Below are 144179 nucleotides of genomic sequence, written 5' to 3' on the forward strand. Positions count from 1 at the left end.
TATTTTATATATGAATATTTTAATAAATATGCATACAAAACTCTTGTTTTGCTAGAACAGACTACCGTGGCTACCCTTCTGGAATTATCACAATGAAAAGGTGTGTTATTGATGGCCTCTAAGCATAGCCTGATTTAAAGGATTCGCCTCATCATTACTTCGGGAACTCCAATATCATTCCAAGAATTATATGCCCCTTAAGGAAGGATGAGATAGTACTACACTGGACTTGAATCTATCTATTCTACTCCAGAAACAACACGACTACCCTCTGAAACTACTATACTAACTACTTGTCTGTGGGAAACCCTGGAAATTCTGCTCAGAACCTTCTAAGAAAGAACGGTTAGGGAAATATTTACTTTATTTATATCCCGGCTTTCTCCTCAATGGGGACCCAAAGCAGCTTATGTTATTCTCCTCCATTTTATCCTAACAACAACCCTGTAAGGTAGGTTATCTGAGAGCGTGCAACTGGCTTAAGGTCACGCAGTGAGCGTCCACTGCAGAGAGATAACAAAATTAGTAAAACTGGGCTATTTCCGAAAACTCTATTTAAGTTGGCACCTGGTTGGCCACTGTGTGAACAGACTGCTGGACTTGATGGGCCTCAGTCTGATCCAGCATGGCTTGTTTTGTTTTCTAGTTACCCTGCTGAGGTCCCTCCCCATCCAGAGACGCAACCGTATTTCCGGGTAAGGGAAAGGCCCCACTGATCCCTGGCATGGCAGTGTGTCAAAGCGGTCCCTCAGTGGAACAGGCTTCCTCGGGAGGTGGTAAGCTCTCCTTCCGTGGAGGTTTTTAAGCAGAGGCTAGATGGCCATCTGTCAGCAATGCGGATTCTATGGCCTTAAAGCAGATGATGAGAGGGAGGGCATCTTGGCCATCTTCTGGGCATGGAGCAGGGGTCTCGGTGTGTGTGTGTGGAGGGGGGAGGTAGTTGTGAATTCCCTGCCTTGTGCAGAGGGTTGGACTAGATGGCTCTGGCGGTCCCCTCCAACTCCATGATTCTGATGAGAGGGAGGGCATCTTGGCCATCTTCTGGGCATGGAGTAGGGGTCTCTGGGGGTGTGGGGGGGGAGGTAGTTGTGACTTTCCTGCCTTGTCCAGGGGGTGGACTAGATGGCCCTGGCGGTCCCCTCCAACTCCATGATTCTGATGAGAGGGAGGGCATCTTGGCCATCTTCTGGGCATGGAGCAGGGGTCTCGGGGTGTGGGGGGGAGGTAGTTGTGAATGTCCTGCCTTGTGCAGGGGGGTGGACTAGATGGCCCTGGCGGTCCCATCCAACTCCATGATTCTGATGAGAGGGAGGGCATCTTGGCCATCTTCTGGGCATGGAGCAGGGGTCTCGGGGTGTGGGGGGGAGGTAGTTGTGAATGTCCTGCCTTGTGCAGGGGGGTGGACTAGATGGCCCTGGCGGCCCCATCCAACTCCATGATTCTGATGAGAGGGAGGGCATCTTGGCCATCTTCTGGTCACTAGGGGTGTGCGGGGGGGGGGAGGTAGGTAGGTGTGAATTCCCTGCCTTGTGCAGGGGGTCGGACCAGATGGCCCTGGCGGCCCCTTTCCAATTTCACGATCCCCGCCTCGCAGACCCCCTTCCCCAGCCACCAACCCCGCCAATCCTTGCGGCCTTCCGGAAGAAGCGGGCGACCGGCCCGTTGTAAAACACCCGAACCCCCCTACCCTAAACCCGGCCCCGAAGGGGAAGCCGGGGGTGGCCTCGTCCGCGAGCCGCCCCGCTCCACCGCAGCCGGCGCCCCCGGCAGGAGGGCTTCCCCCGAGGGAAACCCCGGCTCCCTGAACCCTGAGCTCCGGGGAGGGGCGACCCCTGGCCCAGGAGGAGGAGGAGGGAGGGGAGGCGGCGCCGCTGGAACGTCCCCGGGAATGCGCGCGGGGGGCTTGGGCGCGCGCGCGCTGCGGGGCGCGCCACGTGCGCCCCGTGCCGGACGCCGGACCCTTGGCGCGCGCGAGGAGGGGGCCGCGCACAGACGTTGCAGGGGCCGCCGCGCTCCGGCGCTGCCCGGCTGCAGCAGGGGCCGCGGCAGGAGGAGGAGGAGGAGGAGGAGCGAGGCCGGGGAGGAGTGGAGGAAGGGAGGGAGGAAGCCCGGCCTGCGAGGCAGCGACAGGGAGGAGGCGGTGGAGAGGCCGGGGCTGGCTGGCTGGCGGGCAGCCGCGCGCAACAGGTAGGCGCCGCCGGGACTCCTGCAGAGGGGGTCCCCCGTCCTCCCTCCCTGCCGGACCCTCGCCCTGCGTGGCCGGAGAGGAGGGCCGGGCTCTCGCCCTCGGCGCGCCTGGCTGGGCCTGGCCGGCCGCCGGGGGAGCGCGGAGGGCGGCCGCCCTCCGCGCTCCCCCGGCGGCCGGCCAGGCCCAGCCAGGCGCGCCCCGCCGCGGGTCGGGAGGGGAGGCTTCCGGGCGCTGCTCCTTCGGGGGTGGCCCGGGTTCGGGAGGGGGCTTCGGGGCCGGGGGGTTGCAGGGAAGGGCGCCGGGGCGGAAATAAGGTCCGGGGGGCCTCCCTGGGGAAGGAGACCCGAGCCGAGGGGTTTAAACAAATTGCACCCAAAATAATAATAATAATAAGCCAAGTCTAGGGTTGCCTCTTTTTTTTTTTTTTGGGAACGCCGTAAGGGGGGCACCCTGACCGGGATGGCCCAGGCTAGCCCGATGTCGCCAGATCTCAGAAGCTAAGCAGGGTCGGCCCTGGTTAGGATTTGGATGGGAGACCACCAAGGAAGTCCAGGGTTGCTGTGCAGAGGAAGGCACTGGCAGACCACCTCTGTTAGTCTCTTGCCATGAAAACCCCCCAAAAAGGGGTCGCCATAAGTCAGCTGCGACTTGACGGCACTTTACACACCCACACACACATAAGGAGGGCATGTCACCAAATCTTGCAGTTACCCCTTTGGGACAAAGGAGGAAGGTAAAGGGACTCGAAGGGGGGGGGTTCTCCCGGTCTCTGCTCCCTGTATGGGGTCTGTGCCTGGAAGAGGGTACGCGCGTCGCAGGGGACGTGTGTATAGCACGCGTGGACATGTCTGGGAGGTTTCGCCTTGGGTTTGCTGCTCCGGAGATGCCCGTTTTCCCCATCTGGGTTCTCAGAACTCTGCATGGGGGGCTTGTTTTTGAGTTTGGGGAATTTGGCTGGGGGGGGGGATGTGCGTTTGGAGAGCGGCAAATCCAAGGCAGCCCTGACCTGGATGGCCCAGGCTGTCAGACCTCAGAAGCTAAGCAGGGTCGGCCCTGGTTAGTGTTTGGATGGGAGACCACCAAGGAAGTCCAGGGTTGCTGTGCAGAGGAAGGCACTGGCCAACCACCTCTGTTAGTCTCTTGCCATGAAAACCCCAAAAAGGGGTCTCCGTGAGTCGGCTGTGACTTGACTGCACTTTACACACACAAATCCAAGGCAAAACCTCCCATGCGTTTTCGCCCTCTAAGAAAGTGCCTATAGGACTTTACCACCTTGTTAAATGTGGGGCTTGTATTGTGCGTTTGGCGTTTAGGGATGCCAGTGCAAAGGTGGGAATCCCTGGAATTGCGGCTCATCTCCAGACTACAGAGATTAGTTCCTCTGGAGAAAAATGGATGTTTTTGAGGGTGGGGCTCTATGGCATTGTGCCCCACTGAGGTCCCTGCCTGCCCCGGGCTCCACCCCCCAAATCTCCAGGACTTTCCCAACCTGGATCTGGCAACCCAGCCCACCCAACCCTCCCCTCCCCACCTGGAAACCCTATTAGCTGTATAAGTGTTGAATGCAACCTAAGAGTTACTCGATCCACATATGGAAAAAAATGTGTGGTGTGCACCAGTTGAACACAGTTGGGAGTCAGAGAGATGCAGGTGCCATCTGGAAAGTGTTCCAAAAGGGTAGCTGTGTTATTCTGCTGTAGCAAAAAATAAACAGTATTGATGACATCCTACATTAAAAAGTCTGCCTGTGAGGTGCATTGTGTTGCATCTGTAGAAGTAAGTTAGTTCTAGGCCATGAAAACTTAAGTTGGCATAAAATACTGTTAGTCCATAATATACTGTTTGTCTTTAAATTAGCCCCAGACTCCTGTTTGTTTGTACATTTTGAAAGTTGCCATGAGGCTCAGATCGGCCGCTAATGCATCCTGTGCATGTGTCAAACCCGGGAAGCCCAATAGGCCTTCCTTTTCTTCCTCGAGTCCCTTTACCTTCCTCCTTTGTCCCAAAAGGGTAACTGGAAGATTTGGTGACATGCCCTCCTTATGGAGTTCAAAAAAAGAGGCAACCCTATACTTGGCTCATTTTTGTGTGATTTATTTAAACTTACACATTAGTTCCCTTAAGCAGCTGGGTGCTGTGTAAAAAACCTAATAAAGCTGTGCTCGTTAGTCACACAGTGGCCCTTGGGACAGGACATAGTTAACATTTCTGGGTCTAAAAAAATAAAGGGGTGTATTATATTTATAAGTTCATTGTTAAATATTGATGTGTGGGCATTTGATGCGTCTCAAGAATGTGCTGTGATATTTTTGTCTCCTTTGAAACCCTCTTGTAAGTTGAACTCCTGGTTCGGGTTGTGCGCGCGTGTTTCGTTTCAAATGCAGAGGGTGAGTCACGTTTGTTTGTGAAATCTTCCGTGTACATTAATCCGTGATCTGAAGGAGGGAGGTGTGGAAGAATGACAGAGCCCGAAACACCTCCACATGTTTCTATGGGAACTGTAGATCTTTCCGCAGGAGGAAGTATCGCAACTTGGATTCTGAAATGAGAGGGGGCGGATAAGTCAACACATGTGCATGCCTATAGGCAGCATATGCAATTTTTTAACTACAAAAGTGTGAAAGGGATATTGCTGTGTTTCTTGGCGTTAAGCACCAATGACGTTAGCCGAGATTTCCCCTAAAGAAAGCGAAACCAAGGGAAGGCTAAAAATACTGTGAAACGTAAAGAGAGAGGGAGTAATTAGGTCTCTGATATTTAAACTCTGGGTGGGTGCTTGGTATTTAACTTCTGTTGTCATTTACAATAGGTTTTGATTCATGAGCCAATTTTTGGTTGAAAAGCAGGATAAGAAAGAAAGAGAAAGAAAGAAAGGCAGTTAAGGGGAGACATGATAGCGGTCTATAAAATTATGCATGGTATGGAGAGAGGGAACAGGGAGAAGCTTTTCTCACTCTCATAATATGCATGAACACATGAAGCTGCCTTTTACTGAATCAGACACTTGGTCCATCAAAGTCAGTATTGTCTACTCAGACCAGCAGTGGCTCTCAGGCAGGAGTCTTTCACATCACCTACTTGCCTAGTTCCTTTAACTGGAGATGCCAGGGATTGAACCTGGGACCTTCTGCATGCCAGGCAGATGCTCTACCACTGAGCCACGGCCCCTCCCCAAATGGGAGGTCATCTGCTGCTAGAATGTGGGGTCATCTGCTGAAGCTGGAGGGTGAGAGATTCAAAACTGATAAAAGGAAGTATTTCTTCACTTAATGCATAGTTAAATTGTGGAACTTCCTGCCCCAGGATGTGATGGCTGCCAACTTGGAAGGCTTTAAGAGGGGAATGGACATGTTCATGGAGGAGAGAGGTATCCATGGCAACTAGTCACAATGAATACTAGACATACCTAATCTCCAGGATCAGAGGAGCATGCTGAATATATTAGGTGCTGTGGAACACAGGCAGGTTGCTGCTGCAGTCGTCTTATTTGTGGGCTTCCTAGAGGCACCTGGTTAGCCACTGTGTGAACAGACTGCTGGACTTGATGGGTCTGATCCAGCATGGCTTTTCTAATGATCTTAATACATTAAAAATAAAAATTGAATCATGTTGATCATAGAAGTTCTCCCAGCAGCATCTGATGGGGTAGTGGGGAAAAAGGAGGCTCCTGAGAGCAAAGTCCATGTTTTTACTGGCCTGGATTTGCATTTTACTCCACCGCGTTCACCTTCTGAAAGAGGAGGTTTGTCAAGTTTTCATTTTGATCCTAGAACTGTTTATAGCAGTGGCCTAATTGGAGAGGGATCCTGTTCGCACTGGTGTTCAAAACAGCATGGATCTTTAAAAACACAATTATCTAGGATTGAAGCAGCCATTTAGAAACATATTCAGGAGGGGGTATGACTCTTCCAGTGCCACTGTTGTGTTATTTTGAGCTATCAGGCCTAGAAACATAATCCCGAGAGAACGAAAACTTGCACAGATTCTAAAATGCATTATGGTTTGCGTGCCATATGTTGCTAGGATAAGGAGATTATGTAAGCATTTTGGTATCTTTTCTAAATAACAAGGGTAGTGCTAATGGGCAGACCTCAGATTAGTGGAGCAACACCTGTTACATACAGTCTCCTGCAGGTGACTTTTGTAACCTGTTCTAGATCTTCGAACTCAATTGTAGGTATTATCTCTCTCAACCAAGGTTTCTGTCATTACACAATATCTGTAGAATATTTGCTTTTTGCTTCCAATAGTCTTAGAAATCATTATTTTTTTATGTCAAATACATATTGTGTTGCATTGTTTGTTTCTGAATACCACCATGTTAACAATGTTTTAGCTTTTCTGGGAATTTTTTCCAAGCCCGGTTCCAACTTGAGACGCCATTGAGTCTCAGTGACATCATAGGGAATGCAATGAGCCTCCCCATCCCCGAACTCCCCACTTATTACTTGGTGGTAATGAGAGGTGTAGCCCTGACCTGGATGGCCCAGGCTAGCCTGATCTCGTCAGATCTCAGAAGCTAAGCAGGGTCAGCCCTGGTTAGTATTTGGATGGGAGACCATCAATGAAGACCAGGGTTGCTGTGCAGAGGAAGGCACTGGCAAACCACCTCTGTCAGTCTCTAGCCATGAAAACCCCAAATGGAGTCGCCATAAGTTGGCTGCGACTTTACACACACACAATGAGAGGTGTCACTTGGAGACCTTTGTAAGAGGCATTCCCCCTTCTGTTTTCCTCCTTCCCTTCCTATATTTCCCAGTCATGCATTCCTGAAACAATCTCGAATTGTGAGAATATATTGAATTAAAAAAAAAACCACAACGAACTGCATTTTGACAAATTAGTTTTCTGTGTTTTGGTAATATCAGCAACATTTTAATGTACTATGCTACAAAGGTAGTTTAATGAAGGAAGTGGACTCATGGCCTCTTGCCTTTTGGCTAATCTAGAGGTGATGCATTCTTTAATCTGCAACTTGCTGCCAAATGGTTGAATAAAGCAGTCTCGTAATTAGCTGCTATGTTGCTTGGATCATTAAGGGGTCTCCAAATCCCGATTCAAGAAGGCAACGAATAGAGTTGGGTTTCCTACTTTTTTGAACCTTTTAAAAAAGCCTCAGGCCAGTACAAAATGCGTCATCTTAAGTGGTGGAAAAGTGCAATTCTCTAAAACAGCACTGCCTTAAAGGAAGATATATAATCTGTGCACAGTAAACAGGGAAACGAACGTGCATTTTCTGTGCTGCCTAGAATTCCTCTGTCTGCTGTCACCATTCACCTTGACCCTGAGGCCTGTTGGTTGAACACCCCTCTGAGGGCATGTGGATTCACAAAGAGTATTTTGAACATTCCTCAAAGATGCCCTCTGCAGCTGTTTAAAACTACTCATCAGCATTGTAAGGTAAACTCCTTACTTAATTTAAAAAGCCAACACAATTATTTTAATGTTCCAAGTTTTTTTTTTTTAAAAAAACAACCTTGTTTTTCTAAGGGACTATTTACATGGCTGAAGATACTGAGGTTTGGTTCAGCCTTGCTATCCTGAATTATCAACTCGATCACAGATTGTTTATATGGGTAGAAAGCTTCCTTTCCGCTGACTCTCTTTGGTTATTATCTTGGCTTGTGTGGCGCTTCCTCTTACTTGTGAATTTAGGCAGGTTCTTTGGCTTTAGGAGCCATCCCAAAAATTTAGGCGCAAGACTTATTTTCCAGCCTTCAGGATTTTATATTTTAATGACCAAATTTACTGCCACAAAATCTAATCCCAAATTCTTCAGTTTCTTGTCATTTATTTCATGTCATTTATTTTAAAGCTATACCAAAAATATTGTAGTGTATAAATAAATATGGGATAACCCTGGTTGTCATCACATCAAAAAGCTAGCTTCTGTCTCTCGCCTAAATAAGCTTTGTACTTCTGGTGTAGTGGTTGAGAGTGGTGGACTCTAATCTGGGGAACTAGGTTTGATTCCCCACTCCTCCACATGAGTGGCAGACTCTGATCTGGGGAACCAGGTTGTTTTCCCCACTCCTACACATGAAGTCTGCTGGGTGACCTTGGGCATGTCACAGTTCTCTCAGAACTCTCTCAGCCCCACCTACCTCACAAGGTGTCTGTTGTGGGGAGAGGAAGGGAAGACAATTGTAAGCCGGTTTGAGACTCCAAATTGAAGGTTGTGAAAACCGGGGTATAAAAACCAGATCTTCCTCCTCTTCTTCCTTCTCCTCATCTTCCCTTCTTCTACCAAACAAAATGTGAAACATCCACCACTCCTTGTGGAAAGTTCTTCCTGGTAGTGGTCTGTCATCAAGTTGTTTTGTACCGTTCTTCATTTCTTCTCTGCCGTCAGAGGGACTTTATTCTAAAGGTTTGGGTCTATCACTTAAGTTGCTATAAACTCAGTCTTCGCCTTTGATTTGTCATACTTGTAGCATTTCTGTTCTGTCCCCACATTTATTTTTATTTTTCCACAACACATTTTCTTCAGTCTTTCCCAGAATTTCTACAGATGGGTAATGAATAGAACATACACATTTTTTCTTGATTTCTTAAACATTTAGAGATTTCTTAAAACTCTAAAAGACAGTACTGATTTTGATGGACCAAAAGTCTAATTCAGTATAAGGCAGCTTCATGTGATCACAATCGAATCGTACCACATATTAATAAATGCCTGAAATTAGAGCACTAAAATGAGTTTGAGATGTGGCACCATATATTGGGTTGGAGTCTCAGCTTTTTCACGAAATCTTGCCCAGTTCCTTCTTATGACATTCCCCATTCCATATGGCTTTTGTCCAGGCAGGTCCCAGCATAGCCTTTTGGAAGAGCTCATCTCATAAGCTAGGCAGGGTCAGCCCTTGTTAGTACATGGATGGGAGACCACCAAGGAAGTGCAGGGTAGCTATGCAGAGGCAGGCAATGGCAAACCCACCTCTGAATGTCTCTTGCCTTGAAAACCCTACAGGGTTGTCATAAGTCGGCAGCAACTTGGCGGCACTTTCCACCACCATAGGGACTATCTCTTCCCTTTTTCACCCGTGGAAAATCTGGCTGGATCCAATAACCTTTAGAAGTTATTTACTAAGTATCCTGCAGCATCAATCAACGCTAGGTAAAATACTGCTTGAAATCGGAAAGCGCAGAAGAGTTGCTGGTTACTGAAGGCTACTTCTGTTTGCATGGATTTCGTAGTTTGTGGTTCAGAGATTTCCCAAATCAAATTTTATTTGTGCAGTCTTATACAGAGATATCCCAGTCTAAGCCTGATGAAATCAGCTCTCTGCACAGGGCTGCAATGTAAGGCACTTGGCTAGAGAGGTGGTACTCATTCCTCGGCTCACAGAGAGCCACCTTCACAATTGCCAAGAGAGCCGTATTTACTTCCGTCCCTGGCATTGGGGCTTGTACCTCAGGGAGGCTCACGTCTCCGGAAGTGGCTGTTTCACAGTGAAAACAACCTGCCAACCACCTGTCCCACCTTGCTCACTTTCCTGAAACATGAGCGAGTACCTCACTGAGGGACAGTGCTCAGAAGAGTCACAGGTGACTTGTCGAAGAGCCACATGTGGTTCTCGAGCCACTGAGTACCACTGAACTTAAGTACTACGATTCAGGTTTGACTTCCCACTCTGTCATGGAAGCTTAGTGGGTGACCTTGGCCAGCCACTCTCTCGCATAGAATCATAGAGTTGGAAGGGACCACCAGAATAATCTAGTCCAACCCCCTGCACAATGCAGTCTCAACCTATCCTATCTCTCTCATAGAATCATAGAGTTGGAAGGGACCACCAGAATAATCTAGTCCAACCCCCTGCACAATGCAGTCTCAACCTATCCTATCTCTCTCATAGAATCATAGAGTTGGAAGGGACCACCAGAATAATCTAATCCAACCCCCTGCACAATTCAGTCTCAACCTATCCTCTCATGAGTTGTGAGGATAAAATATAGTAGGGCAGAATTCTATTTTAAGACCCATTTGGTCCCCATTGGGGAGAAAACCAAGGAATGGGTGAATAAATCCTTCCCCCAATATGCATGAAAGAATTCTCTGGTCTTCCATCTTTTCTGCAGCTGACTTCAGCTGAGAGACAGTTGTGGTCTTATCCCTTTTATAATGTAATGAAACGCTGTTCAGCCCCCCTTGTGGGTGCCACAGGTCCCCCCACCAAATGGTCACAGATTTAGTCAGATCTTGACTTCTGCTTACTGTTACGGGTAACCTCAACTGAATTTCTTGTTAATGTCCTCTGTGACCCTATCCTAACATTCTCGCTAGTGAAAGCAATTTTTTTCTGAAGCCTGAGTTTGGCTCCGACAACCCAGATGTGGCACAGTTGCCCAAAAATGAGCAGATGTTTCTAGCATGAGTTTCCTGCCCCTGGGAGGGGGCCATGGCTTGGTGGTAGAGCCTCTGTTTGGTTTGCAGAAAGTCCCAGGTTCAATCCCCGGCATCTCCAATTAAAAGGGCCCAAAGGTAGGTGATGGAAATGACCTCTGCCTGAGACCCTGGAAAGCCACTGCCAGTCTGAGTAGACAATACTGTCCTTGATGGACCGATAGTCTCATTCGGTATACAGCAGCTTCATGCGTCTCCCACTGTTACCGTGAAGTGGTACGCTATGGATCTGAGAATCACAGAAAAAGGGAAAGAGAAAATAAAATAATTACTCTTTCATTTCATTTATACACTGCCATTCTCCCCAAATGGGGACCTAAAAATGGCTTATATCAGTCTCCTCTCCTCTACTGCAGACCAATACGGCTACCCTCTGAAACTACTATATTTGCTAAAAGCCACAAGACTTTTATTTGGGAAACCCTGGAAATTCTTCTCAGAACCTTCTAAGAAAGAACGGTTAGGGAGATGTTTACTTTATTTATATCTCTCCTTTCTCCCCAATGGGGACTCAAAGCAGCATATGTTATTCTCCTCCATTTTATCCTCACAGCAACCCTGTGGGCTAGCTGAGGCCGAGTGTGTGTAACTGGCCCATGGTTACCTCACGAGCATCCATACCAGAGCGGGGACTCGAACCTGGGTCCCCCAGATCCCAGTCCAGCTCTCTAACCACTACACCAAATGTGTCTCTGCAAGTGATGCTTGTAGATGCATACGTTCCTCTCAGTACTCTGCTGTACATTCCTAGTTTCTGTTGGGAGTTGGAAGGGAATAGGAAGACCATAGACCAAAGGTGTCAAACATAAGGCCCACGGGCCGGATCTTGAGAGCTCTTATCCAGCCCGCGAACCAGCTGCGGCAGCCACCCCCTCTCGATCTGGGGTGGCAAGGCATGGCTCGGCCTGACCAAGTGACGCTTATATCATATCTGACCCGTGTAACACTTGAGTTCGACACCCCTTCCGTAGACTTTAGTATTATAAGGTTCATTCCTCTGGCCACTCTTATTCCCTTCAATTCTCTGTGGGCGGTGTGTGTTTGTGTGCATCCTTCCCTCACGCTCAAAAAAACCGGCAGCCCATTCCTGAGGGGAAAGGCTGAGCCGGTGGCTGGAGGCACCGCCACCGCGCCACCTCCAAAGGAGGATTCAAAATTTAAAAATTTAGTTAACGAATTATAGTATAATGTGATTTTAACTAATGTATAACAATGTGATTTTTTAATTTTTGTCATGACACCTCATCGGAAGTCCATTGGTGATGGGCACAGTGGTGGGGGGAGGGTTTTTGATCTAGGGCGTAAAATACAGTTTTATATTAATACAATGTATAACAATCTTACGCTCTATATATGTATATGTATTTTTTTCCTTTTTATATGTATACTTTTCTTTCTTTTTTGTTTTGATTTATTATAAAAATACAATAAAAACAAAAAAAACAAAGGAGGATTCAGCCCCTCCACACTAAAGCCAAAATGCTGCCCTCACCCTCGAGCCCTGTGGGACCACTGCATAGCATTCCATGGGGATGCGCCACCTAAAAAGATGGCGTACATTGAGGTGAGGGCAAAGGGGGTGTTCCCGGCCTGAAAGGGCTTAAGAGGCCTCCTAAAGGCGGCTTCTCCCCAGACCTCCCTGGAAACGCCCGCCGGGAGGACAGCGCACGAAAGTGTGCCGTCAGGACACCGGCGGGAGGCTGAGCCGGCGTCCCAGGGCCGTGCTGCCATAGCAGCGCAGGGAGGGCGGTGTTAGAGGTCCGACGCTGGCGTCCATGCCAGTCTTGCCGGCGCAAGGGGGCACGGGTACTGGCCCAAGGGGCAAGGACGCCGGCGCGGGCCCCTGTGCCCCTCCTAAGGCCTTTCAGCCCTCAAGGTCAGGAATGGGCTGGAAGTCTCTTTTCCTTGTAGAATAGTTTTAGGCTGTGGAATGAACCAGACTTCATACTTCAGTTGGTCGACCCTGCCCTTCTTTCCAAGATAGCAGTTGTAGGCCGTGATACATCTTTAATTTCCTCATTATGCAAAGTTGCTAGGGTGTTGGCAGTTGCACTCCTCTGCAAGTACTGTTCCAGTAATATTTGGATTAGGCAATTTGGTAAGAGTTCATTCATGGGAGTACAGTCAGATATCTATGCCTTTTGTTATTGGGTTTTTTGTGTGTGTTTTTTAAAGTTATGTCTCCCTCTCTGGGCCTTACACAAAAGCTCGGTTTTTGTTCTTGGTGTGAAATCAGCTCAGACTCTTGGCTAGTAGCGCAGTATCCTGTTAATGTAGCGGTTGTGGGAACGGCCTGTTACATAACATGCTAGCTGACCCATTGTTGGCGATTTTGTTCTTTTTATTAAGGAGGGTGGGAAGAAAATACAACCTATTAACGATAATAAATTCTTACATGTGGAGTTCTTTCTTTCTTAGAGTCTCCCTTTCGCTTCTCCTTTGAAACATTCTGATGCAATTGAAAGAAAAATCATTTTTAATCATGTGCTTGAGAAAGAGAGATCTGTTTGCTCTTTCCGTGTCTCCTTAATACTTACCTTCTTGCATGAACTGCGAATGGACAGCTAAACAGAATTGCTCTGTGCTAGACTGATACGTTCTTCTCACAGCTACGAGTAGTCTGTTGTTTCAGCTAAAGGACATCTGACTTTTCCTGTTTTTCTTCATGTGGCAATATCTTACAGCAAGAGAGTTATACTGTAAGCACTGAGCTCAAGAAGCATGGAAAATGCATGAGCTGGATTTCATGCTGAATGAAACTTTACTCCACTCCCTCTGCATGGAGAATTCGTTCTTTAAACTCGTAAATTATTTTTGCTTGGCAGTGATCTTTCTCGTTGCCTTCTCCTAATGCTTGGCAGAGCTTGGTAGTTAATAAAACCAGTGAAGTTTCAAAATTAATAAGTGGCTTGCATAACACCATACAAATAAACCTAAAATCAATTATTAAACAGCAGCCAAGAATTGCAGGGAGTGTATGCACAGAGCAATGTTTGGCATTCTGTGTAATTTGTTTTAATAACCTTGTGCTTTTGTTTTGTGACTTCTGCAGGGAGAATATGTTCTTTAGACTTGTAAATTATTTTTTGTGGTAATAGACCCCAGTGCTTGCAATAGCTCTATATTCACTGAAAGATATTGAGGTGACAACTATTTATATTTTCTTGGATCATTTGTAATATTGTAGCTTGGCGGGTTAAAGTGGTCATAACTGTAAATAAAATATTCGTACCTGGAGGGGGACCCGTGAGGACTTACATAGAAGGGAAAATTCACCACCACCCCACCGCTTCCTCCCTTCTAATTGTGCCTCAGTTTCCCTTTTTCCCCACCCACCCAATCATCCCATTTCCCCACCTCCACCTTCCCAACCTGCCCAGTTGCCTGGTTCCCTCCTCTCCTTGCTTATCAGTCCACTGATCGCTCCCCCCACTGCAGATCTGGACTTTATTTTTGCTGGCTAGCTATTTTCACTTTGGGGGGTGTTTAACCCCAAATTTATTTTCCACCCACTTTTGATATTTTTGTGCAAGTTTAGGGATTATCCCAAGTTTGTGGTGAGATAAATCCAGCTGCCTCCCATTGCAGAGTTTTTGACCTGCATGGTGGGGCCACACTTTGCTGTTAGATACACGATCAAGAATGCAGACATTTAAGAGTAAATACAGAAGTAAACATGTTTGTGGGGAACAGAGGATATGTCTGTCTGCCTGCTAGCTCGTATTTTGGAAAGCCGTCATGATATTTTTACGTCTGATTTAGTCATTGGATGGGGTCATAGACTCCTGAGGTACTGTAGTGGCTTGTGCCACTTCAGATGAGAATGTTGAATGTTCCATTACATAAAAAGTGTCCTATAAAGTAAATATTAGTTAACACACAAAGAAGAAAAATTGTAGCACAGCCTGCCCCTTGGTATGATAGGGTTTTGTATTTCTGCTAGGAGGTTTTTTAATGGGGGGGGGGGCACACATTAAAAAAGATATCCTCTGTAGTCTGAAGTGATATATATTCTTCTACCACTTTGGAGTTATACCTCTTCATTCTGAAACAGGTATACAGCAGGCCTGACATAGTAATATTGGAGCGGTCTCTCTGATATCTATTCTCAACGGATAGTAGATTGGTTTGGTGGTGAACTGTCCTAAGCCAGCATGGTTCCAACATATCTTTCACAGAAGAATACATCAGAAAAAGTTTGAAAAACAATACGACAGCACTATAGAGAGAGTTCGTTTTGAATCATTATAAAGTTTGCATGTGTTTCTAAATGTAGCTTATTAATACTCAAGGGATAAGGTTTTTTTGGTCTTATTTTTGCGTAGATTCTACATAAGATTTCTCTCTTTCCGTAATGTTTAAGGTGTCAGTGCCTAAAGTGATAGTACGAAGAATGCTTGCATTATGCTTGCAAACTGATGTTTACTTACACATCCTCTACTACACATACAGATCTTGCCGGCAACTCCAGTGTTAAATGCTCACAGTGTTTGTTTATTTTTTTAAAGCATTTAGTAGCTACCTTTCTTTCGTATGAAGCCCCAGGCAGCTTACAATATGAATAAAATAGATTAAATAAAAAAATATTTTTTAAAAAATTAAAATCACAATTTAGGACTGTTTTTAATCAAATGCAGATCTAAATGTTCTGTTCAGCCCAGATGTTTTTTAGTTCCTTTGTAGAGGAGTTCAGGCAAAGGTTATTTTGCTTTCATGCTAGAATAGCTGATAAGTATTATAAATGGACCTGAATGTTGAACAAAAGATTGTGACTAGAAATGGAAAAATAAACATATTATACCCTTAATCTTAGAGCTGCAAATTGAATATCTCAGTCGTTCGGCATTTTATTTCTTTGTTATTTAGGGTTACAGAAATTCCCAAAACAGCCAATTTAAATAATATAATTTAAATAAGCAAGACAAATGAAGGAAATGCTTTATGGTTGGGACCTACTTCAATGGGCTGGATGTTGTAGGCATTGAGATGTAAGTCATGGCCAAAGAGCACTTTCATGCCCTTCGGCTTGTTGCCAGCTGTGGGTTGGGCAAAACTGGAGATTTGGGGGGTGGAGCCTGAGGAATGCAGAGTTTGGGGAGGGACTACAATGGGGTAGGATGCCATAGAGTCCACCTTCCAAAGCAGCCATTTTCTGCTTGTGAACTACTCTCTATCACCTGGAGATCTATTGTAATAGTGGGTGATCTCCAACCACCACCTGGAGGTTGGCAACCCTACTCCTAGGTGATACGGAAGTCCTTGAATCTCCTTATCATAAGTTACTAGGTTGGTTATATTATTAGATTTACCAATAACAAATATGCAGTATTATTCATTGTCTAGATATATTGGTTGAGAGGCTCAGTAATTGGTACTAGTATAATATAATATTAAGTTTTGCAATGAGTTACTTTGTACGTAGGCTTGCATATATCGGTTTTGCGTTGTTAAGATTTATTTGCTCTGAAGATTTAAAGATTAGTACTAGACAGTATAATTGCTTTTGTTCCGCTCCATGTGATATTTGATGAAGATCTTGCTGTAGATAAGGAATTTTATTATGAAGGAGTGTATGTTGTATGTGTTGCTTTTATGTTGTTTTGAAAATAAAAATTTAATTAAAAAAAAAAGGAAGTCCTTGAATCTCCTCAATGTATGCAGCACCAAAATGAGGCAGAGGTATTTGTGAGTGACAGAGAGACTGACTATCACTCCTGCAGGTTTGATGAGCCAGAGACCCTTACTCTTAGTCTGGGGCCAGGGTGGGCCCTCTTTCAGGTCACTCTCCTTCCACCCCCAGCAACAGCACTGGCTGAGTAATGGAGAATAGCAGCTAAGGGCATCAAAATCGATCCTCAGCAGTAGATTGCAGAAGCCAAGCTGTGGGAGCAGGTGACCTACTGGTGACGGGCAGCGGTGAAAAGCAGCCCTATGTTTTGCTAACGGGGCCAACCATCCCCTGGAACCATCCTCAGACAGCTTCCTCCAGAGTGTGCTTAATTATGTCATTAACTTCACAATACATGGTTTGAGGAATATATCCTAAAGGTGGAAAACGTGGATTAAGAAGTAGGAGAATCTAGCTTCGAAATCAGATTTTTAAAAAAGAGTAAGGTTTGATAACGAGATAACTATGCTTAGTCATACTTGTGGGCATGTTTTTCTTTTTAACTTTCTTGTTAGAATAGCTGTTTATACATGAACCTTTGTCTCGAGGAAATGATTAGGTGTAGAAGAAAACACCATGCTGGTATGTAATCTGCTTGAGTCTGGGTGATTTTATGTTGCTTTCATGAGCCTCAAACAATTAGTTTCTCCTTTTATATCCCAGTTCCTTTTTAATGGATTTTTCCCCTTAATGATATCCAGTTATGAAGTTAAATGATTCAGATTTGGTGGACCAGGTCATCTCTGTGTGACTGCGCTATGGTCTTCGCTAGGTAAGGGTACTACGTAGGGTTATATCAAGGCCTCCCCAGTGACTGGTTTCATAACTCTATGCTCGTTGTGTTACATTGAGGTAAAGTTTAAAGATAACTACTCGGATTGATGTCCTGTATAAATCTAAGCATGGTTGAAGCTGCAATTAATTTTTGTTCCCTTTTCCTGCATTTTTTCACTTACATAGTGTCATTAGTTAGTATAGTTTATTAGATTTATACTCCACCCTCCCCTGGCAGAGCCGGGATCAGGGCAGCTTCACAACGTAATATTTTAATGTTAATTATGTTGTATATTTTTAAAAACATATAATTTAAAATCCTAGTCTTGTTTCTAATAATTTCTAGATGGCATCCAAGGCTACGTATTCTATTCTTGTAGGCTGAACTGATCTTAATATGTAAAATAGGTCCAAGATGATAACAGGAAGACCGACAGCAGCCTTGAGGTCACAGGGCCATGGGTAGAAAGGAAGGAAACCAGGGACAGGAAGGCACCAAAAGAAAAGACAGGAAGGATAAAGGAAAAGGAGGAAGGAAGGAAAAGGAAGGAAGAAGGGAAGGAAAACTGAGAACAGGAGGCCAGATGATATACATGATTGCTGCTGTCCTCAACCATATGCCTGGTGGAACATCTCTGTCTTACAAGCCCTGCGGAACTGAACTAAGTCCCACAGGGCACAGATCTCACTAGATAGAGAGTTCCACTATGCTGAGGCCAGGGAATAAAAGGCCCTGGTCGAGGATAGTGAGATAGTTCTGGGGCCAGGGATCACCAAGAAGCTGTTTCCTGACTAGCATACTGAGGGGTATATCGGGAGAGGTGGTCCCTTAGATGCGATGGTCCCAGACCATTTAAGGCTTTGAAGGTAAGTACCAAGACCTTGAACTTGATCCAGTACTCCATCTGGAGCCAGTGCAGCTGGCAGAGCACAGGTTTTATGTATGCTCTCAATGGGGTTCCTGTAAGGACCCGTGTTGTTGCATTCTGGACCAGTTGCAATTTCTGGAGCAATCTCAAGGGCAGCCCTGCATAGAGCAAGTTACAGTAGTCTAATCTAGATGTGACCATTGCATGGGTCACTGTGGTCAGGTCAGTGTAGGAAAGGTAGGGGGTTAGCTGACGGGCTTGGTGAAGATGGAAATATCCTGTCCTAGCAGTATTGGTGACCTGGGCCTCCAACAGAAGAGAGGTGTCCAGAGTCACCCCCAAACTCCTGACCGAGAGAACTGGTACTAGTTGTAATGCGTCTAGAGCGGGGAGCTGAGTCCCGTGACCTGGCCCCCACTGGCCCAGCCACAGGACCTCCATCTTTGATGGGTTCAATTTCAGGCGGCTCTGTTTCAACCATCCCACCATATCCTCCAGACACCTGGCCAGATTTTCCAGGACAACGTCCAGCTGGCCATCCATCAGGAGATACAGCTGGGTGTCATCTGCATATTGATGGCAACCCAGCCCAAAACTCCTGACTAGTTGGGCGAGGGGGGCTCATACAGATGTTAAAGAGCATTGGGGAGAGGATCAGCCCCCTGCGGGATCCCACATATCAAAGGTCAGAGATGGACTAATTTACTAATTCCAGATGGGTAGCTGTCTGTGTTAGTCTGTGGCAGCAAAAACAAAGGGGCCCAGAGGCTCCTCCTACAGGCTAGCAAGATTTTATTCCAACATAAAATTTCATGGACTGCAGCCCACTTCCTCTGAGTTAATATACCTGGAAGTCTCACTAGGCAGACACCGATCTCTGAGATACAAAATAATAAACAGGCACCATAATGAGGTTGTTCTGGTTATGTTCTCTTTTGAATGGAACTTCTTTTCATCTGTGCCCTGAAATGGGTGTGTTATATTACACATCTTGGAATGTTCAGTCTTCTATTAGCCTTTTTGGTGCCTTTAGATTCCTACTAATTTGCTAGTCAAGGCTACATCTTGGATACATTGTCCTCCCAGACGATCTCTGTCGACAGCTGGATTGGGGCGGGTCAACGCTGCTGTTGTTGGCTCTATCAGCAGCATTTGACATGGTTGATCGTTTGACCCAACACCTCGCCGACATTGGACTATGAGGGACAGCCTTGCAATGGCTTATCTCTTTTCCCCAAGGTTGGGGACCTCAACTTGATATTCCCTAGTATGTGGGATTCCTCTGGGGGTGATCTGCTCCCCAATGCTGTTTAATATCTATATGCACCCCTTTGCCCAGCTAGTTAGGAGTTTTGGGATGGGGTGTCATCAATATGCAGATGATACCCAGCTACATCTGTTGATGGATGGCCAACCAGGTATTATTCTGGATACCCTGGCTGAGTGCCTGGGGCTGTGATGAGGTTAAAACAGAGTCAACTGACACTAAATCCATCAAGGACTGAGGTCTTGTGGCTGGGTCAAAAAGGCACTGATAGGGAGAATCAGCTCCTACAACTTGATGGGATCCAATTGGTACCATCTTCTTTTGTCAAGAGCTTGGGAGTTATGTTGGATACTTCCCTTCGTTGGAGATTAAAATTACAAATATGGCCAGGACGGCATTTTTCCATCTTCACCGTGCCCAGCAACTTATCCCCTACCTGTCCCTCCCTGACCTAGCCACAGTAATCCTTGCAACAGTCACCTCCAGACTGGATTGCTGTATCTCCCTCTACGCAGGGCTTCCCTTGAAGTTGCTCCAGAAGCTACATATACAATCAGTGCTCTGTCAACTGTCTTGGCTCCAAATTGAGTACCAAATCAAATTCAAGGTTCTGATGCTCACCCTGAAAGCCCTAAATGGTCTGGGACCATCGAATTTATGGAACCGCCTCTCTCGATATACCCCCCCCCCCGAGAGCATTACACTCTTCGAAAGGGAACCTCCTGGTGGTCCCTGACCCAATGATTATCCGGCTGTCCTCAGTCAGGACCAGAACCTTTTCGGTGGTGGCCAGTGCCTAGTGGAACTCTCTGTCTAAAGAGACCTGAGACCTGGCTCAGTTTCAAATGGCTTGTTAGATAGAGAAGTGCCTCTAGGCTTCTGGTTGTGGACAACAACGGTTTTATACAACAGCTGGACGATCCTGAACTCACCTATTGTTATTTCTTTCTTCTGGGCTCCAATCAGTCGTCTCATTATTATTAGTCAGATCTGACTGGGTTCTGTTTGATCTGACTGGGTTCTATTTGATCCCCCGATTATTGAGATGTACTTATATTCTTAATTAGTATTATGGGGAGAAATTAAAATGGTGCAATTCTTATTTTTATGGTGTTAAAATCTGTATATTGGTTCTTGTGGGTTATCCGGACTGTGTAACCGTGGTTACACAGCCCAGATAACCCACAAGAACCAATGAACTCTGACCGTGAAAGCCTTCGACGATAAAATCTGTATATATTTTAAATAAATGTTATATTTTATTGTATTATATACTGTTACGTTGTATGTTGTGAGCTGCCCTCAGCCCCATTTTGGCAGGGAAAGGGTGGGATAAAAATCTAATAAAATAAAATAAAAAATAAATAAAATGTCGGGGGGGGGGGAATCTTCTATAATATTGTTCTTGCTCCCAGATATTCTATTCATATTTTGGTGTTCAAGTACTACTGACTGCACAATCTTTAAGATTAATTTACTGGATTTATTTTTATTTATTGATTTGCTTCATTTATATCCCACTTTTCTTCCCCATGGGGGCTCAAAGCATCGTTCAGCCTTCTCCTCTCCTGCATTCTAGAGTCAAGATCACTAAAAAATCCTTTCTCTCCCTGCCTCCCATATAAATTCATCCTCTCCCAAAAGGTGCAAAGCCATTTTTTGTTTTCTTGTTAGAAGTCTCAGTTTAAGGGGACGGACGAGTTGTCTCCTTGAATGGTAAGATCTGTGCTCTGTCCTCGTTGCATTATTAATGGCACCATATATTTTTTTCAGTTGCAGATGGCTAAAAGCTAGCGAGGAGTGTTGAGGAAGACTACGATGGCTCAGATTCCCACAACCCTGAATAGTAAGTAGCTTGTTTAAGGTGCTCTCTGCTGACCAGGAGATTTTTGTCTTTCTGCAACCCAGTCGCCTTTAATAATTCAGAGAGATGCTTCAGGATTTGGCCCCTTTGTGGGAGAATGTCTGCTTTTGATTACAGATTTCATTCAGTGTGTGTGGAGTTATACCAGCATACATCTCAAACAATGAACACATGAAGCTGCCTTATACTGAATCAGACCCTCGGTCCATCAAAATCAGTACTGTCTACTCAGACCAGCAGCGGCTCTCCAGTGTCTCAGGCAGAGGTCTTCCACATCACCTTCTTGCCTAGTCCCTTTAACTGAAGATGCCGGGGATTGAACCTGGGACTTCTGCATGCCAAGCAGAGGCTCTGCCACTGAGCCACAGCCTACTACATATACATCTGGTGTACAAATCTGTCTGAAGCATCAGTTAATCTTGCAGTATTTTAAAGGTGTGCCACAATGGGACAGTATTTTGAATATGTGAATGGCAAACTGAATAAATGTTAATTTCTTAAGCGGTGTCGCAATAAATTGGCACCTCCAATTTAGTACTGTGCCTTATGCTAAGATAAAATAGGTAACGCCAGAGAACAAAATCTTTTAAATGCTTTCCTTCTGGGAATGTATTTATGGCTTCACAGCAAATAATGAATCATTTTCTTCTAATATGTTTAAGGAAAACTTTAAAAATATCTGATGCAAGTTTGTTTTATGTACTTAATTTATACACCGCCTTTCTTCCTAGCGGGGACCGAAAAGTTGCTTACAGCATTCTCTTCTCCATTTTATCCTCACAACGACCCCGTGAGGGAGGTTAGGCTGAGAGCGTGTGATTGGCCCAAGGTCACCCAGCCAACTTTCACTGGAGAGTAGGGATTCAAACCTGGGTCTCCCAGATCCTAGCAAAAAAAGAGAGGGGGCCACATCAAAACAAAACAGAGACAGAAAGCAACAAATGCTGCAAGGGAATAAAATGTAATTGTCTTATGCTTGCAGGGGACGCTTGAGCAGAGAAAGATCCCCCTGAAGAAGCTTGTGCAAAATGCATTTCAGTACTTTATTTATTAAATTTTATTCCCTTGCACCATTTGTTGCTTTTTGTCTCCAGGATAACTAGCACAACATTCTAGTTACTACAGCACACTGGTTTATGCATGAATGTGATGGTCATTGAGTGTCTGTTTTAACACATTGCTAATGTGGAAAACAAGGAGCCTCGTGGCGCAGAGTGGTAAGCTGCAGTACTGCAGTCAAAAGCTCTGCTCACGACCTGAGTTCGATCCCGATGGAAGTTGGTTTCAGGTAGCCGGCTCAAGGTTGACTCAGCCTTCCATCCTTTCGAGGTTGGTAAAATGAGGACCTGGCTTGCTGGGGGTAAAGTGTAGATGACTGGGGAAGGCAATGGCAAACCACCCTGTAAACATAGTCTGCCTAGTAAATGTCAGGATGTGACTTCACCCCATGGGTCAGTAATGACCCGGTGCTTGCATATGGGGCTACCTTTACCTTTTTAATTTGGAAAACAGCTTTGATTTTGCATATTATTTTATTATCCTCTCTTCCCCCAGTAAAGGAAGTTTGAGCATTCAGAGTAAGAGTTGTGTTGGAGCTCTTGGACTTCCTGTCCTACTCCAGTGAATACAGAGTTTAGAAGAGGGGCCTTAACTTGGTGATAGAACATGTAATTTTGTGTGCAGAAAACCTCTGATTCAGTCTCCAGCCATTCCATTGCAGTTGGCAGATGCGTAGAAACGCTTGCATCTGGTATAAACACACATGAAGCTGCCTTATACTGAATCAGACCATTGGTTCATCAAAGTCAGTATTGACTACTCAGACCAGCAGCAGCTCTCCAGGGTCTCAGGCAAACGTCCTCCACACATCACCTCCTGCCTGGTCCTTTTAACTGGAGATGCCGGGGATTGAGCCTGGGACCTTCTGCATGCAAATCAGAGGCTCTTTCCCTGAGCCCGCAGGCCCTCTGAGTTCCCAAGAGTTGCTTCTAGTCTGATAAAGCTGGTCTGACTTGGTTCACTTCATTATCTTATGTATATGAGACGGGCAGTTATGCTTGTGAGACTTGTAGGGCTGCTAAAATGTGGAATGCTGTGAATGTTTAGGACTGAGGAGCCCGTGTAAGTACAAAAAAGTTCCCTGCATTGTGCCAAAACTTTACCTCCCTGCAGTTAAGCACATTGTCATGCAAAACAGCCTGTCCAAATGTTAGCTTGTATTAGGTGAGCGGGAAAGGCTTCCGGAAAGGCTATATTTTACTGCAGTCTTCTAAATAAATCAACTGGGTGTGGTTCATGCTCGCATTCTTTCCACCCAAACTTAATCTCTAGGTATGTGACCATCCAGCACGGCAGCAGTTTATGGGAATATTTGCACTTGTGCAGAAAAACCATAGCCGTCTTTATTTGGGAGTGGATTAAAACGATGCCTAACCATTAAGACGGCCCTTAGTATAACACTTTTTACACTTTGGGCCTTGATAAGGTTTCCAGCTAAATATTTAACTGTAAGTGTCTTTTAAATATAAGCAACGGGATAGTGAACACTGGAAGTAAGAATGCCAGCTTTCAGGGGGGACCTGGGGATCACCCAAAATCACACCTCATCTCCAGACTATAGAGGTCAGTTCTCCTGTATAAAATGGATGCTTTGGAGGGTGGACTCTATGGCATTGTACCCCACTGAGGTCCCTGTTCTCCACAGGCTCCATCCCCAAAACTCCAGGAGTTCCCCAGCCTGGATCTACACCCCCATCTCCCGCTGGTGGCCGGGGGGACCTACCCTTGTTAGAAGCTCCCTTATAGGTAGTGGAGTAGGAGTCTCTGTAGCCTGCTCTTCCCCGCTGTGGCTGACACTAACAGCACATTCCTGACCTTCAAGGACGAAAGCCCTCAGGAGGCCAGGAAGGGGCCGCGGCAGCATAAGTGGCCTGGCTGCTGGCAGCCGGGCCACTTACGCCGTGCAGGATGGCACAGCCGCCAGCGAGGAGGCCCGGACACTGGTCTCTTGGCGCTGCTGTGGCAGCGCCACCCTGAGACGCTTGCTGGGCCTTCCACCAGCATGCCAGCAACATAAAGGCCCTCACCGGCATTCTGGGGGCATGCCGGCATCCTGGGGGGCATTCCTGGGGCATTCCAGGGGACGGAGCTGCCTGTAGGCAACTCCCTGTCCCCTTTCAGCCCCAGATACCAGCACGGAGAATGACGGGGCTGCAACTGGTATTTTGCAGGCACAGCCTTGTTATTTGCTATGGGGCATTTTGCCCCATTTAAACTTTTGAAAGCAAACAAACTGCTTTTTTAAGGCTTTCGGCGGCCGGGAAATGGGCTAGGAGGCGCTGCTCCCCACTGTCCCTGGCTGCTGACAGCTCAGGAATGGGCTGTAACTCTTCAAGGCCTAAGGGACAATGGAAGCTTTGACTCTCGAAAATGTTGGTCTCTAAGGTGCTACAGGACTCGCATCTAGTTCTGTTGCTGACTAACACGTTTCCCTCTGAAACTATCTCCAAGGCCTAAGGCAATAATCTTTTTCTGAGCCCTGCTGCCTGATTGTCGACACTGATAACCTTTTAACCAGAAATCCCATGGTTTGAATCTCAAAATTTCAGTGTGCACATGGTGTACTCTACCACTGAACTGTGGCCCTCTTGCCTGTATTTTGGTATCAACGTTGTTAAAAACCAGTTTGAATATTTCTTCTCTTAAAAATACCTTTGTATTTTAATTTCTTGCAGATTCTAATTAACTTTATATATCCACATGTCCAAGGATTTTAAAAAAGCCACATGTTTAATACTTTTGGCTACATCCCTGCCAGTAAACAAAACACGCTGGCCTGCCCTGTATCCATTGTGGGCCGCGGTGCAATCAAGCCTTGTTCACCTGAAGCATCTTCTTATAAAGAAGACTTTCTGCTAGTTAAAAAGAGAGTGGTCATGGTATCTTTGTCAAAAGGTACCTTTGATCAGTACACAGCCCAAGGAAAGCTTTGTGGTTTCTTTAATAATTTTGTAAGAACAGATAACGCAGTCGCCTTCCAGCAAACAATATCCCTTACTAAGGTAAACGTAGATTGCGCAGACACAAGAGTCTTGTTTGCTGGTAGAAACTCCAGTTTCAGCATCTTTTAAGCGTTCTCTGACAAGCTTGTGCAGATTTTTAGGTCACAGTCGAGGTTGTGAAGCAGGCAATCACAAACATTTAATATTAAACGTGTGGCAAAAGTATAAGACTCCCAGATCTAGACTCCTGCGACCAACATTTAGTCTGAATAACAAAATCAAATAAGAGCATAAGAAAGGCCATGCTGGATCAGACCAAGGTCCATCAAGTCCAGCAGTCTGTTCACACAGTGGCCAGCCAGGTGCCTCTAGGAAGCCCACAAACAAGACGACTGCAGCAGTATTATCCTGCCTGTGTTCCAAACCACCTAATATAATAGGCATGCTCCTCTGATCCTGGAGAGAATAGGTATGCACCATGACTAGTATCCATTTTTACTAGTAACCATGGATAGCCCTCTCCTCCATGAACATGTCCACTCCCCTCCAAGCTGGCAGCCATCACCACATCCTGGGGCAGGGAGTTACACAATTTAACTATGTGGTAAAGGTAAAGGTCCCCTGTGAAAGCACCGGGTCATTCCTGACCCATGGGGCGATGTCACATTCCAACGTTTACTAGGCAGACTTTGTTTACAGGGTGGTTTGCCAGTGCCTTCCCCAGTCATCTTCCCTTTACCCCCAGCAAGCTAGGTACTCATTATGTGGACCAGCTTGCTTTAAACAGTTCTGTTCAGTATGAATATAGAATCATCAACGAGAAAACTTTTTTTCTGCACGTGGGGACACGAGGATAGGGAAGGCTGTGTGGTTTTGAATCCCTGCTTGTGAAAGGCAGAGGGCCAGGAAAAGGCAGGACTTACGCAGAGATCAGTTTTGGTGTCAGGTGGGGAAAAGCCTGGCTTGCATCCTCTCTTGGCCAATGTGGGAGTCTTCCCCTGACAAAAGAGGCAGAGCAGAGTTATAGGATTACAAGCTTTCAGCATTTTTTGCTGTGAAGAGGGGGAGAAAAGAAAGGAGGAGGAGAAGAGTTGGTTTTTATATGACGACTTTCTTTACCACTTAAGGCAGAATCAAACCAGCTTACAATCACCTTCCCTCCCCAGGAGGGAATTCTGCTAGGAGAATTCTGCCTCCATAGCAGCAGCAGCTAAATTGGGGAGGGGGTTAGGGTGTTTATGGTCCCTAAGCCACTTGTGATGTTATCGTTGGGAGGGTCACTTTGGATATTTATTTATCGAATTCATAACCCGCCCTCCCCAGCTGAGGCCAGGCTCAGGGTGGGTAACAACATCAAAACCACAATATATTGTAATGTATTGTATTGTAATGTAGTTTTAATTTTACATTTAGACATTTTTTTGGTTTGTAGATACATTAACTAGTCATAGATGGCGACCACTTATTGACTATGTTACTCGTACAACTTGCCCAAATATTGAAATGCGAAGTAATGTCGTCTGCTTGATCTGCATTAGAACCTTTACTTATAATTTCTTTTTAATGGCATGTTTGACACTTTATTCTTCCCCTTTCCCCGTTTTCCTTCTGTATCCCTTTATTATATAATAAAATTTTATTTTAAAAAAAAAACACAATATAACAATAAAATACAATTAAAACTATAACAATCATTCCTTAAATTAATTAACTAAAAGCACCGTATAATATGGTGCCTGCTATAGCAAGAGTGCCTACACCCAGGGCAAGTTCATCAAGCCACGTCGGCAGACACCCCCCCCCCCGTACTGTCAGTTGTCAAAAACAGTTGTCAAATAAGGGGGTGAGGAGTAGGGAGGACAGCACTGATATCACCTGCAGCTGTCCTCAATTATACGCCTGGTGGAATATCATTGGGGTTGTTGCTTCCAGCGCTCAGGATGAGCCTTGTGTTAACCCGAAGCATTTGCTGACTTATTAGCCAATGACATGGTTTGTCCAAGTCCGACTCTAAGGTGAACTGGGGTGTGAGCTTACCTGTTTATTTTTTTTGGGGGGAAGGGGTATCAAAATGGCCAGAATAAGGACTGCGTTTTTATCTTTCCCTCATGATTCCAGGGAAACTTGGCCTCACGAGGGTGGAGCACAGGTACAAGTTCTCAATGCGCTCCTTGACTATATTGTAGTTACTTCATTTATCCGCTGCCTTTCTCCCCAGTTGTATGGACTCCTTGTCTCCATACAGCCTGATGGGGATAGTTTCAGAGGGTAGCCATGTTGGTCTGCACTCGAACAGTTAGATTCAAGTTCAGTAGCACCTTTTTCTTTTCTTTTTTGCTGTCAAGCCACAGTGGATTTATGGCGACCCCATACGGTTTTCAAGGCAAGAGACACGCAGAGGTGGTTTGCCTTTGTTTGCCTCTGCTTGGACCCTGGTATTTTTTGGAGGTCTCCCTTCCAAATGCTAGCCAGGGCTGACCTTGCTTCGCTTCTGAGATCTGACGAGATCAGGCTAGCCTGGGGCTATCCAGGGCAGGGTCGAATCTGGCAAAGGGAGCTGTGACTCACGAAAGATTATGCCCTGAGAATCATGTTGGTTTCTAAGGTGCTACTGGACTCGAGTCTTAACAGCCTGCGGGGACGACATGAAAACTGACCTAGGGTTGGAGGAAGCTGAGGAGAAAGAGAAGAAGAAGAGTTGGGTTTTTTATATGCCAACTTTCTCTACCACTGAAGGAAGACTCAAACCAGCTTACAGTCTCCTTCCCTTCCCCACAACAAACACCTTGTGAAGTAGGTGAGGCTGAGAGAGCTCTAAGAGAGCTGTGACTAGCCCAAGGTCACCCAGCTGGCTTCATGTGGAGGAGTGGGGGATCAAACCCGGTTCTCCAGATTAGAGTCCACCTCTCCAAATCACCGCTCTGAACCACCACACCACGCTGGCCTGAAACAGTAAGCAATGTTTCATTGCCTGTCCTTGATTTTCTATAAGGAATTCTCAACCAGTGCCGCATATTTTAAAAGTTCATTGTTCTAGTGGTAATACTTTGTTAACATTTTCCCTGAGTTAAAGCATCACATGAAAACCCAATCAGTTTTTCAAGTCAGTTTCTTGAGGTTTCTTGTTCGTTTTTGTTTTTGCTTTGTTACAAAATTCCTACCTGGAAGGTTCCTGCCTGGAAGCAAAGCAGTTTTAAGGCTCGTTTGCAGGCCATTCTTGCATGTGGGTTTTTTAAAGTGAAAGGCGAAAGATTTATACGATCTGAAGAGAAACCAGAGTAAGTGGAGAAACTGCACTTTATCTATTGTACCTTTTAATGGTAAACCGTACGATACGCCATTGCGCTGTCAAAGCTGATATTGCTAACATTCGGCTGAAAGAAGCAAATGCCATATTGAAATTCTGCTATTTTTCATTCTCCCCAGGTTGAGACTTGGAGAAAAAAATATTTGTTCTATTTATAATATTACATATTATAATTTTATGTTAATGCTAAGCTGATTTCCCATGTACTGCAGCTAGCAAGTGTGAGCTTCTAAAGAGCTTCTACTGTGTTTTTTTTAGTCAAAAGCCAATGGAATAGTTGAACTACCATGTGTGAATCATATTTCTTGCATATACTGTGAATAATCATGCTTCCTGCGTATACTGTGAATAGTCAGCAATAGTAGGAAGTTTCTGTGCGTGAATGTTGAAAAGTCCTCCTAATCGTTTGTGTCAACAGCTGAACGTTTTTTTGAAAAAGGGGACAGCATTGCAAAATAAATCTTGTCTAGGAAGTAAGAATCATAGAACGGCAATAATTCTGCAGAACTGTAAAGACTCACTCATATGTGGTGCCATAAGTGTTTGTGAGCCACGCTCTGCTTAATCAAAGGCATAAAATGTTATATTTAGTCTGCAGCTTATATATACACACAAGCCCGAGGGTACAAACAGAGAGAAGTGAAATGAGGGGTGGGAGTTATTCCAAAGGGACTGAAGACCAAGCATTCCAAGATGGAGGCTTGTTACATAACACCTCGGAGCACAGATGAAAATAAGATCCAGTCTATGTGTGTGTGTGTGTGTGTGTAAAGTGCCGCCAAGTCACAACTGACTTATGCATGGTATGGAGAGAGGGGACAGGGAGAAGCTTTTCTCCCTCTCTCATAATACTAGAACGCAGGGTCATCTGCTGAACAGATAAAAGGAAGTATTTCTTCACACAACACGTAGTTAAACTGTGGAACTCCCTGCCCCAGGATGTGGTGATGGCTGCCAACTTGGAAGGCTTTAAGAGGGGAGTGGACATGTTCGTGGAGGAGAGGGCTATCCATGGCTGTTAGTTACAATGAAAACTAAACATGATGCATACCTATTCTGTCCAGGATCAGATGAGCATGCCTATTATTAGATGCTGTGGAACACAGGCAGGACATTGCTGCTGCAGTCATCTTGTTTGTGGGCTTCCTAGAGGCACCTGGTTGGCCACTGTGTGAACAGACTGCTGGGCTTGATGGACCCTAGTATTCCTTGACGCTCTCCCATCCAAGTACTAACCAAGGCCCACCCTGCTTCTGAGATCTGACAAGATCAGGGTACCCTGAGCTATCCAGGTCAGGGGTCCAATCTAAGTGCACAACCAGAATCCCATCGGAATGGCTGAGGACATTTCCCAGCTGTGGATGACGTGGCAAAACGTGTACATAAACCTGTAAGGCGGGCGAGGTACATTCTGTAATGTGTTTAAGTATTCCCATTTTTTTAAATAGCCCAAGTGCAATAAGCATCAGATCATATTAATTCCAACTTGATAGCTTCATGCTGGCGTCCTCTTATGTATCGATCTTCACTGAAACATGGCTGCTTATAAATCTGTCATTGAAATGCTCCTCCGTTTGGGTTTTGAGAGTTTCCATTTTTAGTGTCTGGTTTGTGTACATTTAATTCTCTTAAAGACAGTCCAGTTTGGAGGCTTCCGGTGGTGCCGTTGGAGAGAGCACTCCATTTCCCCAGGTTGTCCTGGGAGAAATCCAAGTTTGCGTTATTTTTGGGGTACATAGATACCCCAATCCGACCCTTGCAAGTGGGTTGGAAAGCAGGAACTCCCTGCAGCCCGCAAACGCGGTTTGACCTCCTAGGTACTCTGAGGGGGCTTTTTTAAGCCCCTCGGAGTCCTAGACGCCGGTCCTGCGAGGGCACTAGGGAAGGACATCGCCAAAACGCAACTTTGGCAGCAAGCTCTACCCTCCACCGCCTTAATACCAACATAAGGACTACATAAAGAAAAGAACCTCACCTCTTGACACCCAAGTGAGTACAAAAGAACTCTTCGTCTACTTACTAGAAATTTGAACAGACGGGAGGCTGATAAGAATATTTCTGGGACCCCCACCCCTCCATAATCCGAACTGAAAAAGTTTGATCTGAGTTAGTCATCGGGATTAGCGACAGGAGCCTTATCGGATCGATCAGCCTAAACCATAACAAAGAGTTGGAAGGATACCTTTTAGACTGACAAGAATTATCACCAATGAGAGGTCCGAAGGAAGGGGAGGGTGATTTCTCTTCCTGATTTTCCGGCGAATTCCTGCCACGTTTGCAGTAAGGGAGTGCCTGGAACGGAAGACTCTCTATAACACCCTCTCTATCATTGGAACTAAAACAACAGGAAGTAGCCGCGGGACTGAATATCCGTCGCACTCGAGTTACTTTCAAATCATTCCTGAAGGAATAACCATCGAGAAGAGGCGATAGAAGGTCTGCAGCACTAGTAACTTCCTGTTTTTTCTTCCTGATTAATCCGATCTAGAGCGACCGAAAAAACTCACTGGTATTTTAAAACTTTAAAATGCAATTTTAAAGCCAATTTTGACTCTTTTCAACCCGAAAAAATTACTAGGCTGATCTTTGAACTATCATCTTTTAACCAGTACCTTAAAGGCCCTGTCGGTGGACATGTATTTTACCAGTTTTTTTTGAATGTAAATGTCTCGACCCCGCTCTGGCTCACTACATAGCCCTGCCTATACTAAACTAAGGGACTCTTTACAAACCTCGACCATGGAAAAAAAGTTACAGGATATGCTAACTAAACAAACTGAGGCAACAAATAAACAGTTTGAACAGATGTCTGCACAGATGGCACAGTTGACTTCTATGATGACAAATCTTGGTCAAGCATCCCAAGCTATTAATCAGAAGTTGGATGTGGTCACTGGAGACTTGAAAGAAGTAAAAACTCAAATGATTGTTATGAAGACAGATATGCAAGCGATGGATGTATCAATTAAGAAAGTGATGGATGAGCACAAGGATACAAAGAAAAAATTAACAAGCCAAGAAAAACAGATTGAAACAATACAAGCGGATCAGATGGCGGCAAAAAATCAAATGGCAATGATGGAGATGAGAGTGAAAGAGACCAACCTTCGTATACGCAATTTTCCAGATATGATGGGAGATAATAAAGAATCTGCAATACCAAATTTGGCCTACTTATTTCAGATAGATGAACAAGAATTAAAACAAGCCATTAATAGAATATACAGGATACCACTACCTGCTAGAATGAGAAGATCTAAGCCAAGAGATTTGATGATAGTGTTCTATGACACCAGAGTTAAAGACAAGATTATGAAGATTCATTATGAAAATCCAGTGTCAGCAGGAGACTCCTCTCTTATACTACTGAAGGATATTCCAAGGCATCTACTTTCACAGAGGAATAACTACAAAGACTTTGTGTCTATACTGAAAGCTAATGGCATCAAATATCGTTGGATTATGCCACAAGGTTTGGCTTTCACCTATAAGGAAGTGAAAACGACAATTCTATCCCAAGCAGATGTGGGGAAATTTTTGAGAAAATATAAAATGGACCTTAAAGAATTACCTGGAGAGAAGGAGGAAGAAGAAGAGGAAGAAGAAGAGGTACAGGGTGCAGAAGGTGGTACTAAATTATAGACTTTTTATTTTGCTAAAAAATACTACATTATGGCAAAAGCAATTTCTTGGAATGTAAATGGACTGAATGAGAAAACTAAAAGGGCCAGAATCTTCAAATATCTACAGAAATATAAATACTCCCTAATCTGCCTACAAGAAACCCATATAGCTTCAAAGCATAAAAAATACTTGGAGAAACAGATGCTTGGACAAGCATTTATTGCTTCTGCTAAAACTAAAACAAAGGGAGTGGTAATCTATGCCCACCCCAGTCTCTGTCCAGAACTAGTATATAAAGACAATGAAGGAAGAATTGTAATTATCAGAACTAAAATATTGGGACAAAGGACAATAGTGGTTGGAATCTATGCACCCAATGAAGGGAAAAAATCCTTCTATTAAAAATTACATGACCTGATAACCCAGTACGCACAAGACCAAATTTTATTGATGGGCGACTTCAATGGAATTATTCTCCCATCTCTGGACAAAAAATCAAAAGCAAAAGATATCAATGATGGATGCTTGCCTAAAACTTTCTTTGCCATGGCTTCAGAATTAGAATTACAAGACATTTGGAGAACAATGAATACAACAGCTAAAGAATACACCTTTTATTCAGCAAGACACGATTCACACTCCAGAATCGATATGATATGGGCCAGTAAATCAATTTTCACGCAACTACGTAAAATTCATATTTTACCTAGAACTTTTTCTGATCACAATCCTGTTACCTTTGATTGGAACAATAAACAAGCATTTAGATGGCGAATGAACGATAAACTTTTAAAAGACAACAAGATACAAAAGGAATTACAGGTTTTAATGAAAGACTTTTTTGAAATTAACCTTAATGGGGAAACTTCTTTAAATACAGTTTGGGACGCATTCAAAGCTGTTCTGAGAGGTTTTATGATACAGAAACACTCGGCCTGGAAGAAGACTCAATTGCAATTTACAAACAACATACTTTGGAATTTACAAAATTTGGAGCAGAAATTAGTAATGGTAACACAGGAAGAGGAGAGAAGAGAAATTCAAATACAGATTTCTGCATCTAAACACCAATTAAATTTGGTAATAATGGAGGAAATGAATAAAAATCTGAAACTTGCTAAACAAAAGTATTTTGAATATGCAAATAAACCAGGAAAATTTTTAGCAACACAACTGAAGGACTCATTTCAAAAGAAGATTATAACAAAAATCCAAACTGCTAAAGGACCAGTTTATTCAACTTCAGAAATTCAGAAAGAATTTGTTTCATTTTACTCTAAGTTATATCAGAAAGAAAATACTCCAAAACAGAAAATAGACAAATTTCTAAACTCAATACAGATGAAAGCTTTGTCAATGACCCAGAGAGAATGTATTGAAGCTCCAGTAACAAGGGAAGAAATACAAGAAGCAATACTGAGACAAAAAACGGATAAAACACCTGGACCAGATGGAATTACTGCACTATTTTATAGAACTTTTAGTGACAATTTAGTTGGATTTTTTGGTCCACTTTACAATGCAATTTTGGACGAGGGAACATCCCCGGAGACTTGGTCACACGCATTTATATCACTGATACCCAAAGAAGGAAGAGATCCAGAAAAAACATCTAATTACAGACCTATATCGCTCTTAAATGTGGATTACAAAATTTTTGCTTCGGTTTTGGCATGTAGGATAAAGCAATTTATTAAGGATCTTATACATGAGGACCAAGCAGGTTTTATACCAGGAAGGCAAATAAAAGACAATGTAAGAATTTTACTAGATTCACTGGAATATTATGACCATAATATTCAACAAACTGCGGCTTTTGTATTTTTGGATGCAGAAAAAGCCTTTGATATGGTCTCTTGGAACTTTTTGAAACGGATTTTGGATAAATTGAATTTTGGAGATCGTTTTCAGAAAGGTATATCGGCTATTTATACCTCCCAACAAGCTAAAATTTTGGTTAATGAATCAATGTCAGATAACTGCCAAATCACGAAAGGGACTAGACAGGGATGTCCCTTGTCTCCACTTTTATTTTTGTTGGTGTTGGAACCGCTATGTGTGAAACTAAGAAGTATGGAGGACATCCGCGGGCTAAGAATTAAAAAACATGAATTTAAGTTGAGAGCATTCGCGGATGACCTACTGCTAATTTTGGAAAACCCAACACAGTCAATGAATATACTTCAGGAGACTTTGGATGATTTTGGAAAAGTATCAGGCTTTAAAGTGAATCAAGAAAAAACAAAGATAATATTTAAAAATTTATCGGAAATACAACAACAGGAATTTATATCATATACTGGCTGGGAGAAAGCTAACAAAGTTAAATACCTGGGAATTTGGATCACTGCAAAGAATAAAGATCTGTTAACCAACAATTACCTCAAGTTATGGGGTAAGATTAAAACTGATATGATTATATGGTCAAACAAAAAATTGTCATTAATGGGACGTATCTCAACGATCCAAATGAATGTCTTACCGAGGATGCTCTTCTTATTCCAAAATTTACCAATAATATCACAAACAAAATATTTTGAAACTTGGAGGAAAGACATTTCAAACTTCATCTGGCAAGGAAAAAAACCAAGGACTGCTTATAAATACTTGGTGGATCTAAAAACTAGAGGAGGTTTAGCACTGCCTAACTTTCAACTCTATGCTGAAGCGGTAGCTTTAGTATGGCTAAAAGACTGGATGAATTTGTCAAATGTACGTTTGCTAGACTTGGAAGGTTATAATAACTTAAGTGGATGGCATGGTTATTTGTGGTATGATAAAATTAAACTACAAGCAACATTCCGTAATCATATAATCAGGTCCTCTCTACTTCGTATTTGGATGAGATATAAACACATTTTGGAACCAGAAACACCGATGTGGATATCGCCCCAAGAAATGCTAACTTTGCGCCCACTTAGACCAGACAAATTTATTACTTATCAAGATCTAACTAATTGGGAAGGAAAGAAATGCTCACTAAAAGACTTTCAACTGCTTAAGGATGATTTACAATGGCTTCAATATTACCAAATCAAATCAGTTTTTGTACAAGATGCAAAAAAAGGTTTCTCTAAAGAAAAATCTCCTTTTCAAAGGATTCTACTAGACAATAATACAAAGCTGATTTCTAAAATGTATAATCTCCTTTTAACAATATACTGTGAGTAGGACACGATTAAACCAACTATGATCGATTGGGCTCAAAATGTGGGACATGATATTGTTTTAAATAAATGGGAAAGATTATGGTCTAAAGATTTAAAAGGAATAAAAGCACAGTCAGTGCGAGAAAACATCTATAAAATGATGTATAGATGGTATCTAACACCCAAGAAAATTGCAAAGATTTATAAAACGATGTCCCCTATTTGTTGGAAATGTAACAAAGAAATTGGTTCCTTTTATCACATGTGGTGGACCTGTGACAAAGCCAAAGACTTCTGGGACATGATTTATAACGAACTGAGACTAATACTACAAAAGAATATATCCAAAACACCAGAAATGATGTTATTGAGTATGATTCCAGACGACTTAGCAACACAAAGAACCTTTTTGATATATGCCACAACAGCTGCGAGACTGCTTTATGCAGCGAAATGGAAAGGGCTAGAAACTCCAGAGAAAAAAGACTGGATTGTTAAAATGTTTGAAGTGGCAGAAATGGCAAAACTCACAGCTATTCTAAATGAAGAAAATGACGTTCGGTTTTTGGGGGAATGGGGGGCGTGGATGCATTATTGTGAATATGAGTTAAAATTGGGAAGAATGGAAGAATATTTTCTAATCTGATCCAGAGGATTATTTTTGATTTTTTTTTTTCATATTGAATAAGCATAATTATATTTACTAACAGATTATGGTTTTTTATATATGGTATTGATATTTTATCAAGATTAGATTACCTATGACGGGAGGAACTTTTTATTAAGAGGCAGATAGAGGTGATGGGGAAGTCAAAAAATTTTCCATTTCTTTTTTTCTTTTTTCTTTTCTCTTTTTTATTATATGATATGGAATTATAACAACTTTAGGTTAGAATTGAAATTCGATATTGTTATAGATGTTGTTTAATGCAATGGAAAATTTCTATTATAAAACCCAATAAAAATTTATATATATATAAAAAAAAAAGACAGTCCAGTTTGGTCACAATAAAAGGACTCTGGGGGTATGTGTACCGCACGCCATGCCTCAGACAAGGCTGTCTCTGGCACTCTAAGGCTTATACCGCAATATGTTGGTTATTCTTTTGTTTGGTTTGGCTGCACGAGGCTATTCAAGGCTATCCCTCTGGAATGTATCATAAAAGTATTCCTCCAAAACTGGTGAGGGCAAGTTTAAGAAGCAAAGAGTGATTTCCCCCCTCCCTAATTAAACATGCTCTAACCTGGATGGCCCAGGCTAGTCCAATTTCGTCAGATCTCAGAAGGTAAGCAGGGTAGGCCCTGGTTAACACTTGGGTGGGAGACCACCAAGGGTGGTCCAGGGTCGCTGTGCAGAGGAAGGCAATGGCAAACCGCCTCTGTTAGTCTCTTGCCTCGAAAACCCCAAAAGGGATCACCATAAGTCGGCTGTGACTTGAGGGCACCTTTCACCTCCACCACCAATTAAACACATCTGTGTTGCACATTCTTGAAGAGGCTTTTTTCTTTTTGTGTTCCAGGAGGCCCAAATATTTGGGCCATCACCTCTGAAGAAAGAACAAAGCATGACAAGCAGTTTGATAACCTTAAGCCAGTCGGAGGATACATTACAGGTTGGTGTGTGTTCGTCTGCAGTAAACTGCCGTCTTCTCCATTACAACTGGAAAACTTAATTCACAAATGGGCCTGGTACATTGCATTCCTATACTATCGGGAGTGTGGTGTTCTTAACCTTACGAGAGGGTTTCATTGCGTTATTTGTATAATAGTGTCCTTTTTTGGTAATCCACCCTGAGTCTCAGTGAGAAATGAAGTAAATAAACAATTTTTTAAAATTGTGAGGCTTCTGTAGGCTGCATTTCCCCCACATTTTTCTCACCTTGAGCTTCATGGGCAAGCTGCCTTGCCCCACAGTGTGCTGCACTATCAGCATGCTTGATGAGGAATTTGCAAGCATTCACATGAACACATGAAGCTGCCTTATACTGAATCGGACCCTTGGTCCATCAAAGTCAGTATTCACATTAAGCTGCTCTTATTTATCTTGTACTTTTTATCAAATCACCAAACTGGAATAATAATCAACTATAGCTTTATGAGAGCCAGCCTGGCGTAGTGATTAAGAGAGGCAGACTCTAATCTGGAGAACCGGGTTGGATTCCCCGTTCCTCCACGTGAAGCCTGCTGGGTGACCTTGGGCCAGTCACAGTTCTCTCAGAACTCTCTCAGCCCACGCCAAGGCAGGCAATGGCAAACCACCTCTGAATGTCTCTTGCCTTGAAAACCCTACAGGGTTGCCCTAAATCAGCTGCAACTTGACAGCACTTTCCACCACCACATAGCCTTATTAGAAAAGTCCATCTTTGCAATACATTTTTATATGCCATTGCAAATGGGTGTACTAATTTAATTCCAAGAAGGCTGTCGGACTTGAAAACCTAATTCAGATTATTAGCGTGCATGTCTGGCTCGATCTTACTTATTTAGCTTTGGGGTGAGATACTTATGCTGCCTCTCCAGGGTACTACTGTAGGCAGCTTATAATTAAAATAATAAATTATCACTATTAAAAACAAACAAACATGCCATTAAAACATCTGGAATGACATTCTGACATCTTCCTTTTTCCTTCTGTTCTTCTTACACAGGGGATCAAGCCCGTACTTTTTTTTTACAATCTGGTCTGCCGCCACAGGTCTTGGCTGAAATATGGTAATGTTCTGTCTTTTAGTTTCTAATATTGTGAGGCGAAATCTGATTTGATGATTGTCTCCGTAAATAATGTTCATTACGGTGATTTCTTTTTTCCTGTCAGATTCTTATCACAATCTGACTCTAGTCTCCACAAGGAAGGCAGACTGTGAATGAAATAAATAATTTGTTGCCATTCATATTTAAAATACCAGAGTATTTACTCTAAATATTGTGTAGTATAAAAGGTAAATATAATTAGCCGCTGTTCCTGGTGAAACAAGCCAAACTAATGGAGCGGAACCGTCTGGCCTGTTCATTTGTATATTTCTAGGGTCAGAGAGCAGAAGAAGAGGAAAATTAATTCATAGGATAGGTTGGTAACTTACTGTATTAAAAACCACGACTTATGTTTCAAACACGGAAGCAAACCGGCCCTGTTACTGTTGGCCGGCTACCGCAAGGGAGAGGACTATTTAAGTAATATTGCATTCAGTGTGCAGAGCAATAGAGTAGAACAGAACCACTTCCTTAAAAATATAAAAATGTGGGTTGGAAAACGTTCCCCCACAAAATAATCTTGTTCCCTGAGTCGATACCGCAGGACAAGAAGCTTAGTATTGTAGCTGTGCATTGTGCTACAGTTCCTGGGGTCTGTAAACAGACGCTGAAGAATTGTTCCAGCTCGGATGTTCCAACGTAATGCCTAAGGTGCTTAGATTGGAAGGTAATGAGGAGTTTGGTGGGGATTAGAGAATGATTGTACATCTGGTGAGATTTCCAGTCTCTGTATATGACCTAGTTAGTATCCAGTTCGTGTGGGGATGCCTTATTTGGCCTATGCTCAGCAGAGTACATTTAAGCACACACGGTGTTGAGCCTGGATTGAGGAATATGTGTTTGGGCAAGCATATACTTGTTGGTGTGGTGGCAAATGGACATAGCATCAATCATAGAATCATAGAGTTGGAAGGGACCACCAGGGCCATCTAGTCCCTACACAACGCAGGAAACTCACAAGTACCTCCCCCACACACATGAGTTTCCGTCCCCTAGAGATGACTTGGCACCCAGCCCTCACAATGTCCGGGTCTTTTCAATGCTGTTAAAACCCGATTCTTCAATCCATGGACTTCAGTCGGGGGAAGGAATTGGAAGCCGTGGGTGCTTTATATAGTAGTCATTGTGTGAATGGGGGGGGGGGCAGAGTAGCAACTGTGATATTTTGCCTTACTTCATTTATGAGGCGTTCTGTGACAGAGGTCCCCAAAGTGGTGCCCATGGTCACCACCGCACCCATCGATACCTTTTCTGGTGCCCGCCAAGTGTTTTTAAGAGCTGGGCAGGGCCAGTTGGGGCTTTCGCCCAGCGAGGTGTAATGGTTAAAAGCAGTGGTTTGGAGCGGTGGACTCTGATCTGGAGAACCGGGTTTGATTCCCCACTCCTCCACATTAGCGGCGGAGGCTAATCTGGTGAACTGGATTTGTTTCCCCACTCCTACACAGGAAGCCAGCTGGTGACCTTGGGCAAGTCACACTCTCTTTGTTACCTCAGAGCTTTATGCTTGCTCTCCTGAACGCCGTGAAGTGGTCAAGTGCTGTGATAAGTGACTAAGGTTTTAGATCTTGTATTTCACTGAAAAATACATTATCTAATTTAACCAGTCACCCCAAGCAATGATACAAACTTTGAATTAAAAAATTCCTTTTTATTGTAGTTACTTCAGTATAAAAATGAAAAAGTAAAATATAAAAACACAAAAATAAGCACTTGGCTTAAAAAGTTCAATTTGAGCAACTGTAAATAATGCATCTATTTCATCTTTAGTTATAGGTTATTAGGAAGAATTTTCTAACCGTTAGAGCGGTTCCTCAGTGGAACAGGCTTCCTCGGCAGGTGGTGAGCACTCCTTCTCTGGAGGTTTTTTAAAAGAGCTTGGATAGCCATCTGTCAGCAATGCTGATTCTATGAACTTAGGCAGTTCCTGAGAGGGAGGGCATCTTGGCCATCTTCTGGACATGGAGTGGGGGTCACTGGGGGTGTAGGGGGGAGGTAGTTGTGAGTTTCCTGCATTGGGCAGGGGGTTGGACTAGATGACCCTGGTGGTCTCTTCCAACTCTATGATTCTATAGGTAAAAATCCTGCTGCATATGGGCGGTTAGGCTGCCAGGCTATACTTTTAACCATAAATGTATTGAAACCCATAACAGCCGTTCCTTCAGCGGTGCTAAAAGGAAGATTCACTAACTTACCTTATTCAGATAGTCTTTGTCCATGTGACCTGAAGAGAGCTGACACACTAACTCATATGATGTTGGAATGTCCCCTATACAATACTTATTGCAGTCAATGGATTACCACTATTCTAGTTAAATTATCTGCCTCCGTACCAAAAGACAAAGTAGACCCCTTTCTGCTGGGGGATAGAGATCCAAAAATAACACTGGCAGTGGCCAAGTATCTCTCCACCATGTTTTCCTTAAAGAAATAAAGGCTCCCCATTTACTGCTCAAGACCTTTGGGTCACGAGAGCTTGAAAAGAAAGTGAAGGAGAGCATATGGGAGCCATGGAAAGGGCTCTTGCCTTTGTGCTGGCGAAGACTCAGTAGGACGCAAACAACTTCTAAGTCTGTCCCTACAAAAAGGAAGTATGAGCAGGCTGTGGTTGACTGAGGAGAGAAGAGAACAAGACTACCTCGAGAAAGCGTGAGAGAGCAAAAACATCTAAACAGAGAACAGCATCAGAGAAACCCACAGGGGATGGATTCTCTGTGGGACACAAGCCACTGTGTTAGGTAAACATGTCATGTGTATCCAAGGACCTGGCTGCAGTACCATACAGCTTGAGAAGAATCCTTAATAACTTAAGGTGCCATTGGACTCCTGTTTTTTAATGGCTCTGGTCATTGTTTTTGTGACCTTTCCAGAGACCCAGATCAGGGGCCTTGGTCCTCTTGCCATTTCGCTGCAGTCAGCTTGGAAAGAAGGCGGTTGAGGGGAGACATGAGAGAGGTCTATAAAATTATGCATGGTTTGGAGAGAGTGGACAGGGAGAAACTTTTCTCCCTCTCTCATAATACTAGAATGTGGGGTCGTCTGCTGAAGCTGGAGGGTGAGAGATTCAAAACAGATAAAAGGAAGTATTTCTTCACACAACGCATAGTTAAATTGTGGAACTCCCTGCCCCAGGATGTGGTGATGGCTGCCATCTTGGAGAGCTTTAAGAGGGGAGTGGACATATTCATGGAGGAGAGGGGTATTCATGGCTCCTAGTAAAAATGGATACTAGTCATGATGCAGACCTATTCCCTCCAGGATCAGTGAAGCATGCCTGTTATATTAGGTGCTGTGGAACACAGGCAGGATGGTGCTGCTGCAGTCATCTTGTCTGTGGGCTTCCTGGAGGCACCTGGTTGGCCACTGTGTGAACAGACTGCTGGACTTGATGGGCCTTGGTCTGATCCAGCACTGCTGTTCTTATGTTCTTATACTCCGGCTCCTTGGATAGATTATGTTCTGCCCTTGTCATTTCAAGGGCCAGTTCTGTAGTACGGACGAGATTATTCTGATGTCTCCTGTCTCTCACGGTGGCCGTATTCTGTGCATTACTGAGTACCTTGTTTTGGATGGTGGTTGGTTCATGGGCTGGATAATGGAGGTCCCTTGGCTTGCACTTCCTTCTCCATTAACTGTCAAGTGTTGGTAATATTATGGCAAGGGCCTTTTAGGGAAGGTGAACTCCTTTTTTCTGCTGTGGTAGAGCCCATCAATTCCATGAAATAAAAGAACTTTTTGGTGGAAGGTTCAGATGAGACGGAGCTACTTATGAATTATGGAAGGAGACACTACTTTTCATCATTCTTCTGCACTAACTTAAAGGGTGTGATTGTATAAAACATAGGAAGCTTCCTTATTCAGAGTTTGATCATTGATACATAAGGTATAGTCCTAATGGCAACTATGACCCAGGATCTCAGGCAGTGAACAGTCTGTCCAACACCTGCCACTTGAAGTCTTTCAGTCACCTTGAAAACTGTTACCCTAGGAAGCTGTATATATAGAGCCCCGTGGCGCAGAGTAGTAAGCTGCAGTACTGCAGTCAAAAGCTCTGCTCATGACCTGAGTTCAATCCCGACAGAAGTCTGTTTCGGCTCAAGGTTGACTCAACCTTCCATCCTTCCGAGGTCGGTAAAATGAGCACCCAGCTCGCTGGGGGTAAAAGTGTAGACGACTGGGGAAGGCAGTGGCAAACCACCCTGTAAACAAAGTCTGCCTAGTAATCATCAGGATGTGACATCACCCCATGGGTCAGTAATGACCCGGTGCTTCCACAGGGGACTACCTTTATCTTTAGGAAGCTTTATAAAGGTTCATTTCATGTTAATTGTCCCTTTGTGAGATTTTGGTTTTCTCTGTCTTTTTACTCGAATATAGGACGACCCCCTGAAAAAATGTTATATACAAAAGCATTTTTATTATTGTACATAACTGTATCTAGTATGGGAATGTAAGACGACCCCCCTTTTCTTATGGCATACCTGTGGGGGGGGGGGGAACCTAATCTTACATTTGAGTAAATTCTGTAGTTCTTAAACTCACAACTAGAATATGTTTTTAGTGGTCACATATTTGTAACGGTGGCTAGCCATTCGTGATTTGTGGGCCAGGTTAGGTTTTCTGGTTCACGAACTTGCGATTTTTGGCCTGCTGTATCCTTACTCTACTTCTGCGTACACAAGAGTTGTGTGGAAATCTGGCATGTAGCCTGTTTTGACTTCTGGGACAGAAGGGGCCATTGTAGAGACCATAAATAGGAAACGCAATGTGGGGAAGCCCATAGGACAGTTCACTGCCACTGACCCACAGAGAACATACAAACGTAGAGAGGCTGAGTTTGCTTTTTGTGTGTGTTCAGTTCAGTTTATTTACAGCCATTTGACCAGCAAATATCAGTACAAAATTACAATTTTAAAACCCCAACTGAGAACAGAAGTTTGGCTCTGAATAAGAGATAAAAGCATCTTTATCTTCTAATAAAAATGTAACAATAAAATCATCCGAATGGCCAACATTTCTAAAATTTCAGGTCAACACAGGTAAAATCAGCTTATTTCTAACCTCCCGATAAAATTCACAGTGTAATAAAATATGTATAATAGACTCAACTGAATTAAAATTACAGGGGCATAATCCAGCCTCTACAGGTATATGCTGAAATTTCCCGCTGAACATAGCCAGCGGAAAGGCATTAAATAGGGCTCTTGAAAAGGCCCATCGAAAACTAGAAAATGTAATGGTTGTTAAATAAGGAGCACTAGATGAACCTTCCTGGCTCGTTAATGATTTATAATGTCTTGGGAGGATAGTCAACTCATTTTTTTAATTCCATATCTATAATTCGTTGCTTAACCACATTTTTTGCTCTGTTTAAGCCCATTTCGAGTAGGTTATCAGGAGCTTTTTCATGTGTGTGGTGTTTTTTTTTTTTTTTTTGTAAAGGGCTCTTTCAGACCTCAACAAGGATGGGAAAATGGATCAACAGGAGTTCTCCATCGCAATGAAACTCATCAAGCTGAGACTGCAAGGCCAACCCCTGCCCGTGATTCTCCCTCCTATCATGAAGCAACCGCCAGTATTCTCTCCCTTGATGTCGGCTCGCTTTGGTAATCATGGATATTTATTAAATGTGCATATCTGGATAGGGTCTGCCCATGTGGGGAGGGCAACATAGAAACAGTTTCACATATCCTCCTTAAGTGTCCGCTCTACGATACGGGCCGATCTCATCTCATAGACCCGTTAATTGCTGATAGGGAATGGTTACCTACCAAATCTAAGGTGTCCCTCCTTATGACCACACAGGATCCAATAATTATTGACTCGGTCGCCAGGTTTTTTCCACTCGTAATTAGAGAACACGATTGTTACTCTGCACCATATAACGGTTAAGTCCGGATTGAATAACCAAGTAACCAATTTAGTGGGATCTGCATGTTCTTATAAAAATGATTTTGTATTACATTTTATCGTATGATATCTACATGCCCTTATACCATGATTTTACTGTAAAATTCACTGTACAATTTCCTTTTTAATACCAATAAAGGCATTCGTATTTGTATTCGTAAAATAAATGTGCCGTCTGGGGGCTCTTTTCCTGCTCTGCCCCCCCCCTCAAATAATTATTAATGGAGATGAATAAATGCAGAAGTGTGATAGTTACACAGGTGGATTATTTGCAGAAAGATATAGCTAAAGATCATTTTGTTTTTTTCCTACGAAGGTTCTGAGTATTCTGTTAAAATGATTGTTGCGAGCCTTAACGGCCTAAAAAATAGACTTTTAAAATCTTTCTCTGCAGTGTTCATTTGAAGAAATGATGTTAATGACATCTGTTAGTTAGTAAAATATGTAAGGAAGCATACTTATGGCCAATTCTGTGCTTGGCCGCTCAGGGAAAAGTCTTAATTCAGTTTGGCCTGCTTACAGAATAGATCTGCATAGGATGCCTTTGAGTCTATTACTGGTTTCTCTCTCTTTTTTTTTCCTCCTGCAAACTATAGTTGGTTGCCTACATATTATCATGTTCTGAAAGCATTTGGAGAAAAACTAGCTGTGTCATGCCACAGTGTGTGTGAAGTCATTTGTGGGCACAGAGTTGTCACCTAAAATTAGTTTGTTCGTTGTCTACCCGGGGAAGTTGAGACATGAACCCTCAAGGTTTTCTGGAAGTTGAGTGCAATGGTGATAATTGTTAATTTTTACTTTCTTTTCTAGGCATGGGCAGCATGCCAAACCTCTCTATGCCAGCTTCCGTCCCGACAATGGCACCTCTGGCTCCCATATCTTTTCCTTCGATGATGTCTATCCCGCCCCTGGCTGTTCCTGCTACCCTGATACCTTCTGCCAGCACCACCTCATTGCCAAATGGAATATCCAGCCTCCTTCAGCCATTGCCTGTGTCATACTCTTCAAGTGAGTATAGTTAAAACATCTGCCTTTCAAGTTTTTGCAGGTTTGACAGCTGTCAGCCATTGTAAAGGTAAGGTAAAGGTCCCCTGTGCAAGTACCGGGTCATTCCTGACCCATGGGTTGACGTCACATCCCAACGTTTACTAGGCAGACTTTGTTTACAGGGTGGTTTGCCAGTGCCTTTACCCCCAGCAAGCTGGATACTGAATACCCCCCCCAAAAGTATAAATTGAGATCTCCCAAAGTGCCAACATCTTAGATTGAACACGGCCGAGACAGAATTGCCAGTTTATCTACCAGAAATATTTCTTCCTGATGAACCGGGTTGGTTTCCCCACTCCTACACTTGAAGCCAGCTGGGTAACCTTGAGCTAGTCACATTCTTTCAGCCTCACCTACCTCACAGGGTGTCTGTTGTGGGGAAGGGAAAAGAAGGAGATTGTAAGCCGTTTGAGTCTTCCTTAAGTGGTAGATGAAGTCGGCATATAAAAGCCAACTCTTCTTCTTCTCTGTCCAGCCAGGCACACCCTAGGGCCAGGGGGAAAGTACAGCTGCCAACTGCCTTCCTGCCCAGGCTTGACATGCAAGATGGATCCCCAAACTCTCTGAGTGGACTCCATTTTGTGTGGATCAGTGTCTTGTTCTTTATCCCAGTTTTTGGCCCCTGGGCGTTCGTGAGAGGAGGGGTCCGACTGCTTATAAGCCCAATCTCAGTAGCCGAGCAGGATTGGCCCTGATTAGTACTTGGATGGAAGACCACCAAGCAACACAGAGGCAGGCAATGGCAAATCACCTCTGTTCAACTCTTGCCTTGAAAACCCTACAGGGTTGTCAAGAGTTGGCTGTGACTTGACAATACTTTCCACCTGACAGTATTTATGTGTGTGTTAAGTGCCGTCAAGTCGCTTCTGACTCATGGCAGCCCTATGAATCAAAGACCTCCAAAATGTCCTGTCTTTCACAGCCTTGCTCAGATCTTGCAAATTGAGGGCTGTGGCTTCTTTTATTGAGTCAATCCATCTCTTGTTGGGTCTTTCTCTTTTCCTGCTGCCCTCCACTTTTCCTAGCATGACTGTCTTTTCCAGTGACTCTTGTCTGCTCACGATGTGACCAAAATACAATAGCCTCAGTTTAGTCATTTTAGCTTCTAGGGTCAGTTCAGGCTTGATTTATAACTCACTGATTTGGTTTTTTGGCAGTCCACGGTATCCATAACACTCTCCTCCAACACCCCATTTCAAAGGAATCTACTTTCTTCCTATCAGCTTTCTTCAATGTCCAACTTTTACACCCATACATAGTAATAGGGAATACGATGGCATGAATTAACTTGATCTTGGTGACCAGTGACACATCCTTACACTTCAGAATCTTTTCTAGCTCCTTCATGGATGCCCTTCCCAGTCTCAGTCTCCTTCTGATTTCTTGGCTGCAGTCTCCCGTTTGGTTGATGGTGGAGCCCAGGGATACAAGGTCTTCAACAATTTACATTACAACAGTATTGATATTATGCCCTAAATCACTGTGTCCTTTTTTAAAATAAATGTATACGTCTCTTGGGTCCCCGCAGGGTCTAGGAGGGCTAGAAAATGCATGATCTGTCTACCGTACCAGACAGCCCATGTTTCTCCCCTGAACTGCATAGCCCATACTGCCTTCATTTGGCAAGTCACTCAGTCATTCTGGCGCATGAAGAACTTTGGTACTAGGGCAGTGTTTAACATTAGCCTTCCTCCTGTCTAGATTTTTTTTTTATCTTTTTAAAAGAAAATCTTAATTGATTAATCATATGCATTTTAACCTACCAAATTAATTGAAGTAAGCAAAAGATTTTACATCAATTAATAGAATTCAGAGCCCCGTGGCGCAGAGTGGTAAGCTGCAGTACTGCAGTCCCAAGCTCTGCTCACAACCTGAGTTCGATCCCGACGGAAGTCGGTTTCAGGTACCCGGCTCAAGGTCGGCTCAGCCTTCCATCCTTCAGAGATCGGTAAAACGAGTACCCAGCTTGCTGGGGGTAAAGGGAAGATGACTGGGGAAGGCACTGGCAAACCACCCCGCAAACAAAGTCTGCCTAGTAAACGTCGGGATGTGACGTCAACCCATGGGGCAGGAATGACCCGGTGCTTGCTCAGGGAACCTTTACCTTTTTTAATAGAATTCCTGTGGTAACCCTAAACCAGAGCCAGCGTGGTGTAGTGGTTAAGTGCGGTGGTTTGGAGCGGTGGACTGTGATCTGGAGAACCGGGTTTGATTCCCCACTCCTACACACGAAGCCAGCTGGGTGACCTTGGGCTAGTCACAGGTCTCTTAGAGCTCTCTCAGCCTCACCTACCTCACAGGGTGTGGGAAGGGGAAGGGAAGGTGATTGCAAGCTGGTTTGAGTCTCCCTTAAGTGGTAGAGAAAATCGGCATATAAAAATCAACTCTTCTTCTTCTAAACTCATTTATTTCCTTTTTTGTGTGTCTTGTTTTAGCTTTGCCTCATTCTAGTTCGCACAGTCCCATGACGGGAGGATTTGGTGGCACCAATATCCAGAAGACGCAGTCCCTGATAGATTTAGCATCTAGTAGGTATGGATCTTCAGGTATAAAACTTTCATGTCACAATTATACGCTTATACTTTTTAACAGAAACATCTGTTTTGAAGACCTTCACAATCTAACTTTCGTGTTGCAAAAAGTGCATACTAACTTTGTTAGCACTTGCAAAGACCAAAAACTGTTTATCCATGTAGAAATCATAATCTGTTTTTAACTGTAAGAAGAAAGAATTTCGGATTCGAGTATATTCTATGTGATACTAAGCTGCTTGTCTTTTCAATGCTTCCTGTTGTAGTTCAAATTCTTCTTCTACCACATCACTAACTGGGAATTCACCAAAGAATAAATCTTCAGATTGGGCAGTCCCTCAGGCTTCCAGATTAAAATACCGGCAGAAATTTAATAGCCTTGATAAAGGAATGAGTGGCTACCTGTCAGGTTTGTATTACAATTAAGGTCCTGAAATATAGATTAAAAAAATACTGTTTATACCAGAGTTTCCCAAACTTTTTATGGAGCACTTTTCAGGAGAGAAATTCATCACGGAGCACTAATTTTCACCTTGCACCTGTATACTAAACCGAATGACAGTAGTATTTTTCTTTCCAATCTCTTCATGGAGCACTAGGAGATGTTTCTCAGAGCACCAAGTGCTCCTTGTAGCACAGTTTGGAAACCTCAGGTTTATACCATTTCTTTTTCCCCAGTCATTCTTGTTGTAGTTTCTAAGTCCTGCATACCTTCCTTTTTGTTAGTCTTACTGAAGAACTCAGTTATGGAGTTGGGTCTTGTCCCCTATAACTTTTGCTGTAGTTGGTGAGCTAATTCCCTTTTCCCCACCTGTAATTATGCCTGATGTCATAAGGACATAAGAAAGGCCCTGCTGGATCAGACCAAGGCCCATCAAGTCCAGCAGTCTGTTCGCTCAGTGGCCAACCAGGTGCCTCTAGGAAGCCCACAAGCAAGACGACTGCAGCAGCACCATCCTGCCTGTGTTCCACCGCACCCAAAATAATAGGCATGCTCCTCTGATACTAGAGAGAATAGGTATGCAGCATGACTAGAATCCATTCTAACTAATAGCCATGAATACCCCTCTCCTCCATGAATATATCCACTCCCCTCTTAAAGCCCTCCAAGCTGGCAGCCATCACCACATCCTGGGGCAGGGAGTTCCACAATTTAACTATGCGTTGTGTGAAAAAATACTTCCTTTTATCTGTTTTGAATCTCTCACCCTCCAGCTTTAGCAGATGACCCCGTGTTCTAGTATTATGGGAGAGGGAGAAAAACTTCTCCCTGTCCACTCTCTCCAAACCATGCATAATTTTATAGGCCTGTATCATGTCTCCCCTCAGCCTCCTTCTTTCCAAGCTAAACAGCCCTAAGCGTCTTAACCGCTCCCCATCGGACAGTTGCTCTAGTCCCCTAATCATTTTGGTTGCTCTTTTCTGCACCTTTTCAAGCTCTGTAATATCCTTGTTTAGGTGTGGTGACCAGAACTGTACACAGTAATCCAAGTGTGGTCTCACCATAGATTTGTACAAGGGCAATATGATATCAGCAGTTTTATTCTCTATTCCTCGTCTAATTATGGCCAGCATGGAATTTGCCTTTTTTACATCAGCCGCACACTGGGTTGACATCTTTATTGAGCTATCCACTACCACCCCAAGATCCCTTTCTTGGTCTGTCGCTGCCAGCACAGATCCCATCAGTGTATATGTGGAGTTGGGATTTTTTGCCCCAATATGCATCACTTTACACTTACTCACATTGACTCTCATTTGTCATTTTAATGCCCATTCTTCCAGTATGCAGAGATCCTTCTGGAGCTCTTCACAGTCCGATTTTGTTTTAACTACCCTAAATAATTTGGTGTCATCTGCAAACTTGGCTACTTCACTGTTTAACCCCAACTCCAGGTCATTGATGAGCAGATTGAAAAGCACCGGCCCCAACACAGATCCCTGAGGCACCCCACTGCTCACATCCCGCCATTGTGAGAACTGACCATTGATTCCTACTCTCTGCTTCCTATTTTTCAGCCAGCTCTCAATCCTTAAGAGGACTTGTCCTCTTATCCCGTGACTATGAAGTTTGCTTAGCTGTCTTTGGTGGGGGACTTTGTCAAAAGCTTTTTGGAAATCCAAATACACAATATCCATAGGCTCATTCCTGTCCACATGCTTATTGACGCTTTCAAAAAACTCTGATAGGTTAGTGAGACAGGACCTACCCTTCAGAAGCCATGTTGGGTTTTGCCCATTGGTCTTGCCCTTCTATATGCTTGACAATTCTATCTTTAATAATGCTTTCCACTAATTTACCCGGAACAGACGTTAAGCTAACTGGCCTGTAATTTCCCGGGTCCCCCCTGGAACCTTTTTTATAAATGGGTGTTACATTGGCCATTCTCCAGTCCTCTGGTACAGAGGCTGATCGAAGGGACATATTACATATCTTTGTTAGAAGTTCAGCAGTTTCCCATTTGAGTCCTTGAAGAACTCTAGGATGAATACTGTCTGGTCCCTGTGACTTGTTAGTTTGCAGTTTGTCTAGACGTTCTAGGACTTCCTGCCTTGTTACCACTATTTGCCTCAGTTCCTCATTTTCCCCTCTCCAAAATCTCTGTTCAGAAGGAATCTACCCTGTCTCTTCAACAGTGAAGACAGATGAGAAGAATTCATTTAGTTTTTCAGCAATCGCTTTATCCTCCCTTAGAGTTCCTTACTTCCATTGACATCCAATGGTCCAACCGCTTCCCTAGCTGGTTTCCTATGCCTAATATACCTAAAGAATTTCTTATTGTTTGTTTTAATGTGTTTAGCAATATGCCCCTCAAAATCTTTTTTTTTTTTTGCATCTCTAATTATCTGCTTGCATTTCCTTTGTGGAAGTTTGTGTTTGCTTCTGTTCGCCTCGTTTGGGCAAACCTTTCAGTCTCTGAAGGAAGACTTCTTTTCTTTAATTGCTTCCTTCACCTTACCCGTTAGCCATGGTGTTGACCTCTTGGACTTATTACTACCTTTCCTGACCTGCGGTATACAAGTTAGCTGAGCCTCTAGTAATGTGGACTTGAGTAACCCCCAAGCCTTTTCAAGAGATGTAACCCTCCTAACTGTTCCTTTCAACTTCCTCTTTACCAGTTTTCTCATTTTAGAGAAGTTCCCTCTTTTAAAGTCAAAAGTAATTGTGTGAGATTTCCCAGTCACTTTCCCACTTGTATATAAATTAAATTTGATGCCATTGTGATCACTATTGCCAACTGGCTTAACTACATCCACATCCCGCACTAAGTCACTGGCAGCACCACAGAGTATTAAATCCAGGATCGCCTCCCCTCTGGTTGGGTCTATAACCAACTGTTTGAGGGCACAGTCATTTAGGATGTCTAAAAATTTTATCTCTTTGGCTTGACTGGAGCATACATTTATCCAATCAATATGAGGGAAGTTGAAGTCTCCCATTATTACTACTTCATTACCTTTGCATGCTTCCCTAATTTCATTCTCCATCTCAAGATCACCCTGAGCCATTTGGTCAGGGGGCCGATAGAACGTCCCCAGTACTAAACCTCCTTTGGGGCCCGGAATTGTCACCCATAAGGATTCTGTGGACGAGTCTGCCCTTTTTATGGTCTCTAGCTTATTAGACACCATGCCTTCCTTGATATACATAGCAACACCCCCTCCAATACACCCTTCCCTGTCATTTCTATACAGTTTGTAACCAGGGATGACTGTATCCCACTGGTTCTCTCCCCTCCACCAGGTTTCTGTAATGCTCACTATATCTATGTTTTTTCTTAAAACCATGCACTCTAATTCCCCCATTTTTGCTTAGTGTCCTATGCGGGGTGGATTTAATTTCAGAAGAATTGAAGGTGCCACTTTGCTGTGTTGGTTGCATATTTTCGTAATAAGTAATTTCCCCTAAATAGACTGTTCATAGTCACCCTTAGAGGTAGGGGAAGAAAGCACTGTTGTAAGTGTAATATTTAAATGCATTTGTACTTCTGAAGATTTTCATGAATGTGTAAATGAGTATGTCTTAGCAGGCCTAGATCTCTTCAGATGAGATTTAAAGTTAAACCAAATCAGTCAACGTTGGCTTTTTTTTTATGATCTGTGTCACTAGCTCCTTTGGTTGACTAGAAGTGCATATTAACATTTTTTTTACCAGCTTCTTCTGGTTCACTAGTTTCATTCCCCTTTTGGATCAAAATGATCTTCCCACTTATATCTGTGGCCTGGTTCCATCTCTGATTTGTATATTTTATTCTACATAGGGCTGCCTCTGAAACGTGTGCTTCCATAATCATAAATTAGGCATCAGGTGAAACTGAACTTGGTTTCCAAGCTCAATTGCAAAGTGCTGGCATTGATTTGTAAAGCCCTGAACCTCCTGGGGCCACACTAAGCTGTCCAACAGCTAAAATCACAGGCCTCTTTCCGTTTTCCTCACCCTCAGAGGTTAGGCAGGGGGTCACTGAGGAAAGACTCCTTTCTGTGGTGGTTCTCGATTATGAAACTCCCACCCTTCTCAAATATGCTTGGTGCTCCCATAATCATAAGTTAGGCATCAGGTGAAATCCATCCTGTTTACCTGAGCCCTGGCTTGTTAGGGTACTTTAACAAACACACTGGGTAAAAATAGCTGTCTGCTTAGTAAATGTTCATCTTTGTTTTATTAAGGTTTTCAAGCCAAAAACGTCCTCCTGCAATCACATCTTTCTCAGACTCAGTTAGCTACCATTTGGTAAGTTTGCTAATGATTTGGGAAGGGCTGTGGCTCAGTGGTAGAGCATCTGTTTGACATGCAGAAGGTCCCGGGTTCAGTTCCCGGCATCTCCAGTTAAAAGGATCAGGTAGCTGGTGATGTGAAAGACCTCTGCCTGAGAACCTGGAGAGCCACGAGCAGTCTGAATAGACAAAACTGGCCTTGATGGACCAATGCACTGATTCAGTATATGGCAGTGTCATCTGTTCATATGTTGATCATACCTTGATACTTTTATGGTGCTTTAAATGAATTTGAAGAAATAACTCAGAATTTTATAATCTTATTTATTTATTGAGATCCAGCATGGTGTAGTGGTTTGCAACGGTGGACTCTAATCTGGAGAACCGGGTTGGTTTCCCCTCTCCTCCACATGAAGCCAGCTGGGTGACCTTGGGCTAGTTACAGCTCTCTTAGAGCTCTCTCAGCCCCACCTACCTCACAGAGTGTCTCTTGTGGAAGGGGAAGGGAAGGTGATTGTAAGCCAGTTGGATTCTTCCTTAAGTGGTAGAGAAAGTTGGCATATAAAAACCAATTATTCTTCTTCTACTTCATTTATACCTTGCCATTCTCACCAATGGGGACCCAAAGTGGCTTACACCATTCTCCTCTCTTCCATTTTATCCTCACAACAACCCTGTGAGGTAGATCAGGTTGAGAGACAGTGTAACTGGCCCAAGGTCATCCAGCAAGCTTTCATGGCAGAGTGGGGATTCCAACCTGGGGAGGGGCTGTGGCTCAGTGGTAGAGCATCTGCTTGGCATGCTGAAGGTTCCAGGTTCAATCCCCGGCATCTCCAGTTAAAGGGACTAGGAAAGTAGGTGATGTGAAAGACCCTCTGACTGAGACCCTGGAGAGCCGCTGCTGGCCTGAGTAGGCAATACTGACTTTGATGGACCAAGGGTCTGATTCAGTATAAGGCAGCTTCATTTGTTCAATGATCCTAGTCTGACACTCAAACCACTGCACCACACTGGCTCTTATACTGTAAATTTAATTACCTATGTTAAGTATTGGATACTACTGTTTACCTATATTGTTCATTTGATAATTTGTACAGGGTTCTTGCATCTTGGTATCTTAAATGTATATGTTTTGTTTCCTTTGAGACTTTTGTGCATCTAGCGTTTAATTGATTTAGCGATATCTCCCAGGGCAGGAGACAATAAACTAATGAAAGGCTGTTTGTGGTTTTAAAGGAAAACTAATAAATGTTGTTTTTGAATTCCTTCCTTTCTGTTCCAGTTATCATGTGTCTGTCTCCAAAGGAGCTCTTGCCGCACCTAACTGAACCTTTAGTTATGCATTTGCATTCCCTCTGGTACAGTCCACCAAGTGAAGTACTTTATAATACTTCATTAAGTGCCATCAAGCCACAGCTGACTTATGACAACCCCTCAGAGGGTTTTCAAGGCAAGAGGTGAACAGGGGTGGTTTGCCGTTACCTGTCTTCATAGCAACCCTGGACTTCCTTGGGAATTTCCCATCCAAGTACTAACCAGGGCCAGATTTGCTTAGCTTCCAAACTCTGGTGATACCAGGCCAGTCAGGACTATTCAGGCTGCTGAATGATCAAATGCTATCAAGTCGCAACCTACCCATGGCAACCCCAGGCAAGAGATGAGCTGAGGTATTTTGCCATTGCCTGCCTCTGCATAGCAACCCCAGTCTTCCTTGGTGGTCTCCCATCCAAATACTAGCCATGGCCAACCCTGGGGAGGGGCCATGGCTCAGTGGTAGAGCATCTGCTTGGCATGCGGATGGTCCCAGGTTCAATCCCCGGCATCTCCAGTTAAAGGGACTAGGCAGGGAGGTGATGGGAAAGACCTCTGCCTGAGACCCTGGAGAGTCGCTGCCTGTCTGAGTAGACAATACTGACTTCGTTGGACCAAGGGTCTGATTCAGTATAAGGCAGCTTCATGAGTTCATGTGCTTAGCCTCTGAGCTCTGACAAGCTTGGGCTTTTCTGGGCTCTTCAGTCTTTAAAGCCTGTTTTATTGAACTAGGAGAGATGAGCAAAGTTTGAGGCCTTCTTCCAACTCAAGTGGATGTTCTTTCAGCTTAAGTGGAAGAACCAGTGGGTCAAGGGATGGCTTTCGAAGGAAAATTTAGAATCCTGCATTGGTACAGGGTCATTGTTCATGCCCATTTTGCTTGCCCTGCAACACATCTGTGCCCTTTGTGCGTGTATGTGCGGACGAGCTTTGTTGCTTAGAATCTCCTATCGTTTGAACAGAGCTGCTGTTAGAAGCAAAATGGGGTCCGTGTGATAATATATATTTAAATATATATACATATTTATATATTCTGAAACAATGAAGTTGCCAGCGTGGTGTAATGGTTAAGAGCGGTGGTTTGGAGCGGTGGACTCTAATCTGGAGAACCGGGTTTGATTCCCCACTCCTCCACATGAGTGGCAAAGGCTAATCTGGTGAACTGGGTTTGTTTCCCCACTCCTACACACGAAGTCAGCTGGGTGATCTTGGGCTAGTCACAGCTCTCTCAGCCTCACCTACCTCACAGGGTATCTGCTGTGGGGAGGGGAAGGGAAGGAGATTGTAAGCCGGTTTGATTCTTCCTTAAGTGGTAGAGGAAGTCAGCATATACAAACCAACTCTTATTATTATTATTATTCCATCAGTCCCGTTAATGCAGTTCTTCTGTTGCTTGTAGGTCACTCGCTGACGTTGATGGGGATGGCCAGCTGAGGGCAGAAGAGTTCATACTAGCCATGCATTTGACCGATGTGGCCAGAGCCGGGCAGCCTCTTCCATTAACTCTGCCTCCGGAGCTATTGCCGCCTTCCTTCAGGTGCATAATCAGAAGAGCCCTCCTGGATCAGAGCCAGCATGGTGTAGTGGTTAAGAGCTGTGGACTCTGATCTGGAGAATGGGGTTTGATTCCCCACTCCTCCACATGAGCTGCGGAGGCCAATCTGGTGAACTGGATTTGTTTCCCCACCCCTACACATGAAGCCAGCAGGGTAACCTTGGGCAAGTCACAGCTCTCTTGGAGCTCTTTCAGCCCCACCTACCTCACAAGGTATCTGTTGTGGGGAAGGGAAAGGAAGGTGATTGTAAGCCAGTTTGATTCTTCCATAAGTGGCAGAGAAAGTCGGCATATAAAAACCAACTCTTCTTCTTCTAGTCCATCTAGTCTAGCGTCCTGTCTCGCACAATGGCCAGCCAGTTACTATAAAGGGCCAACAACAGGGCATACCGGCCAAGGCCTTCCCCTGATATTGCCTCCTATCACTGGTATTCAGAAGCTTACTGCCTCTGAATATGGCGGTTCCCTTCAGTCACCATAACTAGTAGTCATTGGTCGATCCATCCTCCATGAATCTGTCTAATCCCCTTTTAAAGCTGGCTATGCTAGTTGACCTGTTACAGATTCTGTAATAAATACCAAGTGACTTTAAAAAAAAAAAAACTTTTCTTCCTTCTAGAAATGGAAAGTATGTTGAAAATTCAAATGGTACTGTGCCAACATACCAGAGAATGCAAGATGAAGAACCCCAAAAAACATTTCCAGGTAACAATGGTTGTTCTATGTTGCAGTGAGAAACTGTCTTTAAAAAGGCATTAAATCACAAAAAAACTGGCTCCTTTTTTGACGCATGAGCATTAGAACTCAATGTGGTTTGAAAGAAAGTGTGTGCTGTATGACTGGAACATAGGGCCTCCAGTTTGTGTGTTCTTTCCAGCAGCAGTAGTGTGTGGGCAGTAACAGGGAGGAAGGAATACGGTTAGGGTGGCCAACCTCCAGGTTGGTGACTAGAGATGTCCCACTATTACAACTGATCTCCAGGCGACGGAGATCAATTCACCTGGAGAAAATGGCTGCTTTGGATGGTGGACTCTATGGCATTATATTCCATTGAAGTTCCCACCCCCCTCCCCACATCCTGCCCTCCTCAGGCTCCACCTGCAAAATTTCCTGACCTGGAGCCAGCAACTCTAAATATCCACAAAGATGGTGAGGGGTCTGGAGACCAAGTCCTTTGAGCAAAGGTCGAAGGAGCTGGGTATGTTTAGCCTGAAGAGAAGACTGAGGGGATATGATAACCATCTTCAAGTACTTGAAGGGCTGTCATATAGAGGAAGGTGCCGAGTTGTTTTCTGTTGTCCCAGAAGGTCGGACCAGAACCAACGGGTTGAAATTAAATCAAAAGAGTTTCCGTCTAGACATTAGGAAGAATTTTCTAAGTTAGAGTGGTTCCTCAGTGGTAGAGGCTTCCTCAGGAGGAGGTAAGCTCTCCTTCCCTGGAGGTTTTTAAGCAGAGGCTAGATGGCCATCTGTCAGCAATGTTGATTCTATGACCTTGGGCAGATCATGAGAGGGAGGGCACCTTGGCCATCTTCTGGGCATGGAGTTTGGGTCATTGGGGTTGTGTGGGGGAGGTAGTTGTGAATTTCCTGCATTGTGCAAGGGGTTGGACTAGATGACCCTGGTGGTCCCTTCCAACTCTATGATTCTATGAAATACAGTACAGAGGGGGCAGTGGTAAAGATGCAGGCTATGAGTATTAAACCATAGGAGCAGGTGGGGTATGTAGAGCTGGAGTCTTGAAACGAAATCAGATACTGTAATGAATGTTCCCCTGGTTTGCATGCCCTGGGTAAGCCATCTCATTTTTGAATGCTCCTGATCACCACGGCATCCCCATTTTGTGGCATCGTCTGCCATCCTCTCTTCTAGTGACTTTTGAGGACAAGAGGAAAGCCAACTACGAGCGAGGCAACATGGAACTGGAGAAGCGCCGCCAGGTTCTCTTGGAGCAGCAGCAGCGAGAGGCGGAACGCAAAGCCCAGAAGGAAAGAGAAGAATGGGAGCGGAGGGAGCGGGAGCAGCAGGAACAGGAGCGGAAGAAGCGGCTGGAGCTGGAGAGGCAGCGGGAGAAACAGTGGGAGATGGAGAGACAACGAGAGGAAGAGAGGAGGAAAGAAATCGAAAGGCGGGAGGTGGGTCTCTGAAAGAGTTATAACTATGGTGAAATTCTTCTCTGCTCTTCTTTAGGGACACTGACACACCTTATTAGAGGAGATTTGCTCTTTAGTCTGTGTGTGTGTTAAGTGTCATCAAGTCGCTTCCGACTCATGGCGACCCTATGAATCAAAGTCCTCCAAAATGTCCTATCTTTGACAGCCTTGCTCAGGTCTTGTAAATTGAGGGCTATGGCTTCCTTTATTGAGTCAATCCATCTCTTGTTGGGTCTTCCATTTTTCCTGCTGCCTTCAACTTTTCCTAGCATGACTGTCTTTTCTAGTGACTCTTGTCTTCTCATAAAGTGACCAAAGTACGACAGCCTCAGTTTAGTCATTTTAGCTTCTAGGCTCAGTTCAGGCTTGATTTGATCTATAACCCACTGATTTGTTTTTTCGGCAGTCCTTGGTATCCGTAACACTCTCTTCCAATGCTCCAGCTTTCTTCATTGTCCAGCTTTCACACCCATACATAGTAATAGGGAATACGATGGCATGAATTAGCCTAATCCTTAGTCTAGCAGACAATAAATAGGGGTTTGTTTTTCTCCCTTGCTTTGACTTTAAGTTTGTAGGTACAATACTGGGGAAAAGGAAGGGCAGAGGAGGGAAGAACTGACTACCATTGAGCATACTGTCATTGAAACAGTTCATTTCACACCTTTTTCAGAGTGTGATCGCTCTCGTTTGTGGTAAAACTAGAATTCGATACAGCTGTATTAACCAGGGAAGGACCAGTCCAATTTGACAGGCCCCTTTGGTATGCAGAAGAAATGAATGCAAGGGGAAGAGAGTGTGATTCAGAAGCCTTGGTGCTATCATTAAAGCCGTGGCGCTTTAGTCTTGCAAAATGCATCGTGCCCCCTTCCCGCAGTGGTTTCAGTTTGCCGTAGCAAATGGCTCACTATGTTAGGTGCCTTTGAAACCAAACAGAAGTGTTGTGGCACTTTAAGGATGGGTAAATGTTCGTTCTACCTTTTGTGGCCTTCAACTCGCTTCCTCAAATACAACAAGACTCCTGTTTTTCCTGCAGTGGATCAGCAGAGCTGCCCCTCTGGAACTAGATGAACATTGTCAATAATCGTTTGTTAATTGCAGTGATTAATTGCAGTGAAGTACAAGAGATTATCGATTTCTTCCATTGATAACCTTTGCACGGCAGTATATTGGACAAAATATATGTATAAATCACTACTCCAAACAAAAGAGGTTTAGTGTTTTGGGTTTGTTTTTGTTTTAATCTTCAGGCAGCGAAGCAGGAACTTGAGCGCCAGCGGCGTCTGGAATGGGAAAGAATTCGGCGTCAGGATCTCCTGAATCAGCGTAATCGAGAACAAGAAGAAATTGTTAAGCTGACCTCTAAGAAAAAGAGCCTTAATCTTGAACTGGATGCACTGGTGAGTCGCACATTTTGCAAAGAACATGTTGTGTTAACGTTGGTGAGTAGTGCCTTGGAATGTTTTCTCATATGCTAGAGAACGTGCGCATCTGTTGTTGTCAGGATTCCTGAGGTGCTGGCGTGTGGGGACGGCAGGGAAGAGGCACGGCTGCGCCACTTCCTAACCCGTTCCCTGCACGCTGCCAGGATGAAAAAAGCCTTTTAAAGGCTTTTTTTCATTTTCAATGGGGCTAACAGCTAAATAGCAGGCCCAGCAATGCCATCCTGGCCGCTGGCGTCCAGGGCTGAAAGGGCATAGGGAGCTGCCTAACAGCAGCTCCGCCCTCCTGCCTAACAGCAGCTCCGCCCCGGGAATGCCCCCCAGGACACCAGGATGCCTCCTGGGACGCCGGCATGAGCCTCTACGCCGGCAAGACGCTGGCAGAAGGTCCCACCGGCATCCCAGGGTGGCACAGCCACGGCAGCGGCCGAAGACTGGATTCCAGCCCTCCACGCTGGCGCTGGGGCCACTAACACCAGCGTAAGTGGCCCGGACACCGGCACAGTGCCTTCTTGGCTTCCTAAGGGCTTTCGCCCTGGAGGCTCAGGAATGCACTGTTAGTTACCTTTTTTTCTGGTATATTTTTCTGTTAATTTCTGTCAGTGGCAGAAGAGAACCTGTTTTGCGTAGATTTCTATGGATGTTTTTGCCTAATTATAAAGTTAGAAATAAGACCTTACAATGAAGTTCTTGTCAACAGTAACACTGAATTGCCATACTTTAAAATGCAGAGAATTATCTCTTTTTCTTTTAGAGTGTATACAGATTCCCTTAAAGTTAAATGACTGTACTGTTATTTTTTTCCCCTGATTCTGCAATTGATGAAAAGGGGAATAATTTTAGGAAAGAAAAAAAAAACCTTACTGCTTGCTTACAAAGCACTTGCCCAAACCCCCACATTTTTGGAAGAAGGTTATGGGCTGGTTTTTGCTTGCTGGAGAGTTTTTGATTTTCAACACTCGTCATGGATTTGTAATGGTTTGATTCTTTTACTCATTGTTTCCTTTAGACTTTCTGCAAGGTGGGGGAGGGTCAGGAGCAGGGGTGTCAAACATAAGGCCTGGGGGCCAGATCTGGCCCATTGAGAGCTCTTATCCAGCCTGAGAGCCAGCCATGGCAGTCACACACACCCCAGGCCCGATCTGGGCTGTTGAGGCATGGCCTGGCCCAACCAAATGACATTTATGTTATATCCAGCCCTCGTAACGAATGAGTTCGACACCCCTGGTCAGGAGACTAGATGGACATTAAGGAGTATGGTGGAGATAGAGGCAGAGATTGTCTAATAGATATTGGAGAAATGCTTTAGTGTGATCAGAAGAACTGTTCCCCCCCTTCCACTACAGAGTGACAAACACCAGCAAATCTCTGGAAGATTGCAAGACATTCAAAACAGAAAGCAAATTCAGAAGAATGAGCTACATGTTTTGGACAAGAAATGTGACTTGGGAATTATGGAAATCAAACAGCTGCAGCAACAGCTTCAGGTATGTTAAAAGCAGGTGGTTTGGTGAGTTCTAACAAATGCGGGACAAAATGGGAAAAGTGATTCTCTCTGTTGAATTAATTTTTTAAATCAATTTTCTGGGAGTCAAAAGCAGTGCTTGAACACAACACATGAAGCTGCCGTCTACTGAATCAGACCCCTGGTCCATCAAAGTCAATATTGTCTACTCTGACCGGCCGTGGCTCTCCAGGGTCTCAGGCAGAGGTCTTTCACGTCACCTACTTGCCTAGTCCCTTTAACTGAAGATTCCGGGGATTGAACCTAGGACCTTCTGCATGCAAAGCAAATGCTCTACCACTGAGTCACGGCTCCTCCCCTCCCACTGAGCCACAGCATAGGAAGCCTCTGAACATGAGAACCTCCATGTTCAGAGGCAGTCAACTTCTGAATCCAGTGCCAGGAGGAAACATCAGGGGAAGGCCTCAGCGTCTAGGCCCCATTGTTGGATCTCCAGAGGAACCGGTTGGCCCGTGTGAGACAGGATGCTGGACTAGATGGACCACTGGTCTGATCCTGCAGGGCTCTTCTTATGTTCTTACGTTCCATACCTATAATTCCCCCATCACACACACACACCACATACTTGAAGTAAACTTTACTACTATCTAAATGTTATCTACCAGGTTAAACAGTCTCTACCTTGCATTTTGCCGCAGATGACCTTGTAATAATTAAATAAGAACATAAGAAATACATTGGTGATAGATATTCAATGAATATTTTCCTAAGCAGACTTTTGTGAGAGAAACAAATCACAAATGGCAATCTGATATAAAGTGTTTATGTATTCAGCCTAGTTCTCTTGCATTTTAATGGGGTTCTTTTTTTCTTTTCTTTCTTTTTTTGCCATCAAGTCACAGCTTACTTATGGCGACCCCGTAGGTTTTCAAGGCAAGGGATGTTCAGAGGTGGTTTGCCATTGCCTGCCTCCGCATCACAAAAGGGGTTCTATAAGTGATTTAAAAAACCTTGTGTGTGTGTAAAGTGCTGTCAAGTCTCAGCTGACTTAAGGCAACACCTCATGGGATTTTCATGGGGGGAATTTTCTGTCATATAAAATGAATCAGCCCAGCCAATTTTAATCATTTCTACAGGGAATGCCACATAGAAATGATGAGTATACTTTTCCAAAAAGATGCCTTTCTTCTCTACAGGAACACCAGAACCAGCTGCTTCTCCTAGTTCCAGAAAAACAGCAGCTAAGCGAGAGGATAAATCACATGCAGTTGGGCAACTCGCCTAGTAAGTACCTTAAAGAAAATGACTTTGTCTTTTTTCATCTTCTGGCTCACTGTGGAACAAAGAACTATAAAACTTCCTAAGATGGTAGGAACGGACTAGTACAGGTAAGACTGAGAAAGGGATAAGGAAAGGGCAGAGCCTAGTGATGGGAGAGGTCCCAAAAAGGCAGTGGAAAATGGGCTGGCTTGGTTGTATGGCAAGCGAAGAATTTTCTGGAAATGTAGAAAATTGGCAAGCCCTAGCGATTACGTGTTGAATATCCAGGAGGGGCCGTGGCTCAGTGGTAGAGCATCTGCTTGGCGTACAGAAGGTCCCAGGTTCAATCCGCAACATCTCCAGCTAAAAGGATCAGGTAGTAGGAGATGGGAGAGACCTCTGCCTGGGACCCTGGAGAGCCACTGCCAGTCTGAATAGACAGTACTGACCTCGATGGACCGAGGGTCTGATTCAGAATAAGGCAGCTTCACGTGGAGAAAGGGGGCATTGGATAACAGGAAGAATTGGATCCAACAGGCCATGAGCAGAATCCATGAAGGGATCATGGCTTCCTCTCCCTACTGACTACACTGCCTTGCATCTCCCAAATGCCAGGCCTGTATAATCACATTTTTATCCTACCTTTCCTTCAAGTAGGAGCCCCGTGGCGCAGAGTGGTAAGCTGCAGTACTGCAGTCCAAGCTCTGCTCACGACCTGAGTTCAGTCCCGACGGAAGACGGTTTCAGGTAGCCGGCTCAAGGTTGACTCAGCCTTCCATCCTTCTGAGGTCGGTAAAATGAGTACCCAGCTTGCTGGAAGTAAAGGAGAGATGACTGGGGAAGGCAATGGCAAACCACCCCGTAAAACAAAGTCTGCCTAGGAAATGTCGGGATGTGACATCCCCCCATGGGTCAGGAATGACCCGGTGCTTCCACAGGGGACCTTTAACTTTTTTTTTTTTTACCTTCCTTCAAGTAGCTCGTAAATGGTTCTTCCCTCCTTCATTTTTAGATTTGCTCATTTATACCCCGCCTTTCTCCCCAGTGTGGACCCAAAGCAGCTTGTGTCATTCTCCCCTCCTCCATTTTTAATCCTCACAACACCCCTGTGAGGTACGTTAGGCCTAGGAGTATGTGACTTTCCCAAGTGTCCACGGCAGAGTGGAGATTCGAAGTTGGGTCTCCCAGATCCTATGGAATTAACGAAAAGGGGAAAAGCTCAACCTTGGCAAGGCAGACAGAGAACCTAAAAGTTGAGCTGCAAATTTATGTGATGATAGACATATCGTGACAAAATAAGAAATACATTACAAGATCTCAGTGTGAGCCAATTTAAATGGTGAATATTCCAGGCTTTGCACCAATAAGTGACAACAGGCCACACAATACAGAAGACAATTTCTTTTCAGCATACCTTTATATGTACTTCAGGATGTGTTTCTAAAATATGGAAATGTATGTATGACCACTGAAGAAGGCCCCATAGGCCAAAACACGTTTGGTTGTCTATTGGTCATTTACATATATTTATGATCATCAACCATGTTTGTAAATTAGCAACTATCTTTTTAGAGCCTTTTAATTGATCAGCCTTATTTCTGGGCCTAGTGTTTTTTATTGGGGACTGGTAAACTATTTTCAGTTGCCAGCACTGGCAGTGCAAACTTGAGTCAGATCAGTTTCCTAAATCTTATGGGAAAGCATAACTGGATTGGCGCGTTCATAGTAGGTGCGCGAGGGAGTCGCACCCAAGTGTGTGGTGAACACACATGAACACATGAAGCTGCCTTATACTGAATCAAACCCTTGGTCCATCAAAGTCAGTACTGTCTACTCAGACTGGCAGTGGCTCTCCAGGGTCTCAGGCACGGGTCTTTCACATCACCTACTTGCCTGGTCCCTTTAGCTGGAGATGCTGGGCAGGGCCATCTTAACGCATGGGCCCGATGGGCACTTGCCCGGGGGCCCCACGAGCATAGGGGTCCTATGCTAATCTGTGTATGGTAAGTGACTTACCATAAATAAATACTACTACACAGTAGTCTAGACTATACTAAACTTTTTATTCCTGTGAGTGGTTGTCGTAGGGCCCCCAGCACACTGGTTTGCCCAGGGGCCCATAATGCTGTTAAGATGGCCCTGATGCTGGGGATTGAACCTGGGACCTTCTGCATGCCAAGCAGAGGCTCTACCACTGATCTACAACCCCCTGGTGATACCATTGTGAGTCCCAATGTACTGGAGTAAACAGTGGGCTGAATTCTCTGCACTGCTATGAATTCAGTAAGCATCTTTGGGTAAGGCTCTTGCTTTCAATCCCCATTAAAATGGGAATAACACTGACCTAGCTGACATGACTATGCGAGTTAGAGCAAGCTGTGAATAACAACGGCTATTCAGATGAAGGGGGGGAGGATTAAGCAGATAAGTTTGTCAGTGAAGATCTGTAATCAGTGTTCGGTCTTTCTCCTACAGACGCAGAATTTAACTCACTGCACAAGAAGTCCTCAGAAAAGGAAGGAATGTGCCAAAAACTTAGGGAACAGCTAGATGCCCTCGAGAAAGAAACGGCTTCTAAGCTCTCTGAAATGGACAGTTTTAATGACCAGCTCAAGGTACAATTTCGGCGTAGCCTTTTAACTGGGTTGGGACGCTGGCTGATTTTTCTGCAGTTAAAGGGCAGCTGCTCTGCCTGTTTGCCTTGGATGTCTCTCCCGGTAAAGGGTTTTTTTCCCCCTTTATTTTGATCTGTGACTGAACTCGTAATCCCATTCTCAGTGTTGGTAATGTGCCACCGAGGTGAGAAGTTGAAGAGAGTGAGCTGCTGACATCAGCGTTGTGCAGTTTCTGGCCTTCTCCTTCCCCAGTGCAGGAACAGATCGGGATATTGAAACGACTCTGGAGCACCCATGGCCGAATGTGGCTTCCCCTATGGTGCTGGCACAGTCCCAGGAGCCACTGGGCCTAGTTCTGAACACATTGAACACATAAAGCTGTCTTACACTGAATCAGACCCTTGGTCCCTCAAAGTCAGTATTGTCTACCCAGACCGGCAGTGGCTCTCCAGGGTCTCAGGCAGAGGTCTTTCACATCACCTATTTGCCTGGTCCCTTTAACGGGAGATGCTGGGGGTTGAACCTGGGACCTTCTGCATGCCAAGCAGATGCTCTGCCACTGAGCCACAGCCTCTCCCTGGGCAGCAGTGATGGCCAGGGCAATGGGTGGAAGCTCACCTCATTGTCAGTGTTGTGCCACCTAGATCGAAGCCAACGCCCCTGTGAATCTGCAAGTTCCACAGGGGCCACTAGGGCTCACCTTGCTCCTGGCCAACAGTGGCCTTCCAGGGCAGAAGAGGAAGAAGAGTTGGTTTTTATATGCCGACTTGCTCTACCTTTTAAGGAGAGTCAAACCGGCTTACAATCTCTTTCCCTTCCTCTCCCCACAACAGTCACCTTGTGAGGTAGGTGGGGCTGAGAGAGTTCAGAGAGAACTGGGACTGGCCCAAGGTCACCCAGCAGGCTGCATGTGGAGGAGTGGGGAAACCAACCCGGTTCACCAGATTAGCCTCTGGCACTCATGTGGAGGAGTGGGGAATCAAACCTGGTTCTCCAGATTAGAGTCCTCGCTCCAAACCACCACTTTCCACCACCAGACTGAATTAACATTCCTCAATATTGTGTTCACCACAAAGACGTGCAAAATAATGTTTTTAATATTCTTGTGACTAATAACAACTAACCACATAGCAAGAAGAGATAGGATGGCCACCTGTTTCTCCCTGCTTTTTCACCATGTAACAAAAATCAGGACAGCTTCCCTGCATAACTCTTTATAGCTTGCAGCAATGTCGGTGTGAACCATTAATGCTCTGTGACTTGTGCTGCATAGATGTTTAGGGCATATAATGCTATCTATGATGGGGGCAGAAGAAAATTTGGTGCATTCTTCAAAAATAGAGATGCCACTATTACTTCCTGACACGCTTATTGGGAACAGTTCAAACTGATCCCGTTACAACGCTAGAAATTTCTTACTGATCTAATAAATCAAGTGCAAAGTGTAATGGCTTTTCTTTTAATTATCTGCCTTATCTTGCAGTGTGAGACTGTGGATGATTCTGTTCTTCAATGCCTTTTGTGTCTGCTAAGCTGTCTGAACAACCTATTCCTCTTACTTAAGGTTATTTTCTAATCTTTGGCTTTATTTTTTTGGCTTTTAATAATTTCACAGTTCCCTCTAGTTTTTATTTTATTTTTTTAATGTTGACTTTCCTGAGCATTTAACTGAAAATCTTGCTTATGCAACTATCTGTGCTACAGAGTGTGAAAAGTGCTTCTTCTTCATTTTCCCCTTTGCCTTTCTGTTTACTTATAAACACTCGTCTGCACATGGAACTGTTGAAACAATATCAAGTAAGGCTCGCTAGCTAATCGGCTCTCATTTGTCAGGCACTTAATGTAAACGTCACCAGTTTCTTAGGGAAGGCTGAAAAGGCCCACGTATTGCATGCCGCTTTTTGTAAGTCATCCTTATTAAAGGTTTTAAAGAGCTGTTGGTAGTGGAATCAAGGCTGGTTGGGCAAGATTGTCTTTTTTAAAAAGGCCTGAATTTCTATAGTCCAGTCATTTCTGTCATAGAATCATAGAGTTGGAAGGGACCACCAGGGTCATCTAGTCCAACCCCCTGCACAATGCAGGAAATTCACAACTACCTCCCACACACACACACCAGTGACCCGTACTCCATGCCCAGAAGATGGCCAAGGTGCCCTCCCTCTCATGATCTGCCTAAGGTCATAGAATCAGCATAGCTGACAAGATGGCCATCTAGCCTCTGCTTAAAAACCTCCAGGGAAGGAGGGTATTAAAAAAAAAAAAGACCATGGAGAGGGTTGGAGTATGTTCCAGCCCTTTTCCAAAAATGCAGGAAAATCCTGGTTTTGTGAGAAAATGTTTGTCTCCCCAAATCAGTTACATATATAAATGTGAGACGTCTCCTCCTTTCTGTTGTGATCTCATATGTTGACATTACAAACACTTAGCTGCAGTGCCCGGTTTCAGTAGCCTGACTACCCTCATGTATGTACTATACTTAGCAGTATGAATGCACCTATTTAATTTCTGTCTGGTCATATGTGACGTTTGTTGCTTCGGTGGGGAACTTCTGTGCCTTTTACAGCTCACGAAAACAATGGATTGGGGAATATGAAGCCAGTGATTGGAAGGTCTGCCTGTACATATTCAAGTCTTCTGTTCAGTTTGTGCTGGAGGACTTGCCATACCTTGATTTCTTATCAATTTGAGATTACTGTCCTCTCAGTATGAAATTTGGTATGGAGGATCTCATTTGAGGAAGTCATCTCAATTTCCAAGCATCCTGGTGAAATGTGCCTTGGTAAAAACAGTCTGGCTATCGTATTTTGGTCACGTCATGAGACGACAAGAGTCACTGGAAAAGACAGTCATGATAGGAAAAGAGGAAGACCCAACAAGAGATGGATTGACTCAATAAAGGAAGCCAAAAGCTTCTATTTGCAAGATCTGAGCAAGGCTGTCAAACATAGGACATTTTGGAGGACTTTCATTCATAGGGTTGCCATGAGTTGGAAGCGACTTGACGGCACTTAACACACACAAAAACAGTCTAAATGTTGGAGGCTATGTAAGGCCTAGGGTATTTTGCTAGGAAAAAGAGGTGGGCAGCCCAATACTGAAAGGGGGGCAGATCCACAGAGACAAAAAAAAGCCTTTAAAAAAAGAAGGGAACACTGCCACACACACCGGCGCGGGCTTTCCCTTCTGGGAAAGCCATGTTGGCATGGCTGCGCTGGCGGCAGGGGCCAGAGGCGCCTGGACGCCGGCGTGTTTGCCTCCGTACCGGCTCCTAAGGAGCTTCGGGGGGGGGGGTCTTCAGGAATGGGCTCTAAGGGAATGTCATGTATACTGCTGTGAATAAGGCCCTTTCTCACCCAGTGTGGGTGTCAATGGGACACTCTTTAACTAGTGGATGACTGCAGGAAGCTGTTGCTCCATCGCTGTTCAAGAAGACACAGTTGTAGCTTGTCCCACAGGTGAGATGCTAAGGGTAACAGCTGATGACATCCTTAGGAGTCAGTCAAAGAAGCAGTGAGAATCAGTTCCAATTCGTGACTTAAAATTACAGAGGTCTTTTCATTAAGCTTTGTTTCTTAAGTGTCCTTGACTTCCAGTGACTTGACTTGAATAGAAACGTTCGGACATCTGATTTCGTTATTTCCTCAAGAAAGTATTCAGACACTTGCAGCCCCAGTCAGTGTGGAAGAAATTAAAGTTGCTATAACTTTTAAAATATTAAATCCTCTTGGGATTACTAAATCCTCCCAAATATTGTGTCAGATTTCAGAGATAAAATGAGACAAGATGGGAAAAAAATCATGAAACTATGCCAGAATCGGAGGATGAAATTTCTGTTTCTGCTAAAACCAGAGAAAGAGCCACTTTCTCTGGATATATATGGGCTAATTGCTGTTTGAATGAAGATGTTCAAATTTGGACAGTTTTACCACCAGACTAAAGAAGTTAATCCCCAAGTATGTCAACACAATCTGGCAGATTTTTATTTGGTAGGAAAATGCCTGCAAACATAAGGTGTCTGATAAATAGCATTACTAGAATTAAACAAATTTACAGAAGATTATGCTGTTATTTTTTAAAACTTGAAGAAGGCTTTTGACTGTGTAGAGTGGGAAGTATTCTTTCTAGATATGTACACTTAGTATAAAGTTAGAATACTGGTCAATGAGCATATGTTGAATCCATTTAAATTATTTGAGAGGGCATGGCGAAGATGCATCCTGTTCTCCCATGGGTATTGAATAGACATGGCAATAGCTACAAGCCATTTTGAGACACAAGTTCAGTTAGATCTCTTTTTGCACTGGTGATATTGCATTAACGGTGGCTTCCTTGAATTCTCATTTAAGGCATCATTTCAGACTCTCTATCAATTGGGATTAATATGTGGATCTAGACAAAGTAAATCAAGAATAGGTGTCTAAACATACCAAGGTATTCAGTCCCATGGAAGTCTTACCCGGCTCGGTATCTTGAAATCTGGGACCATAAAGACAATTCTATGCTTCAGTTACAATCACTACAGATTACAAGTGGAAGCAAAGAATTGCACTTTGGATCCATTTTGTCATGATCCTGGCTCAATAGTGAAGGAGAGCAACGCCCCCAAGTTCAGTTTGAGAGAAAGTAAAGGTGTATCATTGGATTCCACCCACATTTGGCCGCAGTCTGTCCTGGTGAGGGGAAGAGAGGGAAGATTTTTGCCTCATCCCCCAACATGTTGACAGCTGCAAGCTTATCAACCCTGCCTCATAGAACTCCTTCAGAGCCATTGATGATCAAATCTGTCTGTGTGTAGGGTGGCCTCTTTATCGACATAGTCCTACTCTGGTATCATTTCATGGCCATGCTGGAATAGGAAATGAGAGGCGATATTGGGAACCTGCTCCTGCTACTACCACCATCACCACAACCACCACTCCACGCACATCACAACAACCCCCCCCCAAGTGTATGTCTTCATATGTGTATATTTAGTGACCTTTAAAAAATTTTGAAGATATTTATTGATTTATTTAAAAATTGCCCTAAACAGAGCCTGTGATGTTTAAAATACATGATAAACAAATACTGATGGAAAGTCTCTTCAACAGTGAAGAGTGCCTTTTGAAATTTCTGTAGCCAGAATGCTAGCGTTGGCTTATGAAACACGTTGCGTTGTTGCCTTCTCCATCAGTATTCAATAGTCACACTTAGGGTTGTCAGGTCCCTCTTCGCCACTGGCGGGAGGTTTTTGGGGCGAAGCCTGAGGAGGGCAGGGTTTGGGAAGTGGAGGGGCTTCAGTGCCACAGAGTCCAATTGCCAAGGCAGCCATTTTCTCCTGATGCTGATCTCTATTGGCTGGAGATCAGTTGTAATAGCAGGAATTATTCATGGCCCTCCAGGTGCTTGCTCTTGTGAACACAGTCTTGGTAACATGGATGGTTACTTCCTTTTTGTGACAAGCATTAAAAGTGTGTACTCTACATCTGTACAAAAATGTTTTATGTTTTCATAGTTTGTAATTCTTGGTGTCCTAAAGTGAATATTTGTTGGGATTAATGCTTTGAGAGAGCTTCAAAGGTTGAGCTACAAACAAAATAATTACATTTATTGCATGGTGTATACTATAAAAAAATTTTAAAACACAGGGCCTGCAATACAGGCTACATATAAAAATATCAGTTATAAAATTCTTATACACAGTTGATATACAATCAATTTAAATGACCAATGCTATAGACCATACTCGTTTCGACCTGAATAGGCCTTCCTCAGTGGTCATAAATGCAGAAAGTTATTTTTAAAAAAACCACACATCTGGAAATGAACCCTATGAGATAATTTTTCTCTATAATTTTGTGTGGCTTGATTTAAACTCTTAACCCAAACCGTGGATATTTGCTCACACAATCTGGTACACAATTAACAATGCTACCGAATGCGTGTACATCAAGATGTAATAAATCTAGTTGGCTTTACATACCTTTTATTGTTCTTTTCTTTTTTTTCCTTTCTCATACAGAGAACAGAATAGCAAGGCTCAGCGATAAGCTGAATTCTGTGCCAGTGTCCCTTTAATAATTCCCCAGTTTTTTTCTCATATTCTCATCTAGTAAAGGGAGTTAATTGTGCCTGTATTTCATTCCCCCTGTGATGTCTTACTGCTTCCAGTCACTAATAGAAAAGAAGGTTTTTTTGAACTGTAAATGTCAGAAGCATTGGCAAATCTGATAATTTTGAATTTCCCTGCTTGACATTGTTGTTAAGGAGACTGAGAGTTGTTCGGTTTGGAGCCACCTTGCTGGCTTGTATCAGGACTTGGATTATGACTCATGAATTTTTTTTTTTTAAAGGTCCCCCTGATTTTGTGTTTGCTCATTTGTCTTTTATGTTTCCTGGCTAGGATCTAAGAGAGGCCTACAACACCCAGCAGGTAGCCCTAGAGCAACTCCACAGGATCAAACAAGATAAAATCAGAGAGCTAGAGAAAAAGAGAGCTGAGCTTGTGCAGAAAAAGAGGCTGGAGGAGGAGGCTTCACGGTAATGCGATTCACAAAAATGTTCCTGTTTTCTCTAAAACTCCCCCACCCCAGACTCTCTCAAGTGGCAGGTTAAAATAGGCTGGTGTTTTGAGGACTTGGGGTATGGTGGGTGGCAGCAGATACTTTAATTTCCTTTCCTTTTAGCATTATCTTGTGCTTGACACTTCGTATTTAGCATCACGATTGCAAGGTTTCTGTTGACGCTGTTGCAAACCACCTTTAACAACAGAACCATTCTAAAGGTGATTCGGGTAGAGTATCCCTTATCTGGACATCCCATATCCAGACTGATCCAAAAACCAGACCCTCTGAGACGGCGTGCAGGCAGATCCATGCTGCCTGCTTTCAGTGTTTCCTCTCACCTAAAAAAAATAAAATACAGTGTACACTGCATCGTAGGTGGAGACTGAAAGCCTGCTGCTGCTAGTTAGTTTGTTGTTGCTCTCGTTTAACAGCTGATACAGGTATTCTGGTGAGACAGTTAAGTCATAGTCAAATTTATTGTATAAGGCCATAGGCCATTACAATCTAAAACAATATAACAGCAGATCTAAAACAAATTAATAGAAAATTAACATATACAATATCATTAAAAGGAATACAAAAGTTTAAAAATTGAAGTATGCCCATTCGGCTCTACCCAGTTATTCCACCTTTTGTGATTTCCTTCGCCCTGATTTTCTTGGCCGCGCAGCCGTACAGTGTCATTTTTTGGAGAAATATAAGGATCTGTATCTGATAACAAGTCTGTCAGCATCAGATGATAATTGTAATACAGAAAGAATATTTGGCAAAACTTGTTCCGGGGCTCAGTGTATAAAGGCCAGACCAGGACATAATGGGGGAGATCTTCTACTGAACTACCCCATAAGCAAATGCATTGAGCCAGGGTTTTTTTGTTTTTTTTTTAAAAACAGCCTGCAAGGAGCTCCATGGGCATAGTTTGGAAATGCAGCGAAGGTGATATACTTACACCTTTGCTTTCTGATGGTTCAGTGTACAAAAAATTATTTAAAAATAGTGTTTAAAATTACATTTAGGCTATGTGTATAAAGTGTATATAAAGCATAAATGAATTTGGGTCCAACCTCCAAAATATCTCATGTATATGCAAAAATTCCAAAATATTCCAATATAAGGAAAGGACCGAAGTATGGACCACTTTTGGTCCCAAGCAGTCCGGATAAGGGATACTCAACCTGTAGATCTATTTTTAAAGAACGTTAGCATTATTTGGTAGACCTGCTCACGTAGACACACACAACGCCAAGTGTTCCAAGAAGAACACCTTCCCCATAAGACCAGCTATGTTCCAGCGGCATCGCTTTCCTACCAACCAGGGACATGGGTTGCCATCCAGCTGCCGGCAACCATAGAGTTTCCTGCAGTTCCTAGAGTGGTGTGACATCACTTCCAGGTTTTCCCTGGAAGTGACAGAACATTGTTGTGTGGATGACAATTTTTTACTTTATTTTTCTCCTGCCAGCCACTGGAGCAGCGGCCCACAACAGGAGCTGGGGGCTGGGAGATCTCCTGCCCCCCAGCAGATAACTGTAATCCCTAGAGCTGCAGCATGCACAATAAAAAGTTCAACACACATTTCATAGGTTAGCATATGTATATCAGCATTGCTATCAGTGCAATCCTTAGTTCAGACTTTCCAAGTTACAGGGAGAGAATAAGGCCTGCCCAGAATATCTGCTTTAATAATCTGAACCAATGCTTACCTTTCTGCGAAAGCGCAATAAGGGTTATTTTATTTATGGTGTTTCCCCTACTTTTTCTTTAAGAAAAGCAAAACGGGAAAAGGAGAATTTGTGGCAGGAGAATATCCGGAGGGAGGAAGAAGAGAGAAGAAAGCAACTACAGGAAGAGCGGATGCTGGAGAAAATCCACGAGCAAAAGCAGAAAGTTGAGGAGGCCGTTGCACGAGAGCAGCAAAAAGTAGCCGAGGAAAAGCTTGGCGAGGAAAAGAAAACCAAGCAAGCGGAGATGCTAAGAGATGCCGAACTGCAGAGGCAGAAGCAGCAGGAAGACGAGAGGAGAAGGCAGGAGCAGATTGCAAAACAAGCTGAGGAGAGACGCAAACTGCTGGAAGAAGAGAAGCGGAGAAAAGATACGGCTAACCTTCACGAACCCAAGAAACCCGTTTCTCAGCTCCGCTTAAACGAGAAATTTGCAGGCCTCCTGAAACAGACAGAGAGTCGAACCCTTAAGTCAACTCTGAAAAATGAAGGTATCCCCATGCCCTGCGAAGATACATTTTACTGTGTAGCTTGATGCTTTGCGTTCTTCTGGTGCTTCCAGTTAATTAACAGGTGCCACGTTAGTGCTTGAAAGCTGTGCTAATATGCTTTTTTATTGGTGCTGGATTCCCCCCCTTTTTCACCATAGTTTGAGCAAGAAGGTCTTCTAGAGTCCTTTGTGCAAACCCTGAGTTGCTGTACTTGCTGTTTTGGAGAAAATGCACAGGATGAACAGCCTCTAATGAATTCTCCCTCGACTTCTCAGGCCGTACTGCGAGTGCCCCTGAGTCTAGGAAATCGGTTGTCTATGTGAACTACAGAGCTTTATATCCCTTTGAAGCCAGGAATCACGATGAGATGAGTTTCAATGTTGGAGATCTGATTCAGGTGAGAAATACAATTTAAATACCATTGACTTGGGGCTTGGTAAATTCCCTGAAGAGTCAGTTGAGCTTTTGGCAAAGAAGCTCCAATTAGGAGACGATCCTCAGCTTATGCTCTAAACTGCCAAGTTATGTGCTGTTGCTATTAAAATACGCAGGACTTTATTAGACAATGATCATTAAAATATTACAATTTTATCAATTTTAAGGTGATAATTTTATCAGGGGTTGTTTTTTGTTGTTTTTCTGTTTTGTTTTTTGTTGTTTTAATTAAAATTTATTGGATAATAGTAACAACAAACAGTAACAGCAACTGAAAGAAACAGAAAAAAAAGAAAGACAATCTTCATGATTTAAAATACAGTATATCTATATACACGATAACAACAGGACTCCTATGTTACAGCTTATTTCTCTGTCTTCATATTCATTGTTCCGTCCTGACTGAGTAAAATGCATTCCCCTTTCTCGCACTTATTTATAAAATTATCTATTTTATTTATAGTTTTTGACCATAACTCATCTAAACTTATTGTATCTCTATTTTTCTGATATGCTGTTAGCTTAATTAAAACATAAATTTATTTAACTTTAACCAGCCATTCCTCTATCTTTGGAATCGATTTTTGCTTCCAATGTCTGGCAAAGATCGTTCTAGCAGCAGTTATCATATATAATCCCATACAAAATTGGTCTTTAATTAGGTTAGGTACCAGATTTCACAGGAATATCTCGAGTTTACATGGAATATCCATCTCTATTCCAACAGCCAAGCATTTCACTATTTCAGACCAAAATGCTATAGCTCTCTCACATTTCCACCACATGTGTATAAAAGGTTTATTTATTATTATTATTGATCTTAGACCTTTATTTGTATGGGCAGTCTGTGATTCTGCAGTGCAAAACATTTGAGTCTGGAAATGTTGATGTGTCCGCATGCGATTGGTCTGTTGGCTGTATTAATAAATTTGATTTGATTTGATACCATTGACTTGGGTATTGGCATATTGTTTCCCTGAATTCCAAATGAGAATCTATTTCTAAACAAAACTGATTGTTCACATCTTTACAGAATACATATAATGGCAACAATGAGAAAATGGGTAGGAAGTGGACGCTGTAATACATGGGTCCCCAATCTTTTTGACTCTGTGGGCACCTAAGGAATTCTGACAAAGTGTGGTAGGCGCAGCCACAAAATGGCTGCCGCAGGAGTCAAAGCCAGTCACAAAACGGCTGCTGCAGCTTACCCTCAGTCACACAATGAAGATAGTTGTGCTGTGAGAGCCAGCATGGTGTAGTGGTTAAGAGCGGCGGACTCTAATCTGGAGAACCGGGTTTGATTCCCCACTCCTCAACATGAGCGGCCGACTCTAATCCAGTGTACCAGATTGGTTTCCCCGCTCCTACACATCAAGCCAGCTGGGTGACTTTGGTCTAGTCACAGTTCTCTTAGAGCTCTCTCAGTCTCACCTACCTCTCAAGGTGTCTGTTGTGGGGAGAGGAAGGGAAGCAGATTGTAAGCCAGTTTGAGACTCCTTAAAAAGGTAGAGAAAGTCGGCATATAAAAACCAATTCTTATTCTGTGGTGGCAGCAACTGCCACAGCAACATATTTTTAAAAATCTTCACAAACAATCAGAAGCCTTGCTGGACTAAAGCCCCACCTGGCCCTGACCACTTTCTAAAAACTCTTGGCGGGCACCAGGAAAGGTGTTGGTGGGTGCCATGGCACCAGCAGACCCCAAATTGGAGACCCCTGCTGTAATAGTTCAGTGACATTTCCAAGTATCTCTGTTGACTGAGTGTATGTGTGTGTATTGCAAATGTTTCCTCAGGTTGATGAAAAAACTGAGGGAGAGCCTGGCTGGTTTTATGGAAGCTTCCAAGGGCATCTTGGGTGGTTTCCTTGCAATTATGTAGAAAAAATACCTGAAAACGAGAAAGCACTTCCATCTCCGAAGAAAGCCTTACTCCCACCTACAGTATCTCTGCCTGCTGCCTCAGTTCCTGCAGAGTAAGTATAACAGCACCCCACCACATAAAACATGTACAATTTGGCAAAATTTTACAGACATCTCCATACTATTCATTATAAAAATGTGTATATACCACCTCTCCATGTTAAAAGGAAGTATTTCTTCACACAACACATAGTTAAATTGCAGAACTCCCTGTCCCAGGATGTGGTGATGGCTGCCAACTTTGAAGGCTTTAAGAGGGGAGTGGACATGTTCATGGAGGAGAGGGCTATTCATGGCTACCAGTCCAAAATGGATGCTAATCACTATGCATACCTATTCTCTCCAGGGTCAGAAGAGCATGCCTATTGTATTAGGTGCTGTGAAATACAGGTGGGATGGTGCTGCTGCAGTCGTCTCGTTTGTGGCTTCCTAGAGGCACCTGGTTAACCACTGTGTGAACAGCCTGCGGGACTTGATGGGCCCTGGTCTGATCAGCAGGGCTGTTCTTATGGAGGAGAGAGCTATTCATGGCTAACTAGTAAAAATGGATACTAGTCATGATGCAGACCTAGTCTCTCCAGGATAAGAGGAGCATGCCTATTATATTAGGTGCTGTGAAACACAGCAGAACAATGCTGCTGCCGTCGTCTTGTCTGTGGGCTTCCTAAAGGCACCTGGTTGGCCACTGTGTGAACAGACTGCTGGACTTGATGGACCTTGGTCTGATCCAGCAGGGCCTTTCTTATGTCCATCCACATCCAGAGGCAATCAGCTTCTGAATACTGGTTCTAGGAGGTAGTATCCAGTTTGCTTGTTAGGTGGCCTTCCCGGGCAACTGGTTGTACTCTATGTAAAATCAGATGCTGGACTAGATGGACCACTGCTGAGATCCGGCAGGGCACCTCTTATGTTCATTGAATTGTGATGAACACAACCCTAAGCACCGCAGGTGTACCTGTGTGTGTTTCAGGGACCTTGTGGCTAACAACCAATAATAAGTAGAGTTGCCAGGTCCCTCTTCACCATCGGTGGGAGATTTTTGGGGTGGAGCCTGAGGGTGGGGTTTGGGGAGGGGAGGGACTTCAATGCCATAGAGTCCAATTGCCAAAGTGGCCATTTTCTCTAGGGGAACTGATCTCTATCGGCTGGAGATCACTTGTAATAGCGGGAGATCTCCAGCCACCACCTGGAGTTTGGCAACCCTACTAATAATTCCAGCTGTTGACACTGTTTAAAACCTGCTTGTGTTATGTTCTTATTTTTGAATTTGCAGGCCACTTTCACCAAGTAAACCTGCAGATGAATCAGATTACCAAAATATATCTTTCTCAAGCCTAAATGTTAACACATGGCAGAAAAAATCTGCTTTTACTCGTACGGTATCGCCTGGATCTGTTTCTCCCATCCGTGGGCAGGTATGTTTCATTAACAGGGGGGCAGTTTTCTGTTCCTCTGTCTTTGTGTAGCAGTTAGTGTAAGTTTAGGATGATGATGAAGAAGAAGAGTAGGTTTTTATATTCCAACTTCTCTACCACTTAAGGAAGAATCAAACCGGCTTACAATCACCTTCCCTTCCCTAAATATACATGTAGAAAAGAGCAAGAGTCCAGTAACACCTTAAAGACTAACAAACCACCTTATAAAACATAGTGTGCCTAGTAAATGTCAGGTTGTGATGTCACCCCCATGGGCCAATAATGACCCGGTGCTTGCACAGGGGACTACCTTTACCTGGAATCCGCCTTGAGTCATATTGAGAAAGGCAAACTATAACTGAAAATAAATAAATAATACATGCGAATTTTTGCCTTATTTATTTAAATGGGTACCAGATAATTAAAATCTAAGAACAGTTGGGGAAAACTGAGTTAGCCTTAGTGGTGAATGTAAATAGAGTTCAGTACATAGTGTTCTATAGGTCATTTGTGTGTGTGTGTGTGTGTGTGTGTGCTGTCAAGTCACAGCTGAATTATGGCGATCCCATGGGGTTTTCAAGGCAAGAGAAGTTCGGAGGTGGTTTGCCTACCTCTGTGTGGGCTGAGAGAGTTCTGAGAAAACTGACTCGCCCAAGGTCACCCAGCAGGCTTCATATGAAGGAGTGGGGAATCAAACCCGGAGTCCGCCGCTTGTAACCAGTACACCACACTGGCTCTCTAGGTCATTTATAACCCTAAGTTGTCTGTATTTAGGGGATGATCTTCCTCTTCTGTAAGCTTAATGTCCAATTAACAAGTGCATCCCAGAAATTCCGTCCTTTCTGCATTAGGAAGTACTTTCTAAGAAGCTTTTGCACATTATCAACACTGATACATTATTTTTGACAGGGGCAAGCTGTGGAGAACTTAAGAGCCCAGGCACTCTGCTCCTGGACTGCAAAAAAAGAGAACCACTTGAATTTCTCCAAAAACGACATAATTACTGTATTGGAGCAGCAGGAAAACTGGTGGTTTGGAGAAGTAGGCGGTGGAAGAGGATGGTTCCCCAAATCCTACGTGAAGATCTTGCCTGGGACTGAATACCAAAAAGAAGAGTAAGTGAAGTTCGTGGGACTTTTGAAACAAGTATGTTTTGAAAAACTGCATCCAGGAAACTGAGTGAAAGGCTCGGATCCGGAGGGGGCATGTGTGCACCCAGGGTTTTTTCCATAGCATTTTCTGTTCCAATGGTGTGTCTGGAATGCTCAAACCATTCTATTAACTCCTCTGGGTAGACATACCAATTTTGAGGATTAGGCATGAGGACACTCACTGTTTTGTCTTTCCCTTTTGACTGTTGTTTCATTTAATCCACGAGCTGATTTGTGTTTTTGTTTTTTTGAACTCCCGCTGTTTAAACGACAGCTTGGGATGGAGGGTAGATGTGCGGGGCGGGAGGTACATGTGTATATGTTTGTGTGTTTTATTTTTATTTTACAAAACTTATATCCTGTCTTTCTGCCCTCACAAGGGCCACCAAGGTGGCTAACAAATTAAAACCTACATAGTAAAATGACATTTTAAAACCAACCCCAAACAGCGACATATCATTAAAACCAGAGCTAAAGAATTCCAAGACATAAAAAACAGTTAAAACATTTAAAACCGTTAAAACATTGGGCAGGAAGGAGGAATCAGCGAGGGAATACCAGACATAGTGGTTACTAACTATTGTATAAATTTAAATTTCATCCTGGCTTTATGGATTCAGTAAATAATATGTTCATATTCCCATCCTGAACTTGTTTTACAAGTGCTAAGAGCTTGTGGTTTAGTAGATACGTATTTTAAGAGACTGAAGGAACAGGGATAGAGGCCTAGTTAATAGCTTTAACACATGAACACATGAAGCTGCCTTATACTGAATCAGACCCTTGGTCTATCAAAGTTGTAAAAGCCTGGCTTTTATGTCATGCTGAATAAAGAAAACTGTGGCAGTGGCCGGAATAATGCCTTTTTATTTGGTTTGTAGATCAGAAGCGGTTTACGCAGCTGTAAATAAGAAGCATGTAGCACCATCTTACACCCTGGGAGAAGGTAAGACTTGCATTTAAACAATCATTGCCTTATAAATGAAGGAGAGTTGGTTTTTACTTCCTGCTTTTCTCTACTGAAAGGAGTCTCAAACTTGCTTTCAATCTCCTTCCCTTCCTCTCCCCACAGGTGAGGAAGGTGGGGCTGACAGAGTTCTGAGAAAACTGTGATTGGCCCAAGCTCACCCAGCAGGCTTCATGCGTAGGAGTGGAGAATCAAACCCAGTTCTGCAGATTAGTCCACTGCTCTTAACCACTACACCACACTGGCTCTGACGAGGCATTTGTCATATTTTGCACTGACTACTGTCATAAATTGATAGTCAGCCATCTGTGATACCCAAGATTGGCTTGCCTGTCTCTGTGTGAGGTTATTTGGAAAAACCTACATGGATCAAATTCAAGTAGGCAGCTAGCAGCAGATTTGTGCTAGATCTGTTTATACTTCATTAGAATAGGTTGAATCTATTTCTCAGAACACTTTTAACATTAATTTTCTTGTGTGGTTCATGTATATACTTATCCCAGTGGCTCTTAAATTGTGGGTCAGCCCCCCAGAGGGTCATGACTCTCACAGGTGGCTCGTGAGACCAAGAGGGTGGGGGGAGAAAAGGCTGAGGTGGGAAATCGGGCTGCGTGTCCAATTTGGGCTTGCCTCTTCGTAAGGTGTGAAATGGCCCTGAACTACAGCCTGTTGCTGAGTAATGAACATGAAAAATAAAATATAAACCTGTTCTGTGTTAACGGAGGTGCAATTCCTGCAGTTTGTGTTGGGGAGGAGCAAAGTAGTGTGCAGTTACTTTGCAAGAGAATCCCGAAAACTGCAGTAAGTTCAGAATGGGTCCCACTTTTTGAAAGTCCGCAAACCTCTGGCTTATTCTGGTTTCCATCTACTCTGAACTTGCTTGAGACAAGCTGAAAACATAGATCGGTAAGTGTTGGTTTTACTAGATCCAAAGGATAGGCTTCAGAGAGGTATAGATTAGCGGATGTGTACTATGAAGGGAACTTATTCATATGTAGACATTTCACTGTCAAAATTTGGCCCATGTATTGAAAAAATATTTGACAAAATTTATACTGAGGCATTCAGCATTTTTTTTTCCTTTATCAGTCATTAAATGATTTCTGATTTCAAGGTCTGAAAATTGAAAGAGTTGTCTGAGTAAATGTGTAGAGCTGAAGTTGCTTTGCTTTTTCCAGAGTATATAGCGCTGTATCCTTACACGAGTTCTGAACCAGGCGATTTAACTTTCATGGAAGGGGAAGAAATATTAGTCACTCAGAAAGATGGAGAATGGTGGACCGGAAGCACTGGCGAAAGAAGCGGCATCTTTCCTTCAAACTATGTCAGACCAAAGGATCAAGATGTAAGGCTTTTTGCCAGCACAAGGGTGTGTGTGTGCTCGGAGGGTTCAAGAAAAATATTGAGGTTCTGATCTAGAGATTCTCCTCTACACCAATTGCAAAGGAACTCCCCTCTCTTCCCAGATCAACACTTTTGGTTCTGATAGTCCTGATGCCTGCGAGTTGTATGGTTAATGCGCTCAAATGTCGGAAGCATCTGAAAGGCGCACTACGTGAACGGCTGCAGGGGTTTGCCAGCACAGTTCACCGCTCCCAGATGATTCCATCAGCAAAGAAAGATGAGGACGAGAACAGTCCCATGAGAATTTCCAAAAAGCGGTTTGAAAGCATGTTCACCCCAGAAAGTGAAACCCTGAACAGGCTTTCATTAAACCAGAGCTGCGTCCAAGTGTCACTGGAATAGCGCATTGCTGTTGTGCTAGAACAGTCCTTGGCAATTGGATTTGCTGGTGTAGCCGAGCCGATCCAGTTGCAAATGAATGCTCTACTGCAGGGGTCCCCCAGCCTTTTTGAGCCCTCAAGCACCTTTGGAATTAAAAACATAAGAAAAGCCCTGCTGGATCAGACCAAGGTCCATCAAGTCCAGCAGTCTGTTCACACCTTGGCCAACCAGGTGCCTCTAGGAAGCCCACAAACAAGATGACTGCAGCAGCATTGTCCTGCCTGCCTGTGTTCCAAAGCACCTAAGATAATACGCATTCTCCTCTGATCCTGGAGAGAATAGGTATACATCATGACTAGTATCCATTTTTACTAGTATCCATGAATAGCTCTCTCCTCCATGAACATGTCCACTCCCCTCTGAAAGCCTTCCAGGTTGACAGCCATCACCACTTCCTGGGGCAGGGAGTTCCACATTTAACCAATTTAATTTAATAATTTAACAAATTAACACGGCACCCAATATAACAGGTGATGCAGAGTGGTGGGAGCAACAACAAAATGGCTGCTGCAGGAGGCAAAGCCAACCACAAAATGTCCGGGGGGGGGGGGCTAGGTTATGCACAACTCTCATAGTAGCTCTTCAACATTTAAGGCAGAAGCTCTGTTTAACAGGTTGCCTTTTCATCTGCGTGGGCAATCAGACGCCCTGCTGGGCACAAGCCCCACCTGGCCCTGCCCACTTTCTAACAACACCCACAGGCACCACGTTGGGGCAGAGTTTCCCAAACTTTCGGAGTCATGGAGCACTTTTCAGGAGAAAAATTTGTCACGGGGCACTAATTTTCACCTAGCACCTATATACTAAACTGTATGACAGTAGTATTTTTCTTTCCAATCTCTTCATGGAGCACTAGGAGATGTTTCGCGGAGCACCAAGTGCTCCTTGGTGCACAGTTTGGGAACCTCTGCTCTAGGGTAACCGTAGCAGAATATTCACCCCTCTGTGCTCGCAGTCCCAGTTGAGTTAAGTTGTGCCACAGCTGCAGACGTGTCCGCATTTTGGGTGCGCTTGTGTAATTCAGTTTTATGTTTCTTTTGTTGTAGAGTTCTGCCGCTGCAAGCAAAACGGGAACGCTGAATAAAAAACCTGGTGCGTGTGGTCCTTTTTACAGCCGCCTAGTTTATTACAGTGGTGGGTTGGTGATGGACCACTGAACGTGCCTCTCTTTTCAGAAATTGCTCAGGTGACCACAGCCTACGCTGCATCGGGAGCAGAGCAGCTCAGTTTGGCTCCTGGTCAGCTGATCCTCATTTTGAAGAAGAATTCCAGTGGATGGTGGCAGGGAGAGCTTCAGGTAGGAGAAGGGGAGCGTTCCTGCACAGTGAATCATATTTGTGATAAACACATGGCCGCATAAACCCACCTTAGACTGAATCAGACCATCGGTCCATCCAAGTCAGTAGTGTCTACTCAGGCCAGCAGAGTGGTGTAGTGGTTAAGAATGGTGGTTTGGAGCAGTGGAGTCTGATCTGGAGAACCAGGTTTGATTCCCCACTCCTTCAAGTGAATGTCGGAGGCTAATCTGGTGAACTGGATTTCCCTCCCCCAGACTCCTCCACATGAAGCCAGCTGGGTGACCTTGGGCTAGTCACACTCTCTCAGCCCCACCCACCTCACAGGGTGTCTGTTGTGGGGAGGGGAAGGGAAGGAGATTGTAAGCTGGTTTGATTCTCCCTTAAGTGGTAGAGAAAATCGGCATATAAAAACCAACTCTTCTTCTTCTTAATGCACTTCCAATCCACTTTCAGTGCACCGTATTGTAGTGTGTGTTTTTTTTACTGAATTTTACTGTATGAAACTGCAAAGTCCACTTGCAAACGATTGGTAAAATGCATTGAAAGTGGATTGGAAGTATATTGTCGAAGGCTTTCACGGTCAGAGTTCATTGGTTCTTGTAGGTTATCCGGGCTGTGTAACCGTGGTCTTGGAATTTTCTTTCCTGACGTTTCGCCAGCAACTGTGGCAGGCATCTTCAGAGTAGTAACACTGAAGGACAGTGTCTCTCAGTGTCAAGGGTGTAGAAAGAGTAATATATAGTCAGAAAGGGGTTGGGTTTGAGCTGAGTATTGTCCTGCAAAAGTATTGTCCTGTAAGTAAGCACATTATCTTGATACTTACAGGACAATACTTTTGCAGGACAATACTCAGCTCAAACCCAACCCCTTTCTGACTATATATTACTCTTTCTACACCCTTGACACTGAGAGACACTGTCCTTCAGTGTTACTACTCTGAAGATGCCTGCCACAGTTGCTGGCGAAACGTCAGGAAAGAAAATTCCAAGACCACGGTTACACAGCCCGGATAACCTACAAGAACCAATGGAAGTATATTATTCATCATGTGTGAAAGCATGTTGTTGTACACAAAATCTTTTCCTGATTATATAGTTTTCAGATTTTCAGCAGTGTCTGTCTTCAGCGTAAGCTTGAAAGTTTGACTTTCAAAAAGTCTGAGTCTGGTTAATATCTAAGCTCTTTTTCATGTGCTTCAGGCTAGACAATCTAAAGTATCTAGTCATTTGGGGGGGTTGCAATTCATCTTGCGTGTGCGAATTAATTTATGAAGGGTTGTTACTTTCATTGTTTACTGAGCTTGAATGGGATTGCTCATTGTGTGGCAGTTGATGTCAGCTTGAAAATTCTTTCTGCAGGCAAGAGGGAAAAAACGGCAGAAGGGATGGTTTCCTGCTACCCATGTGAAACTCTTAGGTCCAAGCAGTGAAAGGACCACCCCGGCTGCTCTCCCAAGTGGGTGACTAAATCTTATTTGCCCTTTGTTGAGACTTCATACAAAACTAGATGTAATTTTGCATACCTAAACATGTGTTTTAAAAAATGGCATGTGATTCTCTCTGATAAAAGTGTGTTATTAAATATATTTACAGCTTGAGCAGAGTCTATTGGTATCCTAAGGAAAATGATTTTTTATTATATTGATTAAAATGAACCAGAGCTCAGTTTGTTCTTGAGATGGAGATGCTGGGGATTGAACGCACGACCTACCTCGTGCAAAACAGGCGCTCTGCCACTGAGCTGGGAGCCTTCCCTATTGTCTTCCTGTGTTAAAAATGCCTGTAAAGCAGCAAGCAGGCAATCCCTTGATGGCTGTCAATTGCAGCTGCCTTCATCAGTTACTTGAGACCTATCAATTATAGCAGAGGGGTGGGTGGAAACAGCTAATTTATCACTAGAAATAAAGCACTTTTTTCTCACTTGGAAAGGCCTTAGAAAGCCCAAAGCCAAAACGCTGCTTGGTGTATTTGCTGCTACGGAATAACTCTGGTATTCTCATGGATTTTTTTTCTCCTTCTTCTTCCTAGCATGTCAAGTAATAGCTATGTATGACTACTCGGCAAACAATGAAGATGAGCTCAGTTTCTCCAAGGGGCAGCTTATTAACGTCCTGAACAAAGATGACGCTGATTGGTGGCAAGGGGAGGTCAATGGCGTGTCAGGCCTCTTTCCTTCCAATTACGTGAAGATGACCACAGACTCTGATCCAAGTCAGCAATGTAAGTGAAATTTAACAACTGTTGGATCTCTCAGTTCCAGCACGGTCCTGCTAGGCCTCCTGCTATGGCAAGGCAGAATCCTGCCAATTGTCACCATTGCCCGCCACTGCCCTGAGCAGCGGTGAGAGAAGAATAAAAATAAAAACACTTCTGGCCTCTGTGCTGGTATGTCTTTTCCGGTTAGCTCTAGGACTACTCTAGGTGATAATTTCAGAGGGTAGGTGAGTTGGTCTACAGTAAAAGAGTTAGATTCAAGTCCAGTAGCAGCTTGGAGACCAACGATATTTTCAGGGTATGAGCTTTCAAGAGTCAAAGCTCCCTTCGTCAGATACAAGTAGGAATGGAGATCCCTGAGTCCTGTAGCCCTGCCTGAAGGTGGGAGGGGTGTTGAGATGTAAAGACCCAGGGATCTCCATTCCTACTTGTATCTGATCAAGGGAGCTTTTCCTCTTGAAAGCTCATACCCTGAACATTTTGTTGGTCTCCAAGCTGCTACTGGACTCAAGTCTAGCTTCCTCAGGTGATAAGTCCCTTCTGAATACTGGAAGAGGAAAGAAGGAGGAATGTGCAAAGACTTTGGCCAAAAACGCATGGTCCCTTAACCCACTTCATTCCCCGTTTCAGCCAGGATCAAATTGACCCGGGCTGGGGGAAAACTGTACGCATTACCTTGAAAAGAAACTGTGTAGAAATCCATCCATGTAAACAGAAAGCGTGGGAGACATGCACAGCTCCTGTTTAGCTTGCAACACCCCTGCCCCCGGTGATTGGTCGTTTCCTGGGGCAGGGAAGGCCCTCATTGGTCAATTTGAAACGACCAATCACCAGGGGCATGGGGGTGTGCCAAACTAAACAGGAACTTCATGTCTCCTGCACTTTCTGTTTACATGGATCGATTGGCACAGTTTCGTCCCTGCTTTTCAAGGTAATGCGTACAGTTTCCCCCCCAGCCCAGGTAAATTTGATCCTGGCTGAAATGGGGAATAAAGTGGGTTAAGGGACCATGTGTTTTTGGCTTTTGTATCCACTGTCTTTGAGCTCTGGGTAGTCTGAGAAGCCTGGAACGTTGGAGAAGAATATGGGCTTCTTTCCTGTGGACTATTTTTAGTTCACATCATTGTATGGAGTTGAAGTGTTGCCTTAAAAATATTTTTAAAGGGGGCAGTGCTTGCTGTTTTTGTAATTTCTCAACTGCAAGTCAGGGGCAGGCTGTTGCTAGAGGTGGTTTTTTGTCCAAGCCTACGTCCCTTCCTCACCTGGGAGCATAACCTGTGAGTGTGGAGAGTGACAGGGGGTATCTGAAGGGAGAGAGTAGCACCCAGGTAAGAAATACAGGCCTCAGCCTTTCCCAGACTCTGATAAAGCACGTTTCCAGTTTATCTCATGGCATTTATCTCATGAGAGCCAGTGTGGGGTAGTGGTTAAGATTGTTGGACTAGGATCTGGGAGAGACCTAGGTTTGAATCTCCGCTCGTGCCATGGAAGCTCACTAGGTGACCTTGGGCCAGTCACACACTCTCAGCCTGGCCTACCCCACAGGGTTGTTGTGAGGATAAAATGGAGCAGAGGAGAGAGAACGACGTCAGCCGCTTTGGGTCCCTATTGGGGAGAAAGGTGGGGTGTGGATGAAGTAAATAAATAAATGTATGATTCTTGTCAGTGACTGCCTGCTCGTTGACCAAAGGTTGGATCTATGCCATTGTCAGCCCCAATGAGCCATCTACATTTTTTCCCCTGGTGGTCAACAGATCCTCGGGAGTAGCACAGGGGGCAAAGGGGGGGGGTCTGCGGGGGATGGGGACAGGAATCAGCGGAAATGGCCACTACTTCTTCCATAAATGAAAGTACCCTTCTGTCAGAGGAACTGTGTGGGTGGATAAATGCTAGTACATTTGAGACAAAAATGAAATTATTCCCCAGCCTTCTAGTACAAATTATTCTAGCAGATGGTGAGGGCAAATCATGGGCGACCGCCCCTACAAGAAAGAGCTGTGTTCCGTGTGGCATTCTCTCCTGCTCTGTCCTAATTGGTTCTCTGCTTCTTTTTAGCCTGAAAATTAACAAACAAGTACTGATATTCCGTTGATCTTCCCCTGTGTCAGCCCATTTTCCTTCTGATTGTCACGACCTGTTTGTAAGAAACGAACACCCAGTGTGTATATTTCTACCCATTCATAGTCTCCCTCCACCATAAATCTTGTTTTGTTCCCCTGACATTGCAGAAGGCTTCTGAATCCCAAAGAGACCAAGCCCCTCTCTTTCTGATATGGGTCCAGTATAGCACCTTAGAAACCAATGAGGTTTTGGGGGTATAAGCTTTCAAGATTCAAAGCTCCCTTCACCAGCTTCCTGTTTCTTTCTGTTTAACTCTAGCACAGTCACCAGCTTTTACTTGGAAAACGTTTGATAGTGCTGACTTTTTTAATTAGTTCATCCAAAGAGCTACACACAGGACTGCAAAGATAGTCTTCAAGTTGATACCTTATTCACATTTTTATCCTTATTTGCTGTTAGGCAGACACTTAACGTCTCTTTAGGGCTGCTTCATACACATCTCTCTTTTCTGCACAGAAGTCATTTTTGTGTAGGGAAATCTTGTCCATTGTCCTGACCGAAGGGTCGCGTGTGTTTCTTTTTGCTCTGAGTATTCAACATCTCACCATTTGAAGACAATTTACTAACTGTGTACATTCCCTCTCTGGAATTGGCAGTTTTGTTTGGCTTGGGAGAACTATGGAGAAGTTGTAATGTGGTGGCTTCAAGGAAGATTGTCCTAAACTAGGGGCATTCTGTGTTATGTGGTCCGGTGTCCCTTCTGGCCTTTGCATTGTACCTGCGCGCTCCCTTCCTCATGGCTTGAAAGGGTGTGGAGAGGGTGGGGTGAAGCTCTCGAGCTTTGAATGAGTGAAGCCAATGAAGCTAGAGACAGATGGATAAAACCTTTTATCTGGGAATCTGAATTTGGTAATTTGAAGGTTCTTTTAGCAGGGGTGGATTTTAATACTACGTTGGCAGTTGCCAAGTTTTTATCTTGGTCAATCAAGATTTAAAAAATACTAATTTCCTTAGTGTTTACCAAGATATCTGTTTTACATAGAATCATAGAGTTGGAAGGGACCACCAGGGTCATCTAGTCCAACTCCCTGCCCAATGCAGGAAACTAACAACTACCTCCCCCCCACATCCCCAGTGACCCCAACCCTCCCCCCACCATGCAGGATCCCACTATCAAAGCACTCCTGACAGCCTTTGCTTAAAGACCTCCAAAGACGGGGACTCCACCACCCTCCGAGGCAGTGCATTCCACCATCGAACCGCCCTCACTGTCAGACAGTTCTTCCTAATGTTTAGGTGGAATCGCTTTTCTATTAGTTTAAATCCATTACTCCGTGTCCTAGTCTCTGGAGCAACAGAGAACAAGCTAGTTCCCTCATCAACATGACATCCCTTCAGATATTTAAACATGGCTATCATGTCTCCCCTCAACCTTCTCTTCTCCAAACTAAACAAACCCAACTCCCTAAGTCTCTCCTCATAGGGCATGGATTCCAGACCTTTGACCATTCTGGTCGCCCTCCTCTGGACACGCTCCAACTTGTCAACATCCTTCTTAAATTGTGGAGCCCAAAACTGGACACAGTATTCCAAGTGAGGTCTGACCAATGCAGAATACAGTGGTAGTATTACTTCCCTTGATCTAGACACAATACTCCTATTGATGCAGCCCAGAATTGCATTGGCCTTCTTAGCCGCCATATCACACTGTTGACTCATGTTCAGTTTGTGGTCCACTAAATCTCCCAGATCTCTTTCACATGTAGGCTGTTACCGCACTAGGTATTCCCAGCGATGTATTAAGAGTTTGGAAATGTAATAAAAAATACTGTTCGCACTTTCTATGTATTCCCACCGATGTATTAAGAGTTTGAAACTGTTATAAAAAATACTGTTCGCACTTTGTTTGGCCCCTTTAGCTGTGAAGACATCTTCCAACCACTTTTTAACCTTGGCATCCAAAAACCCTTTTAAAGCGATGTTTTTTAGAACATTTCCAAACTCTTGATACATCGCTGGGAATACCTAGTGCGGTAACAGCTGTACTGTTGTCAAGCCAACTCTCTCATCCTGTACCTGTACCTTATGTTGTTTCTGCCTAGGGGAAGAACCTTACACTTCTCCCTATTGAAATCCATTTTATTACTTATGGCCCAGCTCTCCAGTCTATCGAGGTCATTCTGAACTCTGACCCTACCCTCCAGGGTATTATCTACCCCTCCTAATTTGGTGTCATCTGCAAATTTGATTAGCATGTTCTCTATCCCATCATCCAAGTCATTTATAAAAATATTAAATAGTACCGGTCTCAGGACAGACCCCTGTAGTACCCCACTGGTCACTTCTCTCCAGGATGAAATTGTGCCATTAATGAGCACCCTTTGGGAGGGATGGGTGAATGGGTGGGTGGGTGGGTGGGTGGATGGATGGATGGATGGATGGATGGATGGATGGATGGATGGATAGATAGATAGATAGATAGATCGATCGATCGATCGATCGATCGATCGATCTTAGTGTGACATTGTTCAGGGCCAGATTGGCCATATGAACAGTATCATTAAAGTAAAGTGAATGAGTGAAGTTTTTACAAATGTTGAACTAATGGACCCCTGTGGAAGAGTCCGACAGCAATTTGTGGCTGCCAAATTTTGTTTTTCATGACACGGTGCAGGTTCTGAGAGCCGCTTCTGATAGTGTGTTGCTTGAAAGAGGAAATGTAGATAATACGAGAGGATGGAAGGACTTTTTAACATTAAGAAAACGTAAAACTTTCAATCAAAATAATAGAAACCCAGCGTACAGCCTTAGAAGTACAGCCCTGCTTCCTTGTTGGTGATCCTGTGTTGGATCCAGACTAAATTTTTTGCTCACACAAAGCCAATTCTTTCAATGAGACGCAGCTCCCCCCCCCTCAGCTGTAGCCCACAGATCTCCCCAAAATGCTGCTCTTGTGGGAACTGGGTCCCCAGGAACAGCATGAGAGACGTCGGGGTCTGCAACAAGAATTGGGGGAACTGGTGGAAATTACCCTTCCTACTGTTGCTAGGCCAAGACTGGCAACCAGCAGGAGGGTTGTGGGGGGGACGTGGCAGGGCGACGTCAGTTGCATTGCAACGTCACTTCCAGGGGAAAACCAGAAGTGTCGCTGGGTAGTTCTAGGAATCACTGGAAATTCTGTGGTAAAATCAGAGTTTCTGGCGAATCCTAGAGCTACCCTTTGTCATCTCTGGGTTTTTCCTGGAAGGGATGCAGTGACGCAGCTGCTGTCACCTTTTTTAAAAATTGTAGTAGGCAAGTAGGACTGCTAACAGGAGGCCTCCGGCCATGGCGGGAGTCCCGGCAGCCCTACCCCTTCCCCTTCTGTTACTGGAAAATTCAGCCAGGATCCAAGCTCCTGTGTCAGTGAGCCTGTATTAGTTGTAAAAATCTATAGTGCATAGAGTTGCCAGGTCACTCTTCACCACCGGCTGAAGCTTTGCAGGGGCATGGCTGGTGGCCGCGATTGGCATGCACGCGAATTGTGTGATGTGCCAAAGTCACTTCAGGGTTTACCCGGAAAGCGATGCGTATAGTCTAGCAATTATTCTAGCGATTACTAGTAAACCCTGAAGTGACATCGGCATGTTGTGTGGGTTGTGTGTGCGCCGATCACGGGGGGCCGTTCTCCGCGGGCCCTTTTCTGTTGGTCAGCAGGCAGCCTGGTGGATTGGTGGGCTTTTGCCCGCCCCCACCGAGCAGTTGGCAAGCCTAATAGTGCACCATTTGCCCACATTATTTCTTAAATGATAAAAACATATAAGCTTGGATCCTATGCATCCATTTCACTTGCAGCAGCCCCTTTTCTCAGCACTAGACCCCTTCCCCTAGGCAAGGGCTTCCTGTGTCAGGGACAGACACCATTGTTAGCAGAAGAGATCTGCAGGATCCAGTCCCCTTTGTTGCCATCTTTGAAACACTTACCAATTTGTTAATTTTTGTCTGCTTTTGACTGTACTGGCTGCATGTTTCATTCTGTTTGTGGTCATTTATCCCTAATTTCTTCCTTTTTTTTGTTTTATTTTTAAGGACCCAATGTTGTCTTCCAGTGTGAAAGCACCTCAGAGACCCACTATCCAAGTTTGACTGTAGCACGGAAGCAGGGTGGACAGCCCGCTCAGATCTTTGAAAACGATTTCGTTTGCCTCGCTTCAGTATTAGAGCCACTCAAGACTTCAAATTCTTGTCCTGTGCTGTACAGTTACAGTTAATTTGTACAAAAACTGATTTAAGATAGTGGGTCTTTGTGTGGCTTTCTGCACAGTCCAATCTGGCTCCGTCTGTCCCCTTTATTTAGGAACCGTCACGAATCATTAGCATGCTTGCCAAGTTATCTCTTGGCATGGTGGAATTTCAGGCACACAAAGACCTACTATTTGCACAATCCATTTGTATGATTTCACGTCCATAGTTGTGTTCATGTAATGTTGCACCCATGTGCCTCTTACGCTGAGCTGTTTCTTACTGATCTGTCCTCCAAATACACTTTGCATATGATTTTGTACACAGTGCCTTCCCCCTCTCCCGCCGTTCCCGCTCTCGTTCCCGCTTTCTAAACCAAGGGCGAGTGCTGATTCATCCTGGAATAAAAACCTTGTGTGGTTCTTCTGCGCCTTTCTGCCACCGTGTTGTCTGCCAGGTTTTGGACCGTGGAACTCTTTTGTCAGTATAATCCAGTCTGTCAGATGGCTCTGTCTAGGTTTGCCAACTTCCAGGTGGGACCTAGAGACATCCTGGCTCTGCAGCCTACAGAGATCAGTTCCCCCGGAGAAAACGACTTCTTTGGAGGAGGGACTCTGGCATTATACCTCGCTGAGGTCCCTCCCCTCCCCAAATCCCATTCTCCACACACACCCCACCAAATTTCCAGGAATTTCCCAAACTGGAATTGGCAAGCCTAGCTCTGTCTAAAGGCAAAGGGAGAGAAAAACAAGAGGGTTGGATGTTGTCGCCACAGCATCATGTTGTTTGTTAAGGCACAGAGTAAGTGATGGAACAGATCCAGACCTGGTTTGTTTCATATGGCAGTCTGAGGGGTAGAAGAAGAGTTGGTGTTGACATGCTGATTTTCTCTACCCCTTGAGGAAAAATCAAACTGGCTTACAATCACCTTCCCTTCCCCTCCCCACAACAGACACCCTGTGAGGTAGGAGGGTCTGAGAGAGCTGTGATTAGCCCAAGGTCACCCAGCTGGCTTCATGTGTAGGAGCTGGGAAACAAATCCAGTTCACCAGATTAGCCTCCGCCGCTCATGTGGAGGAGTGGGGGAATAAAACCCCGTTCTCCAGATCAGAGTCCACCGCTCCAAGCCACCACTCTTAACCACTACACCACGCTGGCTCTCTAGCTGTGTTGGTCTGTTGTAGTGAAACAAAACAGAAACCTAGCGTCACCTTAAGAGCTAGCAGTATGTATTCAGGTACGAGCTTTCGCCAGTCAGCCTTATTTTGCAATCCACAAAAGCCATGGTCTCCTAATGGGGATTTAGAAAAGTATAAGTAAAGAAGGCCTCTTACCTCCCAACAACCGTAGAAGCTTTTTATCTTGCTGTGCCTGTTTTATCTTCAGCCCCTTCCCGGTGGCCCTGCCTCATCAGGTGACTCTAGGGCAAGACTGGGAAATTTGGAAGCTTCTGCACCCTATCAGCGCTCCCAGTGGGTGTCATCAGGAGTGTGACGGAGTGGGCAGCGTGGCGTAGTGGTTAAGAGCGGGGGACTGTAATCTGGAGAACCGGGTTCAATTCCCTGCTCCTCCTCCACGAGAAGCCAGCTGGGTGACCTTGGGCCACTCACAGTTCTCTCCGAACACTCTCAGCCCCACCTACCTCACAAGGTGCCTGTTGTGAGAGGGGGAAGGCGATTGTTAAGCCGCTTTGAGACTCCTTAAAGGGTAGAGAAAAGCGGGGTATAAAAGCCAACTCTTCTTCTTCTCCACAGCCTGTCTTCTTTCCAGAGCTGTGGATGCCCCATGTTTCCAAGGCAATCTTGCATCTAGAACAATGCTGGAAGGGAAAGGGGCATAGGAGGGAGGTAATCAGAAGCAGAGCATGGGCAGGCAGGGAAAGGGTTACACTCTTCTCCATTCTTTATCCCTTCATCCTAAGGTGGCTGTTTCTGGATGGAGGAAATTAGCCGCCAGAGGTTCAGTTGTATGCCTGCAGTGTGGACTTTTAGGCCCTAGGAAATAGGAAGCCATTTTACCATTCTCTGGCCATATTAAAAATGCACAAGTATTTGGCTTCAGTCATTTTGTTACTTCCGTGGTCCTAAATCAATGTTCTCTCCATCTGAACAGGTCAGGCATTAGGGTTGCCAGGTCCCTCTTCGCCATTGGCGGGAGAGTTTTGGGGCTGAGCCTGAGGAGGGCGGGGTTTGAGGGAGGGACCTCAACGCCTTAGAGTCCGATTGCCAAGATGGCCATTTCCTCCAGGTGAACGGATCTCTATCGGCTGGAGATCAGTTGTAATAGCAGGAGATCTCCAGCTAGAGCCTGGAGGTTGGCAACCCTATTAGGCATCCTACTTGGAGGCAGCAATCTCCAGGGCCCACCTAGAGGTTGGGAATCCTAGCAATTGCTGACCTCTGACGCAAGCTGACATCTGCAGCGGTCGTGCCTGGCTGTGCCTCCAGAAGTTCCTAAAGTGATTCACAGAGTCATTGGGAGCCTGCTAGTCAATGCTGCTGCCCCAGACTTCTTTTGGTAGCTCTCTGTGACCTGCAATGAATGGACTTCAGCTGTCCCCAGACTGCCGCTTGTGCATTATGTGCATCTGGTAGGGTTGCCAGCCTCCAGGTGGGGCCTAGAGATCTCTTGGAATTGCAGCTGATCTCCAGACTATACTGATCAGTTGCCCTGGAGGAAACTGCAGTTTTGGAGGATGGACTCCCTGGCCCCTCTGGTGTCCCGAACTCTCCCCTCCCCAGGCCCCACCCCCATATCTCCAGGAATTTCCCAACCCTAGCATCTGATCTGAATGCTTCTTGCATGGCTTCATCCTCCAAGCGTGCTACACCCTGCTAAGACCGCAGAGACCTGGCTTGGAGGGACTGTTTGAGGCAACCTTAAGATAAGGCAACTAGTACAGGGCTTGCAACTGCTGAAGAGGCAGTTCTTTGAGTTAGGGTTAAAATTTAAAGTTAAAAATTTCCACAGTGCATATCACAGCGATAATCTGTTTCCATTGAGGGAAGTTGTTGCGAGAGAGAGCTTGTATTTTTAAATGGTTTTTTTGTTATTTCATGACTATTAAATTGGGAAAAATAGTTCTATGGCAGATAAGTCCTCAAATCAGGTTCCCGGGGTTTGGGGGCACAGGCAGTAGTTCTGGTGAATGCAATCTGAAAATGTTTACAGTCCATTTGCAGAACCTATGAATGTCATGTGGTACTATACCAAGTGTTAATATTGTTAACATTCACTCAGAAGCCTTTTGGCCCACCTTCTGTCTAAAACAAAAACTGGGAAGTTGTTTACTCTGAATAAGCTTTGGACGAGTAATGATCCGTTATTGTGTTGGGGGGGATCTTTTGTAAAAATGCAGAATAATCATGTGCCTGCATTAAAGTGAAGTCCTGCTTGAATTCTACTGCAATAAGTTTGTCACCGCATGAAGAGATCCTACTTACAGGCAGCATATCTTATACCTTGCTCAGTGTTCACCTGATGGCTTCCTCTCTGTAGATTTTTTAAAAACTAATGTTACTAACAATACATGAATCATGTCCTCTTCTAGCAGACTGAAAGTTGCCACTGGGATTTGGTAGTTACTAACAAATAGTAATCTCTGATGAACTGTTATCTGGCCCTACCGGTGGAAGCTGCTAAAGTGAATTGCAGAGTTATCACAAATGCCTGCTGTTCAAATAAAAAGTTAAAACCCCAGTAGGCAAGCCCAAACTTTTGGGCATGCCTAAGGTGGTTCTCTGAATTATGAGTGCCTTTTAACGATAAATATTAATGGCTTTTTTTCCATTAAAAAAACACACGCACATCACAACCTTGTATTTGCCCCCATTCCACAATCAGGGCTGCGATAATTCTCCAGAGATATGGAATATATGGTGGCAGATCTGATAGAGAAGAGGAAGAAGAAGACTTGGTTTTTATATGCCGACTTTCTCTACCTTTAAGGAGACTCAAACCGGCTTACAATCGCCTTCCCCTCCCCACAGCAGACACACTGTGAGGTAGGTGGGGCTGAGAGCGTTTGGAGAGAACTGTGACTAGCCCAAGGTCACCCAGCTGGCTTCATGTGTAGGAGTGGGGAAACCAACCCTGTTCACCAGATTAGTGTCCACTGCTCACATGGAGGAGTGGAGAATCAAACCCAGTTCTCCAGTTTAGAGTCCACCGCTTCAAACCACCGCTCTTAACCACTACACCACGCTGTAGGAAAAATACCGGTGCCAGATGGTGTCCTGTTTAATAAGCATAGAAGGTATAAGAACATAAGAAGAGCCCTGCTGGATCAGAGCCAGCATGGTATAGTAGTTAAGAGTGGCGGACTCTGATCTGGTGAACTGGGCTGGTGTCCCCACTCCCACCCATGAAGCCTGCTGGGTGACCTTGGGCTAGTCACAGTTCTCTGAACTCTCTCAGCCTCACCTACCTCACAAGGTGCCTGTTGTGGGGAGAGGAAGGCAATTGTAAGCCGGTTTGAGTCTCCTTGAAGGTAGAGAAAATCGGGGCATAAAAACCAACTCTTCTTCTGTCTGGTCCAATGGGTTCTGAAGGTTCTAGAACACAGATTCTAGAGAATCCTATTCTGTGTTTTTTCCGGTACGTGATTCTGAAAGACCTTGAGATAAAAGTTGGTGTATAAAGCACATTGATAGACGTATGAAGAGCTTACACATATACAGTGATGATTACTTTGTTTACAATAGGGATGTCGGCTTTCAAAGAGTTCTTGATTTTAAAATAAAAACCTGACGAATGAAATCGCATCACCAAATGGAGAATTGCTAGCTGTAACAGTATTGGCCAAACGATTTCCTGCTGGCTTGTATTATTTCTTTTCTTTTAGATAGGGCCAAGCATAAGCTGTTATCGAGCTCTGTTACAAGAATGCTGACAGACCTCTGCCTGTACCAGTGTTTTGGGCTGCTGCTATTGCGACAAAGCGCTGCCTTAACGTAATTATATTGAACTCCTACAGATATATTGACGTGTGCTGCTTTAAAACGTTTTTTCTTCTTTGGGGGGGCGGCTTTCTAGTGTTAAAATTTGGGGACAGTCGTCCCACCTTTCACCATGAAAACGCAACATATTCTGTGCATGAGTTAATTGTTCTACTGTTGTTTGAAAACTGGAAATAACTATGCAAAAAATATTTTATTAAAGGGACACATAAAAGATTATGCTTGGTGTGTGATTTCTTTTCCATTTCTCTCCGGGGTCTGATTTAGATACTAAACCTTCCTGATATTGTAATGGTTGCACTTCAGTTTGTCAGGTCAGTTGCAGAGAGGCAACTACAAATTTAGGTTGTGGTCTTATTTATTCGGTTATTTATTAGCAGCTTTTCTTCCATAAAAGTTTGTGGAGGGGATGTATTCATGACTGTATACAGAGCTAGATGGTTTCTAAAATCATTTTTTAAGTTTTGTGGTTTTTTAGGGCTTCCAAATTAATGAACTTGTGACAGTCACAAAGCAGTTGAAGGATATATGAAAATTACCAGTGTTCTTTCGTGGAAGCAATGACATTTATATTGTACCAGTTTTCATTTTTAGTGTAAACATGCCTGTTAGGTGCAGTTTACAGGCTGGGAACAGATTTGAAATTCGTGATATAGACAAAGATGCAGGAACACCAAATCTTTATCGGACCGCAAATGTCCCTGTGGCTATTTCCTTTTCCCAGTTGCTGCAGAGCCAATTTGCCCAAGTTTTTACTTTCATCTGGACTGTCTTCTGGAGAACCGGGTTCGATTCCCCACTCCTCTACATGAGCGGTGGACGCTAATCTGGAGAACCGGGTTGGTTTCCCCACTCCTCAAGAAGCCAGCTGGGTGACCTTGGGCTAGTCACGCTCTCTCAGCCTCACCTACCTCAAAGGGTGTCTGTTGTGGTGAGGGGAAGGGAAGGTGAGTTTGGTTTGATTAAGGCAGTTTGATTCTTCCGTAAGTGGTAGAGAAAGTCAGCATATAAAAATCAACTCTTCTTCTACTTAAACTTTCTTACACTTTTTCCACTCGCGACTCCTTTTCGCCCAAGAAATTTTACGTGACCCCAGGTATATAGGTATATAAAATAGGTATACAAATCAAACATTTACTGATTATAAATCATAAAGAAACCTTTTACTGTTGCCAAATTTTTCATGACCTACATATTCAGTTACGTGACCCCATATGGGGTCGTGACCCACAGTTTAAGAAGCTTTGATCTGACATAAACTAATTCATCAAGTTTTCAGTGTTGCAAAATGAAAATCCACACACACACAGTTTGCAGTGTTAGAGCTGTCACATGGGGTTTTGAAAGCTCTTCTGTGTGATTTATTTCATGTATTTATTTACATTATACCCTGCCTTTCTTCCCAATGGAGACCCATTGGGCTTACAAGTTGGCTTACATTGTTTTCCTCTCCTTTTATCCTCACAATGACCACATGAAGCTGCCCTCTACTGAATCAGACCCTTGGTCCAACAAAGTCAGTATTGTCGGCTCAGACCGGCAGCGGATTTCCAGGGTCTCAGGTGGAGGCCTTTCACATCACCTACTTGCCTAGTCCCTTTAACTGGAGATGCTGGGGAATGAACCTGAGACCTTCTGCATGCCAAGCAGATGCTGTACCACTGAGCCACAGCCCTTCCCCTTAAATCAGGGGTGGGGAACCTCAGGCCCGGGGGCCGTATGCGGCCCCCGAGGACATTTTTTGTGGCCCTCGGGAGCTCTGGGGCCCTGCTGCAGAGGCGGGGCGCAGGGCGGTCCTCCCAGAGGGTGTTCCTGGCACCACGGCTTACAGCGGCGCTGCGGTGCCCTTTGGACCTCCTCTAGCCGACTGCCGGCTGTTGAGCAGTGAGAGGGAGGGGGAAAGAGGCTGGCAGCTCCCGGCAGCAGATCATGCATGCAGGAGCCGATTGGGCTTCAGGGGGGCCCTTTTGTGGACTCTGGGGAGGAGAGGGCATGGAGACTGGGGCCCGGTTGCGTGGGGCTCTGTGCGCCGCCCGGTGTGTGTGTGTGTGGGCAGGGGAGGCTGGGGCCATCGCACGGGGCCGCGTGCGTGCGTGCGTGCGTGTGTGTGTGTGTGTGTGTGTGTGTGTGTGTGTGAAGGCTTTTCTCTCTTTTCTTCCTCTTTTTCTGTCACTCTCCCCTCTCTCCCTCTTTCTTTGTCTCCCTCCGTCCTTTTCTTTCTTTCTCCCTTTCTCTCTATTTCTCCTTCCCTCCCTTTTCCTCTTTCTCTGTTTTCCTTCCTCCCTTGCCGATCGACTGTGGGCTGCGTCCCCCTGGCACCTCATTTTCTCGGGCCCACTGCTGGCTGCCCTTCCGCCTGGGAGGGGGGAGTGGGGGCACCCTGCAGGCCTTCTCTGTGTTGCCTCCCCTGGGTTGCCAACCTCCAGGTGGTGGCTGGAGACCTGGCAACCCTAGCCTCTTCCCCCCCCCACCGGGAGATCTACACCTGGTATGGCCCCTGAATGATGTCATAAATGTGCAAATGGCCCTTGGCAGGAAAAAGGTTCCCCACCCCTGCCTTAAATTATCACATGAAGCTGCCTTATACTGAATCAGACCCTTGGTCCATCAAAGTCAGTATTGTCTGCTCCGACTGGCAGAGATTCTCCAGGGTCTCAGACAGGGGTCTTTCACATCACCTACTTGCCTGGTCCCTTTAACTGGAGATGCCAGGGATTGAACTTGGGACTTTCTGCATGCCAAGCAGATGCTCTACCACTGAGCTACAGCCCCTCCCCTCTCAGTGACCCTGTGAGGTAGGCTAGGCGGAGAGTGTGTGACTGGCCCTAGGTCATCCAGAAAGTTTGCATAGCAGAGTGGGGACTCAAAGCTGGGTCTTCTAAATCCTATCCCGATCCTCTAACCACTATACCAAGGTGCCTTCAGAACCAGTCATGTAGCTTAAAGATACGCAACAGCCTTTGTGCCTTTCCGTACCAGCTTGCGCCATGGCAGCTAGAAAGTATGTGTTGGATCCAAAAGTACTCTTCCACTGGAATTTACATGGGTAGAATGGCACTTCTGTTGACAAAGGAGTGGGTGGTTTTTTGCCAGTTTCCCCCTCCCTCTTCACCACCCCACACACTGTTCATGTGGGTCCCCTTCATCCCCAACACCAGAATTTGAGGGGTATCTGGTGAGGAGAGGCAGGAAAATCCACTTCCATCACTTAGGATCCAGCCCTACAGGGTTTTATGAAGCTTGTTGGATTATAGGGAATTAAGCTACATCAGTTTGGAAGTATCTATGTCAGTGGTGGCGAACCTATGGCACGCGTGCCAGAGCGGGCACTCAGAGCCCTCTCTGTGGGCACATGCGCCGTCACCCCAGCACAGAGTTCGCCTGAGTTCGTTACTAGAAAGCCCGAGGGACACGGGGCCAGGATGCTCCCCTCCCCCTCTCCACGCACGCCTGAGGGCATTTCTCACATCACCCGCCCCTCTGCCCAGCAGCCCAATGGGAGTGCTTCCTCCCTCCCGTCACATGCGGCAGAGCGGCTCACATGCCGGGCAGCTCACATGCGGCGTGAGGGTGCGGCACGGATGGCAGCCTGTTGAGTCTGTGGCGAAGGTGATTCCCTTGGTGGGGTTGGAGAGGAGCTAGGTTGGAGGGGAGAATAGCTCACAGCATGGCATAGCTGGAGGGGAGCAGAGCGCTCGGGCCACAGCGCGGGCTTTGCAGTTAAATTGCCGTGTTGGCACTTTGCGATAAATAAGTGGGTTTTGGTTGCAGTTTGGGCACTTGGTCTCTAAAAGGTTCGCCATCACTGATCTATGTGGTTCATTACTTTCAAAGTCAGCTTCGTATTCTCAAAAGCTGTCCTCCCCTGAGACCCTCACTGTTGATTCGATGTTTGTTATCAAAACCAGTAATTAGACTAAAAATGTCTGGACTTGTTTCTTTCCGTAGGGTGTGCCGATCTCCAAAGCCTTGACACAATGCAACCGATGGAGCGGAAAAGGCAGGGTTACATCCACGAGCTGATTCAGACAGAAGAAAAATACATGGACGATCTTCAACTTGTCGTAGAGGTGAGATTTACTTGGATGGAAAGAAAGAAAAACCAGTTCTCCAGATCTTCAGAGGGAAGGCAGCGTGGTGTAGCCTGATCTCTTCAGATCTCGGAAGCTAAGCAGGATCAGCCCTGGTTGGGAGCCCATTTGGATGGGAGACCACCAAGGAAGACCAGGGTTGCTGTGCAGAGGCAAGCAATGTCAAAACACCTCTGTTAGTCTCTTGCCTTGAAAACCCTGTAAGGGGTCGCCATAAGTTGGCTGTGACTTGATGGCACTTTACACACGCACGCGCACACACACACACACACAAGTGGAATCTTCAGAGCCTTACAAGATAGCCATGAAGATGTGTTATTCAAATAAGAAATATGGAAAGGCCTGTAATTAATAAATTAATAGTATTAATTACTAATATTATTAATAATTAGCCATTTCTTTTGCTGCCAAGTCACAGCTGACTTATGGCGACCTTTGGTGGGGTTTTCAATACAAGACACATTCAGGGGTGGTTTGCCATCGCCTGCGTCCGCGTCACGCCCCTGGTATTCCTTGGAGGTCTCCCATCCAAATACTTGCCAGGGTCGGGGCTGAGAGTGTATGACAGGCCCAAGGTCACCCAGCAAGTTTCTATGGCAGAGTGGGGATTCCAATCTGGGTTTCTCAGATCCTAGTCCAACACTTTAACCACTACACCAGACTGGCTCTCGATTAGCAATTAGTAGTTATTAATAAAACCCTGGTGCAAGAAGTACATCAGAACACATCTCCATACAAGCTAGGGAGTGGACTGGGAAGTTCAGAGGGGCCAGGAGTGAACCCACTTGTGGGGCTGTGATCCAACGCTGAAAGGGGCCACGCTCGGCTCAGACCTGGCCAGCAACACAGACGACGGGCCTCAATTCACGCGTGGAGTGCATCCGATCAGTGGTAGTGTGGGACAAGACAACAGGTGAGCTGACATCTGTCATTGGTGGCCCAGGCACGGTCTGAGTCGTGTAACCCTTGCAGCACCGGCTGAGCAGCTTGGGTTTGGCTCCGCCTCCTCCGGGCCTCCAAGGCCACAGCCCACTAGGAGCTTTCCTGGTAAATTAAACGGCCAGCCCACCCCTTCGTTCTGCTTCATCAATCATTAAAACTGACATCTTTTCTAAAGTCAAGGCAAACCAAGTGAGAACGTCACTTTGCCATCAAGATCATTTCAGAGGGTAGCCGCATTGGTCTGTAGTAGAACCGCTAGATTTGAATCCAGCAGCATCTTAAGAGCCAGCGTGGTGGTGTGGTTAAGAGGGGAGTGGACATGTTCATGGAGGAAAGGGGTATTCATAGCTATTAGTTGGAATGGATGCTGGTCATGCTGCATACCTGTTATCTCTAGTATCAGAGGATCATGCCTATTATTTTGGGTGCGGTGGAACACGGGCAGGATGGTGCTGCTGCAGTCGTCTTGTTTGTGGCTTCCTAGAGGCACCTGGTTGGCCACTGTGTGAGCAGACTGCTGGACTTGATGGGCCTTGGTCTGATCCAGCAGGGCCTTTCTTATGTTCTTATGGTGGTTTGGAGTGGTGGACTCTGATCTGGCGAACCAGGTTTAATTCCCCACATGAGTGGCGGACGCTAATCTGGTGAATGGATTTGTTTCCCTTCTCCTATACATAAAGCCAGCTGGGCCTCCAACTGTTGGCTGAGATCCAGCCGCTGTCTCCACCTTTGATTAGCCTGACCAACAAGATTGAGCTTCGGTTTATTGGCCCACGTCCATTTTAATACTATTGTACTTAAATGTTTTTATGCAACTATATTAGTATCCTAAATTTTCTTTAATAATGCATGTCAATATTTTCAGTGACTAATATATAATGTGACTATTACAGCTAAGATATAAAAAATGATTATTAGGTTATTTACTGACTTTAAAAATTCCATTTTTGCCTAAGGGAATTCTGAAACATTTGTTAGAACGAGACCTTCGCTCAACCACTGGTTCCTTTATACTTAACATGGTTGCTGTTGTGTTTTGTTTTTAAGTTGCTGTATTGTCAGATGAGGATCTGGGAAATGCATGTTCCCCCACCTTGCTGTGTAGATCGCTGGGTGACCTTGGAACTAGCGTACCTTACAAGGTTGTTGTGAGGATAGCTCTGGAAAGGATAATCACATATGCTGCCCTAAGCATCTAGGAGGAATTGTGGAATCACTCACTCCTGCTTCCTCTCTGTGTTTCTAGGTTTTCCAGAAACGAATGACCGAAGCAGGCTGTCTGTCAGAAGCAGAAATGGGACTGATCTTTGTCAACTGGAAGGAGCTCATCGTCTCCAATACAAAGTTGCTAAAGTAAGTGCCGTTAGCATTTGCTTGGTGCTTTGTGGTTTTTAGCTGTCTTTATTCAAAAGGGTAAAATCAGTACACAATAAGTTTGTTAAAGCATCTAGTAGGTAAAGATTAAGACATGCTCGGCTGAGCTCACTTTGTTTATTTATTTAAAATGTTTTTAAGCCTCCTTCCCATCCAGTTTTAAGCCTCCTTCCCATCCATGCTGCCCCAAGGCAGCAATGTGTAGTGGTTAAGAGCAGCAGACTCTAATCTGGAGAACTGGGTTCAATTCCCCACTCCTCCACATGAAGCCTGCCGTGTGACCTTGGGCCAGTCACAGTTCTCTCCCAACTTTCTCTCGGCCCCACCTGCCTCACAAGGTGTCTATTGTGGGGGGGGGGGCAATTGTAAGCCTCTTTGAGACTCCTTACAGTAGAGAAAAGGGGTTATAAAAACCAACTCCTCCTCTTCCTCTTCTTCTTCTTATTTCTTCTTCTTTTTTAGAGGCTATTTGGAGGGACCATAAAGCATTACTTTAGGCCAGCTCTAAAAGCTGGTCTGAAAATCAGACCAAACTCTTTTGGACGTTGTTTCTCTCATCCTGTATTCTTATGGGGCCCACTGCGCTCTCATTTCCAGTGTGGACAGTCCTGCCAGATGCATAGGGTTGCCAAGCAGTGCCTGCCAACCAGCAGGAGGAGGGGGGGGCAGCATCCCAGGAGAAAAATTAAAAAGAAAAATAAGGCCTTGTCTACTTACAGTTCTGGTCCTAGAGTTCCTGGCAGTTCCTAGAGCTACCTGGAAGTGACAAGGAAAGCTCTAAGAATTGCCATGAACTTTATGGTCAGAACTTCCAGTAAGAAGACAAAAGCTTATTTTTCTTTTTAATTTTTCTTTCTAGGACTATTGTTCTTTCCCCCTTTGGCCCTAGTTTCCTCCAAGCGGGGTGAGCAAGGGCCACAATTACCTGCAGGTCTCCCGCCATAAGCAGACAAATGGGAACACTACAATGGGTAGGGTTGGCAGCTCTGGAATGGGAAGAACCTGGAAATTTTGGGGGCGGGGTTTGGGGAGGGGAGGGACTTCAATGCCATAGAGTCCAATTGCCAAAGCAGCCATTTTCTCCAGGGGAACTGATCTCTGTCGGATGGAGATCAGTTGTAATAGCAGATCTCCAGCTAGTACCTGGAGGTTGGCAACCCTAACAATGGGGAAGGCTCCCATGGGCCACTCAGGAGCGTGCAAGTCCTTGCCCCTCCCTCCTTACTGCAGATAAAAGCTCCCAAGTCAAGCCGCTCCCTCTTTTGTTTCCCCTCCATCCAGAGCGCTGCGTGTGCGTAAGAAGACTGGGGGTGAAAAGATGCCCGTGCAGATGATCGGCGACATCCTGGCTGCCGAACTGTCTCACATGCAGGCCTACATCCGGTTCTGCAGCTGCCAGCTTAATGGGGCAGCCCTCTTGCAGCAGAAAACGGACGAAGAGTCAGACTTCAAAGATTATTTGAAGGTTAGGGCATCCAGTAACATCTTAAGCCAGTTAAGGTAAAGTGTGCCATTGAGTCGCAACTGACTCATGGCAGCCCCGTGAAGTTCCCCCTCATGGGGTTTTCACAGCAAGAGAGGAGCGGAGGTGGTTTGCCATTGCCTGCCTCTGCAGAGCCTTCCTCGGTGGTCTCCCATCCAAGTACTGACCCTGCTTAGCTTTCAGGCTCCAATAGGGTTGCCAGGTGGGTGGTGTTGGCGGGCAATGGCCCTCCAATCCACCCAGCCGCTCTGGCTCCAGCTGTAGAAAACACATTCGGGTTTAGGGTTTGGGGGGGTAGTAATGGAGCAGTCTTGGGTCTGCTGCTCTGTCTCTTGAATCTTAATATTTATTTTTATTTTTCATTTTAAAATGTTTTATTTATTTTTAATATAAGGGGAAAGGGAAGTACAGGGAAAGGGAAACAGTCGAAACAGGGTTTTTTATACTTTTTTCCTTTTTGTAATTTTTTTTGTACTTTTTTTTTTTTTTTGAACCTTAATATTTATATTATAAAAACAGGAATGCTCGCGACTTGCCCTTTTGCAAAACACAGCCAATTAAAATGGGTAAAGCTTTGCATGTTTAAAACAGCTCTGTAAATGTGGATCAGTAGTTCAAATCCTTGGACAGTTAATGAAGTCTGTTGACGTTCTAATTTAACCTGTAGAAGGTGGCTTCGGACCCTCGCTGCAAAGGGATGCCCCTCTCCAGCTTCCTGTTGAAACCCATGCAGAGAATCACCCGCTACCCTCTTCTCATAAAGAGCGTAAGTATCTGGTTCTTTGCAGTCCAAAGCACTGGATGCAAATCCAGCCGCAACTTGATGGGTGATACTGGATGAAGATCCGCAGGGGCGTTTGTAGGTCCAGAAGCGGACCTTCCTTTGACGGGACGTGGCACGTTTTGTTACGTGAGCAACGACGCAGCATTCTTTTCCCATCAGATTCTAGAGAACACCCCGGAAACTCACCCAGATTACACAAATCTGAAGCTGGCCCTTGAGCGTGCCGAGGAGCTGTGTTCCCAGGTTAACGAGGGAGTGCGTGAAAAAGAAAATTCAGACCGACTGGAGTGGATACAGTCCCACGTACAGTGTGAAGGACTTGCCGAGGTAACCGGGGCTTGGGCTGTTGCCATGGGGCCTGGAGAAGCAAAGGTATATTCGGAAGAACAAATCCCATACTGGGGAATTGCTCTCTTTAAGTGTTTGAAGAGCTGTCGCTTAGAGGAGGGCAGGGAGCTGTTCCTGTTGGCAGCAGAGGATCGGACTCGCAATAATGGGTTTAGATTGCGGGCGGAAAGGTACCGGCTGGATATTAGGGTTGTTCAACAGTGGAATCAGCTTCCTAGGGAGATGGTGAACCCACCCTCACTGGTAATCTTTAAGCAGAGGCTGGACAAACACTTGTCAGGGATGCTCTTGGCCAGTAGTTCTCAACCTTTTTGCTCCATTCCCCCCTTTCACCATTGTTCAGAATATAATTTCCCCCTTCCCAAGATAGTCTAACGCAAACGGTGCATTCCAAATAATATGCATATAATATTGAAAATCTTGTATTTTTTTCTATGATAAGACTTGCAATAATTGGTTAAGATTGCAGGAGGAAAGGTACCATCTGGTTATTAGGGGGAAATTTTTTTACGTGGTGCAAAATGGTAAGCTGCCGTACTGCAGTCCATGGTGGAGGAGGTGGCTTTGATGGAAAACATGCCCATTTCCCAATGTTTGTCCTACGCTGAAGGTTCCATACAAGTCACACACAAACAGGACGCTCGACAGACATGCTAGAAAATGCCAGCATAAATGAAGCAGGCCTTTCCAATTCTCCAGAGAGGTCTTCAGCTGGACCTCCCCGCCAAAAAAACCTCCTAGACTAGGTTTGATCTTACTCTGTCTTTATAAGCAAGTAGGGAAGTCTGTCCTGTGGGTAAAAGGCCCAGCAATGGCTGTACCCATTTGCCCTCATGCCTTTTCTGGCTCTCTAGTTGACCCTGACATAGATTCCCAGGTTTTCCCCCTGCTCCGAAACAGCCAGCTGCGCGGCTGCAGAGCAAAGAGCAGCAGGAGGGATTGGCTCTTGGCCGGCCAACCAGTTTGCAAGGGGAACAGTGATCCACAGGAGGCCTGTTTGCCAACCACAAGGGCACTGATGTCGCTGGTTCCGTTTTGCTGGCTCGCAAGAGTAAGAGCAGGACGGGATGAGCCGGTGAGACAGGCAGAGGAGGACCTGACTTGCGCTGGAGGCATGACACAGCCTGCCTGGTAGTAACGCAACAACTATAGAGTAAACCTACCACCTTCACTGAGGCTTGCAAGCTGGCTTTGGTTATAGGTCAAATCTTGTGGGTGATTAGGGTTGCCAGGTCCCTCTTTGCCACCAGTAGGAGGTTTTTTGGGTGGAGCCTGAGGAGGGCGGGGTTTGGGGAGGGGAGGGACTTCAGTGCCATAGAGTCCAATTGCCTAAGCGGCCATTTTCTCCAGGTGAACTGATCTCTGTTGGTTGGAGATCAGTTGAAATAGCAGATCTTCTGCTAGTACCTAGGACTCAAGCATGTTACTGGAGGAAGACTTCTAGGTAGAGTCTCCTGTTAGTATGTTATAGGCATTGAGTGCCAAAATAATTGCACAAGATCGCTTTGAAGGAACTAAGGAACATTGAGGGTATTATCGCACCATGTCTGGGAACCGGGGGGAAAACACCTAAAGAGCGTTCGTGCTCGATGCGAGCTGCTATTTTCCTCCCGCACTTCTGTCCGTTCTAACGTCTAGAGATGTCTCTGAAACGCTTGCCTTCTGAGCGCACCTCCAATGAAAAGAGCGCTCCCAAGAGATAAGGGGGCGTGGAGGGGCGCCACCTAATCGTGACGTCGCTTGGGCTCCCCTCCACCTCCACCTCCCCTTCATGACGAGAACGGGAAAATGTGGTGCGTGGGGGAAGGAATGCTCTGGGTTTTAAAGGGTTCAGAAACGTTCCCTGGAGTGAGTGCGATAAGCCTCTGAGAGTCATATTGGTCAATTTCAACTCTGCACGCAGTTACATGCAACCGATGAAGAATTCTGAAAGGGATTAGCAACCGGACTCCCCTTTCACATCGTGCTGAAATTGATCATGAGAAGCTTGTATGCTCAGGAATAATCAGCACCATTGTTATTCTTGGACTTATCACATGCTTTGGCATTGTAGTACACTTGTCTAGCATTTTTGCGCTCCTATGTATTTTTGGCTATAGTTGTATTCTATATGTTAGTGTACTCTTATTTGTGCTTGGGTCCGTCTCTATAATACAATATATTGAAGCATCTACAGTCGTTTGGCCGCCGTGCTGTACATTTCTTTTGCTTAGCTTGCTTAGCGCAAATTTTATTTTTTAGAACTTGGAGGTTGCAACCCTATGCATGATGGTGCAGCTGCATTGGTTTGCTTTTTATGCTCCTTTCCTTCCCAGCAACTGATTTTTAACTCTCTGACCAACTGCCTGGGCCCACGGAAACTTCTGCACAGTGGCAAGCTCTACAAGGCGAAGAGCAACAAGGAACTCTACGGATTTCTCTTCAGCGACTTCCTGCTTCTCACCTACATGGTCAAGCAGTTCGTCTCCACAGGGTCTGATAAACTGTTCAGCCCCAAATCAACTTCTCAGTTCAAAATGTACAAAACGGTGAGTGACTTAACAGACAGGAAGGGATGGGAATCTTTTCTTTTCTCACTGGCTATGCTTCCTCTAGCTTAGCTTCCGGGATCAGTTTTTGCCCCTAATCATCAATAGATATGTGTTAGCGTTTGCAGAATACCTTTCATTCCTGGAAACAAGCAAACAAAGAAGGGTTTTTTCGTTAGCTAGAAGTTCTGCCCTACCTTCGGCGATTCTAGAAGCCAGATTTAAGAGGTTACCGAGATCAGAATGGGGGCGTCCCTGTAAGTCGGGTGGAGTCGAGTCTATTGCGCACGTTTTTTTCAGGTGCTCTTTTAATGAGGAAGTAAAATTTAAGATAATTTCCCCTCTCCTTAATCTAACAAGGGACAGCTCTGAGGAAGGGAGGTTGAGGAATCTCCTATGGGAAGGGTCAGCCCAGACAATGAAACAAGTAGCTAAATTCTGTGCTGCGATATACAAGATCCGTTAGACAAAGCGGGGGCTTGGGAATCTAACCTAAAACGTAAAATGCTATATTAATCTGAGGTTTTTAGGTAATAGTAATTTGTTTAATTTATTTAATAATTATATATCCCATAGTTTTAGATATTGTATCTTTTAATTCTATCTTGTAATTGATGTGACTATTTTAATGACTTTGCCATATTAATAATAAACCTGAACCTTGCAAGATTGGGCTAGCCTGAGCTATCCAGGTCAGGGCAGCGCAGCGTACCAAACTGATTTAATGAATCCCTCTTGGCCAAATAGTTATTGGCATTCATTTTCTATATCGTCCTACCAAGTGGTAAGAAGAATTTGGACACTTTGGAGGTATGCTTCTATGGGAAAATGATTGACTGTATTTTCCTGGAATGGCAGCGGGTTGTATCAGACACAGCTAACTACCATTTTAGTTTTTGTCAAAGTGGATCTTTTTTCCGATCACTGAAGTTAACTACCTGTGTGTTCCAGCCTATTTTTCTAAACGAAGTCCTGGTGAAACTGCCAACCGACCCTTCTAGTGATGAGCCAGTTTTCCACATCTCCCACATCGACAGAGTGTACATCCTGAAAACAGACAATGTCAACGAGAGGTGAGCCCGGAGAGTGGTAATCAAAAATTATGCTTCGGGGTCCTGGGATTGTCATGTTGAAAAATACTTACTGGAGGCATCAGACAGGATCAGAGTGCCTGATGATATTAGGAAGGGCACCTCCACGCTTTTGTCGTTTTGCAAAATGTGCGAAACAGAATTGTTCAGCAGGGTTTTTCTTGTAGAAGACACCTTCAGCAATTTTGGAGGGAAGGTATAAGAAGCTACCAAGAACCGAATGGGGGTGTCCGTGCAAATTAGGAGAAATTGAGACTGTAGGACATGTCTTGTTTAGGTGTACCTTCTATGACGAAGATCGCCATAAGCTGTTTTTTCCCCTCCTTAGCAGAACTTCAGTCAGATCTGAAGAAGAAAGAATTAAGAACCTTCTATAGGAAGGGAACTCTGAGGTTAAAGCAGGTAGCTAAATTTTGTTCAACAGCGATCAAAGTCCGCCTTGCAAGGTTGAGTATAGTTAATAGTTCCAAACCTGAAAGTGTCACAGCTAATGTTTTATTTTAAGATAGGAACTGTTTTATTTTTGACAGTTTTATTTTGATACAGTTAAATGCCTATTGCTTTGATCTCAAACCTGTGTATTGTTGTTTTATTGGCATATGCCGTATTAATAAATCTGGTCTGATCTGGTAGAAGATACAAAGCTGCAGTGTAATGGATCGGGTCAGGGTAATGGATCAGCTCAGGAGGCAATGCTGATTCTGTGAACTTAGGCAGATCCTGAGAGGGAGGGCAGGAAGGGTTGCATCAATGCTTGGCTCTCATGGCCCTTTCTTACATGCCCCAGGATAATGTTGATTGTGACGTCATTTTTATTGTAAGCCACCTTGAGCAAGACTCTGAAGAGGCAGCCTAGAAATATCCTAAATAAATAAATAATCAGTGATTAAATAACCAGCTATTTTGTTCCATGGGGTCAACGTGGCTACCAGATCAGGGTAACTGTTCTAGCCTCAGGCTTCTGCTAGTCTCCTCGAGAGCCGGGATTTCTTCGCAGATGATCACTGGGCAGAGTCTGGAGATGGGTGTAGCAGGCAAGGGCTGCGGCCTTGTGAACTGGTCGATCCAGCAAGGCTGTCTTCCCAGGCCCTGGCTTAAGTAGGCAGGGAGGTAACAGGGCCTAGCTGTATTGCTGACGGGTGCGGAAGTTTCTGAGGCGGCTCTCCACATCAGCCAGGATCCTGCAAGATATCACCTCCGGTGGGCTGCTGCAGCTCTTCCGTGGGCTCACGTACCGCCAAGCTGCCCCTTGCCTCCTGCGCGGCTTCAGCCAAGACCTTCTACTTAGTTTACTTACTTTAATGATACCGTTCATGTGGCCAATTCAGCCCTGAACAATGTCACGCTGAGACCACAATAAAAGTAATTTTAAAAAGGAACTGTCTAAATAACCCATAAGGAAATTAGTGTTTTTTTTTTATTTTAATTGACTTGGGAAAGAAATTTGGTGACTGCCAATGTAGTGTTAAAATCCACCCCTGCTAAAGCCCAGAACATCTGCCTCCGGCGTTCCTGCAGACTGGGAATGGGTCTTGGGACGCTACAGGACTGGGCTCAAGGCCTGCATGGTAGAGGGAAGCCTGGTGATGGTCTCGGGGGCTGATGGAGAGGTTTGCCTCGCAGGCTCTGGCCGGGGGGCCTCGAGCTGAGGAGGTGAGGCTTCCACAGGCGGCTCTGTGGTGCCGAGGCTTTCCTAGTTCCTCTTGTCTTCCTCAGTCATTGACCTTGGTTCCTCCCCTAGGGATTCTGGGTAAGGGTCGCTGAGTGGGTTGGAGGGGTTCATGACAGTGACAGCGGGGGAGAGAGTAATATTCTAGGGACCTGGTTCACTCTGGGGGCCCATGGAACGGGACAAGCAAGGCGATTCCTTTTCATACAGTGTGGGAGGGTACAGAAAGAAAATTTGCCTTGGGGGCCATAAAGACTCTCACTAGCCCTGATGAGGATTTTATGTGTGATTCATGTCAGCGTGGTGTAGTGGTTTAAGAGCGGTGGTTTGGAGTGGTTGATCTGGAGAACCGGGTCTGATTCCCCACTCCTCCACATGAGCAGCGGAGGTTAATCTGGTGAACTGGATTGGTTTCCCCTCTCCTACACACGAAGCCAGCTGGGTGACCTTGGGCTAGTCACAGCTCTCTCAGCCCCGTCTACCTCACAAGGTGTCTGTTGTGGGGAGGGGGAGGGAAGGTGATTGTAAGCCGGCTTGATTCTTCCTTAAGTGGTAGAGAAAGTCGGTATATAAAAACCAACTCTTCTTCGTCTTCTTAAATAATACACTATTATCATAATTATCATTGTCATTGTTATTATTAAGTTCTGACAATGAGAAGAATACCTGCCTGATTTTAAGAGCCTTCGAAGGATTGCGATTAGGTGTGAAATCGGGATGTCCAATCTACAGGGCATTATTTAAATAAATGCAAACCCTCAAGTGGCTTGTTTTTTTTCCTTTTCCAGAACTGCCTGGGTCCAGAAAATTAAAGGAGCTTCAGAGCAGTACATTGAAACAGAAAAGAAGAAACATGAGAAAGCTTACCAAGGTGCTGAATGTTGTTTGGAACTTTTAAAAATAGTCTGAGACACAAAAACTGCTGGATTCTAGTGTGACTTGAAGGGCCTGAATTCCTCCATAGAAAGAGTTTGGACCTGCATCTAAATTCCCACATATTTTGTTTTTGACATTTGTGGGCTCAGGCATCTTACATGTTTTCTCATAAGGGATGCCTCTAATTTTAAATAAGTTGACCTCCGTTTGATTGCAAGTTGAACGGTAACCTGCCACTGAACAATTTTCAGATGTTTGTTATGAGAATGTACTTTTGATTGTCTTTAAGTGGTCCTGGACATACATATTGTTATGGATCTGAAAATTACTGTTATACACACACAAAAAACTTCAAAAGGAATATATAACCCAAAAGTGCTAAATTAGAGTTCATCAAGAAACTAAACACCACTTTTCAGCCTGGCTTAAACAGAGACTTAGATTTCCTTATTCACTATAATTCCTAATAGCTCAACAAGACCCACTTTTAAAAATCTTCAACTGACTCTTCTTTATATGTTGTATCATAATATATGCCATACATTTTCTCATGCTTCAGACTTCTGCTTCCTCAATTAGTTGTTGTTATTCCAACAATATTACACATATTGTTTATCTTTACTGCAAGAGAAAGGCTGGAACCTCAGTTGCTCTCATCATCCATTATGTGTAACAACCTAATGCTTTCCAGTCCCTTACACACATCATCACTCCCCCCCCACCTTGCCAATTTTCCCTATAAAATTGTGGAATATGATTTCCTCGTCAAACCGTCTAAAGAAATGAGCTTTGACTCACGAAAGCTCATGGTGGAATAAATGTTTTTAGTCTTTAAGGGGGGCAGTGGACTTCTGTTCTATTTATTTAAACTGCCTTGAATGTGGGGAAAGGTGGTGCGTTAAAAAAATTAAATGCTTTACACAAAGAAAGGAAAGGAAAGGAAAGAAAAGAAAAGAAAAGAAAGAAGTCCCTATTGCTGAGTCAGATCAAGTGCGAGAAGAGGCACTAGAGATGGTTTGTGGTTTGTTTGGCCAGCTTTATTCTTGCACCCAAGCTATTTGTTAGTTCTGCCTCAATTTTCTTTTTTCCCCCAGCTCGGACACAGAAGAGTTCAGGAATAGGCCGCTTGATGGTGCATGTGATTGAAGCAACAGAATTGAAAGCGTGTAAACCTAACGGTAATAATTGGGAGGTGGGGTTTTGATATGCTTGGCCCATGTACTTTCCATCCATACTGAATAAATGTGCTCTTTTCTGTTCTGTGTGAAGGGAAAAGCAACCCATACTGCGAAGTCAGCTTGGGGTCTCAGAGCTTTAGTACAAGGACCCTGCCAGATACTTTGAATCCCAAGTGGAACTTCAACTGTCAGTTTTTCATCAAGGATCTTTATCAAGATGTCTTATGTATCACCGTGTTTGACCGGGATCAGTTCTCACCTGATGGTAGGTACAACTTACTGCGTTATCTGCTGTCAAATAGATCTGTCAGTTGCATGAGGGATGTGGCAACTTTTCTCTTTAAAGCGTCAAGGAAAAAATAAATTTAATTTCCTCTTTTTAAAGTTTGAAGTGGTTGATGGAAACCAGTGGCTGTTAAATCTAGGGAAGGGGGGAAAAGGTACAACTTTTTATCGTCTGTTTTCTTTATTTTTAAAGAAATAATTTATTGTTCTTCAATTGGATTTCTGGTTGGGGGGGGTTCTAATACTTCCGCTTCATTTTGTTGCCTTGTCAAATTGCTGTCCTTTATAGAGATTCATGTGCGCATGAAGTCTGTAATTATTTTTGAAAGCAGACACAGGGAAGCAATAAGACAAGCTGAACGCCCTTTACAAAAATACACACTGCTTCCTGCCACAAGCATGGAGCTAAAACAGATGTAATGTTGGGGTTGGATGTTCAGATCTCTGGGTGTGAAATTGAGTTGCCAAAAGTAGTGAGGAGGGGTTTGAGGTTGCATAAATAAAAACACATGTGGTTTGAGGCTGTAGGATTGGAGAAGTGGAGGTTAACTCCCCCCTCATAAGCTGTTTTCCTGATTGAAATTGCCCCTTCAAAGGGCTGCTTTGAGCTACAGTAGTCTTCATCCATCCAGCATTGAAGGAGGCAAATTTGTGATCATGGAGAGTTAAACACCTCCTTTCCCAGTCCACGGCAGACTCTTGCATGGTGGCTTTTTGCAGCTTAATTTCACATCTGGATCCTTAAGCTTCTCATACATTTTGATCCTCAGCATGTAACGTTGTAGCACATCAAGCACTTCAGCCTTAAAGGTGCTGCGCTATAAACCATTAAGGTTCGGATGTGTTTTTATTTGCCTTCCTACGTAAAGACATGTCTTGCAAATAGCAAAGCCAGCTTCTGAGGGTTCCTTGGAGTGGTGGACTCTGATCTGGAGAACTGGGTTTGATTCCCCACTCCTCCACATGAGCAGCGGAGGCTAAACTGGTGAACTGGATTTGTTTCCCTGCTCCTACACATGAAGCCAACTGGGTGACCTTGGGATGGTCACACTCTCTCAGCCCCACCTATCTCACAGGGTGTCTGTTGTGGGGAAGGGAAAGTAATTGTAAGCCAGTTTGATTCTTCCTTGAAGCGGTAGAGAAGTTGGCATATAAAAACCAACTCCTACTCCTACTCTTCTTCTGCTTCTGATATTCCTGGGAATCTGCATAAAGCAGGTTTGGAAAAGCTCTACCCGTCAACACAGAACATCTGCCAAGGCACAAAACTATTCCTTCTTTGCCCCTAGATTACTTTAACATGGGTTCTAGCCTAGATGCTAGTCTGATTTTTTTCTTCCACTTACGTATTACAAAAAAATTACAAAATCACACAAGGTTGGAAGAGACCACAAGGGCCATCGAGTCCAACCCTTTGCCATGCAGGATCCCACAATCAAAGTGCTCCCGACAGATGGCGATCCAACCTCTGCTTAAAGACCTCCAAAGACGGAGGCTCCACCACCCTCCGAGGCCATTATCTTTAATGCTATAGTTCATTGTCCCAAATACCCTGGTATGCTAGGGAGCCAAATGAACTCTTCTTTTGAAGAAAAGGGCACTTGGGAGAGATTGCCTGCTGACCTGCTCGTGCCTGTATTCTTCAGATCAACTAGGGCTTCAATAGGAGCAACAGGAGACATCCAAAGGGCTGTTGGGAAAACCATCTGGCCCATCAGCCTTCAGGGTGAATCATTCTGTTTTCTGAATTCTGATGGTACCCACAGGCTCAAAAACGTTGGGTGTGTGTGTATGTTAAGTGCCGTCAAGTCACTTCCAACTCATGGCGACCCTATGAATGAAAGTCCTCCAAAATGTCCTTTGACAAAAACGTTGGGTACTCATGTATTATACCGTTTACTCAAAGTGGCTTCCGACGTTAAAATCTATACATAGGGTTTAAAAAAAAGATTAACAGACAGCAAAAACCTGCAGGCACCAAGGACAAAATTTTAATTTAAAATAGGCCTTGCAGAATAAAAGTTTTCAAGAGACGATGGAAGGGTTGTAAAAAAGGAAGCGCTGACAATCCCTCATCTTTCTAGAGCCTTCTGTTTAGCTAGACTGAATGCTATCCCCTCTATGGATATGCAGGGCAGAATTTTGAATATACCATATCCGGAAAGGACCTGTCCTTGCCTTTCTGGCTCTATTGATTCACTATCTTTTGGAATGCCGCTTTTATGAGGAACTTAGATCACGTTATATCTTTCCCTTTTTAATATATAAATCTAATGCCTCTGTGTCCGATATAATGCCTTTTTTATTAAGTGACAGGGATCCCAAGGCTACATTGTCAGTGGCAAGATTTATTTCAGTCCTTGTATCCCTCAAACATTAGACTTAAAATTACGCTTCTCAAGATCAATGGATCAAGGAGCTTCTAAGGGATAAAAGGAAAGGACAGTGCAGGGCGTTGGGGGTGAGATCCAGAGGGCAGGGGCTCCATGGTTCTCCTCCATGGGATTTCTCCGATTCCTGTAATAATGCTTCCTCAGCCAACCTCAGAACATGAGCTGCTAAGTATAAATGGAGGCAATCCACCCGGTATCTCGGACTCCAGCCCTGTAGGGGCTTAAAGATTAACTTGAGCATTTGGTACTGGCCTGGAAGCGCACTGGCAGCCAGTGTATTTCGGCCACAACAGGAGTGGTGTGTTCACTGTGGCCGGCCCATGTAGGTGCCCCTGGCTGGTGTATTCTGAACGAATTGAAGCTTCCAAACAGTTTTCAAGGGCCACTTTCACATAGCCCATGTTGAAGGCAACAGGAAAAGAAGAAGACCCACCAAGAGATGGATTGACTCTATAAAGGAAGCCACAGCCCTCAATTTGCAAGGCCTGAGCAAAGCTGTTAAAGACAGGACGTTTTGAAGGACATTGATTCATAGGGTCGCCATGAGTCGGAAGCTGCTTGACAGCACTTAACACACACACGTTGGTGGTCCATCCTGGATGGTACTAAAGCAAGCGTGACTCTGCCCCTGGTAACATCTGGGCTACAAGATTCCAAGATCAAATGTGGGTCCGAGAGCTCCAGAGAAGGAGAGTGCAAGTGCAAGAACCGGCTGTGCACAGACAAGCAGAAGTGGCTCTGTGAACAGTCCCCCATAGTGAGGTTTCATTTCATTTGAACAGTGTTTCATCCCCCCCCCCCCAATTTATTCACTGCATTTTTGGCAATTTCACTGTTTGTTGTTGTTGTTCGACAGATTTTTTGGGTCGCACTGAAGTTCCAGTAGCCAAAATCAGAACAGAGCAAGAAAACAAGGGACCGACAACGAAACATTTACTGCTGCATGAGGTCCCAACCGGTGAAGTGTGGGTACGCTTTGATCTGCAGTTATTTGACCAGAAAACTCTTTGAGGAATTTTTTAAAAAAGGAACTGTTTATGTGAATGCAAAGGGACTAACAAAGACAGGCGGACCTGTCCGCATGACAGAGGAAAATGTTTTACAAATCATTCTTCACCCCCGGCGGGTGTCTTGAGCTTCAGTTCTTGCAGTATCGCTTCTGTTGGTCCTCAGATGTAAATTATTTCTTTCCCCGATGCGCTTGGTGGTAATCTATGCAATGTAAAATGTACTGTATATAAGATACTGTAGTACAGTGCCTTTATTGACGTTGAAACTTTGAAATGTACATGCCAATGTTTCCAATTTCAGGGCTCTCTGAAGTGTTAATTAGGAATGTGGCATTTTAAAAAGATGTTTAATGTGCTAACACTTAGATTAATATATAGACAGAGGAATGGTTTATCTTGGGGCAAGAACTGTTCAGTCTCAAACGAAGAAAATTATATTCACATTGCCCCAATCTCAGGATATAAATTATGGGGGGAATATGCTGAAGCCTTAGCACTTGAGGAATCCTTATACTTTAAACAAAATCAAGTATGAATCTTTACTTGACTTAGTTCTGCATTGATAAGGAAATCACAATTTCTGTCTTATTCAGGTCTGCTGGTCATTTTCTGCTGAGACAATGAGGTTATAAAAAAAAACGACCTAGAGCTGCATTTAGTTTTTAATGCTGTAACCCTGTGGATATTTTTTGGCTACTGTTTTAATATTCATTATTTATGTAAAAATATTTGGGTGGTTTTGCAGAGAACCCCACACAATGTGCACATTGAGGTCATAGAAAAAGGTCCCAAGCTGGAGAAATCAGTCGCATTTACATCCCATTTGTATCAGTGGGATTTCAGTGTAGCTAATCTTCTCTGGATTGCAGCCAAAATGTGCATCTCTTGAGTCACGTAAGCTTGTTAATATATAATTTGTCTACAGAGATACAGAGAGGCATATTGGTTCTCTAAAGCATATTTTATTTTACTGCCGAATGTGAAAGAATACAGGAACTTAAATTCAAAGAGAAATTATCAAAATGTAAATTATACTTTTTAAAAATAGGAATTGCTCGTACGATTTTAAGGAATTAAGAGGACAGCAAGCCATATCTTTCACGTAAAGCCAGAGAGCCCACCAGGGACTCCCCTGGCGCAAAAGCTGCGGTGAAAGAACTTCGGCATAGCTCTGACCCATTTCAGTGGGACCAGCCGAAGCAGCACTCCTGGGGAATTGTGCTGATTATTGGGAATGCTAAGGGGGTGGGTCTTCGGTGTTTGACAAACATTCAACTAAGATGACTGCATCGTCAACTCATCTTGTGGATAATTTACAAGCTTTTATGTAACTTCAAATGGTGGCTGAGTACAACCTGAACTGCAAAGCCAGTCTGACTATATGGGCTTTCCTTGTTTCTAATGCTACATTAAAGAGTTTTCTGAGTGCTTGTATTCAGTTAATCAGAATGACATCCGGCGTTTTATAAACTCTGTGTGACAACTGTTGCTAGATTGAAGAAGAAAAATTGTTTTACATTTAGCAGAGTTCAGTATGTAAGCAGAAACTTGGTACTCAAAATATAACAACTAACACATTTCAGTGATGAACGAACAACAGAGTTGCCTATATTTACATTTTTTAAATTAATAAAGGTTTTAGTGATACTGTTTTTTTTCCACAGGATACAATTCTTGTAGTTCCTATATACAATGCAAGTCACCTGCTAGTGTTTTCTTGTGTTTGAAGAAAGGAGTCTCTCAGCAGGGATTTTGAGGGAAAATTAAAGTCATCAGGTTACTCTCCTTGTTTGGGACTGGCAAATTTTATGACAACAGGTGGAGGATTCCTCAGCAGAAGAACAAGGGTGTAGATCGACACTGGAGACACTGGAGTGGGCCACACAAATCCACCTCTGTTCTTCATCAGCACAAAGACCATTTGACAGGTTCATTTCCTGTGCCCAGGCTCTGGTATTTGCTTGCTTTTATATAGACCTCCTGGACCATCCAGGTTACCAAGGTTATCTTGCAAGTTCATCTGGCATTGCTAAGGTCAACCTGTGCTGAGACGGCATTAGTAACTTGCCCATTTCAACTGAAACACGGGTTTATTGCCTGCTTCAAATGGTGAGGATCATCCTGAGGCAACGCAGATAAGGACAAACTGGTTTGGAAATTTGTTTCCTAAAGTTCGTTTAGTGCACTGCGAAAAATAGCAAACTAAGACTAAACATCCTTTAGTGGAAGAATTCTAAAAGTCCCTTAAGTACTTGGATGACTACTAAACGATCGGTGCCATTTTAACTTATGGATTGATCTGTCATGACCCTCTCTTCTACAGTCCCCACTCATTTTAGAAGGGGAGGAATAATGTGAGAAGGAAGCTGGGGGAAGTTGAAACTTTAGTATCATCCAAAATGAAAGTGGATTTTTGTGTGTGTCACTCCATTATTATTTTTCAAACCCACTTATGTGATAGAGAAGAGGGATTCCTCCTACATGTATCACAGCTTCAACACTAATGCAACACAGACAGCAACTGCTCAATTAACAAGTCTTTAGAAATGAACCAAGTGACCGTTCAGAGAATTTCCAGAGATGAGTTGGGCATACCCTTTGCGCATGCACTAGCTGCACAAGTAACTGCTGAGCCGTTTGAAAGCTCACATAGCTCCAACAAAAGGCTACAGTGGGGCTTAACTCTCCAGAGTTTTTTTTGCAGAGCATCCAATCCATGTGTTCCTTGAGTATTATGTAGCAAGAAGTAACACACCTTTCTAATTCTCCACATGTAAAACCGTCTGGATTAACACCACCTGCTCAACTACAATAAACTCCTGAGGATATAAAATACCACTGCAGAAGCACTTAAAGAGGCAGTTGCTGGATCTTGTGCCATACTTTATACTACCCTGTTATGCTCTTGTTACTGAGTAAAACGAATGCTGAGGATGCTGCAAGCATGCCTTACATTATTCCTGTTACTTGTGGTTTACGGCCTGATGCAATGAATCCCACAAGGTTTCGTTACGAAGCAGATTTTATTGCTGGTTTCTAACCTGTTGAGCCGCCCAGTCTTTGTTTCGCCAGAAGGTTAGACACAAAGGACAAATCTGGTTTCCAGGCAGAGGAAAATCTCTTGCTTGGCAGAAGCCAGGACTGGTCACCCCAGCACTCGAAATCCACTGTACTCCCTGTTTCTAGCTGAGTTCACTCTACGCCTTTAACAGAATGAAATTTAGCACGGTTAATGCTGTCTGCCATCAAGAAGCACCCCGGCTTGCTTCTGCTGCTGTGCCCGCTGCATACGGTGCCAGGCTAAGGCTGTTCGGACACTCAGAATTTGGCCAGCTGGCCGTGGTAATTTCCCCCCAACATTGCCTTTCAGTAGTAGCTAAAATAAAACTTCTCGTTGCCTATGGTAACCGGGTTGAGGGACAGTGTGAAATATACGGTACAAGAACAATGGCCAACCGTTCCATTAAAGTGGGGAGGTAGGATAAGCATCTTCAGCGGAAAATGTCCCCTTGGAGTTGACCAGCAGAGTAGAAGCCAAGGGGCTATAGACTGAAGCCATTCTCTGCTTTGGAGAGAGGGGGTTCCTCTCGGCATCCCTGGCTTTCGTCTTAGGTGAGCCCCTACTCGCTAGGAGCCTCTCCTTTGCTTGTATTCTCTCTGGCTCTTTACCTTTCCTATCTCTCAAACGTACGTTCCTAAAAAACAGAAGCAGAACAGGAACCGCTTTCATCTTCCCCAAAAGGCAGCCCCCAAGGATCTGCTCTCCTGCCACCCCTCCCTTGTTTCCCAGGAAGACTGAGATGAGATATGATAACCATCTTCAAGTACTTAAAGGGCTGTCATATAGAGGAGGGTGCCGAGTTGTTTTCTGTTGCCCCAGAAGGTCGGACCAGAACCAACGGGTTGAAATTAAATCAAAAGAGTTTCCGTCTAGACATTAGGAAGAATTTTCTAACAGAGCAGTTCCCCGGGAGGTGGTAAGCTCTCCTTCCCTGGAGGTTTTTAAACAGAGGTTAGATGGCCCATCTGTCAGCAATGCTGATTCTATAACCTTAGGCAGATGATGAGAGGGAAGGCATCTTGGCCATCTGAGCATGGAGTAGGGGTCACTGGGGGTGGGGGTGGAAGGCTGTTATGAATTTCCTGCATTGTGCAGGGGGTTGGACTAGATGACCCTGGTGTTCCCTTCCAACTCTATGATCCTATGATTCCTCTGCTGAACTAGGTCTCACTATAAATTATGGAAAACAAGGAAAGCAACTGTATTTCCATAGTCCCCAGTTCTGTTCTCAGCATCACCACAGATGCCAGGAACTGCTCATTCCCAGTCCTTTGCCTCAGGTGAGGTTCAGATTACTTTCCAGTTCAATCCCCAGGCTATGCCTGCAGGCCTGTGGCTGACCAAGACCTTTCATGCTCTCTCATTTTCTGCTGGGGATCTAAGAGTCCCAGCGCTTCAACATCATGAGGGATCTTACCTTCTTCCTTCATGTGTTCCTTTCCACAGAGAAAGGCTCCCACAGGAGGAGGCAAGTGTAGGATGGGAACAGTGCCTCCGTTGTGTGCGTGTTCATGATCATGAGGGCTCTCTTCTCCTGATCAAGCAGGGTTAAGGCTTCCTGACAAAAGCAAACCCTAGCACCACAGGGGGTAGTATTTTGAGCCCTGGAGACCACTAAGCAATACATGGAGGAATCAGGCAAGAGGGAGAGGGGCTGTGGCGCAATGGAAGAGCCTCTGCTTTGTATGCAGAAGGGGAAGGGCCGTGGCTCAGTGGTAGAGCAACTGCTTGGCATGCAGAAGGTCCCAGGTTCAATCCCCGGCATCTCCAGTCAAAGGGACTAGGCAAGTAGGTGATGTGAAAGACCTCTGCCTGAGACCCTGGAGAGCCGCTGCCGGTCTGAGTAGACAATACTGACTTTGATGGACCCAGGGTCTGATTCAGTCTAAGGCAGCTTCATGTGTTCAGAAGGTACTACGGTCAGTACTTGGCATCTCCAGTTAAAAGAACAAGGCAGGAGGTGCTGCAGAAGATCTCAAAGACCTTGGACAGCTGCTGCCCGTCTGAGTAGACAATACTGACAGTTATGGACCAGTGGTCAGATTCAGTACAAGGCAGCTTCATGAGAGAGAATACTCCCTATGGGTCTCTGGGAAACTGCCAACTAAGTCTCAGGTTGTTGCAGCTCTCAGTTCTGGAAAAGCAACCTCTAAAGCCAACTGTTGTTGATATGGCTTTCCAGATGCCCCTACCCAAGATTCTCATTGTGTCACCATTAGCTGAGGTTACACAAGGAATGGGCTCAAAATTCACACACAAAAAATATTCTCCAGACAGCCTTGCCCTCAGACAGCCTTGCCCTTGGAAAATAATAATTTTCAAAAGACCACCACCAAGATATACAGAAACATCCGTGTGCATACAAAAGCCTCTTCCTGGATCTTGCTTTTTAAGCTACAAGTTGTATCTTTGAAAGAATGATCCTCCTGTTGCCCAACGTGATCTACTTTCCCCTGAGAATGGAAAAAAGATGTAGACAAGCTGGAACGTGTCCAGAGGAGGGCAACAAAGATGGTGAGGGGTTTGGAGACCCAAGTCCTATGAGGAAAGGTTGAAGGAAATGGGTATGGGTATGGGTATGTTTAACCTGAAGAGAAGACTGAGAGGGGATATGATAACCACTTACTTGAAGGGCTGTAATATAGAGGAGGGTGCAGAGTAATTTTCTGTTGCCCCAGGAAGTCGGACAAGAACCAACGGGTTGCAATTAAATCAAAACAGTTTCCATCTTGACATTAGGAAAAATTTTCTAACAGTTAGAGCAGTTCCTCAATGGAACAGGCTTCCTCAGGAGGTGGTAAGCTCTCCTTCCCTGGAGGTTTTTAAGAGGTTAGATGGCCATCTGTCAGCAATGCTGATTCTATGACCTTAAGCAGATGATGAGAGGGAGGGCATCTTGGCCATCTTCTGGGCATGGAGTAGGGGTCTCTGGAGGTGTGTGTGGGGGAGGTAGTTGTGAAATTCCTGCATTGGGCAGGCGGTTGGACTAGATGACCCTGGTGGTCCCTTCCAACTCTATGATTCTATTCTACGTTTCTATGAAGACAAGATTTCAGAGGGCCAGATAAGTTAGCAGTCATCGATAGGCCCTTCTGGTACAGAACCTTCTGAAACATCACGCTCTTTTACTAGAAAAGCCTTGGTTGGGTCAATTAGTTCATGTACCATGCTAAGTAAGTAAATGTGCGCAGAACTTGTTGAGTTACAGGCATGAAACTTTTTGAATAGGCCTGTCAAACTTTACCTGCTCTTTTGACGGATCTCACTGTCAACGTAGCTAGATGGGATTTTCAGCCACTCTGTCGGATTCATAACTTGCCGGCTCAAAGGAAGAATGGGCAGATCGGCCTTATAGAGTTCGCTCATCTCTTTGGAAGAGTACATTCTTCCTGTACCAAATTTTAAAAGCGTGAAGAACATTTCCATAAGCTACAGCGGCTGATCTTGCAAAGATACTATTAGGAGCCAAATTCACCCTCCAACATTTACCACCCTTTTATGGTACCACTGATATGTCATGATCTTTTGGAATGACCCCAAGTGACCATTACTGCATGTTTCATTGTCCCCATCCCATCCATTACAGATACTTGTAGGTCATTTATGCATGGGGGTTTTACCTGAGGGTTGTTGCTCGCTGGACCCACACTTTTCTGTTGGGAATCTCTGCACCAGCAGTCTCAAATCAAATTAAGTCCCTCTAAATGCTGCTTTGCAATTGGCTTACTTTGCAGTGCTCACTGTGAGAGAAAATCCCCAAATCCCAATTGCCACATAAAAAGGCATTTTAAGAACAAAAAACGGAGCAATCTGAAAGAAGGGGGGGGAATCCAAGCCTCAGTTTTAAAAAGCCTTTCTGCTGCTCAGAAAGAGCTCCTGGGAAGCAGGAAGTATTTGAATGCCCGCCTCTTTACACGCTGCTTTGAGATTGGCTATGAGAGTGCTTTGCCTTCTGCACTGAAATTTCAGATGGGCTGAGCTCAGGGGAGAGGGAAGAAACAGAGGAATGGGAAGACCCGGACATTGCGAGGGCTGGGTGCGAGCTCATTTCTAACGGATGGAAAACTCATGCAGAACTCCAAGGAACAACCAAGTCAGACAGGGGGCACATGAGAGCCCAGGTACCCGTACATAAATGACCTCAGGATAAAATATGAAGTTGGGGGAGGAGAGAATGGCATATGATGCCTGGCCCTCTGTGTTAGGCTCCCCAAAACTATCAGGCTCCCCAAAACTATCAGTCTGGGATAGATTATGCTTCCCAGAAACTAAGCAAGACGGAATACCTGTGTCACATTGTCGGATAATCCCTTCCTCAAGATATCTTTCTTGTACATCCTTTAGCAAGGGATCACATAAAGGTGGCACTGAAATCTATAAAAACACAGTGACGTTCATAATGCTGCACTTTAAAAACCGCCTCCCACCACATCCTCAAGTGACCGAGCCCTTTATTTCCTTATGCAGGGTTGAATCCAATGCAAGATTTCCACTTGCGCTAGAGCTCTTTTGTAAGCAAGGGACACAAGATTGCGGTAGCCACTTGTACTAAGTCAAACTTATTGTGTTCCCACATGCGTTTCCACATGCACAAGATCACATGCATTTTCTGGGCACTATAATATAAAGGGATGAGCGTGCTTCATCTTGCACAAGATCTTGTGCATGCGGAACTGCGGTAAGTCCATTTATCTTTCCACTTGTACATAGCTCAATCCAAGCCATAGTGGTGTTACACATTTACAGGGAATGTTACAGAGAACTTAAATGCCCCAGCAGCCCCCACTGATGTTCATGGAAGCTGATCTCACAGCATAATAAAGTTTGCAGTTATTTCTGAAATAAGTGCTTCAATTCAAGCAATAGCATTATCTTGCAACTCTTCATAACTATTAGCTACAGCATACTTCATAACTTTGGGCCAGTCACTCACTTTCAGTTTAACCTACCTCACAGGGTTCTTGGGAACTGAAGGAGGGAGACCCATATATGCCATATATGGAAGGGTCGGATAAAAATGCACGAGACAGACAGATGGGCGGACCACCTTGTTCTCATTTGGCTGGCATATCTGAACATCCTGAGGGCATACAACTATTGCGTAATGGAGTGGCATATGGCAATAGTAAGGGTGTTCAAAATGCTATGCTGGCATATGGATCAGAGGTAACCAACAAAATTATATATCTGATTTCATTTATATCCTGGTTGTTCTCAAGCAGGAAAACCAGAGAGTTTGGTTTTATCTAGGATCCAGCAGAGATTAGCCCAAGGCCTATTTTCAAATCTCAGATCTCACCCCAAGAACACTAACAGGTCTTTTATGTAGAGACGTTTCCCCGCGGTCACCCCCGCTGACTGCTTTGGGGCTTCCTTTTGCTTATGCATGCCTTTTCTGCCCGTCAGAGGTCCCCTCACTCTCCCCCCGCGCTTTGTCCGCACTTTCCAGATTCTGGCTAAAACAGTACCTGGAAAACACAGGCAAAATGAGCGGGGAGAGGGAAGCGACCTTTGGCTGTTGGAAAAGGCATGCATAAGCCAAAACAAGCCCTGAAGCAGTCGACGGGGGTGACCGAGGGGAAGTGTCCCTGCATAAAAGGCCACAGAATCCTCATGTGGGTGGAGAATTACAAGCTGAATGTCATGGGTCTGCCTACCGACACCTCCTCTGATGAGGAAGAAATGGAGGAAGCCAGCTCCAGTCCTCGGGTGCTACAGGAAGACCCGCCGGACAAGGAAGAGACTTTGATGGGTAAAGGAAGGGCCCAGCCAGGAAGCCTTTGATGCTTAGCAGAGGTGATGGGGGGATTAGGAAAAGTCATTAAGTTCAAGCTAACAAAATGGCCTCTCCATATTTTCTCAGCTGAAAAAAATCCTGAAAAAGCCATTCCAATAAAAGTTGTCTTCTCCAGACACTAATAATATCATTATCAATGCTTCTGCTTGTAGTGTGCCTATGTAAACAGGAACCACACTTGACATCATACCTGCCAGATGCCTGTACTCCTCCAAGAGAAAGGATCATAGGCAGAAGGACTGTAGCTGTCTAAATATGCACCATGCTGTGGGAAGGAAAAAAACCTGCAGTATAACAACACTTAAGGAGCAGCTAATAACTGTACATCTTAAGGTATCGCAAAGGGAATATGCCAAACAATTCACAAGCCCTCTGTCCTCAGTGCCTTTAGTTTCATTATCGTTTACTTAGTGTAAACCGCATCTGTCTGCATCAGCTTCGCAACAACAACATTCTGGAGTGGGAGATTTGCCCAGAGAAATGGTCACCTCTGTATCAATCAACCCGACAGTTTATAAACATCAGCAATTGGCCATGGCATAAATTTAAAGCGATCGCCTTTTTTCTTGATGTGCCATCAAGTGCCAGATAGGACGGGGGAAATCTTGCTGCTCTTCGAGAATCATCTTCTGGATCACGTTTTGATTGGCTTATACTGGTCAGGGGGGGTCAGTGGTCCAGTTTCCTATAAAGTTAGCCTAGAACCATCTGGCACACATTTTTCCAAGCATGGAACACCATCAAGACCAGTAATGCGCCTGGGACCATCTTGTGGAATCCCCTACCTGCTGCTTTGCTACTTTTGCTGATTTTAAGATGTTGTAACCTGCCTCCCTTCTGCCTGTAAGTTGATGTTAGGGAAACTAGATTTTGTTATTTTGTTGCACCTGCTTGTCCTTTGCCTTATGCTTAAAGCCTGAACCTTTTCTTTCATCTTTTCAATAAAGCCTGTTGCATTTACTGGTGTCTTCCACTGTGTGGGTGAGAGTCCAAACCCGGTTTCAGCCAAACTATCAAAAAGGAGATTCATTCCAAGGTCCCACGTTTGGGGACTGGGGAATCAAATCATCCTTGCAAGGATGTGGTGGGTCGGAAACCCCCACCTTTGACAAGATTATAGGGTAGGGAATTCAGGAGAAAGGTTACTTGGCCTTCTAAGCTAATGTAAAGTCTTACACTTCCACTACTGGACATCATCAGGCCAAAACACTGGGGCCTTTTATGCAGGGTCGTTTCCCCGCAGTCACCCCCGTTGACTGCTTCAGGACTTCCTTTGGATTATGCGTGCCTTTTCTGCCTGTCAGAGGTCGCCTCGATCTCCCCGCGCATTTTGCCCTTGTTTTCCAGATGCTGTTTTAGCCAGAATCTGGAAAATGCGAGCAAAACACGGGGGGAGAACGAGGGTACCTCTGACGGGCGGGAAAGGCATGCATAATCAAAAGAAAGCCCCAAAACAGTTGGCCGTGTTGACTGCGGGGAAACGTCCCTTCATAAAAGGCCTATGCTTATTCACCCTTCAGCATTATCCAGGCTGCAATTTTTAGTACAACGGCTCCAAAATTTTGATTTGTGTAAATCTGGTTAGAAGGGATCTCTGTTTTTGTAGACACAAGTGAATTTAAGCCCATTTATCTGCCATGGCTTCATACCAAGGAACCCTCTGAATTGCAGTTTGGTGGAGGTGCTAGAGCTCTTGTAACAAACCCTTAGCATCCTCACTAAATCCTCAGTGTGGTGATCATTATGTTCAAAAATATCTTGAAACCAGTTATATGTGCACTGAAAAATGCATCCCAAAAACAGGTCCACTCCGTAAGCAGTATGAAAACCTGCAGTTAGGCTTTCATTTCAATATATACATTACAAGGAAGGCAGCTCACTGAACAAGCTAATACAAAAATACATTCCTGTTCCACGGAGCTTACAATCTTGTGTAGATTATACATTTTACAGTCTTAAAAGGAGAATTATGCTAGACCAGGGAACCCCAACGTGGTACCATGGCGACCGGCGACATCTTTCCTGGCACCTGCCAAGTGCTTTTAGAAATTGGGTGGAGCCAGGTGAGGGCTTCTGCCATTGGAAATTTGATTTTTTAAAATGTTGCTTTGACAGCAGCTGCCACCACAGCACAAAGATCTTCACTGTGTGACTGAAAGTAAGCTGTGGCAGCCATTTTGTGGCTGGCTCGGCCTTCTGTGGCAGCCATTTTGTGGCTGCACCCACCACACTGTGTCAGAATTCCAAAGGTATCCGCAGCCTCAAAAAGGTCGGGGACCCCTGTGCTAGACAACTGGAGTACAAAGTCCATAATCGCAATGTCTCATTACTTCTCTCTTTTATTCTACGACAGCCGCAAGAGCAGACAGCACTGCGCCCAACAGATCTTTTCCCCAAGTTCCTCAACACCATGCACTGAATACTTGAGAAACACTGCACCTGAATCTCGTCTGCTCTGTAGCATAACCATCCCTTATTTACAGGCCAAGGAAAGCTAAGCATCTTCTGTCTTCAAGGGTATTTAACGCTGTCGCTATTCTTCATCCGAGCTTGGTATCTCCTGTGGGTTTGGATAGGTGGAGGTATGGGGAGGAAGAAAGGATTATGGGAATGGTAAGCGCTGAAGTCACGAGAAAGAGACTTTTTGGGAGCTGGAGGCTCTTGTGAAGGTTCTTCAGAATGTGAAACAGAGGGTTTGGAAGCAGGAGGAGAGGGAGAAGGAAGAGGAGCAGGAAAAACAGTCGGAGAACTGGTCGACGCTGAAAAGGGCAGATGAAAGAAGGGTGAATGAAAGAAGAGAGAGGACGAGTGGAGATAAGGAGGAAATGGAGGAAGAAAGTGAAAGAAATAAGGTGGGACTGAAGGAGGGAGCAAGATGGAAGGGAGAACTATCATTGGTGGAGATGTGGAAGGGGAGAAGGAAAGAAGAGAGAATGGAAATGGAGGAAGGAAAGAGGGGAAGTATGAACGCTCAGAAGGGCAAGAGGACTCAAAAAGTGGGAGATATGGAGGGAGGAGCACACAAACAGAGACTGGGGATCCAGGAGCACAGCAAGCCTAATGGAAGAAAAATACAAGGAAGGTAGGAAAACAAACATATGAAAGAAAGGTACAGGATGCAATCCAAAGAATGAAGTTAGTGACGGAAAGTTACTGATTCAATATACACGTTTCTCCGTTTTACTACAAAAGGTGGTCAAATAAAACCAACAATATATATGGGCTGCAGTCTTAACTGGGAAAGCTTTTTCATAGTAAACAGACCAGGGATCCATCTGCAGGCATTTTTAAAAACTGACTCATAGGGATATTCCAGCTCACCCTATTGACTGGTGCCTGTTCTTGATACATCATTGTCTACTTTTGCCTGTCCAGGGTAGCTTTTTAAAACACTGATTGTGTGAATGGCTAGAATTGATATTCTTCAGGATTCAGCTCCCTCCCTCCCCAGGGTCTTTAGAAATTAAATCTGTGTGTGGAAGGGTGGATGCCTCTTCTCTCTAGAACTCATCAGTTTACACGAACCCAAAGGACCATGAGCAGATGGGGAGGGGCTGTGGCTCAGTGGTAGAGCATCTGCTTGATATGCAGAAGGTCCCTGGTCCAATCCCCGGCATCTCCAGTTAAAGGGACTAGGCAAGTAGGTGATATGAAAGACCCCTGCCTGAGACCCTGGAGAGCCATTGCCGGTCTGAGTAGACAATACTGACTTTGATGGACCAAGAGTCCGATTCAGTATAAGGCAGCTTCATGTGTAGGCACCTGGTTGGCCACTGTGTGAACAGACTGCTGGACTTGATGGGCCTTGGTCTGATCCAGCATGGCTTTTCTTATGTTCAGAAGTCCATTTCACACACTGCGTCTGCTGAGGTCAGTTTCTGAACTCTTATACTGTAGGGCAATTATGTTTTCCCAATATATTGTTAAAACACAAAGGCTAGTTGCAAGACAGCGGAGGATAAGCTACTGCCGTGTCAATTAATGCAACGTACAGCAATCGCAGTAGAATCATCAGTGGTGTACAGTGACATGAGGAAAGGGCTCAAGCAGTGGGCTCTCGGCACGAGAACATTGCCAGCGTGTCTTATTTTCACCTGTGGCCTTTTATGCAGGGACGCTTCCCCACAGTCACCCCAACTGACTGCTTCGGGGATTCCTTTTGATTATGCATGCATTTTGCGGCCGTCAGAGGTTGCCTCGTTCTCCCCACTTGTTTTGCCCACATTTTCAAGATTCTGGATAAAGCAGCATCTGGAAAATGTGGGCAAACTGCAGGGGGAGATCAAGGCGACCTCTGATGGCCGCAAAACGTATGCATAATCAAAAGGAAGCCCCGAAGCAGTTAGTGGGGTGACCGCGGGGAAACGTCCCTATATAAAAGGCTCATGACACACTTCGGTTTTGCTTCCCTACACCCACAAATATGCCATCAGAACTCCATGTAGTTTAAGGTTCTAGTACAGAAAGTAAATACATTTTCAAACTGGAAGCAGAGTAATTTGAAGTCTCCCCCATCACACTTCACTGTAGTCAATAAGAGCTTTTGGGGGAGGGGCGTCAAGTCACAGCTGACTTATGGCAACCCCGTAGGGTTTTCAAGGCAAGAGACGTTCCGAGGTAGTTTGCCTTTGCCTGCCTCTGCACAGCGACCCAAGACTTCCTCAGTGGTCTCCCATCCAAGTACTAACCAGGGCCGGCCCTGCTTAGCTTCCAAGATCTGACAAGACAGGGCTAGCCTGAACTATCCAGGTTGGAACAAGAGCTAAACAAAATGTAACATAGTGTTGGAAGCCACGGGGTGTGTGTGTTCTCCTCAAAGTGGGTGAGATGAAGACAGATCCTGTAGCAATTCATTTATAATGGCAACTTCTCTCAGATTCTCCTTCAGCAGCACAGTGCCTAGCATTATGGTGATAAACTAGCTTACACCAGGTTTACAATGATCAACAGAGAAACGAAAACATTTCTGAAAACCAATGCCCGCTGCTCATAAGATCATATACCGTAATTTTCCGTGTATAAGACAATGTTTTTTTTCTTTTGAAATTTGCCCCAAAATTGGGGGTCATCTTATACTCGGAAGCCTGCGGTTGCCGAAGGCCCCGCCCGTCAACAACCCGGTTTGAACGCCAGCCACCGGCCGGCCAGGGCAACAGGCCTCTTTCCCCACTCGCTTTCTTCCCCGCCCGTCAGCTTTCTTCCCTGCCCCTCAGGCTTCTTTTTCCACTCGCTTTCTTCCCTGCCCGTCACCTGTTGGGCGGGGAAGAGAGCAAGCGGCGAAAGAGGCCTGTTGCCCTGGCCGGCCGGCATCCAGCGTTCAAACCGGTTGCCACCCACGCCTCGGTTTGAATGCCGGCCGGCCAGGGTGACCAGCCTCTTTCCCCGCTCGCTGTCTTCCCCGCCCAACAGCTGACGGGCGAGGAAGAAAGCGAGCAGGGAAGAAAGCGAGCAGGGAGAGAGGCCTGTTGCCCTGGCCGGCCAGTGGCTGGTGTTCAAATCAGTCGCTGAGGGGTGGGGCCGGTGGACAGCTGACAGGCGGGGAAGAGAGCGAGCAGTGAAAGAGGCCGGTGGCCCTGGCCAGCTGGTGTCCGGCATTCAAACTGGTCGCCGCCGGCCCCGTCCGTCAGCTGTTGGGCGGGGTGGCCGGCGACTAGTTTGAACACCAGATGCCGGCCAGGGCAACACCCTCATGTATAAGACGACACCCCCCCCACTATTTTTAACTAAAAATTAAGAAATCAATATTGATTTCTTAATTTTGGGTTAAAAAAAATAAGGGTCATCTTATACATGGGGGTGTCTTATGTACGGAAAAATACGGTAATTTATCATTTTCTTACGGTAAATGTATATAATTTACTTATATTAGTTGATGGTGAAAAGAGTTACTTCACTTAATTTACAATATATTTTACAATCACTTTATAGTCACCCTCACAACCCTGTGAGGTAGGTCATTAGTAGTCTCACTTTTAGTGCTGTGGATTAGCAACTTGTCTAGGCTACACAGCAAGGTGTGAGGTATATTTGTACCCAAGCCTTCCAGTTTCTAATCCGGCCAGGGCAACACTTTATCTACTAGTCTACATTCCAAGGCTGTATGACTAGACTTCTTCTATTGTTCATCACCCACCTAGTCCCATGCACTTCATTGAAGGTAAGCAGTGCATATTAGATCTTAGGGTCTAATCTCTTGTTTGCTCTGCATGTGCATTCAAGGTTACTGGTGTGATTTTTTTCACAAGTGTGCAAGCGCGCCATCAGACTATTTACACATTGCTTTCCACCTTCACACCCACCTTGTGACCAACATTTCCATAGTTCTAAGTATAAAGTCCTCGGGCATGGAAGAACTCTGATAATGTGATAGGCGTGCATCCAAGCAGGTGAAACAAGCCTCTATTTGGCAAAATGCTGTTAACAGATGATCCAACACACATCACAGGTAAAGCCATGCTTTTAAGGTTTAATTTAGTAAAAATATATGAATGAATGAAGAAGAGAACGCTAAATATAGCTGTCTGCTCTTTGCCCTCCATCACACACATCCTCCATATGGCAAAAAAAATTGGGAATAGGTTTCTTCCCCGTTTTGGAATATGGAAATTAGAAGTACTAGAAATTGCCCATGGCAGGGAAGAAGCAAGTGATGAGAGCGACCGCCTTCTGCTCTGTCCAAAACAGGACATGAGGACACAGCTGCCAAGGAATGTGGCTGCCAGGATCTCATGGTTGTCTCATCTTTGGGACAAATTATGGCCAATTTCTATGCAGAAGAAAAAATATTATTTGTATTGCTTTTTGAAAAGCAGGAATACAGTCCTCCTGTTGTCTATTCAAACCTTGATAATGCTGAAGCATTCTGTGAAAACCCAGAAATGACGACATCCAAACCCAGATTTATCTTCAGGACACAATGAAGGCAGCCCAGCTCCGCGTGTGAGCTGTGAACCTGATCTGCTCTGAGAGGCAGGCTTAACCTCTTCTAAGCCCCAGCTACCTAGGGAGGTGGTGAGCTCCCCTTCACTGGCAGTCTTTAAGCAGAGGCTGGACAAGCACTTGTCAGGGATGCTCTAGGCTGATCCTGCATTGAGCAGGGGGTTGGACTAGATGGCCTGTATGCCCCTTCCCACTCTATGATTCTACAAACCACTGGACCCTAAGCTTCATTTTATATCACAAATATTACACCAAGGAGTGAGGTGAAAATTTCTCTCGCTATAGTAAATGAAAATCTAAATAATGTTATTCTCGTCTGGCACAACGAACAACACAGGCACAGAGGTACATTTATCTATCTGAATAGGAACTGGCAACAACTGAAGGCCCGGTTATGCGAGTCTCTTGCTACCGAAATAACAGAATACACACAACAATTTTACTAGCAAGCTTCCAAATGCAGTTCTCCAAGCAACAGTCGTGTTTCTTTCCCAATACCTGTTTATTACAGTAGTTCAAGTAAAGGGAGAGTTGTTTTCTTTTTCTTTCCTCTATTTCTTCACTTGACTGGCTGTCCACTTTGTCCTGAATTTTCCGCAGAAGCGGGCTTGAGACATTCTCAAACCATTTCTTGTACTGCATTTCCTTCCTCCTTAGAGCTAGCAAATCATTGTGCTTCAAATACCTGTCTACTTCCTGATGGACAGAGAGACAGTTAATTAAATGCAGCCAGGCGCCTTATAAAGCTGTAAAAGCAAACTGCAGGCTTCAAAACCAATTCTGCAGCATAAGAATGGAGAAGAAGTCTACCTATAAGCTAAATGATATCTGATAAAGAATAACGGTGGTGGAAATTGCTGTCAAGTGACGGTCAATTTATGGCGACCCTGAAGGGTTTTCAAGGCAACAGACGTTCAGAGGTGGTTTGCCACTGCCTGCCTCTGTGTAGCAACCCTGGACTTCCTTGTCGGTCTCCCATCCAAGTACTAACCAGGGTTGACTCTGCTCAGCTTCCGAGATCTGACAAGATTGGGCTAGCCTGGGCTATCCAGGTGAGGGCTATAGAATAATACAATTATATCAAAAGACCCTTTTTGCCTAAGAACTTTCAAAAGATAAAGATAAGGCAAGCAAAGCCCACTGAAGGGCCAACACAATTCATTAGTTGTGTTGCGCTATAAACCAAGGGGGGAGGACGAGGAGGAGGACAAAGAAGAAGAGGAAGAGGAAGTGGGGCTGAGAGAGCGTGACTTGCCCAAGGTCACCCAGCTGGCTTCATGTGGAGGAGTGGGGAATCAAACCCGGTTCTCCAGATCAGACTCCACCGCTCCAAACCACTGCTCTTAACCACGACACCACGCTGGCTCTCCTGGATCCACAAATTCCATGTGCGATTACTTCCAGCACAGGCAGCCATGTCCAGTCCAGCCATTCTTAGTGGCTAAGGCACACGTGGTTGCAGGAGCTGTGCAACACCTACTGAGGCTGCTCTGGCTAGCTGGTGTAACTGCAACTGCTTGCAGCTAATAACTGCAATGCCTTGCTGTGCCGAATAACTGAATCCAGACCACTAGCACCTGCTGTAGAGTGGACAAGATGTGGGAGGGCCCCGAGATGCAAGCAGGCCTACTGTACAAGGAGGAACAGAAGCACCCGCTTGATGTGGACAGAATCGAGCGGGTGCAGAGGAGAGCGACAAGGGTGATCAGGGGCCTGGAGACCAAGCCCTACGAAGGAAGGCTGAGGGAGTTGGGAATGTTCAGTCTGGAGAAGAGGAGGTTGAGGGGGGACATGATTGCTCTCTTTAAGTATTTGAAGGGCTTTTGCTTAGATGAGGCAGGGAGCTGTTGCTGTTGGCAACAGAAGAGAGGACTCGCAATAATGGGTTTAAATTGAGGGCGGAAAGGTACCAGCTGGATATTAGGGAAAAATTTTTACAGTAAGAGTTGTTCAACAGTGGAACCAGCTACCTAGGGAGGTGGTGAGCTCCCCCTCACTGGCCGTCTTTAAGCAGAGGCTGGACAAGCACTTGTTAGGGATGTTCTAGGCTGATCCTGCATTGAGCAGGGGGTTGGACTAGATGGCCTGTATGGCTCCTTCCAACTCTATGATTCAGACACAGCACAGTTTGTACATAGGGCCCAGAGACTGTGGTGGAGCAATACAGCAAAGAGCATGGGAATAATGAAGGGGTGGGACTACAAATGCAGGAGGAAAACAAGGCCAAGGGGAGGTAAGCAGACATAGTGCTGCATTTCCTATCTAGTTAGTAACAGACTGGCCCTCAAGGAGGCAGAAAGATACTATGGGGACCAGTATAGATCTTCTATTTATTTAAGGGTACTTCTAAAACAGAAGATTGTCATGCACAAGTTAAACCCATCTTCTTGTTGTTTCCAAAAAACCATCTTGATTCTGCCCCCCAAAATTAGACAATGTCTTCATTATAATGGGATACAGTTGCTAGTGAATTAATCCCGTTTATAACGGATGGGCTGCATCCTCTCAATCCACTCAGCTAAGGGTGGCACATTTCGTTGATGTGAGGCACACACACCCAAGTGAAGAAGTTTCATGCTTCACTGGGATGTGCCTTGTACTGATGGAACACACTACTCTTAGTTGAACGGGTGATAGGACCATGATCCATTGCTCCTGTGTGTGTGCAAAGTGCTGTCAAGTCGCAGCCAACTTATGGTGACCTCAGCAAGGGGCTTTCAAGGCAAGTGAGAAGCAGAGGTGGTTTGCCATTGTATTCCTCTGCAGAATTTTCCTTGGTGATCTCCCTTCCAAATACTGACCCTTCTTAGCTTCCGAGATCTGACAAGATCGGGCTATATTCTTGAGAAAACATAAGCTTTCACCAAAATTAAAATGTGCATTAAAGAGCTTGATTATAACAGCACTACTTTTTGTGCTCGCTGCGTTTGTTCATCTCAGTTTTTCGGAATACCACCACCCGTTTGCCCGTTTATACTTATTATTTGACAACCCCTCTTCTTTCTAGAGCCTTCTGTTTAGCTAGACTGAATGCTATCCCCTCTATGGTCATGAAAGGCAGAATTTTTAATATATCATATCCAGAAAGGACATGTCCTTGCCCTTCTGGCTCTATTGATTCACTAGCTCATGCCCTTTTGGAATGCCGCTTTTATGAGGAACTTAGATCACATCTCTCCCCTATATAAATTTAATGCCTCTGTGTCCAATATAATACCTTTTTAATGAAGTTACAGGGATCCCAAGGCTACATGGTCAGTGGCAATATTTATTTCAGTCCTTATACCCCTCAAACATTAGATTTAAAATTATGCTACTCAAGATCAATGGATCAAGGAGCTTCTAAGGGATGAAAGGAAAGGAAAGGAAAGGAAAGGAAAGGAAAGGAAAGGAAAGGAAAGGAAAGGAAAGGAAAGGAAAGGAAAGATCGGGCCATACCCTGCCACCTTCCCTCCCGCATTGCCCCTAGCAAAACAAAAACTCCAGACAAACTTGTCATGCCCAAAGAAAAGGCTTTAGACACAAAGGTATTTCGACACTCATTCTCGAAAACACAGGTTTTTTCAAATCTGTATGCCTTCCTTAACACTTAGAAAGACAAACCGCAAATGGACTGTTGTGTTCCTTACCCTCACAAAGCAGTTTTCTCTTTCCAGCAGGGTCAGGGCGGAATCACCTACATACTGTTGTCCACTAACTACAGCCTAGTTTAAAAAAAAAGCCAGCAACATCTGTGAAATAGAATTGCTAAATAAAAATATAATTAATTAAAAATAGTTTTGGATGTAGATCAGCACAGCAGAATAGATTTCATGAGCAGCAAAAAGAGGAGGAAAAGAAAATTACTTTGAAAGCTTTCCCAGGAACAAAATACAGCCTCGCATGATACAACTGAACGTATCTATCAAACTGGAGGTGAAGTGGAATAAAAACATCAAATGAATAAAAGTGCTGAGGACAGCTGCATCATTACTACATATTCTGTCAGAGGGTCTGAAGAAAAGCAAACTTCAGGGGCCAGGACGGTCAATCCAACGAATAAATTAGTTTAGTACTGTAAAGATAGCAAACGGAAAAGACTGATCAAATCTTGACTTCAAATATTTAAAGTTTCAGCATAATTCCTAAATATCACATAGAGCTATGTTCATATAAAGAAAACTATATCGTAAAAACTGTACCTGGGTAACTAGTTAGCCACACAAGAATCAACTGAATCACTGGGTTGAGAACAAGAGTTTAATGACAAACAGTGACTAACTGACCAAATGCCAGAACAAAGCTACAATCTGCACTGGACAATATGCTAAGCAGAGTGGTAATTAGTCATTAACAGTGCAGTCCTAAGCAGGGTTACTCTTCTAAGCCCATTGACTCCAACTGACTTAGAACCCTGTAAGGATTGCACTGAACACATCTGTTTAGAATCCTACTAACGATTGCACTGAGCAGGTCTGTTTAGAACCTACTAAGGATTGCACTGAACAAGTCTGTTTAGAATCCTACTAAGGATTGCACTGAACAGGTCTGTTTAGAATCCTACTGAAGTCTATTCAATGGGGCTTACTCCCAGGAAAGTGTTCTTGGGATTGTACTGCAAGTTGTTTTCAGCTCTACATGCATATATTACTTAGCCAAATCACTACTGCCCTGTAAAAAGTTATTTCAAATCGTACAAAATAATTGCCGTCTCCTCATTTAAAAAATCCCCATGCAGAGCAGACAGGAATGTAATCGCACCTCATCCACATTCAATAAATTGCATGGAACTCAAAGAACAGATGGTGCCTGAAGGAGCTGTAAGCCATTTTGATATCTGTACCTTGTAGCAGTACTTTTTTTTTTAGCCTCCTCTTTTGCCAGTATCCATTTCTGACTCATCCCCCAGACTCATCGGTACCTGCATAGCAGACAAATGCTTCTGTGTGAGCCAGCTTTCTGAAGGTTTCGTCTTCAAAGACAGGATGTTTCTTCCAGTCTCGTTCAGTGAGGAAACTGCTGGAAGAGACTTACAAAAGGAGGGAGGGATTGTAATCAAAGCACTGTCTTCAGACCATCCTGCAATTCAAGTGTGACAGCATTACCTTTCCTGCCATTCACCCAAAAATATGTTAACGTGGACTGCAACTCCACGTCACGGAAATGCTTCTGCTTGCAGAGGAAGAGTTGGGTTTTATACCCCACTTTCTTCTACCTTTTTTATGAAGTCTCAAAGCGGCTTATAGTCACCTTCCCTTCCTCTCCCTACAACAGACACCTTGTGAGGTATGTGGGGCTGAGAGAGTTCGGAAAGAACTGTGACTAGCCCAAGGTCACCCAGCTGGCTTCATGTGCAGGAGTGGGGAATCGAACCTGGTTCTCCAGATTAGGGTTCGCTGCTCTTAACCACTGCACCACGATGGGTCAACATGATTTGAACATATCCTTCTGGAATGTCCTTTGTAGGCTACGCTCAGGAGGCGTTCTGTTTCACCAAGTTTACCATTTCATTCTGATGTACGTTCTTATGACCCAGTTACATATCTACTTGCTGACTTGGATCCGAAAAGAACTCTGGCAGCTGCAAAAAAAATTTTTTTACTCCTTTTGTCTGTTGGGTAATAAGTGATTAATAGCAACTATTCACTGCTCAAGATCGATGTATCATAGAGCTTTTCTCGTATAAAAGGAAAGGAAACACAGATAATCAAGATAGCTGCATGGAACTTTACTGCATATGTTTACATTAGATGTCTCCAACCTTGCTTAAACTAATTTGACATGCTGCTTAAACAGTCTTGCAACGTTAGCATCACAGCACACTCTGAGACCCTGCACTGGCATAGACCAAAGCTTCTTAAACTGTGGGTTGCGACCCCATATGGGGTCGCGTAACTGAATGTGGGGGGATCGTGAAAAATTTGGCAACAAGCACACCCATCTCATTAGTATACAAATTTGCTTTGGTCTTTAATACATGGTAAAATTACACGTGCACCACAGAATTGTTTTAAAATAAATTTCTTTATGATTTATTATCAGTAAAGGTTTGATTTGTATACCTATTTAATGTACCTATATACCCGGGGTCGCGTAAAAACTTCTTGGGCGAAAAGGGGTCACGAGTGGAAAAAGGTTTAAGAAGCCCTGGCGTAGACAACCCAAACATTCGGCCCCGAAGCACCCATATGAAAGCCACTCACTTGCTTTGGATCTGAAACCCGCTGCTCCATCTGGGCCCCTGGACAGCGAAGTCTTATGAGCCAATCTAACTCCGAACTCTCCTTCCGCAGCACTCCGGGGTAGCTCTAGTGCGAGATTGTTAAAATGCGTTTAAAACTCGGCTCACAGCAACACGTTACTTTCAACATGAAACACTTTGGTGTCTTCCGCACGGAGATGGGATCTTGTGGCTTCCCCGTCGCTAGTGTGTTTGTGGATGAAGCATAGCTGCAGCAGAGCCTACACATGTATAGTGTCCAGATCATGTGAAGTGATGGTATCGCTTTACTCTGCTCTGGGTAGACCTCACTTAGAGTACTGTGTTCAGTTTTGGGCACCACAATTTAAGAAAGATGTAGACAAGCTGGAAAGGGTCCAGAGGAGGGCAACAAAGATGATGAGGGGTCTGGAGACCAAGTCCTATGAGGAAAGGTTGAAGGACCTGGGTATGTTTAGCCTGAAGAGGAGAAGACTGAGAGGGGATATGATAACCATCTTTGAGTACTTGAAGGGCTGTCATGTAGAGAAGGGTGCCAAGTTGTTTTCCGTTGCCCCAGAAGGTCGGACCAGAACTAACTGGTTGAAATTAAATCAAAAGAGTTTCCATCTAGACATTAGGAAGAATTTTCTAACAGTTAGAGCAGTTCCTCAGTGGAACAGGCTTCCTCGCAAGGTGGAAAATGCTCCTTCCCTGGAGGTTTTTAAGCAGAGGCTAAATGGCCATCTGTCAGCAATGCTGATTCTATGACCTTAGGCAGATCATGAGAGGGAGGGCATCTTCTGGGCATGGAGTAGGGGTCACTGGGTGTGTGTGGGGGAAATAGTTGTGAAATTCCTGCATTGTGCTGGGGGTTGGACTAGATGACCCTGGTGGTCCCTTCCAACTCTATGATTCTACGTGGCAGGTTTCCATGCCGTTTTCCTGCCCCAATCCCCCAGACGTCTCCTCCACCCCCCTCCCCAGGGCCACCAGGGCTTTTTCAATTTAAAAAAGAATTGGCACAAGACTATCACTATAATGATATACTGTGGTAGCAACAGGTGTAGCAGGGTCTTCGAATTTCCAGCTTTCATTAAAAAAAAGAATAAGTCTCCAGCCCAGGGGTGACAAACTCAATTGTTACGAGGGCCGGTTAGGACATAAATGTCACTTGGTCGGGCCGGGCCATGCCTCGCCAGCCCAGATCAGGAGTGGGGTGTGTGTGGCTGCCTCAGCTGGCTCGCAGGCCAGATAAGGGCTCCCAAGGGGCCAGATACAGCCCATGGACTTTATGTTTGACACCCCTGCTCTAGTCCATTCCTTTGCAAAGATGTGCCTTTCCCCTTATACCTCCACAATGAAAAGGACTAGAAACAATTTTTTAGGAACAGCTGGGGATTTAGAGAACCTGCTACATTCTATCATTACAAAGGTATATTGATATAACGATATTCTAGTACCTGTTTTAAAAACATAAAAGCTCCCTGATTGTGGGGAGAGGAAATGGCTGCTGAGGAGACAGAGTCAGGGAAAATAGCTGCCATGTGAGTCAGAAATTCCCACACGGCAGCCATCCAGGATTTACTGAGATCTTTCCCAAAACTTCACAGCAAAGTAGGTTTGAGAAAGATTGAGCAAAAGCCAGGGAAACCCTCAGAGGAGAACGAATGCACCACGATGCTGTGGAAAAGCAGGGGAAGGGGGAATCCACTACCCAAAATCATTGAACTCAGGGCAGATAACCTGCGTGGAAGACCCCTTAGCCTAATAAATACAAACTGTTTAGCAGGCTATTAGATACATAATAGTACCAGCTCACAGCCTGAGAAGATATCATCTTGACAAGACACCAAACCGTATACTGTTGATGCGCCTGTTTCTCTCGTAGACCATGAGCCTTCTGGGTAGAATGAAGCAGCAGAACTTGGATTCTGTGCAACGGAACTATTCCATTGTTACATCATATGACAGCATCAGTTCTCAATTCCAACTGGCTCAGTCATTTCTAACTTCTGTTTTACCTTTCTTTACCTCTTAAACTGTTGTAAATGAGTAACGTATTCCATCCAAGAGAAGATGGCACGTTACAATAGATATGGAGAAAGCTTCTATCTAAACACAAGGTCAAGGCAAGAAATTAGAAGAAGGTAGCTAGACACGGTACTTGGGAACTATGAAGATTTCTGGCTTAGAAGTCAAGTAGGTGCTGCTGTCTACCACCTTTCAATCCCACCTTTCCTCCAGGAAACTTCAAGGGCAAATAGGAGTCTGTCTCTGGGCTGGAGAGAGGGAACGCTTCCCACATGACACTATATCCTCTGTTCAATAAAAAAATGCTCTAGATCAGAGGTTCCCAAACTTTGAGTCATGGAGCACTTTTCAAGAAAGAAATTTGTCATGGGAGCACTAATTTTCACCTAGCACCTATACACTAAACTGAATGACAGTAGTTTTTTTCTTTCCAATCTCTACATGGAGCACTAGATGTTCCGTGGAGCACCAAGTGCTCCATAGAGCACTGTTTGGGAATCTCTGCTCTAGAAAATATGTTCATATGCTACTTCCTGAGCAGATGTACCTCTGGTTCTCAATCTATCTCTAAAGCTTCATAAACCAGGAAGAATAGGAACCGAATTTTACCTCAAGCGAAACTTGAATCTAATTCTTTCCCTATGTCTGAAAACCTCTCCTCCTGAATTTCTGGGACTATAAAACTCTTCTACTTTGGAATGGAGAACAACTTTTAAAATTGTTAGTATTGATTTATTTACTACATGAGGGATCCCTGACCTTTTTAAGTCTGTTTGCACACCTGGAATTTGGACACAAAGTGGTGGTCACAACCATAAAGAGATCGCCATGAAAAGCAGAGCCAATCACAAAATGACTTTTGCCAGTGCACATACATTGAAAGCAAGGGCAGACGAGAGCAGCAAGGTCACTGTGCAGTGGAGAGGAATCCTTTTCAGCACAGGCACCTCCCCTTCCTGTCACATGATTGTGATGTCACGTGACATCCTGCCATGTGCTGGCAGCTCACTGGGTCCCTGGCTGCTGCCTGGGCTCATCGGTTCTGGAGAGGCTGAAGACAACCACACTGCATCCCTTCAAAAAGAAATTGTCCTGACGTACCTCATAAGATGTATTAGATGCACACTCATCTTCTTTATCCAAATTCTGTAGGAGTTCAGTTTTGGCAGGCTGCGAGGAAAAGTCGAAGCGCAAATGTGAAGAAAAACATCTAAGGTTGCAATTCTATGCACAGTTATAAAGGAGCCTAGCTCATTGAACTCAAAAACAAAAAGGCATCTTGCGGCACCTTAAAGACTGACGTGTTTATTGTGGCATGAGTTTTCATAGAATTTGCCATCGCTCAGCTCAGGACTTGCTTTATTCTGGCAATGTACTGTTGTTCAGTGCCCAAGTTCCGCAACTTTAAGGAGAATGTTATATGATCATATGCCAAAGCCACCCCAGATTATTTAGGCAACGATGCAAATATACACCCAAAAGCAAGCAGCTGAGATTCAGAGCTGAATCAAGCTGGGTGGTAATATTCTCTAGCAAAGCTAAGAGCACTCAGAAGTAAGTCCCACTACATTCAATGGTGCTTGTTCCTAGGTAAGCGTGCAAAGCATTGCAACCTAACAGCACAATCCTAAACAGAGTTACACTCTTGAAGTCAATGGGTTTACAAGGGTGTAACTCTCCGGCGGCATTGTTAGTGACGCAGCACCAACTCGGTTTGCCTAACGATGGGCTTGCATAGTTTGTACTTCTCCTATGTACTATGGAAAATTTGAAAAGACACAATGCTTCAAACTCATACTGGCTCTTCCATCGTGAGCACTCTATCTATAAGTAATCAAATAACAAATAAAAAGGGTATTTCCTAAACAATGCTTTTCTGCTGACTGACGGGCAAGGTTAGATATGTCTGGCTTTAGGTCATACTCAAGTCAGGACACAACAGAACTTTAATACAGAATGGAATCATAGAGTTGGAAAGAGCCACACAGGCCATCTAGTCCAAATCCCTGCTCAATGCAGGATCAACCTAGATCATCCCTGACAAGTATTTGTCGGGCCGCTGCTTGAAGACTGCCAGAGAGGAACCCATCAACTCCCTAGGCAGCTGATTCCGCATACTTTGCTTAATAAAGACGAGTTACATACGACTGTTAGGAGATCCTAATGGTACGTGTATGTTTTACATTAACTGGTAGAGCAAGGGGACTCATGAACACATGAAGCTGCCTTATACTGAATCAGAGTCCTGGTCCATTCAAGTCAGAATTGTCTACTCAGACTGGCAGCGGCTCTCCAGGGTCTCAGGCAGAGGTCTTTCACACCACCTATTTGCCTGGTCCCTTTAACTGGAGATGCCGGGGGTTGAACCTTCTGCATGCCAAGCAGATGCTTTACCACTGAGCCACAATTCCTATTTTGTTGTTGTTGTTGTTAAGAGGAGCAGGTGAGAGTGAAGTCAGCCGATCCCAGACACTGGAAGCATAAAGTCCAGGCAAAATTTCTGCATTACTTCTTCACTGTATGTAACACAGAAGTAAGCACTGAAACTATGCACTGTACAAAAGAAAGATACAATTGAAGGCCAAACACACAACATATAAACCTATCTATGAGTGAAATACTTGTTGAACAAGTCAGGCTGTGATTTTTTCCCCTTCTCCCAGGGTGGTAGTGATGGAAAGGGCCATCAAGTCACAGCCAATTTATGGCAGCCCCGTGGGGTTTTCAAGGCAAGAGATGAACAGAGGTGGTTTGCCTCTGCGTAGCAACCCTATACTTCTTTGGTGGTCTCCCATCCAAGTACTAACCAAAGCTGACCCGGCTTAGCTTCTTCTTTTTTTATATATATAATTTTTATTTTTATATATTGGGGTACAGAAAGAAAAAGCCAGGGGAAAAAGAAGGGAGAACAATCAAGTGAAAAAAGTATGTATGTGTCCAAGCTTCGGTGTAGTAATAGATACATATGTCCATCATCAACTTTAAACTTACACTATTAGAATCTAGTATTAACTGTTAATTTATGGTTCTTCCAGGTTACATATTGAAAAGCAAAGAGATTGGGACCACTTAATTAGTAATTAATAATCAACTGGTGGCTATTATGATGCGATAAACACATACCGTATATACTCGCGTATAAGCCGAGTTTTTCAGCCAAAAAAAAGGGCTGAAAAAGCCGAACTCGGCTTATACGCGGGTCAATACGGTAGAGGGGGGAGGGAGGGGGGAACTTACCTCCGCCGTCTTTTCCTGGCTGGGAGCGGCCTCCAGAGGCGCCCTGCGGCCGCGGGGAGGCCGCCCAGCCGCCCCCGCCGCCTTCTCCCGGCCAGGAGCGGCCTTTACAGGCGCCCTGCGGCTGCGGGGAGGCCGCCCAGCCGCCCCCGCCGCCTTCTCCCGGCCGGGAGCGGCCTTTAGAGGCGCCCTGCGGCTGCGGGGAGGCCGCCCAGCCGCCCCCGCCGCCTTCTCCCGGCCGGGAGCTGCCTTTAGAGGCGCCCTGCGGCCACGGGGAGGCCGCCCAGCCGCCCCCGCCGCCTTTTCCAGGCCGGGAGCGGCCTCCAGAGGCCCCCTGCGGCTGCAGGGAGGCTGCTACGCCGGCCCTGCCGGGCCCGCCCCCAGGAGCCCAGAAGGAACGGTAAGCCTGCGCGCGGGGGGGGGGGGGGTGTTATAAGCCGACCCTCGGCTTATATGCGGGTGCCTAATTTTTCCCCATTTTTGGGGAGAAATTAGGCACCTCGGCTTATACACGGGTCGGCTTATACATGGGTATATACGGTACCCTTTTTATATTAATAATCTAAAACTATAAACTTCAAATATTAAATGCTAAATTAAAATTCTACCTCTATACCCACTGGAAAGCAGAAGAACTTAAAGTACATGAATATTTATCATATAGTGGTTGCCATTTCAACTTGAAATCGTCTGTTGGATTCTTTTTCATCAGGTGTGTTAGCTACCCTGCTTAGCTTCTGACATCTGATGAGATCAGGCTAGCCTGGGCCCCACCTTATATAATATTATTCTGTCCCTCTGTAAGGCTAATTTGTATACGTTAATCAGCCTCTTCTTTCCTTGACATCCACCCCAAGTGCAGGATTGTGTGAAGAAACCTCCACATGAGCCAGGGAGCACATGGGGACAACCCACAGCCATTTGCACGACTCCAAGAGCTGCAAAAAAGGCCACTGTGACTGTGGAAACCGATTTGGGCTGTGTACAGCCTGGTTATTCCAAATGTTCTCATTGCAGTACTATGTGTGTATGTGCCGTTAAGTCACAGCTGACTTATGGCAACCCCATAGGGTTTTCAAGGCAAGAGACGTTCAGAGGTGGTTTGCCATTGTCTTCCCCCACGTGAGCTGAGAGAGTTCTGAGAGAACTGTGGCTGGCCCAAGATCAACCAGCATGCTTCTTGTGGGGGAGTGGGGGATCGAACCAGGTTCTCCAGATCAGAGTCTACCACTTTCTGGCCCTCAGCAGTACTATACATGGGATGAATAGCACAGAGAAAAGAAGCAGCTGATAACATTTATAATTCTTACTCAGCAAAGGAGAAGAAGAATTGGTTTTTATATGCCGACTTTCTCTACCACTTAAGGAAGAATCAAACCGGCTTATAATCTTTTTTCCCTTCCTCTCCCCACAACAGACTCCCTGTGAGGTAGGTGGGGCTGAGAGAGCTGTGACTAGCCCAAGGTCTTCCAGCTGGCTTCAAGTGGAGGAGTGGGAAAACCAACCCTGTTCACCAGATTAGCCTCCACCGCTCATGTGGAGGAGTGGGGAATCAAAACCGGTTCTCCAGATTAGAGTCCACAGCTCCAAACCACCGCTCTTAACCACTACACCACGCTGGCTAGGGAGTCATTTTTTATCAGGCCAAGAAATATTATACTGTTTGAACATAATCACAATTCCATGTTATATCCAACTTGCATGGGTAAGCTGAGCCTAGGAAAAGAGCAGAGAGTCACGTACAGGCATTGAATCCTAGATCCCCATTGTGTGTTGGAGTGCATGCAGCACATGAAATAGGCTACTTTTTAAAGGTGAAAACTGAAAAGAT

At 44.7% G+C, this 144179-nt stretch overlaps 1 protein-coding gene and 1 pseudogene across 1 annotated transcript; one reads left to right on the top strand and one right to left on the bottom strand.

The window, feature by feature from the left end:
• The first annotated feature begins 2170 nt into the window (after nucleotides 1–2170).
• ITSN2 (intersectin 2) lies at nucleotides 2171–115106 on the top strand. The gene is made up of 40 exons (XM_056856153.1): nucleotides 2171–2187; nucleotides 20944–21016; nucleotides 36636–36728; nucleotides 37764–37827; nucleotides 43306–43469; nucleotides 44584–44781; nucleotides 47256–47352; nucleotides 47618–47760; nucleotides 52020–52083; nucleotides 54778–54915; nucleotides 55553–55638; nucleotides 56806–57068; nucleotides 58337–58486; nucleotides 59875–60015; nucleotides 61190–61277; nucleotides 63729–63868; nucleotides 65352–65432; nucleotides 70251–70387; nucleotides 72180–72625; nucleotides 72901–73022; nucleotides 74859–75037; nucleotides 76258–76399; nucleotides 77309–77514; nucleotides 78432–78496; nucleotides 79696–79862; nucleotides 81349–81394; nucleotides 81478–81599; nucleotides 82959–83055; nucleotides 83628–83819; nucleotides 99002–99123; nucleotides 101333–101439; nucleotides 102742–102925; nucleotides 103611–103709; nucleotides 103887–104054; nucleotides 106391–106603; nucleotides 107555–107676; nucleotides 110152–110234; nucleotides 111334–111417; nucleotides 111509–111682; nucleotides 114952–115106. Exons 2-40 carry the CDS (start codon nucleotides 20989–20991, stop codon nucleotides 115104–115106), a joined length of 5370 nt encoding a protein of 1789 aa, XP_056712131.1. The 5' UTR covers nucleotides 2171–2187; nucleotides 20944–20988.
• A 3008-nt stretch (nucleotides 115107–118114) lies between these two features.
• LOC130483854 (protein FAM228B-like) lies at nucleotides 118115–135844 on the bottom strand (annotated as a pseudogene).
• Nucleotides 135845–144179: the final 8335 nt, after the last annotated feature.

The sequence above is a fragment of the Euleptes europaea genome, chromosome 10 (assembly GCF_029931775.1).
Source record: "Euleptes europaea isolate rEulEur1 chromosome 10, rEulEur1.hap1, whole genome shotgun sequence".
Taxonomy (NCBI): domain Eukaryota; kingdom Metazoa; phylum Chordata; class Lepidosauria; order Squamata; family Sphaerodactylidae; genus Euleptes; species Euleptes europaea.

What these genes read in the sequence shown, in the direction of transcription:
- ITSN2 (XM_056856153.1), top strand. Translation starts at nt 20,989, where the DNA reads ATGGCTCAGATTCCCACAACCCTGAATA. An exon ending in AACGCTGAATAAAAAACCTG is followed by an intron (nt 81,395 to 81,477) that starts GTGCGTGTGGTC and finishes CTCTCTTTTCAG; the next exon opens with AAATTGCTCAGGTGACCACA. An exon ending in TCCAATACAAAGTTGCTAAA is followed by an intron (nt 101,440 to 102,741) that starts GTAAGTGCCGTT and finishes CCCTCCATCCAG; the next exon opens with AGCGCTGCGTGTGCGTAAGA.